A 144,179-nucleotide genomic window follows, 5' to 3' on the forward strand; every position below is an offset into this window, starting at 1 on the left:
TGCTCTTTGGCTTTGGAGTTAGAGGCAGTACATTGTTTTGAAATACTGGTGAACTGCTGTCAGCCTGCATGTTCGCTGCATATCACAGCTGTGTGACTCAATTCAATGCAGTTTCAAGTAGAATCTGTGTGTTCACTTTATTTACTAAAACTGTGTTTCAGAAATATCTACCTCGGTGAAACATTCTCAAGCTACATATGTGTGCACAATTATAGCAGTCAAGTTGCAAAGCATGTATCTGTTAAGGTAAGTGAAACATTTCTTTCAAGTAAGAAACACTTTCACACACCTGGATATATATTGTATTGTCAGATCTGAAACTGTTGTGATGGGTAAAGATGATAAAATAATTTCAGGCTGTCAGCCATGTCAGTTGCTTAAAAAATTACCGACACCATCTCTGTATCATGTTTATTGTATTCTTTTCAAAAAGCAGCAGTTGAACTCTACATGAGATATTCTAGAAGTGCTTGGTTTGAATCCTGAGTGACACCTGCTATCTTGACCTAGATTTTGTGTCGTTTTCTGCCGTAGTGTTTATATTCTGTTGCACATTATTCATTGTAATAGAACATTAAAACATACTTCTTTAAGAAGAAAGCTGTCTTCTTGGATGTGGCACCATGTAGAAATTGTGTTAAACTGACGTTTCAGAGGAACGTATCGCCTCCATCTTCAGGGTAGAAGACAAGAAGAAATCCGTGAGTGAACCAGCTAGAGCAGGTGCAACAGACTGAGCCCAGTCGAGTAAACACAGCTGTATAAGAGAAGGAGAGAAGGAGTGTGGCCGCATAAGGAAATAGTAGAGAGGGGGAGGGGAAGGGCCTAGTGGAATGGCCAGCAGGTAGTGGGCCAGAGCTGGTATAGAGTGTGTTAGGGAGATAGAAGGGAAAGTTAAATGGAGGGCATTAACTCTGTAGCTCGGGAGCTGCGATGGACCTTAGTGGCCTATAGGGTCTGCCGTATTCTACCGTGAAGATGGAGGTGATACATTCCTCCGAAACGTCGGTTAACACAATTTCTACATGGCACCACATCCCCCAAGATGGCTTTCTTCCTAGTCACCACCGTGAAAACCTCAAATCTTACATACTTTAAGTTTGCCGATCAGTATGAGTGAAGTGATTGTTCACAAAAAAACCCTTTACAAATCCTAGTACCACTGTAGTGTAAACGTGATAATGGTAGATGTTTTAAATAATAATAATATGCACACATTATATTAAAAAATTTAAAATACTGCAGTTTGAAAAATACATTGTCGAAGGTTGAATTTGATGACCTTGGAAACATAACTACATGTATGATGAATATTTTGTAACAGACCACTGGAAGAGACATTGTATTAGCTTTAATATGAACATAAAATGAGCTCTGTGTCTCAATTAGGGCAGAAGTTATGCCATTTTTTCTAACAACTTGTGTCCAAAAAAGACTAGTTTTTTTTTGGCACCTTTTGGTGTCTTTTTTTCAGAATTCTAGTGGCCATAAAGCAGTAAAGTTTAGCAGGAATACTAATCACCACTGGGACTACAGCCTCACAGAAAATTGTCAAGTCCTGAAGGGGTTGGGTTGGAAATGTCTTTTTTCTATTGAGTTCATGTTAAATGAGGCATCCATTTTCTGTAGAAACCACATGGAGACTGAGGTACTAGTCATATTACATGATGTATTTTTTCTGTCCTCTGTTACAGAAGTCAATGTCCTGTACTTTCAGTCATCAGTTGCTCTCTTCCACGTTGTTTGTTTTAAATCTGGGACTTCCAGATAGTGCCCCATCTTTTTCCAGCACCAAAACAATGTTTGTGAGGCTGAAACTGATTATATTATGGCAGGATGTGTAAGATCTAGAAACTCTGGAATGAGAACAGTCAAGGTTATGATACAGCCAATGGTCAGCCAGCCAATCTATCTTGGTGTCAAGCACCAATCTGGGGCCCAAGACCAGTTTTTTATTACTGCCAGATAGTTGCAGGTTTGTTGATGTGGGGCGCCCTCTCTGATGAGAGCACAGGTGTTTTCTTCTACAATTGCTGCTGGTCCTTGCCAGCGCAGTCACTCTTGGGTCCAGTCCTGTGGGGCTCATGACCATATTTTACTGTCTCAGATTTGAGACTCCCCCAACCTGGAGGGCCAGGTCCCTGTATTTATATCCCACAGGAACAAGGTGGCCCAATTGTAGCCCCAGTACTGGATTCCCTTTTATTTTTTGGCAGGCTGATCTGCAGACTAGTTCCCAGCGCATTCCATTATCAGGCCATCAGATGGAAAGTGTTGCTGCTGAGCTTCATCCTCAGGACATACTTGATGACATCATCCATCATGAAGTTAGGGAAGTTGGCACTCACATGTGAGTTTTTGTTACTTGGTTCCAAAAGTTGAGTTTGATGTCCTGGTGTTGTAATCAGTAAAACATTCCAGGAAACCAATTTGAAATATTCGCATTGATGCTTCTCTCAGGGTTACATCATGTCAAGGGGTCAAGTCTAGCTTTGTGTATATATGTAAGAATCAATTTTCTCAGTTATCAAATATACATAGGGTCAGTGATTTTTAGGCAGATAGAAATACATACAACTGAGCCATTGGTACCTGTGCCTAGTCCTTCCGAGGTTGAAATTGCTATAGCAAAGTTTATAAAGTATAAATTGACAGGTACTGATAAAATTTCATCAGAACTGATTCAAGTAGGAGGTGAAACATGTTCTGAGATCCTTAAACTCATTAATTCTGTTTGGAATAAGAAGTATAAATCATCAGGTATTCATCAGATTCCAGCAGAACTGATTCTAGCAGGAGGTGAAAGATTCCATTCTGAGATCCATAAATTAATCAGGTCTGTTTGGAATAAGGAAAAATTGCCTGAGGAGTGTAAGGAGTCTATAGTTGTACCAATTCACAAAAAGGGCAATAAAACTGACTGTAGTAATTATTGAGGCACATCGTTATTATAAACATCGTACAGAATTTCATCCAACACTTTTCTCTCAAGGTGAAGCCCATACATAGATGAAATAATTAGGGATCATCAGTGTGGGTTTTGACATAACAGATCAACTACTTTTCAAATTTTTTGCATTTGTCCAGATACTACAGAAAAAAAAATGGAAGTTCAGTGAGATGGTACATCAGCTATTCATAAACTTCAAGAAAGGCTATGATTCAGTTAGGAGGGAAATATTGTACAATAATTTCATTGAATTGGGGGTACTGATGGAACTAGTTAGGCTTATTAAAATTCGTTCAGATGAAACCTGTACTAAAGTCTGCATAGGTAAACATTTGTCTGATACCCAGGTTTCATTGTGCAGAATTTATTTATAATTTTGTGCAAATGGATAAAACTTCCATTATTGTCTTATAGGAGAAGCTTAACTACATTGCACTTGGTGTAGGAAGCAGAAACTAAAAATTCAAATTTGCATGAGTAGCAGCATTTAAAGCAAGAGCTCCTAAGATCTATAGTCTCTTCTAAACAATGGATATACCATATGAATAATTGTTATTTCTGCAGAATCTGTTATAGTGAATACTGTAATTATCTTCATTCTAAAAATTATTATATAATAATGTTAACATAAATTAATTTAATTGCAGTTAATCTGTCTTCTGTTTTCAGTCTTGTATGTGAAGTGAATTACATGTCACCAACACAGGGTCAACTGACATTTCGCAAATTCTTTAAGTTCCAAGTTCTCAAACCATTGGATGTAAAATGGAAGTTTTACAATGCTGAGGTAATATAAGAATTTCTTAATTTTAATGCATGACTAATATTAAAAGCACAAATTCTGTGTTTCTGTGCAGTAGGGAAGCTAAAATGTAACATTTACACTGTTACTTCTACAGAGGGTGCTGATGCCACAGCACGTGAACACAGGCACACTCCCTTGCGCTGCAGTCCTTTTGAAAATTTATAAAGTAATGGTTTTATATGTATATTATTCAGAGAAGGTTTTTACTGCCTATACTTCATGCAGAAATATGACAGCAGTTTGTGTTGTTTACTTTTACACGGGTTGTGCACAGAATTCCACAGATGTGCCTGCTTATTGAATGTGGAGTAGAACTGAGAATGGTGGTGAACATGTCAAGTCTCAGTGTAAATATAAATATATCAACAAGTATATTTTGGTAGTTGGCTAGTAAGGTTTGTTAAGTGGCCAGTGTGCTTAACCCTTTGATGATGGGGATTTATATGGCCAATGAATCTAGTGGTAGACTTCATTGCTAGGGTATTTAAATTTTGTGTAAACATTATTAAAAAGTAAACAAGATCTAAAAGTTTGTGATGATGGTACATTAGTACAAATGTTATGTTTTTGGACATTATCCATCGTCTTGTCTTTATCTAAAAACCGTCCTTTTATTTTTCAAAACACAGTGTTTTTGAGATGCTTTTATTGCATTAGTAAAATAATTAAGACATACCAGATTAAAGAACTGTCATGTCCTCTCAAGCACTGCTACCATTGGAATCATTTTTCATCAGTTTATAACATATTTCTGATTGCTTTGTTGCTAATATCAAGCCACTGTTTGAGGTCTGGCTATTATGTACAAATTCTTTGGCACCTGCCTGGCCATAACAATATGCATTGCTGTTGCTAGCCCCAGTGTGTAGTTGCTTAGTTATGACAGCTAATCTAAAGAGGGATAATTGCCGGTTCTTCAAGCACTGACACTAAGAAAATGTTGTGAATATTATTATGAGACATCTAATAGAGTGCCAGTAAAATACAGATCTGCATGTCATATTTAAATTTTATTGATGAATTATATTTATTTCTTTTGTTTCATCTTTTTAAACTGCATGTTTCTTGCTGATGTCAACATTGCATTCCAAGGACGTCATTGTAAGTTGTTTAGTAAGTTTTTTGCTAGCAGATTAGTAGCTAAAATCGCCTCTTGAAACTCTTGCATATTTCTTGCAGTATAGAAGTCATCAAATCTTTGCCAAAAATGTATTTAAATTGTTAAAACAACATGTTAGGTGTTACATGACAAGATGTTTAATCCCAGTCATGTTGAATTAAATTTAGAAATTAAATGTCTTCATTTGGTTCTGTGTTTCCATGGTGATTTATAATTTTCACTGATTAAGGACACAGAAATTATGATATGTAATAGATGGCAGGAGAATGCATTTTAACTAATATTCTAAAATCGTAAATAGCAGAATTCTAATTAAGAAACTTGTTCTTAACATGGAAAGGGATAAAGAAATAATTTGTTTCTTGCCGAATTGTAGTGCTTGCAGGAATTTAAATTCTAATTCTAGTTCATTGGTAAAGCTGTGGGTAGAGCACAGGTTTCTTAATGTTACAGATTTTGGAAAAGAGTTTCAAGGGTTCCTCATAAAGTTGACTTGGTTCTTCCTGGTCCATCACACTAGCAACAGTATAAAATGACTCACAACACCATCCAGTGTGATTGATTAATAAAAGTTGTATTTCAAATGTTTATTGCGTCCTTCTGAAGATGGTCAATCCGACCAAAACATGTTAAGGGAAATGAAAAATTGAAATACAACTTTTATTAATCAATCACATTGGATGGTGTTGTGAGCCATTTTATACTGTTCCTAATATAATTTGCAATTCTAATTAATGTTTTAAATAAAGCTTTCTCAATTATTATAGCATACAACTGCTTATATACAATTTGTAACAGACTGCTTTTTACTATAGTTTATGCATGTTATGAATACTAGTAATGCCATATTATTATATTCTTAATGTGGTCTGGATTCATTTTGGACTGTTATGTAATACATGTTTTGTCTTTGCTCATTGTATAGTCAGATGAAGTGTACTTGGAAGCCCAAGTTCAGAACATAACAACAAGCCCCATCTGTTTGGAGAAAGTTTCTTTGGAATCTTCTCATCTGTTTAATGGTAAGAATTATATGTCAGTGAAGTATTACAGTTGACTCCAGTTCTGTTATTTGCTTAATCATTTAAGCCTGAATTAAATGATGATATATGAATACAAAACTTTGGGAATGTTTCAGCCCTTTAATTTCTCAATTGCATGAATGTTTGGAATGGCCTATATCTTCCTGTTTTGCAGATGTGGGAACATGAGAGACAGACATCATAAGTTGTGGTAACTGAGGAGGGTAGGATAGAAGTCATGTACATTGGTTATATGGATGCAGTGGGGGATAAGAGGAACAAAAATGGGGGGGGGGGAAGCAGAGAACAGAATGAAGGTCTCATGGTAGTGTACATGGACCTCCATGGCCCAGTGGAGAATCCTCTGAGGGAAGGTTCCTATGATCTTTCAGGGAGCAGATTTATCGCTTGGTTTCTCTTTATCCCTGAAGACAGTGGTGATATGCTCCTCGTAAATTTTTGTTGACTTTCTCCAGAGATTACACTGCAGTAAAAGAACAAAGTTAAAGTGTGATCGAGAACTGCATCTTTTGAAGGTCACATGTACTGTAGCTGTGCACTTCATTCCAGTAACTGCATTGAACACAACAATGGATGAAGAATCTGTCTTTGGGCATGTCAATGTGCTACAGCCTCAGGCCAGTCGTCAGTTTCTCTACTGTCTTGCTCCTCAGGCTAGCCTTACCTCAGACCTACGGCTTCTCACTGGTGCTACTAATATCGGAAAACTGGACATTGTGTGGCGATCGAATCTTGGTGAGAGAGGACGCCTGCAGACAAGCCAGTTGCAGAGAATGGTATGTTGGTATAATGTCTGTCTGTTTTAAGAACCATCTGTGATTAAGAGAACTGGAAAATATATCCATTCTTTGTCCATATCATGGAAAATAATCTGTATATTTCTAGTACTGCATGAAATCCTTCCATTTATGAATTGAATCATTTTCTGCATGTCCAACTAACAACACATGCAGCCACAAAAGAAGGACACACCACAAGACACAGTATACACAAAATATAGGAAGAATGACTCCCATAGCGGAAGATTGATATAATACGCGAGTTTGAAATACGATGTATAAGATGATAAATCTTAACAAATCTTATTATAGTACATGACGAATATACATTTTAAATCATTTTATAAACGACACATGATCGCGAGCAGTGCAATAGTTTAACGTAAATAACACACCTGAGGATGGCACAGTGATGCCGAAATATGTAGTGAAGTGACAAGTGAGATTGTGTGCACTAGAAGATGGTCAATACATACACATTCATTCATTTCCTTTATTTTCCATATATCCATACAGGCAAAAATCCTAGGATGTGGAAATAGTCCCTTTGACGCGAATCAGTGCAACAGAATGCTAAAATACAACATTATGTCCAACTAAACTTTCTGCTTTCTGTGGATATTATAACTGTAAAAGAAGTCTCTAAAATTACATTGTTGTACTAATATAATTCTTTATCTGTTATGGTGCATGACATAGCAGCTTTCTGCAGAGCTATAACTTCTGACTTTTATAAAGTAATTAACTTATCACAAGTCTTCAAATTTGGCATGGTGTGAAAGTCCATTTCCTCTCGTTTTGGTAGCCAGTAGGAGGGGTACACAAGCAGAACACTGTCTTGCTGCCAAGAGAATAGGCAAGCATACTCATACATTCATAGTTTCTTCTGCAGTTGTTTACTGTCATGGTGCTGAACTGCAGAGGTAACTTTATGTGACTGCACAGATGCCATACCAGTCCAGATCCATTCAGACTTGTTCAGAAGATTGTAACTGCTGTTCTTAGGGTTCAGTCAAACAGAAATTTAGGACAAGTTAGAACTCTGATGGCTTCTAGTAATGAGCTTATTTGTTCATTTTGTAAAGGTGCATTTTATATTTTTTTCTTTTCACATAACTCACCTTTAACCTACGTGGAATGGATATTAGGTGTATTCATTGTGCTTCATTATTAACCCTTCCGCGACGGATAGTATTTAAATCATTTCCTACCGCCAAACCGACGGGGTATTTAATTATTAAACAGAAAAATGCACTTATCCATGAAAAATTTAGTAACTCTCGCAAAAATTGGTATATTGAGATAAAATTTTCACAGAAATATTCATAAAGAAACGAAGAACAAAACTATATATATATTTTTCAATATAATTATGATAAATAATATTTTTTTACTCACTCGAACTGCTAAAAGTTGAGTTTGGTGTGGTAATCCTGAAAACACTGGTCAATACATAGCCCAACATCACAATCACTGCACCAGTACACGGTTTNTGGATCATGGCAGAAAAAATAGCTGGTCTTTTCTTAATCACATATATAACATCCCTGTTGATTGTAATACTGGGAATCAGATTTTTGGTGAGATGAAACACTTCAGTCCATATCAAGCTTGCATATACTCGGTGGTTTTTTTCTCCACTACCACAAGGTCTTAACCATAGCATATTAAACCTGCAATCTGAACCTCTTCTTCCCTACTACACATAACTGGTCTATTGCAGATTTTAATGACAGACCTCTCTCCTGTGGTTCAAGCCTGCAGATAAAACCGCTGATGTGCCGCAAATGTAAGGGCATTCATAACTGAGGTTTGGGGGTTTGGTTATAATATTTGATTTGTTGTCCAGTTTGAAACAGACTATTCTGTAGGATAAGGTATATGACGAATATCCAGTATAGGTTGTAAATCTTTAAAAATGTTTGAGAAACTGTGGAATAATGTATGGTGTGACAACATATTTTTGTGTCTTGTTAGTATGTGTGATTTCTTCTTGTATCTGAAGAGCCTGGGCACAATGTTCTGAGAATTCTTTTCATTAAACTTGTTATGTGTGACATAGAAGTGAGTGAAAACGCTTGTTTCTCTAAAATACAAAGGGATTCTTCATATAAGTTGTTGCTCTTTTGTGTTTAATTTACCTGTGTTCATATCAGTACTGTAGTTTTGTGCCCAAATGCACATGTCACACACAGAATATTGTTGTTTCCAGTTCACACAATAACTTAGTATTCATATGAAGCATATGAAAGGCAGTTGTTGGAATTAATAATTGTTTGTTTTCTAGTTGAAGTGAAGTCATTGATCAATTTGATTATTTGTTTCAGGCCCCAGATTATGGAGATATTAGACTTTCTATTCAAGAACTTCCCAACATTATACATTTGGAAGAAGCCTTCACATTCACATGCAGGATAATAAATGCATGGTAAAGCTCTCGTACTTGCATGTTAGCACATATCTAGATCTTTGGAACACCATAACTGATTTAATAATACTTGTATGATCTCATCATGTGTGGAAGTGGACTGATCGTAAAATTAAGAACTTAGTGACTTGATTATTGCAGAGGAAACATTCTGCAAAGTCCTTCTCGAAGAATTAACTCACCTGACTGTTTTACTGTCAGCCCGTTAGCCAGAACTTCAGCCCTCAAGTGCTGAGACAGTAGAGTGCAGAGTCACAGCTAATATTCTGCACATTATAAACATCAATGTGCATTTCCTTAAGTGTGGGAATTGTACAGAAGTACTGATGATTACGGTCGATGATCAAACTATTTCTTTTCTGCTCTTAAACAAGCTTGAAGTCTGCTGAAAATGTGTGTTTGACACTAGTTTCAGTTTGCTGGCCACAATAGATACAGCTGTTTCACAGATGTTGTGCTTAAGCTCATCCAGTGTAGGAAGATTATTTGAATATGCTTCGTTTTTCTGGGTATCCCCACAAATAAAAATCATGGATTTGAGCCTGGTGACCTTGCAGGCCATTATCTGCAACTTATCAGTCTGTCTTCATACACCTTGTTTAAGACATTAATGGAATAAATAGCAGTGTGAGCTGTAGCAAAGTCTTGCAGAAAACAACCATGTGTGTTTTCTTGTTCTATAATGCCCTCCAACAAAGGATGAAGAATGTTACTGACATCCTGCTCTGAATTCATAGTGTGCTAAAAAATAAATACCTTGCTGTAAGGGCACATAACATGTGAATCATATGATCATTAAGCGGTACTTCAGAAGTCTGCCTTGGGTTAGTACTATTCCGTTACCTATTTTTCTGAGCATTGATATACCCACCCAGGTAGAACCAAGGTTTGTTAAAACAAAATTTAAGTTTTGGGTCAAGAACACCACCTTGTATTGCATGCAAAAACCAGTTACAAAAATGCATAAAAGGTAGAAGGTAAAGCTATCCCTGTAACAGACCATGAAAACCTATAGGGTTGTGAAACATCAAGGCTCCCACATTTTCTAGACAATCAGCTCACAGATGGCAGTGAGGTTGTCAGCCATAAGCGCCAGCCACCCATTACCCCCCCCCCTAGGAAGAACCCTGGTACTCATTCCTGTTAGAGGCTGAGTCAACCCCAGGACCATAGTGTGGCTTGAAGGATTAGGTAAATTGACTTCATTAGGAATTGGACCCACAACCTTCCAGCTTGTAGCATAGTGCCTCAACCAAATACACTAATGCTTTCTTTTCTTTTATCACCATCAGTTACTTGAACATGTCTGATTTTATACGGCAGTAGGTGTAACTTCTGGTTGCTCTCCATGCAGTACTATCATAATGTGCCTGTTATGTTACTCATGGCAGGGATTTCCAAGTTATATATGCTAGGTTTGTAAAGCTAACACACATAACATGATATTTTGTCTAAGAGAGATTGTGAGATCTTCTTTTATATAATATGTATGATTATTTCTCACATACGTATCATACAGAAAACCCAACTGTTCAAATGTGTATTTGTCAATCTCAATTCACTACTGTAAATGAAAACATGAAACAGATTTCTGAATGTGTTATGAGAACAGAAACATGAACAGAACTGGTATGAATTTCCATGAGCCATTTGCAGGTGCATGTAGCCATATAGCATAAAGAATTCTCATATATAGTGACTTTGTTGCATTCAGCTGTGAGTCTCCATGAAACAGAAGCATAACTCAGTCCTGTAGTTAAGCACTTGATGTTGAAATAGAAAGTTGTCCACAAAAGCAGTGGTATATTGCTTTAAGTTTACATAACGTGATTATTATCTATGAACAATGAAACAAAATTCAAATCTGTGCCTTTCAGAGCGCATCAACCATATCCTCAAAGTAGTCATATAAGATACACCGAGTGCTAGCAGCAGGTGCGTGCGTACATGTGGCAACAAGCGTGACATGCTATGTCAGACAGCACTAATGATTTAGAGCAGGTGGTACATAGTAGAGTTAAGGGGTTTGCTCAGAGTGTAATAAATTCAAACTGTCTAAGATGGAAATGAGCTAAGAGTAATATATTGACATGATATTATTCCAGGAAGTTATATCTATGAATAAGAGCAGCACGTTCATTTTTACAGTGAACGTTCAATGGATTTGTTGCTTTCTTTGGAGACGCCACCATCTTCAGGCTTGGTGTGGAGTGGTGTATCAGGTCGACAGATGGGGAAGCTTGAACCTGGAGCATCAATACATTTACCCTTATGTATGGTGCCTCTTGCCACAGGATTACAGGTTTGTATCACTGCTGACATTATTTCATGAACAGTACTGCCTCAGGTTGGTAGCTTGAGTTGCATATAGTGAGTTGGAACCCAGTCAAATGTAAGTACATGGATGAGGCTCTATTTATCTAAGCTGTTACATAAAGAAAACCAGAAACTCATTTTAACAAATTTATTACAGACAAAGTACACATTTTAAGAAATCTGAACAGTCTAATTATCCTGCAGAAGTTATAGTAATAACTGGAACATTAATTTTAAAATCATCATTTTGTAAGATGGCTCATGACTTTGATTAATAAGACAGTGCAGTGTGCTTCTGATGGGATATATACAGCACTTTGAAGACAAAACAGCCATGGAAGTTCCAAAATATGGCTTCCTTGAACAACTGAGTTTTACGACAAAATATTTCTTTTGTGAATCCACTGCAGCAGTTAAACACAAAACTGCATAAAAAGTTTGGGAGAAGTCCTTCATTGGTTGCAGTTGTTTGGATTACCATTGGAGCTCATAGTGAATGGGTATGAAATTACTAGTTGGGGGAGGGGGATGATGATTCTGTTGATATAGTATGACTTTCATAGTATTAGTAGTTTGTTCAAAATAAAATGTAAGTATATAGTTAATATGTAATAGGAGCCAGGATAGCTGTCAGTAAAGTGATGGACTGGGAAGCCAGGGTTCAATTTATGGCAAGGAGAATTTTTTTTTTTTTTTACTCCACAGCATTCACACTGGCTATGGGGTCCACCCAGCCTCCTGTCCAGTGTTTACCAAGGCATGAAGGTGACCACTCTCCTTCATCTAGTCCCAAGGTCAAGAATGCTAGACATGTACCTCCATTCCCCCTAACTTCTCTTCCTTCAAGGGGTTGTGTTTGATTATTTTATCATAGTTGAATGTATGAATGAATGTATAAGGGGTGGGCCTTCTTGGCCCTTGCACCGCGACCACATTGATCTATTGTGCCTTTTTATCATAGTTAATATGTAATGAACCTGTAAATTGTTATGGTTTGGTGATTAATTTTCATAGTCTTCGAAGTAATTACTGCATGGTGGTATGGTTAAAGAAAGAGTTTACATCGCCTTGAAATATCGCACTCAAAATGTTTCATTGTGATATACTTGAAGTGAAATTCTATGACGTCTTTTGTAATTTCGGTTTTATTTTATTTTCAGAATATATCAGGAATACGGCTGACAGATGTATTTTTGAAAAGGACATATGATTATGATGATCTCGCTCAAGTATTCGTTACACAAGCAACCGCATAAATATAATTCTGGCATGTCATATTCTAACTTAAGAGCCAATAAAAGGGAAAACTATTTAAACTGGAAATAAACTGAACAAATTCACCTACTAATGAAATATTCTATGAATATACTCATAAGTGAGCAGAGATGTAAGGTTTACAACTTCATCATTTACATAAACAGAGCACAGGCACTCAAGACTTGTATGTACATATTGGTCTTCAGCCCTTAATGTCATGGCTCAGATCTTAGTGGAAAATTTGATAATTATTCAGCTAGTCAAGAAATTCCTTTTATGGAATCTAAAGGCTCATAACACAAGTCTTCCACTGGACTGTCTCCTAGTCAAGATTAATCCAGTATATGAAGGCGGTCCATTATTAAATTTACAAGTGCTTGTATATAGCCTGCACGTGACATATCAATGTTGATTAACCGCTGGAATGAGGCTTCTGTGTGATGGATCACGACTTCACACTCCAGCCCAGACAGTGGCCTGGTTGCAAAAGTTGAAGTTCTGCAGCATCCACCACATAGTCCTGATCTAGTGACATAAGATTTATGTCTGTTCAGGCCTTTTAAGAACTTTTTATCAGGAAGAAGATTTGAGGACCAAAACACAATGCAGAAATCGGTTGTGCAGTACTTCACATCCCTTGGAAAGGAACACTACCAGGAAGGAATGTTTAAACTTGTAAAATGATGGGATAAATGTCTGAATGCTAACCCTAAATACGTGGAAAAATAAACATTAGTATATAGTGTTTCTTGACTTTATTAAATATTTTTTTTTTTGCAGTAAATAAGTTGCTGTGACTTTTAGTTAATGATCTCCAGCAATATTTGAAGTCACAACAGTTATCACGTGTCTCTGTAGTCTATAAGGAGAGTAGCATGAAGATGACCAGACCAACTAACAGCTAGTGAAATAAGTCTGTTCAGCTTCTTCAAAAATTCATATGTATATTGTGTCCTCATTCTTATGATATGCACACATAAAGATATTATGGGCAGTTAGATGACACCCAGACTATGGAGAATTTCATTAATACTGTTTCAAGACTACAGTCCAAACTTCATGCAACTTCAACAGAGTAGTCTTGCTAAGTGATATGTGATATGTACAGGGTTTGTCCAAAAAGTAATGTCAGTGATTTAATTGTGAAGTGACTATACGTCGCAGCGCACTCAGACCACTTGGGATCGGTGGAGGGGGAAGTCAGCTTATGAACGTGCGGTCACTTAGTCGTCTCTGAACTTCCTGACAGTGACGAAAGGCTTTTCCGTGAAACTCGTTTTTTTCTCCCGTGCAAGCCGCAATGCAGCGCTCCTTGGAACAAAGGATTGTCATCAAGTTTTGTGTGAAACTTGGCAAATCTGTAATGGAAACTTTTCCCATGATAAGATGGCCTTCGGTGATGATTGTTTGTCGGAATGTCAGGTCTACCGGTGGCACAAGGCCTTTTTAGAAAGCCGTGAAGAGGTCGGTGATGAAGCCTGCAGTGGACGGCCATCAACAAGCACCACCGACGAAAATGTGATGTGTGTGAGAGAACTTTTGAACTCAGAACATCGTTTGAGTGTTCGTTTAATGGCACAGACATTAAACATTCCAAAAAGTACCGTTCACAAGATTGTGACGAACAATTTGCAGATGCGAAAAGTGTGCGCAAAGCCGGTCCCCAAAGTGTTAACGGACGATGTTAATCATTTGCAGTAGTCAGGGAACGGAAAGAAGTTTCTGTAGAAATTCACAAATAAAAGAAAATGTTATTGTCCAGAAGTACTTGGGAGTGTGCAGTAATGTTTCCCTGTTCTGGTCCTTGTATACAGTTTACCCATTTAAAACGGTTTCCTGCCTGAAAAGTTGAAATCATTGGGTTCCAAAAGTAATACCGTAAGAATAATGCAAGGAGTATTTTTAGTATGTGGACCAGGTCTATTGCTCTGTGTTTCACAGTGGCCAATGTGCTGCTTGCTATGAGGCGCATATGAATTTTGCCAATGAATTGGCATGCCTGATGGTCAGTAACATTTCAAATGTAGTAGCTACAATTCACAGATCACAGGAGATGTTGAAAATGCTGTCCGATCTACATAGAGATATTTTTTGCAATTTTTTTTCTTAAAACAGGTACAACAATCCTTGCACTTACAGCACACCAGACACTAATTTTCACTGGATGACTTCAGCAGTTGTGTTCCCATTTTTGTACTAGACTTTGACACTCCAGTGTCTTGAGCTAGGCATTTCAGTGATTTTCTATGTGTATGTTCAAGTCTGGCCCTTATGGCATCTAACTTCTCAGTAGTCACTAGACACTTACGTTTTAATTTCTCATCTGTTAAGAGCCCTGTTCTAAGTTTATTCACCAAATGGTGAATTTGTCTGCTGCAAACTCTTTCATCATGAAATTTACTTTGAAATGTTTGTATCAGATCCGTATTTCACATGGGTGACAGAGAAATGCACATTGCTCTGAAGTATACCACACCATGACATACCACTGGACACTAACTGTAGCTGAGAACAAATGGCTAATGGAGCTGTTAACTAGAGCCTACTGCTGACAAATCATAAACTCCCACACTGCTTGCCTGTAACATGATAATGTGAGACTGCCAAGTGGTCCACAAGTTAATTACTTCCCTTCATTCCAAACGTTATGGGCCATCAGACATGCTGATTCATTGGCATCCAAACACTAAGAAGAGCATAAGATTTATATAGAGCATTTCATCCATTTAGTTTTTTGAGAATATATTGTATATATACAGAAACAAATGAGACACTCATGTAAATCAAGTAAGTTTTAGTCCTTTGCGGCATTCAGCACTTAGTGAGTGCTAGAAGCTGAGTGAAATTAGTGATGACTTTCTCACTCTGTCCATCTTGCTGGTAGTGCGGTCTTTGTGTGCAAGGTTACATATTTTGAATCTGCGTTGAATTTTGTGAAGTGTAAAAGTAAACTGACTTCTGTATTATATATAGGTGTATGCATGGCTACAGAAACAGACATAAAAGGTACATTGCTATCAGTTTCTGAGAAACCGCAGATCATTAGGAAGGAATAATTTACCTTACCAGTGTTGATCTTAAATCATATTGTGGCAAAGAAGAAAAACATACTTCAGCAATGTGTAACTACTCAGCCAGACAAAAAAAAAAGTTAAGAACTTTGAAATCTGAGATGATTGAATCAGTGCTCCTAGAGTGGTTTAGACAGAAACTGGCTTTATACAAACCAATTCAGAGTTTGATGTTGAGAAAGAAGGCTGAAAGCAAATGGTTTTTAATGTAAACACTCAGTTTGCATCTTCAAATGGGTGGCTTGATCAATTAAAAAAAAAATGTGCAGAACTTGGCTATAGAACCATGAATGGGGAATCCAAAAGTATGATTATGAGGAAGTGGTTTGTGGAAGACAAACATGTGCATCACTTCTGAGTGAATACCATCCAAAGGATATATTTCATGCAAATAAGTATGGAATGTTTTCCAGCCTATTCCTGGGGGCGAAAAAAAACAAACATATACTTTAAAAATTAAAGCTTTCATAGGAGCAAAGATAGAATTACTGGCTTCTATGTGCAAAAATGGATGGATCTGGAAAGTTGGAATTGCTGATAACACTAGTCACAGAAGCTAAAGTGATTCAAGTATGTGGAGTCCCTGCCACATAGACATAAGAGTACTGCATGGATAACCTATGCACTGTTCATGAAGTTCGAACTTGTGAAAAGGAGAATGACAGCCAAAAATTGGAAAGTGCCATTTATTTTTTGACCACTGTGCACCACCATTTTGTTAGTGGCATTCCTGATGTGCTAGTGTCAGTTGTCAGACCTCTAGAAATTGGAAATTTTACTTCAAATTTGTTTGAAAGACAAGCAAAACAAATGATGATGGGTATGTTCAGGAAGGAGTAACATTTCAGAACAGGCTATTCGACTTCAACCATAACAGCAGGAAAATGAAGTGTATTAACAATCAACTTAACAATCAAGTTCCTTCCGTCAAATGTGACACTTTTTTAAGTTTTCCACCNTAATACTCGTTCTGTTAATTTTCTGCAGGGGATATAATTATTTATGTAAACATTTTTAAGCCCACCCTTTTAAGATATTTTCCCACTTAAGAAATTTATATGTTTTTATCCTTATAAAAATTCGTAAAAGAGGTTCACTATACACATTGCACCGGGAAGGCTCTGGTAAGTAATTTGGCCATCATCTGAAAAACCAATATTATTAACATTTCAGTTTAGGAGATTCTGTTCAGAACACACACCTAAAGTATATAAACTTGCATGGGGGAAAAAAAGAATGTACTTTTTGTGAATTACAACAGATTTTAATATTATGGCTGCAGGTACATTGGTCCATGTCAGTACTTTAAAATATAACTTGCTGAGAACTGGAAAATGTGATTCCTGCCATTATGATCTGAATCTTTATCTAATAACAAGGAGTTAATGGATTATGTTTAGGTGATGTCATTGAGAAGTTCATGTGTAAATTTCAATATTTTGTTAGGAAATTGCGTATTGCTCATTGGGTATTACGGAAAATGTTTTGATGTAAGAACACATGATGCAAAGCTATATGTAATTCAGTTATTTTAATTCACTTTATTTTGTAGATTTATACAGTGGCCACTATAAATGTCAAGCTTATCCTAGTCACCCATCATCCAAGGAAAAAATAACTTCATTAGAGGGCAAGGGACCATCACAGTGCAAATAATAATAATCCATGACATACTAAACTATCAAGATACAATTATTAGATAATACAGTTTAACGTTTTATGGAAATATATTTCTTCAAGTCTGTAAAAATCTTAACTAAGCATATGATTATATGTGTGTACTGACTTCAGTCATGTTTGGTCTATGGCTAACCTTTGCTTTTACAGTAGCCCTTCTCATATAGGAGCACTAATTCGTGTATTCTGTGTATCTCATCGTTTAAATCTGTAACAAGACTCAGCTGATATGCTTTCACTTCTCTCAGTTCTTGATACTGGCATAACCGCCCAACAACATGAACTGTATCACCTATTTCTCTATACTGAACTAAGTTCTCAAAAGTTCGAATTACTGGTTTCATCATATAACGTAGTAGCCTACGTTCAGACTGAGTATATCCCGAAACACTGGCCAATGCACTGGAGATTCCCTTTATATGTTCGTAATTCTCTTCAATATCACGATTTGCATAGTCAAAAAAACAAGTTATTTCCCCAGTTCCATCGTCTACAGTGTAGGCTGCTGCCGAAGTACCTATAAACTTTCTCCTCGACACAACCCCAAACACATCTACATAGTGCACAATGAAGTCTTGAAATAAATATGCGTTTCCTTCTGTAGGGTGTGGAGGGATGCGAAGACAGTCGATGATCCATAACCTTTTTGCACGTCTGTAAATACGACCGGTGTTCACATTCTTGAATCCAACAGTATTTTCTGTTCCTTCACTCTCCATCGTGAATTAAGCATGCCTTATGTATGTAACTATAACATTAAGTACACTTATACAGAATGTGAATTTTCACAAAAGTATTAAATTCACATTTACAATATATTTCCGAGTTGAAAACTGCACTTAAAACCGAAGTCGATATAACTTCGCGCCAACGTTAATTTAAAGGACATCAGTGCTACCATTACAATAAACTGAATTTCTCTTTACGAATGCAGATATCAATATGGACTGGACTTTGTTTACTCTCTAGACGCTCTAGACCGCTCTAGACCAGGCCTGTTCAACGCGGCGCCTATGGTATATTTTTCTGGCGCCCTCCGTAACCACATACAATTGAGCCGATTTTTAATATTAATTCAAATTGTAAGACAAAAGACATTTTTGAACGTCTGACTACTGTTAAATATTTTCGAAAAATTTTATAATCATAATAATAATTAGTAGTAGTAGTAGTAGTAGTAGTATAAGTACTAGTAGTAGTAGTAGTAGTAGTAGTAGTAGTAGTAGTAGTAGTAGTAGTAGTAGTAGTAGTAGTAGTAGTAGTAGTAGTAGTAGTAGTAGTAGTGTGTGGTGGCGCCCGCACCTCCATAGGCATCAGTGAATTGTGCCCGAGTACATAAGAACGTCGGACAGCACTGTTCTAGGCCGAATGGAGATAGCTGTGGGAACCTCCCACAGTGAAACAAGTGCTAACGAATCAGCGCTATGGCGAATACCCGGAACTCACTCGCCCAGCCGCAATCCAACAAGACGTGCGCCACAACACTACCAATCATATTCGGACTATACCAGGCCCACCGGTCACCTGCCGGCGATGGCTACTGGCACCGGACCGGCTCACTATCATCAAAGCCGCGATCGAAGCCGTGTTACGGGACGGCACAGCTCGCCGCTCAGGGAGTTCCTGGTTTTCGCTGTACAAATGATGTTCAAGGACGATTGTTATCAATTCGGAAACAGTAGAACACAAAACGCCCAGACCATCACCGACCGCTACTTCGTCCGTCTCAGCCATGACTACTTCCACCAGCTTTTCGGTTCTTCAATCTCCTCCAAGATTGACCTGGTGACAGTTTACAATAAAATCCCCGTCCATCCGAATGAAATACAGAAGACCGCTATTACCACTCCATTCGGCTTATTCGAGCTCCCCTTCATATACTTCGGCTTGCGCGACGCCGTCCAGACAGTCCAACGCTTCACGGACGATATTCTGAGAGGACACTACTTCTGTTTCGTCTACTTGGACGACATCCTCGCCTTCCCCTGGCCACTTGAAGAGCACGAGCAACACCTATGGGCTCTCTTCGACTAACTTCAGAGGTACGGAATCATCAACCTGGCGAAGTGTGTCCGAGCACCCGGGGTCACCATCGGTTACAACATGCTCGCTGAGGGTTCAAAATCTCTAAAAGAACGAGTGACCAATCTCCGATACTACCACCCTCCCAAGTCCGCCAGTCATCTCCGTCGATTTCTAGGCATGCGGGACGACCGCTCACCACTCCGCAGCTAACTGATTCGTGGAACGCTTCCACCAGACACTGAAGGCAGCCATCGTGTTCCACTCGGACCAACAGTGGACAGAGGCGCTTCCCCTGGTTCTCCTCGGAATCCGCACGACATTCAAAGACGACCTACAGACATCAGTGTCTGAGCTCGTGTACGTTGAGCCCCTAAGAATTCCTGGTGAGTTACTGACTTCGACTGCCGACTCAGTGGATCCAGCGCATCTCATCACCGAGCTCCGCCAGCACATCGCCCGCCTCGGACCAGTTCCGGCAGCACGCCACGCCTTCCCTGCTACCTTCGTGCAAACGAAATCGAGAAGTGCACCCACGTCTTCCTCCGTCAGAACACAACGCGCTGGGCTTTGGAGCTCCCATGCAGTGGCCCCTACCAGGTCCTGTCATGGGGAGGGAAGACCATTACTGTGACAACCAATACGGTCAAGCCTACCTCCTTGATGGGAAGAATCGTGGGAACAGCATATTCAGCCAACGCAACCCCGGCTGTGGCACCACCTGCTACACCCCCACAATTCTCCACACAAACTACCCGCTCCAGTTGCCACATCTATTTCCCCGCATGCTTCTACATCTGTGCAACCGCAAATACGAGTCTACTAGTAGCAAGCACCGGCAGCTGACTCCACCAGTGGTCGCCAGCCATGGTACGAGCTTTGCCGGCCAGCCTTCCTTGCCGCTACTAGCTCACTCTAGCCTGCTACTGCAAGAGCTTTGCCTGGCATCTTGCCAGATCGCAATCACCCGGCTGCTGCAAGGAAGAACGCCATCACTAGCTCAGGCTAGCCATTTGTGAAGGGAGTTTTCGCCGGTATTCATCAGGCACACTCTGCTTCCCTGGTCATCTCTAATATTCATCCTATCAGTAATCAATATTTGTTATCGTTTTACATGGCTGCCTCTGCGAGCATCAACATTCCCACATAGTATTAAGAAGTAGAGTCAAAGTCTTCCTGAAATGAAATGGAAGTGCTGCACTGGATTTATGTTGCTTTGGCAGTCTGAAAGGTAAAAAGCAGTGTACTAACAAGAGTCTTTGACGTTTCATTTATATTTTACAGTATAAATGCAAACACACAATTTATATCTTTATTACATGGCACTATTCTGTACAAGTCAATCACTATTTAATTCTCCAGCAATCCGTATTCAATTCAGAACTTCAACTGGAAACAAGGCACTTCTAATCTCTTGTGGAAATGTTGTTGTTGCTTCTGCCTTGGGAGTTGCTTGTTCCTTCTGTTCAAACCCAGCAAAAGGGCAAGAAACCTGTCATGCTGTTCAGGCTTCAGGGACACATTCAGTTCTAATGATGACGTAAGTACAGCTGAGCATCCCCTAAGATCTCCACGGGCACCTGCACAAAAGCATCTTTACTGTTAGTATTGCTGACAGAAATTAAAATATACAGAGTATGAATGACCTATGGTGACATGGTAGCCATCTCTAGTTTAATGAAAATCCTTCAGTTAGTTCATAAGTCATTATGGGGAGAGTACAGACAAGATACCATAGGCCAATCTTTCTTCATAAAATAGCATTTTTGAAAACTGATTAATCTGCTGCCACACTAAATTCAGTATATCCTGAGTCTGCCAGGCTAATGAATTTAAACTGTCTTTCTTCCAATAAATTTCAGTATGTTAAACATGACAAGGTACAATTAATTTTAATAATTTCACCAATGTTAACAACAAAGATGAAATAATTAAAAAGACACTTTAATATTACTGAAGATTTAGGGAATGTGGTACTGAGAGATCACAAAGAAACAGACTACATGGAAAACTGCAATATTACAACATCATACATTTCCTTCATAATGACTGGTGGACTACTGAAACAGTATGAACATTCTGGGTCCTGTCCATTCGTATGTTGAGGAAAGGAACTGAAATGTCCAAGTTCACTATATGGGACTTCTTAATGCTCACCACATTAGTGTGTGCAAGATTTTTCCAGGTACTGAAAATCACTTAAGAATTCAAGATCTGGAGTAACTTTACCATGTGAAAACCAGTTACCTGAATCTCTTTACCACATACACAATGGTATAAAGTATACACAAATTAAATTAAACTATTTAAGTTAATCTTTTCTTGTATTCTGATAAATGCAAATACAATAAAAACCCTTGTTTTAATTTCACTACTGCAACTACAAATATCTGTTGACCTGGTATTATAAGCAAATCCCTTGTCACTATGGCCTGCACATATCCAGGATGTGGATGACAGTTAAAAATGTATTGCAGACAACCAACAAAGGTAATTCTTAAGCTTCAGGGTTTCACTTAAAGACCACCCTTCACTATATATTGATGTGTTACAAACCTGCTGGAGAGTGTTATTGAGATATTATGTAAGGAGAAAATTTATGATTTATACAGTATTATTAAGATGCTGAAACTGTGGGGCTACAGTGCAGTATTTATGTGATATGATGGCTGAAAGCTGCAATTGTGGGACACATAGATGTGGCCATTGCTAGACAACTGCACTAAACACATTTTAGCAGCAATGAATCAATTCATAAGACTTGTTGGAAGCAGTGTTTTATATGTGGTGTGCTGAGGCTACATAGTGAAGAAACAATGGAAGAAGTTAATCAGTCAGAGGTTGAAGTCAGCAGTTAGCAGTCAGTCTTGAGTTGCACTGTTAGCAGTGACTAGTCAACAAACAGAATACTTCATGTGTGCTGTAGTGTGATAAAACCAGCAAGACTTATAATCATTTGTAGTTAATGAGTTCAGTAAATCCAATTATCAATTCAAACCCCATGTCTAATCACTAATCCATAACAATATTATATAATGAGGAACTTTGTGATTTATACACATTACCTAAGACTGTTAAGATAGTGAAACTGTGGGGCTACTAAGTAGTGGGTATGTGGCTAGGATAGGGGCCGAGAGAAAGTATATAGAATTTTCGTAAAGAAGACATACACTCAGAAAACCACACCAGAGATGGATTAAGGTGTATCTTATGGAAACAGGTTGTGAAGGATCAGAAGCAGAGGAAATTGAGCAAGGCCCATACCTAATGGTGGAATTTGATATTAGTAGTGTTGTACCTTGAGGTTTGGCTGGCAGAGTATTATTTTACAACTATGAATGCCTACTAATAAACAATCACAAACCACTGTGTGCAGAAAATGGAATAAGTGGCTGTTCACTACATTGCAGACATTTTTCCAACACATATCACTTACAAGTAGCTGCATACTTTGACTAACGATAAAAAAAACTTACACTTGAAATCAAACAATTCACTCAATATGTGTGCATAATCCTGCTTCATTTCATAGCGCAATGTAACTTCTAGTAACCTTTGCACTACTTCAACTTCTTCTTGTTTCAGTGCAGTCACAGCAATTATTTTTATTCTATCCATAATTAGTGCTCTAAGCTCTTTATATTGCTCTAGCAGTTTATCAGCCATTTTCTGGTCACAAAACCATTCACTCAAGAAGCAAAACTGCCATAGAAATGACAAAAAATAATAATCTCCATATTCTTCAGCAAATTTCTTTGCAAAATTTGTAACCAAAACTACTGATGCTTCACTCCTCTTCGAGACACATTCCGCAAATAAGAATTTTGTCATATGCCTAACTTTCCTTCGCAAGGTAACATGATACTTATATACCTCTGCAAACATGTCCAAAGCCTCACGAATATCACCACGAATCCATGTGGCTTCAGCCATATAATGTTTATATTCTGCCTGATTGTAAAACTCATTCTTATTCAAAGATTCACATACTGACATGACAACTTCCACTCCTGTTCTGCTACCAATCCTTGATAATACACTTGCTGCTTCCAGTAACAATTCTGGAGATGGACAGAGTTGTTTTGCTCCTGAAAATTTTAATATTTTTATTATAAGGTTATATTCTTTAGAACGTATAACTTTTGTTAACAACTCATCTAGAGAATTAACATTAATGTCGTAGCACTCAAAGTCTTCCTGAAGACTGTTTTGATTACTATCATTTAAACTTCTTTCATTTGCACACTGAATAGCTTTCTGTCTATTTAGAAACTTCCATTTGTCAGATTTTTTGCGTGATAGTTCATCGGTGAAACTGTCAAGAACATCTGATGTTGCACTCATTAATGTTCTCTCAACGCACGTGTTTGTACCGCATTTATGTTTCAAAGTCGCTCGTACAAGCCATAGTAATGAGAATGACACTCTTCGACTGTAGTGCTGGCATATACTTATACTAGCCAAAGCCATTGTCAAACCCTGCATTTGTTGTTATCAATCGCAACAACATACTTAACCTACTTAACGATACTCATCCCACTTTCTTCGAAACAAAACTTCGTAATATGACACAATGGGACCCACGGATACACAGTCCATACAGGTCCTTGTGTGATCCGTGCCGATCCGTGCCGTGTCTTGCATTTTGCGTGTTTTCTTTGAGGGCGCGGAAGACGCGTAGATAATACCGATAGGCACGGATAGGACTGGATAGGACATAGGATGGTGAGGGTGGGTGTGAGTGGCAAATGGTATAGGCGCAAGTTGCATCGGTTAGCAGTGTTACGTGTGGTGTAAGCTCTTTTTCTAATGTATTAGTACATTCATATATACTGTGGAAAGTTGTATAGGTGACAAAGACAAAGAAGCAATAAAATCAAACAGTATTGTGTGATATATTGTATATAGAGGTAGGTAGTGATATGATCAGCGAGCGGGTTTCAAACTATTGCACCGGTTAGGCTGTATGTATAATATTTCGGCGGTGATGACAGTTTTAAGCATTTAACATGTAATTCCTATAATTCTGTTGATATCATTTACAGTTCCCCATAGTCTGACCAGTTTATAATATTAGCATTACCAGTTCGTTTTCTGAATTAAGGAATAGGGTATGTATTTCGTTAGGTTATTAGAAGAGTGTGGATGAGGTATGGTTATAGAATTACCTTGATTAAAGTGGATACCAGGTAGGGTGATCTTTTCAGGGTGGTTTCGGTTTGATTTTATTAAGCACCAGTAAACCAGCCATAGAGTAACATGCTTTGGAGATATCTGTATTGTATTCTGGGCTTTTACCATGTTGCTCTAAATTGGGTAGAATTTTGAGACACCAATAATCATTTCAGGGCAGAAGTATAGTCATGATTGTCAAGGGCAGTGACATTGAACCATTGACTTGCGTGGCATGAGTGGTATGCAGAAAGAATTTCTGGTCTTGCGAAATTTTGTTTCAAAGAAATATATTTAGAAAAAAGTGACAGTTGGTATGTTAATGTGAGCTAGGATATCCCAGTCATTGCTCAGCTATGGTCTGGATGGCCAGAGCTTGATTATTGGCATGGGCGAGAGGATTTTCTCTTTTCCACAGTGTACAGACCAGCTCTGGGGCCCACCGATCCACCTATGCATTTAGTGTCAGGGACTCTCTCCCTGGGGTAAAGTGACTGGGGCATGGAGCAGAGCACTCTCATCCATTCATTGCTGCGGTCAGGAATGAAGGAACTAACTATACCTCCACTCCCCATACATATTCATGGCATGATACTTAATTAAGCGCAGGAACAACTTTTCCTTTATGTTACCAGTAAAGATGTGAAGTTGTCCCTGTGCTTAACAAATCAAGCACTATGCCATGAAGACATATGTTGGAGTGGATGTATGGACCCATGTTCCCTTGACCTCAGCACTAGTCAGAGGTGAATGGTCAGCTTCATGCCTCGGCTGCTTTACCCTCAGGGAAATAGACCACAGTACCCATTGGATAGAAGGCTGGTTGGGCCCCAGAGCCAGTCCATATTCCATGAAGAAGTGAAAATTCTTCCCTCACCGGCACTTGAACTCCAACCCCTTGTTCGTATATTTACATTACCAGTATATCAGTTTGTATTTATTAATTAATATTTATGTCTACAGCACTTAAGTTTTGGTATGTGGCCTTAAAAAGGTACATGCTTCCTGGCCTACAGACTGTAATTTCTCATGTATGAATAATTCCAGTCAGCTCATCTCTTCTTTGATTTTTTGAAATGGGTTGATATGTTCTTGACTTGACCTCAGCACTAGCTGGAGGTGAGTGGTTAGCTTCACACCCCGGCAGCTTTACACCTGGGGAAAGAGCCCCTGTACCCATTGGTTAGGAGGTTGGGTGGGCTCTATAGCCGGTCTGGAAAATTTGGAGAAGAGAAAATTCTTGACCCTACCGGGACTCAAACTCCGACCCCTTGGTCATCCAGCCTGTAGCCGGTCGCCGTACTGACTATGCTACTCTGACTCAAAATGTATGGTAAAACCTGATTATAGAGGAATCCAAATGGATCTGAACATTTTGTACTTTGAGACAGGTTTCAATGTAACACAGGTACTGGCTTCTAGGTAAATAATTCTGTCTAGCAAATCAGCATTGTATATATCCAGATTGTATGCAAAAAATTCATGCTTCATACATGCAATACAGTCTTTCTGAGTAATACATATTTTCTTCCTTATACTTTAAAATTTTTCAGAGTAGAAGGACATTCGGTAAATAGGTCACAAATGGATATAAAACATAAAACATGTGATATTCGAACCTGAAAAAGAGTATTTTTTTTTATATATCCTCCACCAACATTTATACACTTGTCTCATCACTTTACCAGTACATTGAAACCCACAGTATAGAAATCTTCTGTCATCTCAGCCACTTCGCGACTCCATTTCAACCTCTTCATCATCACTGAAACATTTCATTTTTTCATTTTTCATTTCTTTAAATTCCATAAATCCTTTTTGCAAAGCATAGGATGTTGAACAAGTCACAATGAAATCAGAACATACACAAGAACAGTTCATAAATAGAACTCAGTCACATACAGAACAATCATAAAATAAAATTATACATAGTGCTAATCAAAACACAAAAAGTGGAAATTGTCCAAGTTAAAATCCATTAAATTACAACCCATGAAAGCTTATGCAACACCATAACATATGCATTTCACACGATTTCAATATACACAACATACACAAGAACAGTTATTAAAATAGAACTCAGTCACATACAGAGTAGCCATAAAACGAAATTATACAAAGTGGTAATCAAAGCACAAAAAAGTGGAAATTGTGTAAGTTAAAATCGATTAAATTACAACCCATAGAAGCTTACACAACACAATCATAACATATACATTTCACAAGATTTCAGTATTAAAATATACTAAAAGTTCAATTAATGAATACAAACATAAAATACGTTAATTTCATATGTCTTTTTCATTCATTCATTTGCATGTTGATAATATTCATTCATAGAATGAAAGGAATGATGACACAAAAACCTCTTTAGTGCGTACGGTCTTCTGTAACCAGCCTCTCAGTGTGCATACACATCTGCTACCTAGACTGCCAAGGAAGCTGTACTGTGGTGCTACCTAGTGATGCCCATAGAAAACCAATCACCTCCGTTACAGCTGTTTTACTCTCATTTGTGCGCTATTTACCGACTTTCCCTCATATTTACATTTTTGTGAACATGTGGTAAGTCCAGCTTTTGACAATATGTGTGCATGCAGCTGCCTCAATATTCAGATCCTGGAAGACAGTAGTTTTCATGTGAGATTTTAAATTGTCACAGCAGTGAGTATTAAGAGTTACATGTTTTGGCTTGTGATGCCTTGTAGCCTGGTAGAAGTTTATCAGTGTTTTAGAGGATCATAACATTTCTATCTTCAGGGCTCGCTTTGCTTACTTTTTGACCCTGAAGATTAGATCAATATGTTTCTATGAAATGTCTGAGAACTTCTGCCAGACTGCATGGTGTCACATCACAGAAGATTGTGAGTAATTTTCATAATCACTGCTGTGAGACCATAATGCCTTCTCAGGAAGCAAAGTGAGCAGTAGGGAATAATAAGTATGTAAGTAGGCTGTTTCATTAACTTCTTGTATCTTCTTTTGCTTTCATGTAAAACAGTTCCTCATATTTAGTGATAATTGTGTATTAGTTTTCACCCAGCATAAAGACAGTTTTTCTTTTATCCAGATTGCATTTTATGCAAGTTCCACTGTTTAAATATTTCACTTTAAAACTCAGTTTATATCAGATACTAATATTTTACATTATTTCTTGTAAAAAAAAATCTCTGTCAACCTAAACATTTCCATCCACAGCACTGGAGCTGTTTCATCCATAATGGTGCAAGAGTTAATGTTTACATACAGAGGTGAGCCAAGTTTGGCATGTTCATGTTAGAAATTATGAGGTGTTTGCTCACCAGTTACTGATTGCTTTTGCCATTCCAGATTATTTAAAATGAACGAAGAAGACAGGCAGAAGATCGTGCATAATTTGGTGGAGCTTGTTGCACAAACAAATTTGGACACACTGCTACCTGAATTGTTGCAAAAGGGAGTTTTCACTCTTGAAATGGGGCAGAAGTACATGGTGAGATACAGTCAGCAGTTTTGTGTGTGTGTGTGTTAAAACCTTTAGACGTTCATGGCAGTGTATTGGTGTTTATATTGACTGTTTTGCAAGAACACGCTCAAGCTTGCTGCCGTGTCAAGTACCTTGGGGGTCTCCATGGTGAAATGACCAGGACCAGGTATATGACAAGTGATGTTCTCACAGTGGGGAATAATAAGACTGGTCTGCTGACTCATACCACTTAGTAGTTTGGAAGATGGGTAGCAAAATGAGATTGAATTGAATTGAATTTATTTACCTTCCGTAAATCCAGTACAGGTGAGACACCATAGGATATGGAACAAGTCAAGTTAGAATACATAGTATCTATACAATAATACAGTAATATTGCAATTAAATGAGGTAAACTTATAATACACATTAAACAATGATCAAGAAATTTATCAAGATTTATCATGGACTAAAATAAAATAAAATTACCTTTAAGACGTTCATTCATTACTCATTCCATTAATCAAGTGCGTCAAATTAAAATGCATATAAAAGAGACACTTATCATACAAAATTCACTTATTAAAACAATCAAAAACAGTAGATTAATCATATAATATAAAATAAGCATAAAAATAGTTGACAACTTCAGGTGCAACTTAGTCAATAACAGAAATCAAAAGCATGCAAGCCAACATGCTACAATGCATAGTCATACACATACCGTGTATATTTCACCAAAATATAATTCATGATCACATATGCAAAACTTCACAGTAATAATAAAATGGTTAACAGACCCTTGTTCAAACATGTTCTTCAAACTATCATACAAGATGTAATACCCATCAAGACAAATAAAACAGGATAATTACGTAATTTGTAGTTTATGACATATTTCTATATCAGTTCATTTGTCGTCACGATCTGTGTGTTCTCTTACATTACACATTATACCCATTTCTGTTGGTAGTATTCTTTCATGGAATAAAAGGAGTGATGAAGTAAAAATCTCTTCAGTGCTCTCTTAAAATTTGGTACATCCAAAGTCAACTCTTTTAAAGTTTGAGGTAAATGGTTGAAGGCTTTAATACCCGCTACATATGCACTCTGACTATACTTTGTCAGGTTCACAGAAGGCAAATATAGATTATTATGGGTTCGGGTTTTATGTTCATGAATCATGGTAATAGCATTAAAAAGATGATCATTATTAATCGTGAATAAAATCAATGAGTATATGAATTGGGAATAGAATGACAGTATTTCGAATTTCTCAAATAGATGTCTACATGATTCTCTTGGACCAAAATTTGCAATAATTCTCATAGCCTTCTTTTGTAGTCTAAAGACATTGCTGGCATAGGAAGCGTTACCCCAGAAAATTATGCCATATCTTAAAATGGAGTGAATGTGTGCAAAATAAATTACCTTTAATGTATCTAATGGGATAAAATGCTTTATGTTTCTCAACGCATAACATGACCTTGCAATTTTATTGATAACATAGTTAATATGCTGTTTCCATGTGATGGTATCATCAATAATTAGTCCTAGAAATTTAGTTTCTTTCACCTTTGGTAATTTTATTTCATCATCTATGGTCATTGGGGTAATATTATAACAATTCTTGGAACGAAATTCAATATATTGAGATTTTTTAAAATTTAAAGCAAGTAAATTAGCATTAAACCATGTGTCAATATCTTTTAAAGTTTGTTTGAGATTAATTTCAAGTTCTAATTTATTTACGTCAGTTATTATAATACTTGTGTCATCTGCAAAAAGTACTGTTTTATTTTTCCTATTGCTTATTGAAGGTAAGTCATTAATGTAAAACAGAAAAAATAGTGGGCCAAGGATTGATCCCTGAGGTACACCACATTTGATTACCTCCCATTCGGAAAAGCTTCTACTGTCGAATTTGTTTCCTATTACAACTCTTTGGTATCTATCCATTAAATATGATTCTATAAGTGACTTAAATTTCCCTTCTATTCCATAAAATATTAACTTTTCTAGTAATATTTTGTGGTTGACACAGTCAAATGCTTTCTGTAGATCACAGAATAAGCCTCCTACCATTAACTTATTATTCATTGCAGATAGGATACTGTTCATTAACGAGAAAGCTGCCTGTTCAGTTAAGGAGTGAGACCTAAAAGTGTACTGTTCCTGTGCTAATATATTATTTGACTATATGATTAATGAGTCTTGCATACATTAATTTCTCAATTATCTTAGAAAAGGAAGTTAGCAGTGATATGGGCCTGTAATTGGCCATATTTTGAGTTTCACCTTTTTTAAAAAGTGGTTTAACTGTGGCATATTTCAGTCTGTCCGGGAAAACACCAGTACTGAGAATTTTATTACAGATGTAAGTCAGAGGGGAGACTATAAATGGCAGACTTACTTTTATGATTCTATTTGAGATCTTATTGTCTCTGAAAGTGAAGGCAGCAGGTTCCTCCATAATAGTTGTAGTCATGTAGTACCAATCTTTAAACTTTCATCCTTGACATGTTTCGGTCTGAGAGACCATCTTCAGAAGGATACATCAATACAACAAAAACTACTATTACAATGTGATTTGTGAGTGTTAGTACATATATACAATATCATCACAATGTCATGAATATAAAATCTGAGTCTTTAACAACTACAGCGATGTGCCTGAATATATTAAAATACATTTATAAATTGTTATAATTAATTTATTTGCAAGTGTAGTTTAAAGAGACTTTGTTAAAATTTTAGAACCAATTTGGTTTGTGTTCTTTATACTGCCTCTCCTGAAAGGAAGTTGAGTGTCGTCCACATTGTGGTTTCGTTGTTTGATGAATAGGACTCTTTAGTGTTGTCCTGTTGTTTGGGCCGCGCCGTGTTGTAGACACTCAACTTCCTGGTGTCTCAGGCCTTCTCATTAGCAAATAGAATATTTCAAATTTTATTTTATTGCCAACAAAATACAGTACAATACAGTACAGTAGTGTGACAGAAGATATGGTAATTATGGTATATTGACAGTAAAAGAGGCTCACCCCATAAGGGTGAGATCAGAGTACAAGAGTTCTTCAGGAGAGAAATTATGTAATACTAATTTGGTTGTCACAACAGAATAACAGCGTGGATCTTCTAGAAAGGAAGCGGCAGTTGTACTTGGATCTGCAGACACGGGGTCCAGAGGCCTTTCAGCATCTTATTGTTTCTCTGATGAAGACTGGACATCTTGATTTAGTTCAGCAATTGCAGCCCGGCATTGATCTAAGAAGTTTCTTCTTGGAACAAGTACCAAGGAATGTGGCTCATGTTCGTCAAGGGTATGTGTTTCTGTTATTGTCTGCTTCACCACTCTGTCCAACTGTTTAAAAATGCATTTGAATGAAATTTAGCATGGAAATGTATTTTTGTTATTTAAATTGTGGTTTGCTGGGCTGTGACATCTTGGTAGTCTGGTAGGTTGGTACTGGTGTTGCCAGTACATGGTGTCATAACCCAGAAGACAAAATCATGCGTCTTCACTCCTGTGAGCACTTAATGTCTTTTGCTTCAGTTTCATGAGTCTAATTTAGCATCAGAACTTCTTTCAGTTGCAGTATACATTTTGGTCCACATATTCATGTATATTTTATTTAATTGAGCAAACTAGTCCAAGTAGCAATGCTTCTGATTTGTATTAGGAAGGTGCTTCAATGAGAACATCTGTCTGTCTTAACTGTAGTGTTCTGTGGTTTCTCTCTGTCCTTCCAGGGAAATGATAGGCCACAACTGCTTCCTTGTACATCATTCCCAATTCATTATTCACTAACAATACTGTTTGTCCCTGTATTGTCTGAGCTATTGATATAGTTGTAAATAAACTGTGAATAAATAAACATCTTTCAAGCATTTGAAACACAAGGCTATTATGGAAGACCATCTCAACAATTAGAGATAGCTACTTTTGAGGAAACATTGCCTTAAAATAATGGCACAGTATGGTCTGCAGTAGTGAAATGTATTCTGAAGGAAGAACAGACTTTGAATACAAAGTTATAGACTTGAGTCACATTACTTAGAAAGGAAGAGAAGAGAAATGGTCATGGCCTAATTTCAGTTATCAAATTGGCAGTTGCCAGGAAGGACTGAAGAAAGCTGGGAGTAACAGCAATCAGGGTAGCAAGTCTCCGGGTTGGGACTTGAATCCCAGGCTTCCTGAATATGAATGTCAGTGCTGACTGGTTGACTGTGAGTACCTCCATGGTTCGTAATCTTCACCTAACATTGGTACAGTCAACTGCATGGTTCAAAACTGGTAGTTGCTGAGCTACTTAAAAATTATCTGAAATATTATGGCCATGTTCACAAGAGCGTTCTGCTGGTCCAGCGCATGGGCCACATGGATTCAGTCCACACCTCACCCAGTTCCTTTAAAATCTATTTTAATACTATCTTCCCATCTCACCTAGGTCTTCTCAGTGGTCCCTTCACTTCAGGTTTTGTGGCCAAAACTCTCTTTGGATTTGTCATCTTTCGCATGCTTTCTGATGTGGATGTTCTGCAGAAACCACATTATTGTTCAATTGAAGGACATTTCAGATATGTGTGACATATACATGTCCATATGCTGAGACATGCTTTGGAATAACTGAGAAGCTGTGTCTATCGGGGTTATTTTGGGTATATGGGAGCAGTTCTGGGTGAGATTGCAGGTTTGCATCAAGAGGCGGTATGGCCAGTGGGTGACACTGATGGGAGCTGCCTGAAGGGTTGTAGAACCTGCAGTCAATACAGATGAGCTTGCAGGAAGTTTTATGAACTTTTTTATTATGTCTGTTCCCCCCCCTCTTGTCTTTCCCCAGTTTGTAACATTGATGGTCATCATTTTTTTTCAGTAGATCCTACTTCGCTAATATTTCATGATAAACTGCAAGAGGACAACTTTTTTTTTTTTTTTTTTTGATAACAGCTTCTTACGTACTTCAGTATTCAGTGCTTGTCTTCATTTACAATTGTTGTTTCAGTAGACCCACTTAGTGTTTCAAGATATATGTTTCTTCTTTCCTTAGTGGAAATTGTATGTCCATCTTTCTTGAAAGATGTTGTACATTGTTCTGAATTCAGTGTTTGTTTTAGTTTAACATTTTATACTATTAAGAATGCCGTCTTCTGGGATGTGGTGCCATGTAGATATTGTGTAAACCGACATTTACACACACTGGTTTCTCGCTGGCTGTTTTTAAACCCTGAGATGGAGGCGATACGTTCCTCCGAAACGCCAGTTTACACAATATCTACATGGCGCCACATCCCAGAAGACGGGATTCTTCATAGTCACCACTGTGAAAGCCTCAAATCTTACATTTTATACAATTGATTTCGTTTTTGTAGCACAGCCATGTTCATTCCTCCAAATTATGCGCCAGAAGATGATACTGACCTTAGTCCAAGACTTAGAACCTTGCAGCTTCAAATTCCTCACTCCGTAGCAAATTTAAGCCAAGAACCATTGAAGGTTGTAGTGAAGAAGGCTACCATGAGAAAGGATATTTGTACCCCTAAAGGGCTGCAGGTAACAGGCTGTATTGTACTGCTTATGGTTAGATTTTAAGTTGTGAGTTATACGTCTTTGAACTGAGGTCTGTTCACCATGGGTTCACATGAAGTCTGTCATAGTACAGAATATTCTGTTGTGAAACTAAAAAGTAGGAAAACTGTGCTTCTGCACCCAATTATATAATTGTAATTTAATGTAATACACTGTTGTGGCATTCCTCAACTTTGTGTAGTTTGGCTTTACATTCAACAGTCTTCCTCACAGTCTTTATTAGTATCATGGTGATTTATTATAATTGCAACTTCAGAGTGGCAGTGATTGATTGGTTGGGATCGTGTGTCCATTAAACATGGGTATTCTGAGACAGTGAGGTGCCCCAGTGTTTGAGTGTTACAGGACAGATATCAAGGTAAGGAGAATTAAAGTCCTCTGGCCTGATCCTTCAATATTGTTAAGCTTATACCTGTAAGGTAGAAGTGGTAGGAGCCTGGCTGGTGTGATGAATAATATGTCTCGGTGCTTCATGAGGTCTTGCACTGTCTTAATATATGGTAGCCTTCATAAAGTAAAGGAATTGAGCATGTCATTTAATATTGCCATGTATATGAGTGGCTTTAGATGGAGTTTCGATTGGTAATCGGATTTATTGAACTCTTGCAGAACGCAGCTACACTTAACTATAGCACTACCACTAAGTCACACCCTCTACCATACATTATAGCATGCACAAAGTTTTTCAGTCTTCTTTGTCTTCACCGGTTGTTGTCTGTTGATGGCTTCCAATGCCGTAGCTTCTTGAGCTTCCGTGTTCACATTCTTAGTGGCCGGCGACTTTCTCACAAATGTTAACTCTCAACTTGACTGAACTCCACTCATGCTCACTCCTCTGTATTCAACCACACTACGTTCACTAATTGAACTGAACTTGGTTGGTCTGATTTGGAGCAGACCACAGAGAACACTGTGTGCAATGTCTCTTCTGTTGTTGCGGGACATCACCGCAGATGTGATGAGTTCCTCTGTTTTGTATATACTGGCCATTACCTCGCATCAGGTCTACATGATACAATATTGTCATTTGTTTTAGCAGAGGCTCGATATTAACGGTCACTTGCCACATAACCCGCTTATAGATGTAATCATAAGATAACTGCATGCCACTGCACTACATGTAGTGTACAGTCTAGGATGTATGTTCACTGTTTCCTCAGCTTCAGTCATCAGACATTGAATTATTGCAAACGTCTCTAATTTGGTATATGATTCCACATGAACCACCATTTTGGAACTGTGATGTTGTCTCTTTGTTGAGGCATGTATTAATTGTAGCATATATGAATGAATGGCAGAAAGCATGAAATAAAAGGAAACAGTTAATGGCTTATAACCTAGCATGTTATGGCAAAGCAGTTGTTTTCATTGGAATTAACCTTATGTAACATGTGTCTTATATTCACTACCTCCTGCTGCCTAACCTGGGGACTCGCATTTCTTTTGTGCTATTACAGTTTTATGAAACACCTGACTTCTTGTGCATACTGTAACACCAAACAGTTGTGGGGCACTAAGCTTGACTCATGGGCAGATTGAAAGACAGACACCTTACCCATGTCTCTGGGTCATCCTTTCCCATGTTACTTTTGTGTTCATTTAAATGTTTACCAGATGTATTATCTTGTTTTAATGTTTGCCAAGACATGCAGTGTGCCAGTAAATGTCTGCCAGGCCATGCAACACATGATTTAAATATTTTCCAGGCTGTATGTTGCATTGTTTAGATGTTTGCCAGACTGTATTGTGTGCCATTTAAATGTTTACCAGGCCATACACTGTACCAGTTATGTTTGCCAGACAGTGAAGAATGTCATTTAAATGTTTGCCAGGCTATGTAGTGTGCCACTTAAATTAAGCATCAGGGATAACTGTAACATTTTATGCTAATTATAGGGACTTTTTTCAGGTGTATCCCATGAGCTCCAAACCAAGGGGATATTTTTTTATGATCAATAATGTTGAATTTGTGAATAATATTTTTGATCCAAGGAAGGGCTCACTTGTTGATGAGGAAAACCTTCATGAGTTGTTTAGAGAATTTGGATACATTGTGGAGTCACACCGTAACCAAGGATTAGAGGTAAATCTTCCTGCTGACAATTCACGTTAATTTTTCTTAGATTGTGGCTTTTCTAATTTATTTTGGTACTCAGATCTTTATGATTTAGTGATGTAATTTGGAGAACTGCCAGACTTGTGTAATGACACTATCAAAACTGCAAATACGGTTCATGTGTACAATTCTGTGTTGCTGTCTGGACAGCAAATTCATTTATTTCAGATTGATGATTCCCCCTCCCCATCTTACATGATTTCAGTTCACATGAAATTCAATTTAATGAGATTTCATATGATTTTTTTTTTCATGCAGAAGAAGAAATTAGGCAAATTTTCAGGTAAGCTACTTCCCACAAGTATTAATAATATTATTGCTCCTGGGAAGACAATTTGAGTTACAGGATACAGTTCCCATTCGTCCTGTTTTCCCGGGACAGTCCCGTTTTTTCATTTAATGTCCTGCTGTCCTGGATTTATTTCAGATGTCCTACTTTTAGGTGCTCTGTTTAACATTAATTTCTATCGATAACCACTTGGTAATGGCTGCTATTCTCTGCAGTTGGCATTTCTGTAATGTTGTTGACACTCCTGGTGGCTAATCCACAACACACAGTGCCAGAAATCATTAGTTTTTATGTTGGCAATATGTCTTTTTTTTTTTTTTTCATTTATTTTGGTAGTATTTTGATTTGCTTCCATAACAGAAATTCCGTTTGTATCATTCTCTGCGTTCTTTGGTGACTTACATTGTGTTGTGAGAGCATGTGAGAATGCATTGGTTTTTATCCCTATAGTGATGGCAAAATGCAAGTGCAGTATTAATGAGTATTAAGATTGAATATCCATTTATTAAAGCGTAAATGAGAATGTTGAATGCACATAATGCAGTGCGAAATTTTACATTGCACATGGTGGTCAGTCGGACATTGTCAGTTGTATGAAAACAAGAAAGCATAAACCGGCTGTTCAGAACAAAGATTCCAATAACAGCATAAGTAACTACTTAAGTGTGAAGAATGTTAGTGAAAAAACAGGCTTAAAATAGAAAATGGCAAAAGCCTTGACCATTGTGAAGACCCACTTTAAAGATTTCTCTTGTTCAGAGTTCTTTTCCCAAATATCAAAAGAAAAGGTGTTTCTGGAACAGGTTCACAAATCAGACAAATATTCAGGTGAATCTGGTGTTGTTTCCTTTGTGAAATCACATTGGATCATCGAGGTAAAAACGGATAAGAAATGAAACGCCTTCGTCCAAATCTAACATTTACTGGAGACTGAATGAACATTACAAGATACCAAAGGTACACACAGAAAGAAAGTAGAAGTGGTTGTGGTACCAACTTATGAACAATATATATCACCAGATAAATATGGCCAACACTAGAACTATAGTATTACAACACCTCCCCTTGTTGGACATATTTTACAGTCAAAATCTATAATTACAATAACCAAAAGTAAAACAAGTTTACAATTCCACACCGAATTTCAAACCTATCTTTAAAGACAGCTCATTTATCTTTGGACCATTAGTAGCTTTAGTCAGCATATCAGCACAATTAGTGCTTGAATCTACATACTGGATACTAATATCTCCATCATTAACATATTCTCTAATCTTATGTTGCCGCATTCTAAAATGCTTGTTGCGTTCAGTAATCTTATTCTTTGTGCACATATCATTTGCCTGTAAATTGTCTCCAAAGATTATACTAGGAGTAGATACTGCTACATTAATTTCTGACAGAAACTCTCTCATCCAAATAACTTCCTTGCTACACTCATATAACGCTATATACTCAGCTTCGTTGGTAGATGTGGCTACAATGTCTTGTTTCTTGGACTTCCAAGACACAGCTCCCTTTGACATCATGATAACATAACCCGCCACGGATTTACTGTCATGTACATCGTTAGCAAAATCAGAATCAGAATAAATTACTGGGTCAATTTCAGATTTTTCATAGGTCAGCCGGTATTTAATTGTATGTTTCAAGTATCTCATAATTCTCATCACCTCCAGCCATCTCCCTTTGGTCGGACAATGGCAAAACTTGCTGACTTGATTTGTTGAAAAAACAATATCTGGTCTAGTACAAGTGGCAATGTACTGCAACCTACCTACTGCTGCCTTGTACTGAATCTCATCAAAGGGCTTGTCACCATCGAGAAAATTGTTATAGTTTGGGTCCCTTGGAGTTACACATCCTTTACAATCAAGCATACCAAAAGTTTTCAGTGTTTCATTCACATAATTTTCTTGATGTATTTTAATTACATATCCATTGGGCCTATGATATTATGAACACAGTAAATATCACGTCTCTGCTGTTTATAATTTCATAGCAAACAAAACACGCCTTCATAACAGTGGAACGTAGAAAACGCTCGCCAGAGCCACAGGAAATTTGCTGCAAGACAGGCATATGTAACGACGACTTAGCGCAGCTAAACTCGAGTCTCATTATAAACCGTTCTTGTGACAACAGGCCAGCGAAAAATCTAACAATCTACAGCAAAACCATCAATTATTATGGGCGTTATAACGTAGGTGTGCAGCTGGACGAAACATACNTGTTGTGGGGTTCTAGCTACACTTAACCTTCTGCCTATTCCTTTCTGATCCAAGTATTCATTAAATGCTGCACTGCAATATTCTCCCCCATTGTCTGATTGTAAAAATTTAATTCGTCTCTCTTGTAACACTTCAACTTTCTCTACATATCTTTGAAAGGCTGGTAATACATCACACTTGTTTGTTAAAACTTCAACAGTTGAGAATCTTGAGTTATCGTCTAAAAAGGTTACAAAATACTGTTTCCCACCCAAGCTTTGTGGTGTAATTTTTCCACATACATCTGAATGTATCACCTCCAAAACATTCTCTGCACTTTTGGAGTTCTTACAAAATTTCTTTCTGTGTAACTTTCCTGTGATGCATACATCACAATTTAACTGACACTCATCTACACCACAAAACTTTGGTAGGGTTTTCATATGTCCAAATCTCTGATGCCATATGGCTTCACACTTCAGGGCCTTGGCCTTCATAAGATTCATTTTCTTTTCTATTTCCACCTTACTACTTATACTACACATCAAAGGCTTCTTGTTTGATGATGGAGACAGAGTCCAGTCTAATATGGTTCTTGGCAGTGTCCAGAAAATGAATTGTTGTATTAGTATACTGTTCCCATGAAGTCCTAGATCTTAATATTCAAATTGAATTCAAGATTTTTTCTTGGATGAATCTAAAGAATCTGAGACACACATTCATGGTATTTTATTCCAGAAAAATAAGAACTGCGTACCAGATTTTGGTGGAGAATCCCTACTTGAAAATGTTAAAAGGAAATGAGAGGGCAGTTTTAAAATTGGATTATGGGGAAGTAGGTTATTAGAATGCTTGATCTTCAGCTTCTGTTTCTGCAGAGTCAGTCAACTCATTTGACCTGGATCTGTGTACAAGATAACCATGAATTAATATAATGTTACACTTCATAGCTTCCCCAGAAACAGAGCTCAGTTAAATATGTTACACAATATGAGCTTTTGTATTTTTGTGCAGGATATGAAGCGTAAGATTCGTGAATTTGCTCAGCGTAGAGAGCATTCACTTTATGATTCCTGTGTGGTGGCAATTATGAGTCATGGGAACATGGGAAGCAGTAAGCAGGATTCCGTCATTATAGCCGCCAATGGCCAATACCTAGAGATAGAATGGGTTTTGGAACAGTTCACCAATGAGAATGCTCCAAGTCTCCAAGCAAGACCCAAGATCTTCTTTTTTCAGACATGCAGGTGAGACGTTCATTGTGTTATAGATGCTGTTTTCACTTTAAATTGTTGATCTGGATAGATTAATTAGTTAGCAATGGCCTGGATGGCCAGGGTTCAATTCCTGGCAGGGGGAAGAGAGCCTTCTCTACTCCACAGAGTCCAGACTGGTTCTCCCCCCCAGCCTCCTATACAGTGGGTTACCAGGGTCTCTCCAGGGGTAAAGCAGCAGGGGCATGAAGCTGACCATTCACCTCCACCTACTGCTGAAGTCAAGAATGGTGGAGCTATACCACATGTCTTCATGGTGTGGTGCTTAATTTCCTAAGCAAAGGGACAACTTTTTATATATATACATATATAAGAATTGAAAATTGTTTTATTGAGGAAATGGCAACCACAGAATGAAGCTAATTACCTGCATCCCCCTGAGAATATTAAGGAAGTTTTTGGTGATAAGTTGGTTGTAATTTTTCACTTAAGTAAAATTATGCCATTGGTTTTCAGGGGTGATGGACAGGATTTTGGGGTGAAATTGACATCTGGTCGCATCAAGAAAGATGGGTCTAGTTCCTCTGTTCTTCGCTCAATGTCTGATATGCTTATTGGATATTCAACCCTGCCTGGATTCTCATCAAATAGGGACATACATCTTGGAACTTGGTATATTCAAGCAATCTGCGAAGTGTTTATGGAACATGCCTGTGATACAGATGTTGAAGACATGCTCAAATTGGTGGGTTTGTCACTGTTGTCAATATTACCTGCAGTATTTTATTGGTTTGTTGAACAGACAATTTGCTTAGAGAAATTTTGTTGTAATACATTTATGACTGGAGAAGCATAAATGATTTCTCCCTGGTCTTCCTCCCAAGATCACAGAAAATTTTCTTCTTCCTCATATGAGGTTTGCTATAATTTTAGTACATTCTCAACAAAATCTGAAAAAATTGAGTCCAGTAGCTTTATTGTGCTTCTCTGTCTGCATGTAACAACTTTAGAACTGCTGAATGATATTTCATTTCATTTATTCACTTTCATAAATCCTGTCGAGAATACATTCTCATGCGGATGTGGAGATCATCCTAGTTACAGTCACAACTAAGAATTACAGTTGTCATCCAATAGCATACACATTTGTAATAAAATACTGATAAACATATACAAAATAATAAATAAGTTAATTTTAGTAGTAAAAGCAATGGCAAACCTTATACAATTTGTACAGTTTTGTACAAGTCTGTTAATTAAAAATTCAATAGTTACAACACAATGTCATTAATGAGTTTTGTATAACATACGTATTGTTGTGAAATGTCTTCATGGGGAGTTTTTGTAGCATTTGTTGCCCAATAGCAGTTTCGGCTAAAGTTAGGCACAGATAATGGCCTCTTTGCATGATAATCTACGTGCATTTCAAACATAATTGTTAAATATTTATTGGACAAAAAGAAAAATGCTTTGAACAAAAGTTGTAGTGAAAACTAAAGTATGGTACACATTTTATATCCAGTGCAAGTGAATTGTTATGCTACAAGGTGCTGTCAGAAAGTTCCTGGACTGTTATTTTTGTAACTGCCTTAGTGAAAGAAGGTGAGAGGGGAGGTGAAAATTACACTTCGCAAGCCTATTGCATGAGTCTGCCACATGACGCCTCGCTGTGAACACGTATTGTTTTTATATGAGTGCTTCAACTTCGTGATTCATTTTGTCTGTGATGGATTGCAAAATTGAGCAACATGCCTGCATCAAGTTTTGTGCGAAGCTCAGAAAATCCACTGCCGAAACCCTTTAAATCCTTCATGAGGCTTTTGGAGAACATTCTTTAAGCCAAACAATGGTTTTTGAATGGCATTCATGTTTGAAGGCCAGTTGAGTGTCAGTTGAAGATGACGAACATTCAGGGCGATCAAGCACCAGCAAAATGACAGAAAATGTTGAAAAATTTGAGAACTCATTCACAAGACCATCGCCGAACAATCCATGAGCTCACAGACACCATCGGGATCAGTTATAGAGTGTGCCAGGAGATCTTAACAGAAAATTTAATCATGCGCCACATTGCTGCAAAGTTTGTTCCCCGACTCTTGACAAATGATCAAAAGCAGCAGCTTGTAAACATGTCATGAGCTACAAGAGAAGGCTAGCGAGGATCCAACTTTTATCTCTAGGATCATAATGGGTGACAAAAATTAAATTTACAGTTATGATCCAGAAACAAAGCAATGGTCATCACAATGGAAGAGCCCACAATCACCAAGAGCAAAAAGGGTGTGGCAGGTCTGGAGTTCAATAAAGAGCATGCTTGCTTCCCCATCCCCCCACCCCCTCCCCACAAAGGGGATTGTTCACCATGAATTTGTTCCTGCTAACACTATGGTCAATTCTGACTTTCACTGTGACATTTTGATATGCTTGAGGGAAAATGTGCAACAAAAAAAACTGAACTCTGGCGCAACCAAAACTCACTCCATCAAAACAGTGTGCCTGTCCACACATCCCTGATAACCACAGAGTTTGTGACTAACAACAACATGGTTAATGTTCCCCATCCTCTCTACTCTCAAGACTTAGCTCCCTGTGATTTTGATTTTGCTTCCGAAAATGAAACTGAAGGAAGCAGTTGAGTTTGTGCCATACAATATGGCGCGATTCTACAGTGAACCACTGCACAGTGTAGTACACACTAAACGTATATACACCCAGACAACACATAATTCCATATTGTACGATTATATAAAGATACATATTGTGGGAATAGCATACCAATATCCACACACTAACAACTAGTACATCATGGAAACTTGTCTTTGGTCTTCACACCCGGGCTCACTATGTAGGAAGCTTCTACAACAAAGACCTGCAAACATACATGCCCAGTTTTTCTACATTGTAGCAGTGAAACCTTAAATATTTAAGTTGGCATACACATTCTTAACCTACCATCGAAAATCCTGTAATATATATTTTTTAAACATTTTTAATAGACTTTTAATATTTGTTAATGATATATTCAACACATAAATTTTGATATATGGTATAGCTTTATTTTATCTTTTATTTTATTTATGTATTTGTTACTTTATATATAACACTAACTTGGGGCAAAATTTTTATGTTAGTATATGACACATTTCACCAATAGCGATCCATATTGGTATTTCAATGACTATACGTATTCCTGTGTATAGCTGATGATGGTCTTGTACAACTGAAACCTGTAGCAGCAATAAAGATCAAAATTAAAACTGAGTATTTGTTGTGTTGACGGTAGATATAATTCCTATATATATATCTGAAGCACACAACAGGATGTAACCAATGAAGGTAATCAATACATTTTGATCATTTTTTGTAAACCTTTGAGTTTGGAGGACATTGTGTATCCCTGCCATGGTGTTGTCAGTTTTCATTACCCTAATTTCTCAGAACCACATTCCTCCCCCCNTTACAATTATTTTATTAAATTATGTTAAAACTGCTACACTGTTTTAGTCCGTGTTAAAATAACACGCTGCAGTCCTCTTTTCAAGGTAAAACCAGATAAAATCCCTTAAAGTTTCTATTATACCCACGTTATTTTGGTGCATATTGTTTCACCTCATATGGCGTGTCGTCCCTGTTCATAAATGTATGTCTGTCCAGGGTGTTTTGTCTCGGCAGCTTGCCCCTCACGTTCATAGCCTAGTTTTCAGTTATGACTGCCGTATGCCCCTGATTTGCTTGTTTCCTCCACAGTGTGTGGTGTTGTCTGTACTAGTCTTTACTAGTCATAACTGAAAAGTAGGCTACGAACGTGAGGGGCAAGCTGCCGAGACAAAACACCCTGGACAGACATACATTTATGAAAATGGATGACATCCTGTATGAGGTGAAATAATGTGCACCAAAATAACGTGGGTATAATAGAAATTTTAAAGGATTTTATCTGGCTTTACGTTGAAAAGAGGACTACAGCGTGTTGATTTTAACACAAACTAAGACAGTGTAGCAGTTTTAACACAATTTAATAAAATAACTGTAACATATCGAGACACCTGAAGATGGCCATTTGGGGCCGAAACATGTAGTGTCAAGGTGTATAATGTTAAACTAAAAAAATAAATAAAAATTGAGTTGTGAATGGAAGTGTTGCAATATTGACAGATGATGAATAATGGATGTTAAGAAGATAAGTGTCAATGAAAGATATGTTGTTTATTTGTGTATTTCTGTTTGCTTTCTGTTATAGGTTGATCAGAAGTTGGCCACACTTACGGCCGAAGATGGTTCGTTGCAGACATCTTCTTATGAGAACAGAGGTTTTCGTAAATTGTATTTCAATCCTGGACTATTTGATCCTCCATCTGGATATGCTTAGCCTGTCAATAGTTAGGAAATCTGGCTAAATGATACATTTAGCAGAGAATATAATTAAAAGTTTGTGGTATCTTGTGTATTCTGTTGGCGCTTCTGACTTTGTGGTCCTCTGTCAGCAGACTTCTGACATAATTTTTTCTGCACAGGTACACTATCAGAAATCTTTTGTGCCACATTATGATGTGTGTTAATTTGCATTTTGTTATTTACATTCCATGACACTTTTTATGGCAGTACCTATGTAAGAACCAACATATTTCAGGATTTTTATGTTTTGTAACTAAACATGCCCATGATTTTATGGGCACTGTAACTGATAGGACTGAGGTCAAAAATAAGAAAAAAATATGAAAGGAAAGGGGTAATTTTTGGGGGTTGAAAGAATTTTAGAAATTTTTTTGGTTACATTTCTGTTTCTTGTCACACATGGCTGGAGCTGCCTGCTTCAATTCTGAAAGTTTTACACCATTGAAAAATGATTTGCTGGGAAGTCTGATCTGGAGGTGATGGCTCAGTTGATTTTGTAACAGTGGTCAGTGCCTGAATGTTAAATTCCAGTTCATACAATCTCCAGACTTTTATTCATTTGATTGTGAAATGAGTTTGTTATGTAAAAGGTTTACTGAAATGACTTATAAATAACATTCAGGTATGTGATGTTTTATGTGAAAGAATATGAAAATGCATTCTGTGTTCATATAAGTTCATGATAGCATAAAGTATGCATAAATTAAATGTTTGCATTGTTTTTACATGGCCGATCATGGTAGCTGAACTGTCTTAACCCTTCAGCATGGGCATTTAAATATCGCTGTTGTGGGGCCTCCTGCGGTAGTATTTTTTAGTTGCCCATTTAAATTTTGCTCTAAATTATATTATGTATCATAACTTTTGAACTATATGAGATATACTTATGAATTTTTCACTGAAATCATCTTAAAAGATGGTTTTATAATCTTAACTTATAATATGAGCACCCTGTATCTGAGTGGTGGAATCAAGTGAATTAGAAGTTGAGTTTCATATGGTATTTCTTGAAACATCCATCTAAACACAACCCTGCCTCACATTCACTACACCAGTAAATAGATTCTTTCTTTTTACCATGTTTTGCGCACACCACACATCTTTTTTTAGGCTTTGCCTTTTTCCTTTGGCTGGAATACGATCCAGGAAATGTCGTTCTGTGAGTCTTTTAGGCGGCGGCTCAACTGACAGACGGCTGTATACAGGACGAAGAACACCAGAACCATGTTTTTCCATGAGGCCTTGTACTAGTGAAAGTCTGAACTTTAGTGTGTCCATGTTTTTGTTATTTGGGAGACACCGATATATGTCCATTGCATTATGTATTGCTACATTGAGTAGCCACTTGAATAACTTCTGATACCACTTAGTACTCTTCTTTCGTTCAAGCAAGTACGGCTGTAGCATTTGATCCTTCATATCCACTCCTAGCATGTTTTTGTTGTAATCACAAACAACCACAGGATTTGTTTCTTGTTTGTTTGCTTTATTCACAACCACACGCATATCACCTTTGTGGTATGCTGATATCATAGTCACTCAGCCATCGTAACTGTGAGGTCACGCGTTCTATTTAGACTGACTGGCAGTGCTGCAGGATCTTGAATGTTATGGTTACACAAACAGAGAGCGTATTCTTTTCACAACAGCCCAGTGCAATTGTCGTCATGCTGGCATGGTTCGTTCCATATTTATGGGCCTTCGAAATTAGGCTTACAGCTTGGCTTACGGTGTACAGCAAACCGCAGGTAGGACCATTTAAATACCAGCGTACTGTGTACGGCAGACCATGCTGAAGGGTTAAGGAAGATGCTGTCTTCTGTTGATTTAGTAATGAAATCATGAGTTTGAATCCAACTTGTGGCATGGATGTATGTATTTTTTTTATGCTTGTGTTGTCATGTGGAGGCCTTGTGATGGGCAAGTCCCCCATTGAAGGAGTCCTACCAGTCATCTGTAAATAAAATTCTGAAACCCAGTATACAGCAGTCACTGGACTGCATAGGTCTGTCATGCCACACAAGAAGATTATTTTATATGAAATATGTCAAGTGTCCTGATGTATGTATACATAATCAGTTGCAGATATATGATTATGTGTGATTACATGACATTGTGTAATGTACAGTATTATGCCTGAACAGTGCCATTAATGTCATATTTTTATATTTATATCAGTGAATGCACAAATGATGAAAATTTGCAGTAGGTTTAAGGTCTTCATAATCTTTCTTTTTATTAATGCCTTTTGTGTTGAAATACTTATCTAATATCTCTTGATTTTAGGTTTTTCTCATCCTAGTCTACAAATTCATTGTACCACAGAAATGTTATGCATGGGTCTTGCTGTATGTCTCCATACTGCAATAAATTATATGTAGCAGTGGCCATTTTGTGTTTAAGCAATGTGCTAGGTGGTTCCTGAAGTTCAGTATGCCATGAACAGTTTTCAGGACATGTGGAACCTAATATCTCTCCTCAAAATGTCTTCTGCTACTTTCAGTTACCAGGTTCACCTGGCTCATTGTCATACATTCAGGCATTACACCATAAAAATAATTTTCTCTCTAAGGCAGCTTGTGGTCCTATACTTTTGATCTGTGGGCAGTATAACAGGCTGTTTCTATCAAATAAAGAAGCAGAGCACTGTCAGCTATATACTGAAGTTGCTTTGGGATAATTTTTGAACAAGAATTTGCCATTACACATTTTTCAGGTGAAAAACTCAGAACCGTTTTGTATTTCTGAGAACTTTCTGAACGAAATTTCAGAAATCACTGTTTTGGGGCTTGTCAGGAGATTACAACCTGCTTCAAGTTAGTTTATAGGGTCCCAGTACTTAGATGTTACACTGATGGCTAGTCAGACATGATAGCAAAAGTATCATGGTTCATACAGGGTCAGTCAGAAAAGATGCTTCAGTTTAAAATGCATGTATTTTTTGTGTACTTGATATATACAGATGATTTTTGCATGAACAGAAGAGTAGACTTGGCAGAATAATTTTGTATGTGAACCTTGGCATATTTGTAGATACTGAAAATTCACTACTTTTCCCAGTTCTCTATCAACTCTGTGGGGGTTTTTTCTGTACACACTGCCTTCCAGAGAGTCATAAGAAGTATTTGCAGGGGCTGGAATTAGGAGAACATGGTGGGCAAAAGTTTTCATAAACATCATCCAGGCAAGTCATTCAAAGTATCACCAGAATTGAATGCATCCATAATGCCATTTGCCTGTATTTGGCAGAGCCTGTGAAAATTGTGATGCTCTTGAGTCACACAACCAGTTGAATAAAATACCTTCCCTGCAAACACATATTCCTATGCATATGGCATCTTATTGAACTGATTCAGGAAGTCCTCACTTGTATTGACAGTATCTCCCAAGCCTGAGCTACAAGTTAATGGTTCTTTATCTTTGTCAGAATTTAATTTAACCATCAGCCAGATATAAGTCTTCCTCTACTGAATGCTGGCAACTGGATTTAAACTTGTTAGTAACAGGATTTATATTTGAAAAAATACAACACTTGACCCATTGGTCTCTACATATGCTAACACAGTTGTACATCACATATATGTTGAAGGTTAACATATGCTGTTTTAAATGAAATGTCTTTTCATGTATACATATTCCTACAACCAATTATCACAGAGGAAGTTCAGTCTTTGCCTTTCATCTGTATCAGTTACATTTAATGTGTTGGAAAACTTTACCGTTCCAAGTCATTTTTAAGTCAATAGAAGCACAATGTGAAGAATAAACCAATACACATTCATTTGTGACTTCTTATCCATTTCTTGGCTTGTAAGAATTTCATTGCACACTCAGCTGTGTCACCCATGTTCTATGCTTTATAGATCAGGAATACAGTTCTATCTTACTGAGGCAAACTCTCTGGTGCAAACCCAGTGATGTTGCAAGAATAAAATGCTTAGCGGCATGTGTGTTTGTTATCAAAAATATAATAAATTGGACAGTGTTTAGAAACTTGAAAAGTAACAGTTTCAGAAATTTGGACTTTTTTAGAAGGTAAATTTCAATTTCTGAAATATTAAATAATTTGTTTTAGCATTCAGAATGTTATTATACAAAGGTGCAAATGGAATGAAGCTATTAGTAACACTCAGTGTAACACTTGTTCAACCTCTTATATAACCACTGATAACTGAAAACCTATGGCATATCTTACATTAAAAGTTATATATAAATGAATAAAGACTGATCTATCCAAAAATGATGTTTATTTTATTCCCCAAATAACTGTAGATTTTTTAAACAGTTACCCAAAACATGTAATAATTTTCCTAATTTTACAGACATTCGGCCGCCTGCCATGGCTAAACCATAAGAGATGGATCAGGACATATTACAAGTGAAATATGTTAATAAATGCAAGCTTATCAAAATTTCAGTCTGGTTTGCTCAATCACTTACAGTCTAGGAGTTATGTCCATTTGTTTGTAACAAATTCAGTTCCTCTGTTAGTCACGTATCCTGGTAATGCAACAAATATTTAGTTGGTTCCAGATTAGATTAATTGATTTATTGAATATTCACCAGATGGAACTGCAATTAGTTGTAACACAGTCTTACTGTAAGTACACATACAGTAAAGACTTCACTTCTGTCTTTTTCTGATTTCTGTTTGTCTGTCGTATTATGTACTCAACTAATCTGTTGATTAGTCCTTTCCTTGAGGTACTTTCTGGTCAGACTGTATGCAGATCACCTTCAACAGCAGAGTTAGCACATTCTTCACTGTTACTTTGCTTTGGAGGTTTATTGTCTTGGATATCAGCTTTTAATCAGTTAAGTTATATTTTGCATATCAAAACTCTAGTAACCGAAGTTCTATAGTTGTCTGTATTACCTAGGAAATGTGTTTACTGAGCTGTTACATAGCTATACATGTTACACATGTAATAATTTTCATAATTTTACAGACATTCATCCTCCTGACAAGGCATTTTCGATGTTAATCCTGGGAACCAGTGTTCCCCAATCCTTTATTTGAGAAATATCGAAAGTGGTTTATTTCTAATAACAAAATTGTTTAAAATTTAAATTTTGGAAAATCTAAAAATTAAACAATTTGAGACCTTTTTTTATTTTTCTTAGATTTGAAACATGTGAAGATATATTTCAGAGCCTTCAATCATTTATAGACTTTTCAATATAACAAAGCTGCATTTAATGTTCAAATGGACAGCAAGTGGTGGGATGAGCCAACATAATATAACAAAACCCAATCAGACTATATAACCCAACTCCACAGTCATGAAGGAGGATGAGCAGTGATCTGCACAAATCTAATGTAACCTAACCTACATTACTCAGCCTCATCAAATGCTACCTGAATACACAGAGGGATGGGCAGTGGTGTGATGCTCAAAGCCAACGTAATACTGTGACATGTAGACTCGTTGCTAGCTAGCCACCACGAGATAGACAACTGTAGAACAGCCATTGCTAAGTAAGGAGCTTGTTTTCATGGCAAAAATTGCACTGCAACAGAGGAATGGTGTTTCCTACTCAATCTGTTCCAAGATGTTAAAAGCATGGCCAGTTAGCTGTTGCAGTCAGTGAATTAGAGAACAGCTGGGGCTCAGACATTCTGAGCTGTTGCTGTTAGAAGCTGATAGCTGAGGCTGGGTACAGGTCGGGAACCCAAAGGAAAGGGAACATCCACCATTGATTGATTGATTGATTTATTTCGTCACTGTAGATCATTGTACATGATATATGACAAGTCAAGTTAATTCTGAATATTAACAATTTGATATATAAGTAGNTAGAAGCTGATAGCTGAGGCTGGGTACAGGTCGGGAACCCAAAGGAAAGGGAACGTCCACCGTTGAAGCCATTACCAAGCAATGCCAGTGAAGACTTGACTGTGAACACTAGTATGCATTAACTATGAAACTGTTATCTATTCGCGGCACCTCTGATTGCTTTAAAGAGGCAGGAAGTTACATTTATTCCCTTCTTCCTTATTATACGTGATTTATAATATTTTAATGTAACTGAAATACTGTGTTATGTGTGGCTTTCAGGTGTAAGTTACGAGCAAAGGTATGAGGTTGAGTAGAAGTATCTGATGGAAACAAAATTTTCTTTCAAGTTTCCCCATTATCAGCTTTCCTAGATGCAAGTATTCCATGTAAGTTGCAGTTCACAATGTCAATTGCATTTGGGTAAAGACGTGTTAGATTCATGTAAAAGAAATGTTATGACTTTCCAGGCAATGGCGAGAAAATGCCTCCAGGTAAATAATTTTGCAACCTGATCTCTTGTACTGCAGAGGCTATTACTCCGTCGTGTGTGGCGTTTTTGAACAAAAAATTTAATATCACCACTCAAAATCCCTCTCGCAGGATATGAGTGAAGTGATATTGAACACAGTTCAAAAAATAAAGGGGGGTAAGAACCTCTGCAGTACAAGAGATCTGGCTGCAAAATTATTTGTTGCTATTCTTGCGAACAACGCCTTCTGGGTAGGGGAGTGAAGGAGCATCAAAAGCAGGCGCTATGTGGGCATAGCTTTTTACCGATTGTGCTCTCGGTGCTGGCGGCCATCATTCGAGAATGATGCGTAGAGATGACAGCTGTAATGAATTCGTGACGTAATGGTGAACATGTTGCCCACCAATGAGGTGAAATTTCGCGGGGCCCTTCGGAGCGTTCAGAACGGTTCAGAATCCACCGTTGCAGTGGTTGCAGTTACATAATTTGTGAACGCGGTTCAGTACCCCTACTCCCAACTAATTATATCGGACATGGCGGATAGCGAGGTGAGATTTTGTCACGTGGAATATCTTGTTTGCAAACTGTCTGTTATAATATGTGTCTAACTGTGTACTGTGCATCTTCCAGCTCACTAAAGCACTGCGAGATCTGCCTCTGCGAATTCAAACAGCTAGCAAGAAAGAAAGGAATGTCTTACTTCAAAATGTTGTTGCGGTGTTGTCAAACCCAGGTAATACTTAACACATGTAGGGCTGCATTCCGGTTGTAGTACCATTCGAAACAGTGTACTAGTTGGTTGTAAATAAATTGTTATTGACTGAATTCTGATTCTTTTAGCCGTTCACTATAAATGAAGGATGATATGGCTTTGTGTATTGGAAGGTGAGAGACTTCGAGCCGTGTGGTTTTTTGATAGTTTAGAGTATTGGCTTGGTGTGTGTGTTCTTTTAGTTTACTTACTTACATAGCCGAGCCGTTCTTGAGAAGCCAAATCTGGAGCTACTCGAGAATTTCCCAGCATTTTATGTAACACGAAGGTTCATTACTGTGTTCAGAAGAGCCCTCCACTGGTCCCTATCCTGAGCCAGATCACTCCAATCTGTACCATCCCATCCTATCTCTCTTAAGATGCATTTTAATATTGTCCACCCACCTATGCCTTGGTCTTCCCACTGGTGTCTTTCCTTTTGGCTTTCCCACCAATATCCTATATGCATTCCTTGTCTCCCTCATTTATGCTACATGCCCTACCCACCTCATGCTCCTTGACTTGATCATTCTGATTATACTTGGAGAAGAGTACAAGTTATGAAGCTTATAGTTTTGCAGTTTTCTCCACCCTCCTGTCACTTCATACCGCTTTGGTCCAAATATTCTCAACATCCTGAGTCTATGTTCCTCCCTTAATGTTAGAGACCAAGTTTCACACCCACACAGAACCACTGCCAAAAGTATAGTTTTCCATATTCTGATTTTTATGTTTTTAGTCAGCTGAGCTGACAAGAAGACAAAAGGTTCTGGACTGAATGGTAGTAAGCATTACCCAAGTTCAGTCTCCTCTTAATTTCCTCCTCAATCAGGTTTTGGTCTGTTATTGTTGTTCCCAAATATATTAACTGTGCCACATTTTCAAAACATCTGTTTCCTATCATTATGTCATGATTTTGCCCTGCATTTTGGTGACGAGACAGCAACATAGACTTAGTTTTCTCTGTGTTTACTTCTAGATCCACCACCTTACTTGCATCAATTACAGTTTGTATGTTTCTCTATATGGTATATATATTATCTCCCAGTAGATTCACATCATTGGCATAGACCAACAGCTGATGCGTCCCGTTTAATGTCAGTCCCACCTGGTTTCCCTGGACCTTCCTAATGGCATATTCTAAAGCAAAGTTGAAAAGGAGTGGTGATAAAGCAATATCTTAAACCATTCTGGATAGGAAATTTACCAGACAGCTGTTTAACTATACGGACTTTACTATATGTTTCGATTAAACACATTTTAATCAGCCTAACTAGTTTCATGGGTACCCCAAACTCTATCAGAATATTGTACAATACTTCCCTCATAACTGAATCATAGGTTTTATTGAAGTCTACAAATAGCTCATGTACTGTCTCATTGTACTCACATTTTTTCTCCATTATCTGACAAATGCAGAAGATCTTATCTGTAGTTGATCTGTTACGTCAAAACCCAAACTGATGATCCCCAATAATATCATCTATGTATGGACTTAACCTCGAGACAAGAATATTGGATAAAATTCTGTATGAAGTTCATAGCAGTGATATTCCCTGATAATAACTATGGTCAGTTTTATCACCCTTCTTGTGAACTGGTACAATAATAGACTCCTTCCACTGGTCAGGCAAATTTTCCTTATGCCAAATAGAAGTAATTATCTTATGGATTTTAGAACGTAATATTTCGCCTCGTGCTCAAGTAAGTTCTGCCAGAATTTGATCTCTCCCTGGCGATTTATACCGTTTCAATTTTGCAATAGCACTTTCAACTTCAGAAGGGCTAGGATCAGGTATTGACAGCTCTGCTGTATGGAATTCTGTCTGGCTAACATCACTGACCCTATGTACAATCAATAACTGAGAGAAGTAGTTCTTCCACCTATTCAAAATGTTGTGGGAATCTGCAAGCAGATCACAATTGTACCGTTCAGTAAGTTACCTCTGGGTTGGTAACCACTCTTAACGTATGTAAGATTTGAGGCTTTCACGGCGGTGACTATGAAGAAAGCAGTCTTCTGGGATTTGGCACCGTGTATATGNTCAGCTATTCCCCATTTATTTCGGTTGGGTCATATAACCGTTGCAGTTTGGCTTGTTTTCTTTGATCTAGTAGTTTTGAACATCCTTCATTGAGCCATGGCTTATGCCATTCTTGAGTAGCTGCAGATCTGGCTTCTCCTCAAGAAGGGCTCAGCTCCATAAGTAATCGTAATATTGTTCTGGCTTGCTGAAGATGACAGATGAGGACATTTGTTGTTGCTCATCCCACACCGTAATGGCTATAAGGAGGGTTTGCAAGTGGACTGAACCATTCTTTATGAGGGGCATCCTGAACTGTCGCACTTTTTAAGAGATGAATGAGTAGCAAAGCCTATCGCTTGCAACAGTTCAGTATAAAAGATTGCTTTTACATGTTTCAGCCACTACTAGCCATCATCAGAAGGCAAGGCCAACACTACGAAGAAATACATTACATGTATGATAAACATATGTTGTCATGAAGGGCTTTCTACCAGTAAAAATGTAAACTAAAATATTAATGTAATTAAAATAAGTTGTGTTGTTAAAATGAATAGACAGAATCAGTTAAAATGCATTAAATGTCTTGTATAAGTACATGATCATGACAACAGCCATATTTTCCTACTGCCAGTGCATAAATGTCTTGCGTGGTGGGTCATATGTCTGCCTTCATATTGTGCGTGTGCTGCAGTGAGGGCGATGGTGTAGACCTTGCTACTGATTCATCTGTATGGAACTGATATTAATGATGGACAACCATATGAAAGGATCAAGTTTAATCTAATTCAAATAGTGCTCTTAGAACTGCAGAGAGTGTTCACTAATCTAGTTATTTTATAAAGAATATGATGTTAATATATGGTGTATGACTTTTTAACACAAAATAAATCGTAACATTACATAATCACTTGCATAATAAAGATTGCAGTGAAACATGTCAGGTAAGAATGTCTTCTGACTATCATCACACCCATGTCATATTTCTATCAGAATTAATATAAGTGCACTGTATACAGTGGTCATTAAATCAACTGAACTATTTTCAGTTTGCATTTGTTTGCTGCAACATCAAAAACTAATGAGGGTATACATATTCTTAATGTTATTGTTGTATTGGGTTCAGTTAAGGATTAGGTATTTTACTTTTTCATTGACTGGATATGCATTGCTGCTCCTAGAAATGCAGTGCTGACATAAATATTAGAACCCTGTAAATCAGTGTACAAGATAATCCCAATTTATTGCTTTTTCCATTATAAAGGTTTTTTTTATTGCTAGTGGGGTGGGACTAAGTCCCTTGTACTGCGGCCACTTCTGGCCCCTTGTACCAGCCCCAGATGATAGGTGAGGGTGATTGTGATTGGTGGAATGAAGATTGGCAATGGAAACCGAAGTATTCGGAGAAAACCTGCCCCAGCGCCACTGTCCACCACAAATCCCACTTGACCAGACCCGGGATCGAACCCAGGCAGCTGCGGTGGGAAGCCAGCGACTATCCACTTGAGCTATGGCACGGCTCTTATAAAGATTTACTTCGTTTAGTGTCAGTTTTATGGTTTTGGCTTAGTTGTTTACATTTTGAATCCCTGTTGTTCTTCACAGAAATGCTGCATTTGGATCTTACTCTGTTGATAATTATATATCAGCTGATCTTTTTCCATTGCAGGAATCACAGAAGCCATCATTCGGGGCATTTGTAAAGTTTTACAGATTGCATTGCCACGATATCGAGATAGCACATCTCAGTTCTTTATTCAGAATGTGATCATCACTCTTGTTAAGCAGCATGGGGATTGGACCATGAAGCATCTTACTTCCACATTAAGTGATATTGCAGCTGCACACAAGAATTTGGTTTCGACGTTAGTCATTTATTTCTATTATATCACATATACTCGTATTAGTTCCTTAGAATGCATTAGACATTCATTTCAGAGCTTGAAAATCTTAATTATATGAAAGAATGAAAAATGGTAGATATAATGATAGTGTGTCAATATATTTTGATCACAGATCTGATATTCACATATGCCATGATTGCTGAATTCATAAAAAAAATCTGATGCCATGGAGTGCTTAGGCATTGCATATTAAACTTTGTCATTCAAGAAATTTCCGTATTTTTATAGGCTCGGTAATATGTTCTGTTGTTCTTATTTATTCTATCTTCTTCATGTTAAGCAAGGTCATAAATGAAGTCAGGAGAGGGATTTTGTATTCGGAATGCAACACATCCTATCTCCACTTATGTAGGTACCTGTTGCTACATGATTTATCCTATTACAGTCAGGCTTGACATTTTTCTGTTTATCATAATTTAAGAGTTTGACTTCGCTAAATTGTTTTTAATTATATTTTGTGAATTATAATTTATTAATTCATTAACAGTATCAGCAAGTGGCCTCCGTAGTCTAGGGGTAACGTTCCCACCTCATGACTCAAGGTACGCAGGTTCAAAAACCTGGTGGAGGTCGTGGAATTTTTAAGGGCGGAAAAATTCAGGGAACAAGTCCTCTGGGAGGGACTTTAAGCCGTGGGTCCCGTGTCGTAGGTTTATGGCACGTAAAAGAACCTCATGTCACTAGGAGACCTCTGAGCAAAATTAGGCCAAGTTTCCCGCCCAAGTAGTTTCCAATTCCTCCGGTAGATGGGGGAAGTATCAGGTACCACTGCCAGAGGAGGGGGGACCTCTCTGACAGAAAGGAACTAAAGTATTAGATACCACTGCCAAGTAGAGGGTAGAAACCTTGCTGGCAGAAAGGGACTAGGAACCCCTGCCAGAGGAGGGACGACCTCGCTGACAGAAAGGGACTAACTATTAGATACCACTGCCAGTAAGAGGTTGGAACCTCGCTGGCAGAAAGGGGCTGATAGTAAGCACCAGTACCGGTAGGGTATGGAGACAGTAGAAATTAAAGGAGGATGCACAATGGACCAGTAACTGGTCTAAGTGCATGGGGAAACCCACCCCCTCAATACGGAATACGGAACAGTATCAGCATTTGAAACTTATTCTACCTCCATTAATTAACTCTGAGCTGAGACAAATTGTAAGATTTTCCCAGTGATGAAGGTTCATAATGTGGTCTTCTGTGATGTGACATCTTGTTGTTGTACAGTAGGTGGGTACCATGTTTCGGAGGAAAGTACTGCACCTTCACTGTTAAAGGGTGTCCAACCCTAAAAATCAGGGAACTGTGTTTCCAAAATAAAAATGGTCTTTGACAACTTTGGATGCCTGCTTTCCAAACTCTAGTGGCCCAACATCAGTAAAATTTGCGGGAATGCTTATTTCCATGGGAACTATGATCTCCGGAAAAAAGCATTCACTTTTGAGGGAGCTGGGTCGTGATCTATGTTGATTTGACATGGACTGACCCCATGTCAGAACAGTAAGAGCAATTTATACCCTATCTGTGGCATTGCTGATTTGTAATAGAGCTTCAGTCTGTTAAATCACTTTTCAAATGCTGCCCTGTCTGGCCTTGCAACTACATGTGCATTTTAGGAAGTCCCTGCTTTTGTAGTTGTGTCTTTTTTTTTTTTTTCCCCCCTGGTCACAGATCATTGAGCAGCATAAGGCTGCCACCTGTTATTGATAATATGAAATACTAGTACAGTTTATACATAGACTTTGAAATATCGTGGAGTAGCCATGGTATGGAAATTGGGGCAGACCATTCAGCAACACCTTAGAGACAGTGTTCTCAGTGAATTAGTCACAAAACATGAAAAGGTGTTACATTCAAATTTTACTTAACAATTAACATTTTTGTTTGTGAAATAAATCATGATTTGTATATATTGTTGCCAAAGAATCTGTTTTATATTTTTTTCTGTTTTGAATAAATCTTCATGTTTTCAGGAACCACACATCACAGAGTGGTCTGTATGCTTTAAAGTGGTCGTGCTTGCTGGTTGAACATGGTCTCAATAATTGTTCAGACAATGCTAAAGCAGAATTTCAGCATCTTGTGGATACGCAGGCAACACTTTTGTCAGTTGTACTTGCTGTAGGGAATAAAAAGAAGTCTGCTAAAGCATATCGGACACTGTCCGCTATGTGGAGATGTGTGAAAGGTAGTGAAGAGTTGTATGGAAATGCAATAACAGGCTCGGTACCTAGCACACATATTGTAGTATTTGGATCTTATCTCATCCAACACCTGACAGAAACAAGAAGAGTAGATCTCATTAAGAAATATAAGGTATGCTTTAAACGTTCACTTAATTAATATAAAAAGTTCTTTGTATTAGTGAAAGCAGTTTTGTGAAGGGAAAACAGCTGATGGTTTCATGTAAATCAAAATAATGTAATTTTATTTAAATTTTATACTGTAGACATAAATGCAGGACTACATTATATTCCCATGTGCTTCTCTGTAGGTAGTAATTTTATGACAGAATTGCATGTGCAGTCATACATTTAAGTGGCAACAACAAGACATTCCCAGAGAGTGACATTTTCTTGCCGTTTTGGTTTTGACAGCAGTACATAGGATATTGTTCATGAAGGTGCTGTGTCATGTCCTGAAGTGCCAGATGGAAGGATATTATGTTAGGTTCATTAAACAGATCCATCACTAACACAGATGTATAGCCCATTTATGTATTTGAATACCAGAACATAATGTAATGAACAGACATGTACAAGTTTTCTCATTTTAACTAGCAATTAGTATTGTCTGTCTTTCAATAGAAATACATCATTTAATAAATCAGCTTGCATTTACATTTTCAACAGATGAATGAACAATGAACAACAATATTCTGTATTTAAAAAACAAAGAAGACACTACTGAATCAACATTTGTTTATATTTGTTTTTACAAACACAACATGTTTCGACCCTCATACCGGGCCGTCATCAGGTGTACAATGCTCGAGCTTCAGAATCACGAAACATGCTGCGAGGCATGTGTGAAGGCAGAGGAGACCAAATTCTAATAGTTTGTATAGAATATGATAAGTTTGTATTGCCCCTTTATGGTAAACAGCTCCCTCTGCTCTTCTTTCTTGCCTCATGCTGTGAACTACTTCAGCACTGTCAGAAGCAGCATGTTTCCATCTCAGTTGAACATACTGTTTAAATGGAGAAGGGTATCATAATTCCAGAAAACTGAATTCAGATACTAGAATGTTGGTAGTATTTTTTTATATTGCTAGTGGAGTGGGACTAAGTTCCTTGTACTGTGGCCACTTCTGGCCCATTGTACCAGCCCCAGATGACAGGTGAGGGTGATTCTGGAGCAATTGGTGGAATGAAGATTGGCAGGGGGAACCGAAGTACTCAGAGAAAAACTTCCCCAGCACCACTTTGTCCACCACAAATCTCACTTGACCAGAACCAGGATCGAGACCTGGCCACCGTGGTGGGAAGCCAGTGACTATCCCCCTTCAGCTATGGCACAGCCGATGTTGGTAGTAAATATCACGTGTTTTTATTTTAGATTACTTAGGACAGATGCAAACTTTTGCAGTTTTAAAATTTGAAAGAAATGTAAGTAATTTAATGGTTTCTTTCTTAGGTTGCACTTTTGGAAATGTTCATCAAAGTAGCAATCAGTTGCAAGACAAAACCTGCCGTTTACATTATCAAAGAGTCTGAATCGCTACTGAAACATGTGTCACATGAAGAGTTCAAGCAGCAACTTTTACCTGCCATGCAGAAAGCAATGCTACGGAATCCAGAAATTATTCTGGAGAGTGTTGGACAGGTGCTGGTCGGCCTGTCACTAGATTTGAGCCAGTATGCTCAGGATATAGGCAGGAGTCTTGCAGGTATGTTCATGATTTTGTAATCATATTGAGAGACAAATGGTAATTTTATCTGTGGTTGTTGGTTTCTGTAATTTTTACAAATTTCCATAAACATTGTTTGAAATATTATGGGTTATCTAGTGATGAGAAAGGGGCATGGTTGTGTCTCAGGTTATAATATTATATTGTAGCATCCTGTTGCACTCTTCACTTAGTGTTGATTAGTTTTTTGCAATCATGTGCAACACTATGTTCTGTAAGATTTGTTAAAAGTTATTCATTTTAAAAGTCCATCATTACATGTTTCTACCAGTGTGGCCATCATCAGGTGTTAAAATTATTGGGTGAGGAAACTGCCATCTTCTGTTTTTGCTTATGTTTTTAATGTATCAGTTCTCTAGATATGCATGTGTGTTCGAATTGTTGGGTTGTGTTCTCGCTTGTTGTGCATTGTGCTGTGTGTCTTGTTCTCAAATGAATCATATTTTATTGTTTGTTGAATGCCCCATTACAATCAATGGGTGTATGTTGCTGGATGATTGTGATATATTGTTTGTTGTATTTTAATATAGGTTGCTGACAACAACAAAACACAACAGTAGTCTGCAGTACTACACGGCATATAAAACATCATTTTATATTCATCAGCTACAATTAAGGCATCTTAAGTAATAAGAAATATAACCATACTTTTTTTTTCATGCAATTGTTCGCTTGTGGATGTTCTTCCTTTTTCTTCTACCCTGAAGATGGAGGCGATACGTTCCTACGAAACGTCAGCACGATATCTACATGGCACCATATCCCAGAAGACTGCTCTCTTCACTGCTCAGTTTGTTTTTCCATGAAGAACACAAATTTTATAATGTCACATGTAAAGGTGTTGTGCATGGCTTATATTATGAGTTTTGGATTGAATGATTGGGTTTATTGACACCTTATTCATATATGTAACTTGAGCCTACAGGTACTGCCCAATTTACAGTACACCTTTGTACATGCACTAGGGTTCTCAGTCTTCAATAGTCGTATTAGAGTTAATTTTACCAACCACACAACACGTTTTTATTATTGTCACACTACATGTTTCGACCTCAAGAGGTCATCCTCAGGTGTACGAACACAGTTGCACAATCACATGCAATCACATTCGTTTTTCCACTTATTTTGATCCTGTATCCTGTTCAGGTCCACGCTCAATAATATATGTCAAGTTCTTCTTATAAAATACAAGTTAAAAATACTATTCCAAATGTTAAAAGTTAAAATTTAATTTTTTTTTAAATTATAAGTTTTAAATTTTAAATTTTAACTTTTAACATTTGGAATAGTATTTTTAACTTGTATTTTATAAGAAGAACTTGACATATATTATTGAGCGTGGACCTGAACAGGATACAGGATCGAAATAAGTGGAAAAACGAATGTGATTGCATGTGATTGTGCAACTGTGTTCGTACACCTGAGGATGACCTCTTGAGGTCGAAACATGTAGTGTGACAATAATAAAAACGTGTTGTGTGGTCAGTAAAATTAACTCTAATATTGATTAAATACACAACAGGATGCAAGAAACAATTAAAGTTCAATAGTCGTATCCTGCAACAGATTTATAACGGTCTTACTGTTACTTGAAATCACACACGGAGTCATCTTTTTGCAGCCTAATTCCTTTCTTGCTATTCTGCAGCTACCATTTCCATAGACTCATCTCACTTCAAACCCAAACTCATATCTCAGCAGGCTGGGCATCCCGAAACTTGTCTTTTCACTTCTCAACTACCTGACTACTCCAACTTAACTGTTCTGTTCTGCCAAACACTTCCTCGTAACCACATTGCACTAACCTCGTGGAAAACATGGCCTCTATTGTTAATGAGGCTTGTTTATTGGTCCATTACCTAGCAGTGGACATCCTGTTGCATGAGTGTGTTTCGCGGGAACGTGTTTACCAAGTCATTGCTTAGCAATGACATTATGTATGAGTACCACAACAAGATGTTCCAAAATATACTTATAAGATGATCTTTCAGCAAACCTGCATTCCAAGGAAGATCTCGCTCGTGGAGAGTCAGTTTCTGCCTGCCGCAGCCTGGCTCTGCAGTGCAGTGATGCTAGTGCTTTGGAAGCTCTGTTACAGCATCTGTTTGATGTATTCCATGGCTCTGAAGGAAAACTGACTGTAGCAACTCATAAGATGAGTGTTCTTCAGGTAAGCTGTCCAGCTTGTTTCTCATTATTCACAGAGGGCAGTGGTTTGTTAGATTGACATTACTGTTGTATGTTCATTATTCTCATGACAGACACATTTTATAGGTAATTTGTTGTCATTTTTTGACATTTTTAGGTTTAAGGTCATTTTTTCATTTTGGGGGTAATTTTTTGGTAAATTTTTGGACTTTTAAGGGCATTTCTTGTCATTTTTGGCCATTTTAGGGAATTTTTCTTCGTATATTTTCTGAAATGTGAATAATATGGAAGCGAAGTGTTCTTTCTCATTCTCTTTTAGGTCATTTTTTAAATATTTTCAGGTCATCAAAATCCGGGCCCTGCATTTTACATTTTTGGGTCATGTTTTAGGTAATTTTTCTGGATTTTTTCAGCCATTTTGTAGGTCATTTTTTAAATATTTTCAGGTCATCAAAATCCAGGCCCTGGTAATCATATTCCATTGAATTTGTGCTAATAGTAAAACTCACATATAAGTTTTTTTGGGGGGAGGCAACAGTGGATCTGAACACTAAACTGAGGGAAGTGCTAAATGGAGGAAATTTTAACACCGAGAATATTGACTTGGGATCAAAGAAATTGAAACATTGAATGAGGGAAAACTTCAAATTTTAGGTATGTTAATTGGAGGTTCCATTGTAATATTTTTGAGTGAACCATTCTTCTTCAGGTAAAGGAAGTAACATCATAAACCCATTCACATTTACAATAAGTAATCATAGGCACGCGCCTGTTAAACCTGTCATATTTGTAGTTTGTCACAGTGCTTAATTGTTTAAGTGATTTGTATTTTGTCAGGGTGCAGGCAGTGTGAGTTACAATGCAGTGACCGGCAGCAGTGTCCACACACTGGCTACTGTTGCAGCACACCACTTTATTAAAGTGCTGGATGTTGAAGGTGAGAAGAATGTAAGCATTTTTCTGTGGGCACACTAAGAAGACTGTATGCAGTAATTATACATAGCTTGTGTACATGTGTGTATGCTTCAATGAGGTCTGATGTTTTATTCATAAAATTAACCGTTTTGGAACCAGATTACAAAAAAAAATTATTTAAGATGTCACTACGTGAGACACTTTCCTGCTTTGAATGTTAAAAAGAATGGTTCCAAAATGTTTCCATTTCATTTATGTCTAATACCCTTTTAACTTGTTTCTTGTCTGAAAGGATTTCCTGCCTAAAGAGTATGTAACAAATGGAACAAGACTAGTATTTTGCACACTTAATACAATTATTAAAATTTGTGTATTTAACTTCCCAGGTTTGGCTAACCTGTTTCCTACATTTCATTTCCTTCAAACGTGCAGTGATCAGATGATGCTCTGGTTTCACCTCCAGGGTTAACAATTGACATAAAAATTCCCATGATTGCCCTTACCCTTTTTCTTTTCTTCCATTTAAATTCCAGTTTTGTAAAAATTTTTCTGAGAGACATGTTTTCTCAAAAAGTTGTCAACTCATCCACTCATAAGCTTGACACAGATGGCACTCTCTTCTCCATGTATAAACACTGTGATGTTTATGTTTTCCTAATCACTGCTGCATTAAAATCATTGATTTCACATGCCATCTTCATGCAGTATTGGCATTATTTATTTAGATCTTGAAATGAGGAGCTGTCTTCTCCCATGTCAGTGTTCTTTAACTCTTGTGAAATTTTCTCAATAGACGTAGATGAACTTGTGTTGCCCTGCTGCTCTTTTATGCGCCATGCAGTTGTGCCTCTCTCAAGAAGCCACTAGCTTTGCAGATACTCAAGAATTTCCTAGGATTTTGTGGAACCCAAAGGTTTATTACTGTCTTCAGAAAAACCCCCCACTGGTGGCTGTCCTGAGCCACATCAGTTCAGTCCATACTACCCCATCTTATATCTCTGAGATCCATCTTAGTATTGTAACATGTATACCCATTGCTAGGCAATTGGTCGGTAAACACATGCACGCAACAGTAGGATGACTATTGCTAGGCAACGGGTCACTAACACATTTCCTGCAACGATGAAGACTTCTGTTGATAGTCTTCGGCACAGTAAACGTGCCTTTGCAACAATAGAGGAAGCTGTATTTTCTGTGTGGTATGTGCCATGTGTTCTGACAAGTGGCATGTCAGTTTGGTTTATTGATAGGCATGTGTAAAAAAATCATAATTATTTGTGTTGTATCTTCTTTCAGTTCATGAAAAGACCCTGATTCAAGCTTTAGAAATGCTGTCATTATGGTGTAATAAATTCAGCAACGAAGTGCCAAATAAAATAATGGATTGGTTCAAGGTACAGTATTCTTTACTTATTTACGAGAGTTTGTTGTGTTTATGCTGTCTTGTTTGAGCAGTGCAGAACAATATATGCAGCCATTTTTACAGAAATGTGGGTATTTTTGGGGAGTGAGTGACCAAAGGAAAGTTCCTTTTGCATTAAAGAGGTATAAATTTATATACAGAAAAGTGTTTATATTGTGTAATAAGATCCCACATCACAGGAAGAACAAAGAATGTCACGCATCTGGCTTTGTATGGNGCATTTTGTGGTTATATGGGGAATGGGGTCTACTGGGTACATGACTCTGCCTGTTGCATGGGAAAAACTTTTACAGAAGCCCAGTACAAATTCAAAACAACACATTTTCACTTTATTTTGTTTGTGGAAGTCTTCCAATGTGACACCAGAGTGATGGATGGAAGATTTCAAATGCATTTATTGTAATGTGATCAGAAATTCAATTGGCCTCTTCTGTTTATTGGCACCTACATGAGGAAGGATAATGTGTAGCACTGCCAGTGGTGACTGGGATAACTATCACATGGTGGGTGAACATGTGTGTATCACAGATTTGTTTTTAAATAACTAAATATATATGACCAATTTTCTTTAAATATTTTGCTGGTTGGATAGGAATTCTGGATGCTTGGATATGAGATAATCAGGAGTGTGTCGTACACTAAAGTGAGTATATATTAAAGGATTTTGTATCCCTGGAAGCTTGTCAGCTCTGAATGTGTAGGCAGCGTAGTCCTCTGAAATGTTGGTGTCTTTCACCCTCTATCAGAACTCAGATGGCCATACTCTGAACAATCACCACTTTGAACCCCTCCAAACATATGCAAAGCATCAGAAATGTAATGAAACTTTTTTTTTTTTAAGGATCCTTCTCCAGTTACTTTTCAGATGCACTGTGTATATTTCAAACTTGGACCTACATTTTATCTGATGCATGAATGTGCATTGAACTGCTGATATCCAACCTTATGGTCTGATTTATATGACTTTTCTCATGTTTATAAACCACTGTTGGCCTTATGACAGTAAGCATTGCTGGGTATAGCAGGTTGGTGCAGCCCACTTCAAATTAAGTAATGACCTGTATGCAGCCATGATTTGAAACAGGTTCCTCTTAACTTATCTAGGTTACTTGATAGTAGATTTAATTTTATAAGAGGAGATAGCCTGATACTGCCTGCTTATGCTGGTTCTTGTTTCTTTCACACCTGAGTCATGTGTGCATGTAAATGAGTAAGATTTTTACAGTTTTGGTGGTTATGGGGGAGGGACAGCCAGGAAGTGAAATGTACAAAACTGTAATCTCACCTGTTTAAGGCGAGAATATAGATGCAGTGTGTCTGAGAGCATACTGCTGAGGAAGGTAATTGGATCCAGGAAAGAAGAAGTAACAAGGGACTGGAGAAAAGTACATAATATGCATTTTGATAATTTTTATTGTACTGTAGATGTAAGGAGCTGGTATAGTGTAGTCAGTATAGCGACTGGCTGTGGGCTGGATGACCGAGGGGTCAGAGTTCTGAGTCCTGGTAGGGTCAAGAATTTCCTCTTCTCCGTGTCATCCAGATTGGCTTTGGGGTCCACGCAACCTCCTGGGGTCGACTCAGCCTCTAGCTGAAATGAGTACCAGGAATATTCTTGGTGGTAAAGGGTGGCCGGCACATAAGGCTGACAACCTTAGCGCCATCTATGAGCTGATTGTCCAGAAAATGTTGGAACCTCAACATCTCACAATCCTATGGGCTTCCATGGCCTGTTACAGGGATACCTTAACTTTTTACTTTTACTGTATATGTTAAGGTGATTTAATTAAAATGAATAAGATGGGTAGGGCTTGCAGCATTTCCAAGGAAATGAGAACTACATAGAGTTTGGATGGAAAAGCTCTGGAGGAAGAGATGGCATGGGTACAAGATGTAGATGGGAGGATAGTGTTAAAATGGATCTTGTAGAATATAGTGATGACTGATTTGAATAGGCTGAGGATAGTTTGCAGTGGTGGAGATGGCATTCCTTGATCAACTGAGTAACTTACTGTTAATGGAAGTTCCTGTACTGTGGAGTTAAGTAGATCTGAAGGACTGTATTAATCCACCTTGGTTATACATTTATTTCTTGATAATTTGCAGAAAGGTCCTGGTTTGAAGACATCAACAGCAGCTGTGCGCACAGCATACATTGAATGTATGTCAGCTTGCTTTCATGGAAATACATTGGCCCAAGGGGTTGAGCTTATTCCATTTCTGCTGAAGACAGTTGAGAGAGCAGTTGGTCAACCAACACAGGTTTGTTTCTGTATTGCAGAACAGTACAGTGAAACATAGTGCAGCAGTGACTTTAGCATGATGCTTGTTGTAATAGTTTCATGAGTGGCATTTCATTTCTGGAGTTCAGAAAGGAGAAGAAAACTTTACAGCAGATGTCAGTTTTTTCAGCTATTCAGACATTTTTGGTCTGAGGTCAGTTGTAGTTGATGTGCCGAGAGTTTGTTATATGTAGTTCAGTCTGTAAGAACTTGAAAATGAATGTTGAGCTGTCTCAGCAGCACTGGAGACCAGTACGACCTATTACTCCTTTCTTATCCATTAGTATTTAACAGACCCACACATTTATTGATATATAAATTAGGTTTATGATGACAGTTTGAAGAACATACTCTTAGAAATGTTACAGTTCAGTTCAAAAACTGAAGTCATTATTTTTCTAAGAGGTTAAATATGTTCAGGATACAAAGACACAGTTTACCTTCATTAAAACAGTTCTCAAATTTGATTGTTTGGGTGTGAAATGTGATTCTTACTGTGAGGGAGGAACATAAACTACACATATATGAAAACAGGATGCTCGGGAAAGTATCCAGTTACAAGAAGTGAGAACTTATTTGTGTGTCACCTGATTGTTGAATCTTGGAGGCTGTGTTAGGTTGAGCATGTAGCTAGGAGAGGTGACAGATTCACCACAGAAGTTCCAGAAACCTCTTAGAAAGTGACAACTTTGAATAGAGAGGATGAGATAGGTAATGTGAGATTGGCTGAGGATTGTGTCCAACGACAAGCTTTGATGTTATGATAAACTTTCAGTTTATACTGTCAGGCATAGGCTGGTACACATGATGAAAATGACTGGATTTATTAGCTCTTCAGTTACACACACTCTCTTAATCATACTTAAATGCATGCAATACAGTGTTATTGCTGATTCACATGCACTAGGATTATCTGTTTCCACTAGTTGTCTCCTAACAATGGATCACAATACATCCATATGAAGTCTGCTTGTCTCCAGTCACTCTCTACTACTCAGATTTATGCACCAGGTGCCCTTTACCCCCAGGAAGATTCCTGATACTCATTTCTGTTAGAGGTTGAGTTTACCCCAGGGCCGTAGTGTGGCTGGAAAGATTAGGTCAACAGAAAAATCCAATGAAATTCTTGATGATGACCCATAGTTTTGCAACTATTTAAAGAAGAAAAAATCTTGTCCACCATTTGGGCAGCTAGATTACATATTCCATTTGACATGTTTCCACTGTCAGCAAAAGCAGTTATCATAAAGTTCTTGAAGTTTGAGAGTGAAAAATTAACATTCAGATCAAGATTTTTTTCTCTTGATTCCAGGCTGAAAATTTGAGACTCGCACATGCCCAGTAATTTTATCTGTTTTATGTAGATGAGAAACTTGATCTGTTATGCTGTGGGAAGACTCAGTTGGGGGTGTTTTGGAACAAACTGCTGAGGAGAACGTTTGGACCTAGGAGAAGGGAAGTAACAGTATGGTGGGGAAAATTCATTGTGAGGAGCCTCATAATTTGCTCTTATAACCTAATATTATTAAGATGAAATAGGGGAGTTCGAGGGGAGTGAGACATATAACATGCTTCGAGAAGATGTCGGAGTTATACAGAATATTGGGCAGAGAAGAGAATAGGCCACATGGGGAAAAGATAGGCTTAGATGGTAGGATAACATTAAAGCATATCTTAAAAATAATAGCATGGGAGCGTATGTGAATTGGTGTTTCTGTTTGCTCAGCCGATCTCCAATAGGAGATTTTTGTGAACGGTTTTGGTTCATTAAATGTCAGAGCATATCTTGACCAGCACCCTTCGAAGTTTATTGTATATTTTTAATTGGTGTTATTACATCAACAGGTTCCTCTTTTGACTGAGGCCTTGTGTGCTACCTGTTTGTTGCTAAAGATGGCATCAGCTGACATTGGTGCTGACAAAAAATTGGACAGCCTTTGGAGTGTAGTACTGGACATGGACAAACAGCTTTTTGTTTCTGAAAAATTTCTTACTCTTGCCTCTGATGATGGTATGTACAATAAAATGGGTTTCAGGTTCTAAGATCAGGTGGAACCTCATCTAATTTTTGTTGTGGGTTCAAACCAAGCACCTGCAAAATAAAAATCAAGAGTGATACTGCTATGTTATACTGCTATGTTTTATACTTCATTAATGCAGTATGATTTCAGTTTCTCAAGGAAACAACTTCCAGAGATTCACATTACTGCTGTATTGGTAGTTTCCAGCATGCAAAACAGCACCATATAAAATATCTGCACGTGTTTCTCTATTATTAGCCTTCTTTCCTTACTTAAGGAAGAGAGATCGCCATTCTTTTTGTCTGCCTGTCTGTGTGCTTTCCTTCTTCCAGCTTTAAATGACTTGACTTTTTGTAATGAAATTTGGAATCTAGATGTATTTATTTCCATCAGCACAACGATAAATAAATTGGAAATACAACAAAGCATGATGCTATGATACACTATTTGAAAATTGGTATGATTTTTCTGCTGTTGGAGACCACCAAGCCTCACACATATTAATTTTGTACAATCAGTTTTAACAGCAAAGTGGAAACGTGAACTTGTTAGGTGGGAATGACACAGTTGTGTCATAATATAGTATCCGAAACATGTGTGGTAATGGGTCTTCAAGAAATATGCAGTGTGACAGATGTAAATATAAAACAACATGGTAGCTCTGCAAAATATGAATTTATATTTTAGCTTGGAAGCAGTAATTAATGAACCATTGGAGCTAAGAGAATGAAATGTTGTATGAAAACTATTTTATAATCACTCCGGCAAATGAGGCTCGAAATGAAGTTTTAAATGAACAGTTACTGGTATGCTGGTAAATCGAATGTAAACAGAACCTGTGGACCTATTTAAATAACAAGTTCCTCCAAAAAATATATAAATAAATAGAGATAACAACAGTTTAAGAATCTGTAACATGTTTAGCCCATTCTCATCACAGACACTTTCCTATGCTTTGCCTATATTGCAAGTGGATTTTTACCAGAATGAAACAAAATGTTTAACATTAATACTTACAGGTGCTGGTTAGAAATTTGTCCATCAAGTATCAATAAAATACATACACAAGTTTCAGAAATGTCACTATTGTCAGATGTGCATTGTCCCAGAAATCAACAAAGCTCCTTTGGTTTATACATTTCATTAATTTTGCAAATGCAAGATATCCCATTATGTTTTAATGAAATTAAGAGTGGAATCTCATAAGTTAGTGAATGCAGTAATTAATCCACAAGATTTAATTAAGATCCATTTAGTAATTCATGGACTAAATATGATGATGGATAGACGTGGCCTCTCTATCATGTGTTCATTTTATTAAGTTAAACAGATGGACATTTAAGAAATGCAAATCTCTGTAATCACAGTTGCTGTAGTTTGAGAATCTTGGCAAGAGAGCAGTAAAACTACTAGAACCAAGCATGGTTTTTGTAACATGAAGTTGGTATTCTTGTTTCAGCTCTGTTTCATGTGATGCAGCTGTGTGAACGTCTTCTTCTGGATCATGCTCACAGGCTAAATGGGAAGGCTAATCCCCTACACAAAGGAATAATTTTTTGTTTGACTGCTCCCAGTTCTTCTCTAAGATTACGTTGTCGTTCAGTGGTGAAAAAATTGGTGTCTGTTTTGGGGGGAACCCAGCTTGCACGTTCTTTACTCAAGGAATTTACCAGATTTCTAGAAACAGCCAAAATCCAGTCTGGAGAAACTATTCAAGAGAGTAAAGATGGACCAGACACAGGTTCAGGTGGGGGTGGGGGTGGAGGGGAAATACCAGCGAAGGTGGCTGTTAGTTGCATTACCACGTTCTGCTCGGGGAGCAACATTGTTCAAGAAGATGCTCAGTTACTTGCTCTGGATAGTCTCCTGTGCTGCCATCATCCTGCTATAGGTTTGTACATATAATTTAATGATATTTATTTGGGGTCAGAGTCACTAACCTATGCAAAGGATGAATTATTAAAGAAAAAGAAAACATTTATCAGCCACACTGGACGGTGTTGACAATCTTTTATACTGTGACATGTTGCACTATGGATGACGCCCCTCCCTCCCCGCCAGCCGTGACGTGCTGAGCGGAGCGGAATTGAGCCGAGTGCCAGCATGCTGGTCGCTATGCAAAGCAAGTAAACACCAGTTGCTAAGCAAAGCGAGTAAACAGCGGTTGCTAGGCAAAGCGAGTAAACAGTGGTGACATAACACGGGACGCCGCAGTTGCTACGTAGCCATAAACAACTCCCAGCAGCGTTGCTAGACTATCGGCAAACACAGCGTCAGACAACAGTGGGGCCTATTACGTAACTGTTTTCTGTGTTGTACGTAACGGGGCTAAATAAGGGGCAGCGAAGACTATTCAAGTTAGTTACGAGTTGGCCAGGGAAGAGTATTCAGTCAAGTAATTGTAATACTGCAGATAGCAGTAGTTGTCAGATTGTAAACTGTGTGATTGTATGAGCAAGTGTGGAATAAAATTTGCTATATCCAATAAGGCGTGAAGTTATTTGTCGCGTTATACACCCAACACGTGACAGTACTATTGCTAGTGTGACTGACCAGGATGAATGAAGTCAAATAGAGCAGTTATTGTCAGATCCTCAGTAGTCACTTATGGGCATGTCGGATCTCTGTCCATTTGTCTATTTCACCATAACACCACTGCTCACTGCCTGCTCTGCCCTCTTTTGTCATCTTATCTCTGCCTGCAATGACTTGTCTTCTTTTCCTCACTCACCTGAATTACAAGTGACCTACTGCTGGCTCACCATTTGACTCATTACCAGACTCCACTGACTCGATCTAGATTCCCTGCGCTGTCAGGTTCCTATTTATGCCATGCTGCCTCTTCTTGCCATCTGCTTTCAGCTAAGACTGTCGTGTCCAGTCTTTCCAGCCACTTGTATGTATGTAACAAATTTATTAGTGTACTGGTATCTATGTGAAGGAGACTTGATGTTTCAACCGAAAGAGGGGCACCACCCCCATTCCGTGTTCATTCCTCAAATGACAGAAAAACTGATAATTCAGTGGCTTCCGTGTCTTTCTATGAAAGAGGCACATTCTTATTCTAGCTTAAATGTGAAAACTCTCAAAAGAATGTGGACCTAGTGGTCATACATGGAGACATGACCTTTGATGTGTTCATAATAAATGTAGCTGATTCTGCAAGGAATGTTTGCTGTAAATGTTTACTTTTATTAACCATTTGTGCCTCCAAATTACATGGCATTACAACCAAGACCATTGAATGCTTTATAGTCACTTCTGGGTGATCCTCAGATTTGGCAGAATGAATATATATAATTTTTCTAATATGGTGCAAATAGAATTTTGACTATCGCTTTCAGTTCTGTCCAGCTACAAAGTAGGGTATAAATACTTCGTGCATAGGAGCTTGATACCCATGTTTTGTAGTTGAAATTTGTGCTGAAAGTACCTGAGAGCTCTTTTTATCAGTTGCAGCATCACCAAACTTGTGGCTGAAATTGCTGAAATATTTGAAGCTAGATCCAAATGAATTCATCAGAATCTTTGAAGATAACATAAAGAAAATCTTGATTGAAGAATATGATGCATCTCCGGTAATTATTTTTTTTTACTGCTGTTTCAGATTTTGAGAAAATGTATCAGTCTGAGTCAGTTTCATGATTGAAATTATTGTGTTAACTGAACTGTGCTGAGATTAATGTGACCTCACTTTATATTGATTATTTCTGTTCCAGTGTTTAGAGAACTGTCTGCGGACAATAGCGTGCGTGAATCCAGACATCATTCTTCCACTTCTAGTTATGTTTGTGATCAGACATTTAAGTGATACCTCTATTCTGCTTGTTACTGAAGATGAATACTTCACATTCCTAACGCCGGAAGGTGAACTTTATGACAAGAGCGTAATATCTGGGTAAGATAAGTGAATGAGCATGTGTCAGACTTATCATCTGGGGGAACATACTGTCTCACATCTTTGTTAAAGTATGCCGTCTTATTTTATTACATAATTTCTATACTTTATTTTCCCAAGGAAATGTGAACCATGGCCCATTGAAAGCACAGGCTAATGAGATGTAGTATAATTAATGAAAATTGAGATTCAATTTTAGGCTTCTGAACCAATTGCTATGGTTCAATTTCTGGAACCCTACAATGAGCTGTAAGTCTTCCAGCCTATCTCGTATTTACAATTCAGGTATCATTACTGTAGTTGCTAACTGACTTTCATGAGATACTGTTTGAACAACACTGTAACAAAGCATGCAAAAAGAAACTGTAATCTATGACAAAACTTGTCATATTCCTATCAGTTAGAACTCCTGTGATAAAAATATGATTGCAGTGAATTCATTTTGTGATGATTTATATACCATATTGAAGTGTTCAAAACAGATGTCAATGTAATGTCGTGAAACTTCGTCTGTGACATTAAGAGAAGTACAGAGACAGGATATTTTATAGTAGAGGGCTGAGGAGAGTGTTTGGACCGAAGAGGGGTGAAATGATAGGAGGTTGGAGAAAACTGCATTATGAGGAGCTTCGTAACATGTACTTTTTGCCAATTGTAATTGGAATGATCAAGTCAGTGAGCATGAGGTATAGAGAAGAAGAATGAATCCAAGGTTTTAATGGGAAAGCCAGAAAGAAAGAGACACCTAAGAAGACCTTGACATAGGTTGGGGGATAATATTAAAATAGATCTTAGAGAAACTGACTAGGGTGACATGGACTGGATTAGTATGGCTCCGTATAGGGACCAGTGGTGCGCTCTTGTGAACATGGTAAAGAACCTTCAAGTTCCATAAAATGTTGCAAAATTCTTGAGTAGCTGAGCAGCTGGTGGCTTCTGAAGAAGGACTCAGCCCCATGGAGTTAGTTTGTTTAGTTAGTCACAGTGAATGTGATCTGTAGTTTGTCGGTTAACATTTTTAAGTGACCTGTTTTATATATAGTATATATATATGCACATGTCTAGAGAGAGAGATTACTTAAAAGTTTCTTGTTGCTTTCTAGCTTTCTGTACATAGGTAAGTCAATAAGTAAGTTACAAATGGATGTAGAACTTAAACAAATAAGAGTAATGATTTGAAAAAAGCTTTTATTTCTCAACATAATCTCCCTGTGCATTGAGGCGCATTCCCCATCATTTCATGCTGAAAACCAGCAGCATAAATTTCTTTGGGCTGCTGTCAGAACCAGGCGGTGACTGAGATCACAAAGGCATACTGCTCACCGCATTCCAGCCTCAAGGACAAACCGTAAATGCTGACTCCTACTGTAACATTCTCAGGAAACTTCGTTAGGCCATTCAATGGAAACGACTAGGACTCCTCACCAAAGGTGTGTTGCTCTTGCATGACAACGCACGTCCCCATACTGCCAACAAGACAAATGAGACGCTGCAAAATTTCAAGTAGGAAGTCCTCGAGCATCCTCCGTATATCCCCGACCTTGCTCCAAGCGACTTCCATTTGTTCAGCCCTCTTAACCATCGTCTTTCGGCTGAACATTTTCCTGATGAAGCTGTAGAAATGGAAGTTACTGCCTGGTTCCAACAGCAGCCCAAAGAATTTATGCTGCTGGTTTTCAGGGGCTTTTGAAACGATGGGACAAGTGCCTCAGTGTACAGGAAGATCAAGTTGAGAAATAAAAGCATTTTTCAAATCAGTACTCTTATTTGTTTAAGTTCTGTATCCATTTGTAACTTACTTATTGATGTACCCTCATATATTGATGATTGTACTGCTGTGGGGAATGAGATTTCATTGAAATTCATTCGTTAGTGTCAAGAGATGGAACAGATGGGCTGACATGTTCTCATTAAGCTTCCATTTCATTAATTCATACTAAGCAAGTGAAAGGGGCTGCACATATTGATTCTTTATTACATCATTTTGAAAGTGCCCATCCAGCAGCTACAGTAATTCAAGGATGTAGTTAAACAGTATGCATCAAAATATTTAAAATATGCACTCACAGATGCCTTTCCCCATTTAAGTTTAAGATTTTCTGAGAAAAGTGTGAGTTATGCCAGAGAAAGTGAGACATTTGCCAAACTGGCAGGTTGTTTTTGGGTTTCTACCATATCTTTAGTATGTGTTCCACCCATAACATAATTTTTTTATTGTGTAGGAAGGATAATGAGAACGAACTGAATGTGAAAAATATGAAACGAGAGAGTAAAGTGTATTCATACAAGGAGCAGTTGGAAGAGTTGCAGCTCCGAAGAGAACTGGAGGAGAAGCGTAGGAAACAAGGAAAATTGAAGGAACCTCAGCTGACGCCAAAACAGAAGGAGGCTTTAAGGCTGCAGTTGGAAAAGGAGAGTGCAATACGTGCAAGACTGACTGAGGTAACCATGGGACACATTTTTTCTGTCTTTCTGTATTCAAATCGTTATCCCACCACCACCATCACAGATTCAGCTGTTTACACTCTTCTGGCTCGACATAATAATTCTTAAGATATCGTTTCTTTAAGAATTTTTGAAATAGCAATTACGAAATTCGTTAAAGCTTCAAGTTTGAAAACGATTAGTCTGCTTTGGGTGCTTCTGTGTTATATGCATGAGGATAAGTTTTAAAGTAAGAGCCATTTTGTTATAAACAAAAGAAAGCTTTATTCATCCAAATAATTTTAATGTCACTACTAGATACAAAGTATGTTTATTTTTCTATGTAGTCCCCATTGAGATTCAAGCATTTGTCCAGATGTTGGACAAGCTTGATGATGCGCTCATCATAGAAGTCAGCCACCAGTCCATTTAACCAATCTGTACTACACAGTGTTATCTCCCAGAAGACAGAAATCTTCATTAACAACCACTGTGGGAACATCAGATCCTACATGTTAGAGAGAGATTTTTGTACAATGGAGCAATAAAACAAACTTTTGTTTCATAGCATGTTCGGTAATCTTTCCAGTTGAATAAAACACTCAAGAATGTGGTGTCGATGATAAAAGCAGCATTGGATGGCAACGGTCAAGAACTGTCGCTGTACTTCCGAGATCTCCTGCCGTGTATTTTGAGGGATCTGCAGTCTCCATTAGCTGCACCGTATCTTTCTCCATTGTACATAGAACTTAGGAAATGCGTCTTCTTCACCAGTGGGCATAAATATCTAGGTAAAGCCTGTCAGTTTCTTTGTTATTATTATTATTAAAGCTAGGAAGTAGAGTGTGAGGATCTGTCTCAGTGAAGGCCCTAGTAACCAAGGTAATGATCCTACAGGTCCCTCAAAAAGCACACTGTGTTATATACGTATGCTGAGTGACCTTTAGCTTTTGAAAGAGAACTGTGATGCATGGAAAATAATTGATTAATTGATAAATAAATATAGAACTCCTAATATAGTGTTTGTTCCTGATTGTTAACTTTCCACTCTTGTTTACAGGTGAGCTTATTGGACACGTGACTCTCCGGCTTCAGGCCCCGTGTTGTGATCTTGATCCGTGGTGGGAAGATGAAGATTTAAGTGTAGCAGTGTGTCGCACCATTACAACACTGCATAAGGCAACTGTGAGGCCACGACGAACAACAAGCCCCGATGCTTCACCAACTTACCTGACAGCTCCAGCATTCTGTTATGTTTTTCCTTTGATACGTTCTGCTCTGCTGTCCACTTTGGTAAAGACAGATGACTCATTGGTAACTCTTGGGCTCCAGATAATTTCTGAACATGCCCAGATGAGAGGAAATCCAGATAATGCTCAAGAAAGAGATCTCCATCATCCCAGCTTGCTTCCAAGAAGACATATGTTTGAGCTCCTTATAGAAATGATCAGTGAGTCCTATTTCAATTAACACAAATTGTTGCTGCATGCCTGTATGTATATCTCTTTGTAACAAAGTTTAAGTAGCTGCTACACTTTAAGTGATGCAGTAAAAATTCATTGTTTTGAACTGGCTGATAACCTGCGACATATTTTAATGTACTGTGTCATGTAGACCGTTGCTTGGCAACAACTGCAAAGCAATCAAGACAATGGCCATTTGCTAGGAACACCTTAAATATGCAACAGTACTGGAGCCACTGATAGGCAGTGGCCCATTCACAAAAGTAGAGGTACTGCTGAAGTGGTGTTTTCTGTGTGGTCCACTCCAAGGCTGTTTCACCCAACTGACCAAGTTCAATTCAGTGAGTGCAATGCAGCGGATTGGAACAAGTTGGTTGGTGGGTCAGGAAACAGGGAGGTGAAATATCCAAAACGGTTTTCTTAGTATAATTGAATCAAGCCAAACCAAACCAGACGTAATTTGACATATCCTAACCAAACCAAACTTAATTTGATATTCATATTATGTGCAAACTGAAGGATTCATATGGAGCTGAACTCCTTTATTTTTCAGATTGGCACTATTCTGAATCATTTCATTCATTTATCCTTGTACAATGTGTAGGTCGTACCGGAGGCCGCATTCAGCAGCAAGCAGGATCTGCTCTTCTTGATGTGGCAACATCAGGCTCTGGAGCAGCTGGCTGTGCAAAAGCTAGTGCTGATGAAATTGACAGTCTGCTTGCTGCATTGCAAAATCCATCCGCAGTTGTGCGAGATGCAGCTCTTAGGGTGAGCGTGATACAGATATGGTTCTTGGCAGTGGATACTCACGTTCCATAATCACTGTGTTGAGATGACATACGATATACCAAGAATCACTGCTTTTCTTTGAGTAGAAAGGAAGAAGACAAAGTGATGAAGGGGAGGAGGAGGTGATAATTTTTAGTTGTTTTCATGAAGATCAAACAATAAAATTAAATTGAATGAAACAGTTGAAGTTTATTCTACTTTGCATTATTTACTGGCAGGGGAGAAGCCCTGCTGAGAACACAGATACCATAAACAAGCAGTTTTGTCACTTCAGAATATTTCTACAGGACTCATGTAAATGTTTACCATTGGTGAGAATGTTTTAGTTACTTCTGGAAGACAGCCTGTTTACAAACCATGTGATTTAAAAAAAATGCACGTTGTCTTTTGTTAATACAAATGGCGATTTTGAAAATATTTTGAAGAAAAGTTGTCTCTGTGCTTAGCCAATTAAGCAGTACACCATGCAGATGTGTGTACGGGAGTGGATGTATAGATCCACGTTTTGTTGACCTTGGCACTAGTTGGAAGTGAGGGGTCTGCTTAGTGCTGCGGCTGCTGTACCTCTGAGAAAGAGCCTCCAGTACCCATTGGATAGGAGGCTGGGTGGGCCTCAGGGCCAGAATGGATGACATGGAGAATAGAAAGTTCTGACTCCACAGTCATCCAGCCCATAGCTAATCACTATCCAGGCTCATAATGTGAATATAGATAGTTGAAAGTATTATCTGCATATTCCTGTGCTCTCCATTCAACTGTGAGGTTTACTTGTGGTTTTTCTTGTAAAAGTATTATCTTATATAGATTTGTATAGAGGGTGCATGCTGACTTGTTATCCAGTCATCAGACTGTTGAGACCAAAGAAAAGGAGCGAGAAAATTTTTTGTAGAAGTCTTTAATGGCTGTGGGGATTCGTTGTGCTGACCATGTGACACCCTCTATCTGCAAAAGTTCGCACTAAACTTCGCCAACAAGCGGCGGTCGCTCGGTCGGTATGGTTCGCTTGCCAACTGAAATCACAGAGCGTTTATCATGATGTGTTGGATGAGTAGCATACTAAGGCAACATAGCAGTGGTATTGATACCAAGCCTTGTTCAGTGACTGTTTTGCTCCATGTTATGTTGTAGGGTCTGATTGCTATGGTTGGTGCCTTTCCAACTTTGAAAGCTGATTATGATCAAGCTTTGCGGCTTATAAGAAGAATTTGGGTGGCACAATTTGATGTTTCTGAAGAGAATAGGTGAGAAGTACAGAAATTTTATTACACCATTACTTTAATGTAATTTATTAATGATGTACTTAATTCCAGCCATTGAATGGGACAGTGCAGTATTGCTTTAAGTGATACTTTTTTGCTTTGATGTAAATGTGACTTGACTTTTGAAATGTGACCTACATATGACTGTGCAGTACAGGTGTCCCATGTTATCCGTGATGTCACCTTATCCCATTTTGCTATAACATGATTTCATTTTTTAATAAATTGGTGCTGTGATGCATGAAGTACTTGTGATGACATGACTCACAAGCAATTTGGGGTGGGTGAGTTCCTCGCTGTGCATTGTTAACATTGATGTGCTCAGTCATCTTATTCTCTGTGCAGTTGAAGTTTGTGCAGCAACTCAAATGATATTTTATTTTATCTCTGTAGTTTTGTGCAGTCTGTAACTTAAAACAAATAATCATGAGCAAACATGCAAGTATTAATAAAGGTGCTCCTGGTGGCAAGAGGCAAAGGAATTCTGTTACCCTTTTGAAATTATGTGTGATCAAGAGGTGTGAATATAAAAAATAATTTTGATTTGATTGATAACAACACAGCATGCCTCGAACATCAACAGGACGACACTAAAGAATCCTATTCTCCAAACAACAGAACCACAAGGCGGTAGACGCTTGGCTTCCTTCGAAGAGAAGAAATAAAAAGAACACAAACCAATTTGGTTTAAAAATTTTAACAAAATCTTCTTAAACATACTAATTGTAATTTATCAGTATTTTAATGTAGTAGAACAGGCTGCTGTAGTTGTTAAAAATATTAAATTTTGTACTCATTATATTGTGATAACATTGTATGTATATATTAATATTCAGAAAACGTAATAGTGGTTTCTAATTGTATTTATATCCTTCTGAAGATGGTCTGTAAGACTGAGACATGTTAAGAATAAAATATTAAAAAGGAGAAAAGATACTGAATGGAATTAATTAACCTTTTATAAAAAATAATGGTTGGCATAGCCATCATCACAGGAATTCATGTACTGACCAAGAACCATTAGCAAGCAAGATGATAAAATTAACAAAAGGTGTTAAAGTGCAACAAGGATGCTCCCTGAGTGGGTGGAGCATTAATTCCAATGTGCCATTACTCTTTCCATCATGGTCATTTGTGCTGAGGCAAAGAACTTCTTTGACAAGGTGAATGCTATTGACCCATATCTGAAAGTATCATTGCTGCCATTGCTTGGTGGTTTCAACATTTTAAAGGACACCACAGAGTCCCCAGCCTTAAGTTTACATGTAAAAGTTGCAAAGCCAGTTAGTTGCAGCCTTCAGCTACTATAGGTGAGCTTGCCCAGCCTGATTGTATGATCATGCTCTTGTCTCTTCATCTCCTCTGATTAGTATTTTACAAATTGTAAAATAAATAATACTAATATTAATAAGGCCGGTCGCAGTAGCCGAGTGGGCTAAGGTACGTACTGTCTTCGCTCACTTGGAAGCCGGGATCATGGGTTTGAAACAGGAAGGAAAGGCTGATGGGTGCCTGGGGAGGGCAGTTATATCCTGTAGATTTTAATTTGGGTGTAGTGGTGTTTACATGTGACATTAGGCCACTGGGACTGCTGCATCTGCCCAGTCACAGTTATGGTAATTCTAAAGGTTTTTAATGTGTTTTTTTTTTTATGTACACTACACTTTATGGTGCTTGTTTCAGGTTTATATATGGTCATACTTATTTTCTAGCTTAGTACCAGGCTGATGATTTCATATTGTATTACATTAACAGATACCCACTTTTCACTTATGCCGTGAATTACAGGGACCTGGCTGTCAAGTTGTGGGATGTAGCTGAGTTGCAGCTTCCATCAGCTTTGTGTGAGGAGTTGCTAAATGATGTGATCCACCCAGTGGATGAGATTCAGCAGGCTGGAGCCCAGGCCCTTGCTGCATTGCTGAAACAGGAAACAGGCTTCATTGATTTTGTGCTGGAACGGTTGCTTGCAATCTATCGTGAAAAACTTGCTGTAAGAAACATGGCTGTCTTTCATGTCTTAGTGTTTCTTTGAAATTGTAGAAAGCATTATACACATCTTCCATATTTAACTGCAGTAGTAGAATGTAAGATACAAAGTGGGCTTTTATGAACATGTATGTTCCATGAAAGGCAGAAAGTTTCTTGTGTAGCTGAGCCAGTATTAGCTTCTCAGGAAGGACTGTTCTTCATGGAGCTACTTGTAGTTGCAATACAGAGCATCAGTTCCGTACTGATATTACTGAATTAAGATCACAGAGATGGAAGATGCCGTACTGCAGGTAGTGATGGAGTGTATATGCAGTGAAAGAGCTACTGTCAGGCACACCAGCCATCTGAGCCGGTTGGTAGGAGATGGGACTTTCTGCAGGAGTAAAGTTTCCAGTATATAGAGTCTGATGACTTTCTTCCATACAATATCAGGGTTTACAATGGTTGGAGCTTTAACTCGATGCCCAGAAGTATCTTTATGACTTATACTTAGACAGAAGTTAACTTTACTTAATATTATCGTGTGTTTGGAATGTAAAAATAAGCGCCCAATAAAAGAATTCGTTCTGATCCGAAGACCCATGCAATCAATTCGTATGGTGTCACACAGCAGACACGTTACAATATTTTAACTTGTGTCTTGCAGTGAGATAGACATTTTGTAAAAGATGTACATTTCTTACCGTTTTAGATTTTGCCTCCGAAACTGGATAGTTTTGGACGCATAGTGGAACAGCCTGTGGACACATGGCAACCGCGCAGTGGCGTGGCTCTTGCACTTGCCCAAATTGCACCCCTCCTAACTCCAAAATCTGTCTCCCATCTTATCACATTCTTTGTGTCAGTGGGGCTTGGAGATAGAAGCCCTGAGGTCAGAAAAAATATGCTGGCAGCAGCACTAGCCGCAGTTGATCTACATGGCAAGGTGAGATACAGGATGTCCTGCTACCCTTACATTGCACTTGTCGGTTACTACTCCTAAGGTCATGGTGTAATTCATGGGTTTTGGTTTCATTTTTAACTATAACATTAGTAACTTGTTACAGTAAATGAATGAGTCATTTTGAATGTGACCAGAATATTAGAATGACTTTGCCTTGCATGGAGTTGTCATTATTTAGAATCTTATTGTGTATCAGCTTCAGAGATTATTTCTAAGATGGTGTCAGAACCCAAGTATAGCATCATCTTTCTTTAGCAATGATATTGTATTGTCGAGAATATATTAGGAAGAGAGAAGAAAAAATAAACATTTTTACCCTCTGTTTGAAGGTGAGAAAGTGCCTTTAAATAATATGAGAATCAGTAAGCCACTTAGGTAATTTGCAGAAGAAATGTAGTGAAGTCAAATTTTGACTGGATTAGTTGTTGATATTTTGCTTTTTGTTTTTCCTGTAATGAGTGCATGCACTGAATCACTGGTGAACATATGCACGGTATAGTAATCTTTAGAGAAAGCCACTGCAAGGTTTAATGTTCCCTTATTTAGTGCTGAATTTGTATTGTCTTGGTTCAGTAAATTCAATACTAAATATAATCTGTTTAAAAGATTTTCTTTATTTAATGCTCTTGCTAAGAGAAACCTTAAATATGTAATTTGTTGCAAGTTGAGCATCAGTAGCTAAACTTCACCTATTCATGACACAGTACACATCCCCATCTTAAGGGGATACTGGCTTGGTATTATGTACAAATTTTATTGCAGGAAACTGTAAACAGCCTCCTTCCTGTTTTTGAGGACTTCTTGGATAAAGCACCAGATTCCGGAAGTTTTGATGCCATACGTCAATCTGTGGTCATTCTTATGGGTTCCCTGGCCAGGCATTTGGAACGAGATGATCGCAAAGTGAAACCAATTGTTGGGAAACTTATTGATGCTTTGTCAACACCGTCACAACAGGTATACAGTCACTTCCCTTGCTTTTGTATTATGACAGATGCTGCCACCCCTCATGCCATATGTGGGAATCAATTTTTCTCTCGGTATTAAATTTGCTTACTAGAAGAGCCATGAATTTATCGTCTGGGTACTTTCCGTGCCTATAGTAGTAGGACTGTGTGAAATTAAATATCTCTTATTGGATTTTGACATTTCTACAGCAGTTACTGTGAAGGCTACTATCTTGTGGGATGTGGTACCATATAGTCTGATGATAGCCTATCATATGAAAGATTTGGAAAGTTTGACTGCATATTGCTGCAGGAACCCATAGTTTGAATGCATTGTACCTTTTAAGGAACTTGTTTAGACTACATGCAGGTTTAAGTGATATCCAAGATATCCCATCAAGAACAGTTGGAGGGGGGGTTGATGGCTGGCAAAGTGAAAACCTAGTGTTGCTGATGATTTTGCTGTAGGATTAGATATAAATTGCATATACATGTCAAGTATGGTGTGGATATATGAAAATTGTACTTTAATTACTTTAAACAAAGAATGTGCATTTTCACTGTTACTCATAAAAATAAAGTAACTGACCTTTTGTGATGACTGCCTACAGGGGATCTAAATGTGGCATTAATTACAATGTACTGTAGAGAAACATGCTTTTTTGTAGGTCCAGGAGGCTGTGGCTAATTGTCTCCCTCCCCTGGTTCCTGCTGTCAAAGATGATGCTCCACATTTAGTCCAGAAATTGCTTCACCAATTACTGGAATCTGAGAATTATGGAGAGAGAAAGGGAGCAGCATACGGGTTGGCAGGACTGGTTAAGGGAATGGGCATTCTTGCCCTTAAACAACTTGATATCATGAATACTTTAACAACAGCCATTCAGAACAAGAAAAACTATCATCACAGAGAAGGTATCAGATTCTTATTGCCTCTGTAATATTTGTTATTAATAAGAATAAAATGTAGTTGAAAGGGTAAATATTATTTTCCCTTAAATTTGACTTGCATATTTTATAAAAATCAGTAGATATTGAAAGCCAAGAAAAGAATGGTTCAAAAACAACAAAACAACAAAGAAAGAAATTAATTTTGTCTTGATCCCCTGTAACAGGCCGTGAAGGCCCGTAGAGTTGTGAGACATTGAGGGTCCCAAATTTTCTAGACAATTTGCTCACAGATGGTGGGGAGATTGTCAGCCTCAAACACTGGTCACCGCATTTACCCCACCCCCAGATGATTCATGGCACTCAATTGTATCTTGATAGGTATTTAAAAAGAAAACAGGTAAGGAATGTAGTTCCATGAAAAGCAAGTAATATTCAAGAAATAATTATCAATAAAGGAACAGGGTATAGATTAAAGATATGTGCAAAGTAAGAGTCTGTGTAGACTGTCCCTGTTGATCAAAAGTCAGGAAATTTCACTGTTGGGAAATGAGAGCATTTTGAAGAGTGTTGTCTCCTGGGGTGTGACTATGTAGTCTTATAGAAGTTTACTGATATTTTGGAGGGATGGACTGCCTCCATCTTCATGGTTATGGAGTAAACCAAGCAAGCAGCAGGAAGCCTCTTGTGAGAGGTGGTCTGCATGTAAGGTATAGTGGCCACCCAGGGAAGTGACTTCTGTCTTTGGAGGCCCATTGTACTGTTAACCATTGCACCAGAATGAATCAGGGCAAACAGTAGCAGTAACACACATTCCTTCTCATGATCACTGCATATTGCACGTTACATTGCTTCGATTGCTACCACCATTTCTTTTCTGAGGGTTGTTTTGCAATATCTGTGCTTGGTTTCACTTTCCTTCCTGTGGCTCAATTTTTCATGGTGTTTACTCTCAAACCACTCCCACTGCTCCCTTCCTAAGGTCACTCATCTCGAGCAGTTCCCTCATAAGGTTTGACCCAGTCCAGGTTTATCACCATCTTCCTTCTTCTGGTTGACGCAGGCCAAAGTTCCAAGGGTGGTCACTGCGCCTACCTATATGGCTCTTACATTGTTAGTGCTCTCTTTTTTCATTTCAGAGGGAGCTGACTGCTCCACAATGTCCTGACACTCATTTCCATAGTCCCGGATATTCTCTGTAATCTCCAGTCCTAAGGTCTCTCTGAAGATCTTGTTAACATATCCCATGCTTTCCAGTCATAGCTGCTGGTTTCTGCTCCATCCTCTGATGCCGCTGATGGCTGTCCTCTCCTTCCTGAGACGCAGTTGCTCCTTAATGTCTTGGACCGTATTCCATTGCTGCCTTCCTGGCACATCTGTTGTCACCTCTTGAGCATTTGTCCTTTAGGGGCCCTTCTTGCAACAGTGTTCCTGCATGGTCTCTGACAATTGTGTCCCTTATGCCATGCAGGAATGGCACAGCGGCAGGTGGCAGCTATCTTCTTCCGGGACCCACCATTGCCCTGGGTCCTTTTCTGCAGCTTATGACACCCCCCTGTGGCTAGATTCTGATCTCCATGCCACTTCCTCAGTGCTCTGACAGTTTGCACTGTGGCCTCTTAGAGATCTCATGCACCACCTTTGACTCCATTTCTTCTGGATTTGCCTCCAAATCTGTGGGCTCCATCTTTCACAGGGAGGCCTCCATTATCTCTAGCTGGGAGTTCATCTTGGCCATCATTTCTTCTTTCATTGCCTTAGATTTCTGCAGTGGCTTGGTTGGTTTTTATTGCTTCTTTTATTTTTTTATGTTGCTGTCTGCCATGGCTTCCATTTTGGCCAGCATATCTTCTTTCAGTAGTTGTTAGTTGGCTCTCATTTCTTCTCGATTGGTTCTCATTTCAGCCAGGAGGCATGCCACCATTTGTTCCGCTGCCATAATGTGGCAATATAATGATCAAAATCCAATGCACTTTCCTTCTGATACAAGTTTGTCACGTATTTTATGAGTTATTATAGACGGGGTTTGGATTGGATTTATTTACCACTTACACTCACAACCTGGAAGTACAAGTAATTACAGTGCTGTCGCTGATTTCCACACTTTACAAATCACTAGCAAACACTAAGTCTTCTCAGCCTTCATTAGTTGTAACTACAGCATACATAAAGTCGTTTCACGGCCCCACTCTTGCAGCTGACGCTTTTCTTCACAGCTGGACTTTCAGTTCACAACTAAACTGGATCACCATCTCTTCTCATCCTGTGAAGAGCTCAGCTGAACTGACAACCCTGAACTTAACTGAACTGCGCTCAGCTGGCCTGGGGTCCTGGGTGTATAGCTTCTGGGCAGACCCAAGAGAAAACACCTCCTTTTCCATTGTAACTGTATTGTTGTGTGTCTTGTTTTTGTGGGAATTTGTTTATTGAACCATTACCAAGCAACACATGTTCCTTCTAGCAATCATTGCATAGCAGTAGTACTACATATTATGATACAAATTAACTGTGGTTATTGTGACATTTAAACCCCAATCACATCTGCAGGCTAGATATGTGTGAGGAAGTTAAATGACAGCCAGTAGAATTTAGAGTTGATGGTATGCATAAATATATGTAAAATAAAGGTAAAAGTTGTCTCTGTGCTTAACTAATTAAGCACTACACCATGAAGGCATATGGTGGAGTGGATGTATAGATCTACGTTTTCTTGACCTCGGCACTAGCTGGGGGTGAGTGGTCAGCTTCATGCCTCAGCTGCTTTACACCCGGGGATAGAGCCACCGGTACCCATTGAATAAGAGGTTGGGTGGACCGCAGAGCCAGTCTGGACAACAAGGAAAAGAGAAGAGAAAATTCTTGACCCTACCAGCACTCAAACTCTGACCCCTCAGTCATCCAGCCCGTAGGCAGTCGCTATGCTGACTGCACTATTCTGGCTCTCCAATATAGGTGCAATACGTTATATAGAATAGTTGCATAAATATCACTGGTTTCAGGCATTTAGTAGCATAAATAACAGTATCTGTTTTATACCACTGAAAGCATTGATGAAGCTCCTCTGAATGTCATACAATCTGTGTGATTTATGATTTGTTACATGTATGCATACACAGCAGACAGACATGATATGTACAGTAAGTGTAAATAATTTTTAAGGTCAATGTCTATTGTTGGGGGCACGTGGTAACATAGTTGGTTGAGGCACTGTGCTACAAACCGGAAGGTTGCAGGATCGAATCGCTATGAGGTCATTGGATTTTTTCAGTTTACCTAATCCTTCCATCCGCACTATGGCCCTGGGGTCGACTGAGCCTCTAACAGAAATGAGTACCAGGAATATTCTTTGAATGTTCTTGAGGATAAAAGGCAGCCAGCGCATAAGGCTGACACCCTTACTGCCACCTATGAGCTGATTGTCTAGAAAATGTGGGAGCCTCAACATCTCACAACCCTATGGGCCTCCACGACCTGTTACAGGGATAGGGATACCTTTACTTCTTACTGTCTATTCTTGTTACATAATGTGTCTACTGTTTCAGGTGCGCTGTTTGCATTTGAGATGCTTTGCAATATGCTGGGCAGATTGTTTGAGCCATACATAGTCCATGTTCTGCCACACTTGCTGTTATGTTTTGGAGATGGAAGTCAGTATGTCCGTGATGCTACAGATGACACAGCTCGAATTGTCATGAGCAAACTGTCTGCTCATGGAGTAAAATTGGTGTTGCCATCTCTTCTGGCAGCCCTGGAAGAAGATTCATGGAGGACAAAAACTGGTGAACATCCTTTTATTATTTGAATTCTTGAAATTCTTTTTATTGCTGTCCATAGTGCCTGCTTAAGCTACTGGCACCCCAATTTTGCTGTTCTTGCAGGTGACCTTTTATACCACATTTAGGAGAACTGGTCTCGATTATGTTCTTTTCCTGTTCCTGAACAGTTTTGAAACATCCCAACATGTATATTGTGGTTGAATGATTGTCTTATAATGTATATCTGTTAATATGGAGTCATTTTTTCCTTGATAAAGTTAGTGCCAGGATTCTGAGCCATTTCCAGCCTGTCATATGTGGACGAGCATGAAATTATAAGGACATTACATGATATTTATTTTTAATTTTGTAGTTTGCTTCATTCGATTTATTGTTCTCATCTGAAGGACATTACATTATATTTATTTTTAATTTTGTGGTTTGCTTCATTCGATCTCTTGTTCTCATCTGAAGGACATTACATGATATTTATTTTTAATTTTGTGGTTTGCTTCATTCAATTTATTGTTCTCATCTGAAGGGGAATGCCAGGATAATGAATGTAGGTATATAATATATATGTATATGTAGGTATATATAATTTTATACATAGATCTCATCTGTTCAAACTCACTAAAAAAATTTTTTTTTGGTCTGTAATATACATGAAAAATTTGTGACATTACATGATGTAGGTCCTTTCTTAAGAATGAAAACTAATTATAAGATGACACATACGTGTATTAAGGTATACCTATGATATGCGTAAGGTCATGGTCACATCTGTTTGTCCTTCCTGACTGATCCTTCATTCAGTGCATAATATGTAACTATAGCAGTTGGGGTCTGAGAGAAACAACTTGCAAATTTTAGGTTCTGTGGAGTTGCTAGGAGCAATGGCATACTGTGCTCCGAAACAGCTGTCCTCCTGTCTGCCAAGCATAGTGCCTAAGTTGATTGAAGTGCTGAGTGACTCTCATGTGAAGGTGCAGAAAGCTGGAGCACAGGCACTCAAACTCATTGGCTCTGTCATCCGGAACCCAGAAATTCAAGGTGAGCTGCTGATAAAGGTAATGTGCAGTGATCTGAAAAGTTAAATTTCCTGAGCCAGGTATACAATGTAATGCTCTCATTGTTAGTGTAAACAGGTGCTGTGTTCATCTGCATTTGATGTGCCTGTGAATATAATGCACAGTGACTTTAAATTGAAGGAAATATTCCTTTCTTGCACAATAGCTGTATAGTTTCTGAGTACAGCAAATAACTTTGTCTTTATGAACAGTTTTGGAAGTGTGTTTGTAATTTTCTGCTGTGTTGTTCATTGTTATTAAAACATAAAGGAATATGGATCTGATCCAGAAGAGGGAATCGGGGTCATGAGAAAGGAGCACTCATTCCAGAGGGAAGGTGGCTAATGGTTGAAGTATGGAAAGACAAAAGACCTATGACAACGATAAGCATGATTCTTGAAGCAAAAGTGAACACAGGAAGGAAAGACAGAACTCAAGCTGGAGATAACATAGACCGCACTTTGTTGTCCAGTGCAACAAATTCCAGAAAGGTGCAGATAGATCATATCAATGCATTAGTTATATTACTCCCTTAGAAGAAAGCTGTAAAATGGTGAGACAGGCTGGTGTTGAATAGTTCTGACTTCTGGGATATAACACCATGTAGCCTGCTGAAAGTCAGCCAGTGTTTCGGAGGAACTTACCACGTCCATCTTCAGGGTAGAAGACTAAATCAAGCAAGAAACAATTGTGAAAGCAGGTGGCAAATTTGTGTTGTTATCTTGTAAACTGTGCACTGTTCATTGCATTCCTTCTGCACAAGAGAATGAACAAAAATGGGAAACAAAGTATAATAAATTCTGCATGACTTAGCGAGGCCTTAGATATCAGAAAAGAAGAATAGAACTGGGCCCAGTTGTGATGAATCACAGTTACCAGAAATCTAACAACAAGGGTGGCTAAACACGGGCCCTTAATCGACTGATTTTAACAAACATGACCTGCAGAAGACTGTTGCTGTCAGGCAGGGAAGGAAGAAGTGCCCTGCAACACAGTGTCAAGTTTGTGTACCACACAAGAAGCACAGTGAAACAAGATACATTTGTAAATTGTATACTATCACTCTTCACAGATATTCCTGCTTAGAGAGGTTCAACCATATGAAACACTGTTAGACCCACTGCAAGAGGTTTTTTTCAATACTGACTTAAGAAGTCTCATCTAGAACTTCAAAAACTGAGTAGGAATATATTCTAGGGTAGAACACTGAAATACTTATAATATATTCAGGAACTAGTGCGAAATTTAATGAAAGGTGTACACTGGTCCTCAGTATGTGAAAGTAGGGCCATCCAACTTGTAGCACACGAAATGCATACAACCCACTTGTTGATTTTGTGTAGTCCACAAGAGTATTCTTCCAGTCCCCAAAATATGAGCTTTTGTAATGCTTTCCTTCTATTAAAAAATGTGGCAAGTCTTTTTAAAATAACTTCATAAAATGTGCCTCCTAAATATTGTGTGTAGCGTTTCAGCTGCCTTCACATTACACAATAATAAGTAACTTAGAAAAGTGTGGAGTCACATGAGTCCATATCATATGCATTTTTGGTTCAATGTAACCAACTTCTAGCAGTTAACTTTTAGGCACTCTCAACCTGATGGCAATGTTCGATGGCCTGATTATACATTCAGCATAGCCCTGTTGCTTGACCACTTGAATTAAACTGGTGTCTTATTTTATTGGGAAAAACAGTTCCTTTATGGCCCACATGTAGGTGTGTAATGTAAAATGCAGCCCCTCAGTGGTTTGAATTGTGTTATGTCCAAGCAACAAAATGCTTGTATAATTGTGTATTACAAATTTTGTCGAAATGCCTGATGGTAATTCTGTGTGTTTGCGTTTTATAGCAATCGTTCCTGTGCTGCTGGAGGCATTGCAAGACCCATCAAACAAAACTGCTACATGCTTGCAGACCCTACTGGACACACAGTTTGTACACTTCATTGATGCTCCATCATTGGCTCTAATCATGCCTGTTGTGCAGCGTGCATTTATGGATCGTTCCACGGAAACACGCAAAATGGCTGCCCAGATCATTGGCAATATGTACTCCTTAACTGACCAGAAGGATCTGACTCCATACTTGCCTACTATCATACCTGGTCTTAAGACATCTCTGCTTGACCCAGTGCCAGAGGTAAAACTTACTCTTACATGATTTGCATGTACAAGGACTATTCAGAAAGTAACCTCTGATGAACTGTTAACAAAATAAGCAAGGGAAAAAAATATTATTTTATACCATTTACAAAAGGTACTTGTATACTTAAGCTACTTATGAACTTATTCACCACTGGAATTGAGGCACTTGTATTGGGGAATAAGTATTTGTATGCCTGTGTCAAAGAAGCCTGCTGCCTGTGAGCTCAGCCATGTTTTGACACCTTCCATCAACTCCTCATTATTGTTGAAGTTGTTGAAGAGCTTATTCATCATGTACTTTGCTGTTTATATTCAGGTTCGCAGTGTATCAGCAAGAGCTCTTGGAGCTATGGTACGTGGAATGGGTGAATCTAGTTTTGAAGATTTGCTTCCATGGCTGATGCAGACACTTACATCAGAAACAAGTTCTGTAGATCGTTCTGGTGCTGCGCAGGGTCTCAGTGAAGTTGTGGGAGGACTTGGTGTTGAGAAACTCCACAAATTAATGCCAGGTACTGGACTCTTAGTATTTAGTATTATGGAACAGTATGAAGCAGCTGAAAGCACACTGTATTTCCGTGTGTGCACGTACACGGGTTAAATGATTTATAGATCGTCAGAGAGACCGCTTAGATTTCTTGAAGTCTCTTGCTGGATTAAGTTGTTACACACGTGCAATTGTATCTGAAGAGGTTTTTATTGTAGAACTTTTTGCATTCATATGAGAAAGATTGAAATGTTTCATTCTTTAGCACTGTTTTCAAGGTTTCATCATTTCCAAAGAAACCAAATTGTCCTCTCTTTCACACCTTCCTGACTTGGCATTGGTATATGTCTACCTGTGGGGATTTCTAAAAGGAAATATTTCAATGAGATTGCACAGCAAATATACAGAACATACTAGAAAATGTTACCACAACTTGCAGAGCATCTTTCTCTTTCAACATTTCCTATGGATCATGCCTCATGAAATTGTGTGAAGATTGAAAACCATTACCTGTAAAATTAACTGTGCCTTATTGTGATTGCTTTCATTTTTAACATGTCCCACATGTTGCCCACCCTCATGAGTGTGACTTACATCTTGTTTGTCGTATATTTCTGTGCATGTCCAAAATCACTTGCCAGTCAGATGGTTGCCAATTTGAAAACTGTCTTTCATATTCTTGGACGAATACTACTGCATTACCATTGCAGAGTCCATGAATGTAATGGATAACCACACATTCTGTATTGTTCTACATGTACATTGTTACAGTATAGTATTAACAGGACAGTGGCACCACATGACACATTAGTCTAGCTCTGGCTGTGTGTCAAGGGAACATGTTCCAGGGCAGCTGCTTACCAGTTCTGTCAAACTGTGCTCACTGTTGGCTTTTCATATTCACATTTAGATGTCTGTAACTCCAGTAGTATTGACAACAGGCAAAATAATTACTCTTTCTTTATGGCTTGTAATGAGCTGTAGGTGAGGTATTGACTGTCCATTATGGGATGCCTATGTGTGTGCAACAGATAATTAGCAACCATATTGAAAATTTAAGTTAATAGTCTTTTGTGTTCATTTCAGTGGAAATTCTGTGTGTATATATGTATATTTTATTTTCAGAAATCATTAGCACTGCTGAAAGGACTGATATTGCACCACATGTTAAGGATGGTTATATTATGATGTTCATTTACATGCCTGTGGTATTCACCAGTGAATTCACTCCGTATATAGGACAGATTATTAATCCAATTCTTAAGGTAAATTTTGTTATGAGTTGTTTATAACAATTAAAGTAGCAAATAATACTGCCATGCTGTATCATGGCCTGCTATGATACTCATATTGTATTAACATATGGTGTAGAAGTTTGTAACTAGTAACAGTGTATACTATAGTTAGAGAGTTTCACCACATTTTCGAAAGTATCTCCTAGCAGTACAGGTATTGCGTAGGAAAGTGTCTTATGTTGTGAATGTGTTAATTTGAAGTGCTCAGGGCTGAAAATATTATATTATATTGTAGGATTCTGTTGCACTTTTCACTTAGTGTTGATTACTTACAGTCTCACATGCAACACTGCGTTCTATAACTCTAAAAGTTTATAAGTCCATCATTACATGTTTTGACCAGTGACCATCAGGTTTCAGAATCAAGAACAAGATACACAGTACTGAACACAACCCACCAACTGAAACATGTGCATGTTGAGAAGATCTATATTTATTTAACAACAGAAGACAGCAGTTTCCTTGCCAAAGATTTTAACATCTGATGATGACCACATTTGTCAAAGCATATAGTGATGGATTGTTAAAACTTTTAAACTTCTGAACTTCTAAAGTTAATTTTGTGGCGCATAGTGTTGCACGTGAAACTGCAACTAATTGACACAAACTGAAAATGTAAGCGTTAAATTGTTCAGTACATGGAGTACATGCATTCTTTGCTGTTTGCACACTTCATTGATATACAGTTTAATTTGTTTTATATGAAAAATCTCTTCATGTTATGATCACTGTGGCCACATGTGACCCTTGGTTGTTCCTTTGCATTTTCTTCTCTGTCTCATTTACTCATCAGATTGTTACCACTTGGTACTTGTAGGCTTTGGCAGATGAGAATGAGTATGTGCGAGACACAGCGTTGAAAGCAGGCCAGAGAATTGTGAATCTTTATGCAGATACAGCAATCATGCTGTTGCTGCCAGAACTTGAAAAAGGACTGTTCGATGATAACTGGAGAATTCGTTACAGGTATATGTCCATATAAAGAAGTCACCACGACTTTCAGTTATGTATTACGACAACAGTATCTTCGTACATATGCCTCTGTGCTTTTACTTGAAGGGAAGGAATATATGCATCACACATACCGAAAGGTTGTATTAAAAACTGAAAGAAATTGGTTGTTTCCCATAGCAGCTTCATGTTAGCTTGTTTTCATGTTTTCTGACTTGTAATGTTTAGATTACATTGTTCTGTGTTACATTCTAAAACATGATGTTGATAGCTAATTACCGTAACTAGTATGTTGTACGTGTGTATCTTGTAGAGTCATCACATACCACAGTTACTGTTCCTGATTCAGTACTGGTCCTAGTAACGTGACCTCAATGTAAACCCCCAAATAATTTTATTTGCGGATGAAACTAGCGTAATCATCAGTAATCAAAACAATACTGTACTAGGAAATAACTTGAAGTCAGTCTTCACTAGTGTGGCAAAATGGTTTAAGGCAAATTTACTCTTATTAAATCTGGACAAAACCTACTGTACGGGATTCCACTCTAAAGATATTAATTCTGAAATACAAATTAAATATAATAACAAAATTATTGCTAATACTCCTGAATTAAAGTTTCTTGGGCTAGTACTTCACAATACTCTCTCTTGGAAGAGTCACACCGATATATCGGCTTCCAAATTAAACAAAGCATGTTATATTGCAAGAGCAATCAGAACTTTCTTATCTTTAAATTACCTAAAGATAATCTATCATGCTTATTTTTATTCAGTTATAACATATGGATTAATTTTCTGGGGAACTTCTTCCCACAGTACGAATATTTTCAAACTCCAAAAGCGATTGGTTAGAATACTAATGAAAGCAAGACCCAGGGAATATACTGCCTCTAGCATCGCAGTACCTACTCTCCTTGACTATGTTCATGGTTACCAATAAATCACTGTTTAGACAAAATTCTGAAATTCATAATTTTAATACCAGGAATAATTCTAATTTTTTTTTAAGTAACGACTCACTTGATGATGTTTCATAAAAGTCCCCCCCTACGCAGGCATTAAGATATACAACCGTCTTCCAGCTGACATTAAGGACTTGGCATGTGATATTAAAAGCTTTAAAAAAGTATTTGCATGAGCATTCTTTTTATACTGTGGGTGAATTTTTTATGCATAAAACTAGATAAGTATTTCTCATTGTAATAGTAACATCATTGTGTAACCATTCACAGTCAGATTTCCTGACAAGTGAATGGGAAGACAGGTTTCAGCCCGAGAGAGAAGGAGGACTGATCTGGTATACAGATGGTTCCAAGATAAATAAGGGCACTGGAGCTGGTGTGTTCTGCTGTGGCATGAGGCGGAAACTTAGTTTCAGCCTTGGGCAGTACACGACAGTATTCCAGGCAGAAGTATATGCCATTAAGGCATGTATTATAAAGAATATAGATAGGAACTACAGAAATAGGAACATCTACATTCTATCTGACAGCCAAGCTGCACTTCAAGCGCTTGACAAACACCAGATCAACTCAAAATTGGTCTGGCATTGCCACCAAACCCTCATGGAACTGGCCAAACATAACAGGGTACAACTGATATGGGTGCCAGTGCATGAGGGTATTGCTGGAAACGAAATAGCAGACCAATTGGCCAAGATTGGAGCTGAACATCCGTTCATAGGACCTGAACCAGCCTGTGGCATCTCTATAGGAGTTGCCAGAAAGGCAATCAGGGACTGGACAAATATGAATCACAAGAAATACTGGGCATCCTTAACTGGACTCGGGCAAGCAAAGGGACTCATATGAAGACCCTCTACTAAAAAAGCGAAGGAGCTGTTGAAGTTAAACAGGAAGAGCTACGATGGGTGGTAGAACTACTTACAGGACGCTGTCACCTCAAAGGACATCTCTTCAAATTGGGACTAAGTAACAGTCCAACTTGTGAGAGGTGTCAAGAAAAAAATGAAACAGCCACAAATATCCTGTGCGAATATGAGGCCTTAGCTTATTTAAGATTGTGCCACTTGAGTCAGTATTTTATGAAACCAAGTGACTATTTCGATGTCCCCACATACAAAATCCTATGCTTCATTCGAAGCGCAGGATTGTTGAGGGTATAATCAGAAGGGGAGGCACAATAGATCACTGTGGTCGCCGTGCAAGGGCCAAGAAGGCCCACCCCTTGTACATTAATTCAACATCATTGTATCAGTATTTACAGCATTGTATCATTTTTATTTTTTTGACAAAATCTTTTAATGATTGCATGTCTTATTTATTTATTTATTAATATTGTACTGTCTTGTATTTTTTACTTTTCTATATCCAATTGTTCTACCAATATGGATCAACATAATAAATTAAAATTGTATTGAACTCATTGCTCTGTGGATTAATTCCCCAGTTACAGTCTTTATTAGTAATTATAATGGAAGTATGCATTCCTAATACTGTTATTCATAGGAAGGAAAGAGAACTAATTAGAAGTGCAATGCATTTATGTGCTGAAGAAGCATGTTAAATAGTGTCCAAGATGAAATATATGTGTGATCAGGTTTATTCTCTCCAGTATGCATTTGTTTTATGCACTCTGTGAAATTAATCTGAAAAAGATGGAAAAATAGAGGAAGGTCAATTTTATTTTAAGGTAATCAGTTTGACTTCATATCTGCTTTGCTTTATGCAGTTCAGTGCAGTTGTTGGGAGATTTGCTGTACAGAATATCGGGAGTGTCTGGAAAGATGAGCACTGAAACAGCAGATGAGGATGATAATTTTGGAACTGAACAGTCACATCATGTAAGTCTTAATTCTTCTATAAACTTTATACGAGTAAGAGACATTGATTGTGTGATGTGGTAGAACTAGCAGAGTATACATATACTTTTCTGTGTCTAAAATTGTAAATAAGGTGATGACGGAGAAATTGTAAGTTGTGTATAGCAACTTTTGAGCCCTGCAAGTCTAGTGACACATTTTGCAAAAGGATTATTTAAGTGACATTATTGTTCATTATTTGGAAATTTTGTGACCTCTGTTATCTTGTATAAACATTTAGGAGAACATCAAGATCAAGCGTTCTTGTTCACTTTCTCATTTATATCCATCTTAAATCAGTAAGTGACAAATTATGTGACTATAAAATGACCCCTTCTTCATGTATCTGCATAAAGTCCCATTTTAGACCAGAAGAATTTTTTTTCCTGTGAAAGTTGCACCACTTTTGATTTTTGTTTTCTTTTTTCCTTTACCATTCATTTGTCCCAGAAGTGAATGTTTCATCAGTGTTGGACAGTAATTAATTGCCACAATTCACAAGAATTATGTAATATGTGTATCCATGTTGTCATCTGTGATCTTGGTGTATTATGTTCTCATGTTCTGTTTAATAGGTAACAGTTACAGTAAACATTTAAAAAATGCACATTTTAAAACAAATAGCATTAATTACATATATATATGTTTAATGTATGCACTAATACCATGTGCTGTAGCTTAAATCCATGAAGCCTGTTCACGACAATTGACACGAAGCACTGATTTGCCTCCACAAACTGAGCTATGTTGGGCAGCGGTGACATAATTTGAAATCACCAAATATGTATGAGCATATTTCTGTTTTCATCTTTATCTCTGCCTGAGTAGCAGCATGTTCATGTTTGATGAATATTTTGCAACTGTGGAATATACATCAAAATAGAGCCACTAGGTATAACGTGCTACAGAAATAGAATATAGTAAATTGTTCACAGTTGTGATTATTAGTAGTTAGTAGTAGTTAATCCCTGTTTCATGGAGTGTAGGGCATCATTAAAATGCCTCCACCAGATCCTGTTGATACCACTTCTTTTAACTTTACTCCATGTCTTCCCCACATCCATGGCTTCTTCCTCAACCATCGTTTTCCAGGTCTTTTTGGGGATAGCCATGCTTTCGAGCCCCCCATGGGGATTCTAGTCTAGTGCCATTTCTCATTGGATCCAGTGGGTTTCCTTAGGGCATGACCAATATAGCACCACTTTCTCCTCTTTACCTGGACTACAATTGGTTGTTTCGTAATTTTCTGTAAATCTCCATTTAATATAGTCTCTGGCCATTTTATATTAATAATGTGCCATAAACAGCTAAGACCTGCAGTCTGTTTGTGATTTGCTGGGTAACTTTCCATGCTTCACAAGCATAAAGGAGGACTGACTCCACATTGTTATTGAAGATGTGGAGTTTAGTCCTTTTCAATAGCTTCCAATTTCTCCATACAGTCTGAGGATTGTTGCTTTGAAGATATTGTCATAATTATACAGTGCTTTATGCATAGATGAGTTTCAATATATGCTGCACTTGCCACACTCAGGCTTTCCCAGAAACTGTTGAGTTATTTGTTTTACACATCTTTATTCATGAATGTGATGAGCCCTATTTTTGAATGAAAATAAAATTTAGAAATACTTCATCATATATTTGGATAAATATGATGTGTTGCTGAATGTTGTAAACAAGTGGTTCGAGGTTTAGTTTATGGGTAAGAGGCTTGCTATTCTGACGGGATTTTGTCGATTTTCATGATTACTTCGAAGCAGATACTGGAATAGTAGTTAAAAATAAATTTCCATATTCTTTACAATTCATGATTCACATAACTGGCATGCGCAATTGAGAAGGTGTAGTGAAATAAATTAGGAAGCAAGTTATACTGTCAATTTTTTCAGGCCATCATTGATGCTCTTGGTGGAGGACGCAGAAACCGGGTTCTGGCTGGTCTCTACATGGGTAGGTCAGACGTGGCCCTTATGGTGAGACAGGCAGCACTGCATGTGTGGAAGGTTGTTGTGACCAACACACCTCGCACTCTGCGAGAAATTCTGCCAACACTCTTCAGCCTGCTTCTTGGCTGTCTGGCCAGTACAAGCTATGATAAGAGACAGGTAGTGATCATTGTATGATGTAATAAAAATATATAAAAAGGGTGTATTGGAATTGAAGGCAATTTTATGAACACGTGGCAGGGAGTGAAACTTCTTATTGCACTGGATAATATGAAAGCTGTTTTCTTATTTTTTTCATCTTGAGAGGTTCAGATATGACAGATAAAAGTTAAAAATAAAATTCTGTCTTACTGGTTATAATGCTATGCATTGTGGTGAAATTTACCCCTGTTTCGCAAGTGATACGTTCCTCCAGAACATCAGTTGACTTCACTGGATTACATGGTGTCATATCTCAGAAGATATGGCTCCTCTGTGTGAGAATCTCAGATCCAGCATCTGTTTTTGTCTGTCTTCTCACAGTTTGAAGCTATCTTTGGTAATGTAAGTGATGAGAACTTATCCCAGACACCATTACTGGTGCTCAAGGCCTGGTGCTTTAGTCTCTGTACAGATCCAGAAAACAGTCCTGTTAGATTAATAACATGCATATGTTTCCTTACTAATTTTTCCGAATATTATTATATAAAGAAGCTTAAGCAATAAAAAAATGTTGAGTGCTGTAATGTATGATGATATTTCAAGAGTAATTCTGTGAAGTCCTCCTCTTCTTGTTGCTATCTGAAATGTCAGTATAAATATATCCCTGTTTACTCATGAGTTGAAACACACACTCCTCCGAGGTGTGAAGAAGATTACACGCTACTTTGTTTAAAAACCTACTATAACATTGAAGGAAGTTTATTTCTGGAATATTTTTTCATCTTTTGTTATCAGTAAAGTGTTGATTAGTATTAATAGAATAAGGAGATCTGTTTTTCAGTGGCAGCAGTCCTGCTCATTCTCATGCTAGAGATTTGATGTTCTCAGTCTCTTCAGGTAGATTCTGGGATGGTATCATAAAATAGGCTACAGCCATTTCTACATCAATATTCATCATTCAGATTCATCCTCCCAAATGATATTATAGAGAGTGTTCTAATATGAAGTAAGCAATTATTTTTCAATGTCCAAGAACCTTCACTATGTACATTACTTACATTTACATAATTAAGTGCTGCTTGAAGATAATTGCTGCTGCTAGGCAGCATGTTTAATCTGTTAATGAGCTTAGAAGTACCCATGTTAGAACTTTCCACCAATTAAATTTTTTCTTGTGACAGGTTGCAGCTCGTACCTTAGGAGATCTAGTGAGGAAATTAGGTGAACGAGTGCTGCCAGAGATCATCCCTATTCTGGAGAAGGGTCTGGAGTCAGATCAACCAGATCAGCGGCAGGGAGTGTGTATTGGTCTGTCAGAGATAATGGCTTCTACCAGCAAAGACATGGTGCTCACATTTGTAAACAGTTTGGTACCTACTGTAAGGAAAGCACTGTGTGATCCCCTGCCAGAAGTGAGACAGGCTGCTGCAAAGACCTTTGACAGTCTGCACTCTACTGTAGGGGTTCGAGCACTTGATGACATCCTTCCGGCAATGCTGAACCAGTTGGTATGTCATTTTCCACCGTTTCTTTGAGTGGGAAGTGTTCTTTGTGTTACTTGAAGCTCTTGCTGCAACTGAATGCAACAAAATCCTCTCTGGCATTCATGTCATTGTGAAATAAAACTCTGAAGTTGTAGAGCATGTCTCTGGTTCCATCATCAGGGATAGATGTCTAGTGACTGCCAAACACCGATGGCCCATTCATCCAGGGAAGTGCTCACCTTGACCAAGTGCTGGCCAATTAGAGAAGAGAAAGTGCCATAAAATAGGCATCAGTAATAAAATCGTGTTATGATACTTCTTTAGGGAATCACTGTTAATGACTTAGAGGAGAAAATTCCAATGGGAAAACCAAATTTGAATTTCTTCAGTAATCGCACCTTTACTTTAAAGTTTAAGAATATATTGTCATGTAAGGGGGTTACGCATGACAGAAATAATTGGTTCTAGATCAGATAATTGTATTTGTTGGCATTTCAGTTTATACACTTTCCTGGCATCACATTTAAATTGTATTTAATTAGAATCTTTATGGATCTCGGTAATGGTAATAATGCAGAAAGTGGTTCTTTTATGCTGTTTGGTTAGTGGGCACTTTCTCAGTGAGGTTTGGAATGTGAACTTCTGCTTAACATATAACTTTTATTTTTTATTTGGAGCGTTTGCTCTTTTGTGCTTTTAATGAATTATTGAAACCTTCCTCTTTTCCTTTGATTTTATCAGAATGACCCTGACCCAAAGGTTGCTGAATCCACATTAGATGGGTTACGACAGGTGATGGCCATCAAGTCTCGTGTGGTTCTGCCATACCTCGTTCCACAGCTTATTGCTCCTCCGCAAGTAAACACCAAGGCTTTATCGATTCTTGCCTCTGTAGCAGGTGAAGCGCTTACAAAGTACCTGCACAAGATACTGCCTGCACTGCTGGCTGCACTCTCCGCAGCTCAGGGAACCCCACAAGAGACCCAGGTAAACCACTGTCACATGTGTTCTTTACTCAGGCTTCTTTCAATTAATAGCGCGTAAAGCATATCATATATACTTCCGCAATTTACATGATCTTTTTAATGACATTTTGTGTCTAAAAGATGGGAATGCTACTTTTCAGGATATAATTTTATATGTAAGACTGTGGCTAGGAAAATTACACTTGCATACTACTAAGAAAGAGGTGAATTGTGTGAGGGAAATGTGATTTTTGTATGCCTTTCCGCGTAATTCATAATCTGTACATATACTCCAACTTTGTAATTCCAGTTCTCAAGAGATTGTCAGCGGTATTTGCGAAACAAAGTTGTATAATTCTGATGTGTGAGAAAAGGAACTCTGTTTTATTAATATATGAATTGCAATTAAATAACTGAGTTCACACAGCTTTTTCTCTTAGCCAAATTAGTTCATTTACAAAATCATAATTCCATAAAAGTAAAGTAAGTAAAGGTATCCTTGTAACAGGCTGTGGAGACCCATAGGGTTGTGAGATGTTGAGGTTTCCACATTTTCTAGACAATCGGCTCATTTATGGCGGTAAGGTTGTCAGCCCTACGTGCCAGATCATAATTTCATATGTTTTTATAAATAGGTACATTGACTTAGTTTGAAATGAAGTGTTGATGCAGCTTGTATTTTGTCATTTGATTACATACCGTAATAGAAACAGAACAGAATGCTAATCCATCACATTCAGGAAACTTGTGTGATTCTCTCCATGTTGGTTTAGAATAAATCATAGGGATCAGTATCCTGTGTTTTGTGCAACAAGTATGGATCTGAAAGCTAACTGAGGATGCCAACAGCATAATGTGCGTGAATGCCTGTGATTGGTGGTTCATCCACCTCACTACCTGCCCGTGAACATCAGTGGGTCCCTGTGCCCGTATTTTGTGAGTTGGTCACTAACAAACACTAGTCTGTATAACACCAAAAATTTTGACATGAGTATATTTGAAACTGGTGACATATAGATAAGGGCAGGAAGTACATGAAGTCAGAAATGAAATGGTTAATCACTTACTTGTATCATATGTATTTATCAAAATGTTCGTATCTAAGTAAGGGGGCAAAAGTACAGTTTTTATATTTTCCCAGTATTTCTTTTCTAAAACAAGGGGGTGTGTAGATCATGTGAGGCTCTTATTTTTAAAAAGAAACATGAAACACGAGTGTTTATATATGTGTTTTAACCCAGAAAGTAAGAAATGTTGAGAATCGTTTCTCAAATTGTGATCCTGACACCACTGGTGGTCCATGGCTGTCCACAAGATGGCACATGACTGTATATGCTTGATCAGCTCAAAACACTCCTTGCTTTGGGACCCACTGACATCCATAGACAGGCATATGTGTGCAGAAGGAAGAGAGGGAAAGACTGAGAGAGACTTAGCACAGAAGAACTAGCAATCATTGGCTTCTATATGCATTTTGCTGCTGACACATGTGAAGTTAAATGAAAATTATATAAACTAAATTAAGGAAATGCAGTTGAGGACCATGTGCTGCAACACGTGCTATTGGGTAGGCATGGGCCCATGTAAATTAGAACATAACCAAACTAAATTAATAAATGACTGTGTGAGTTTATGAACCTGGTGTCAGATTTTCCATTTCTGTTTTCTCACATTGGGGTACAGAATTGAAGGCTGTGAAAGCAGTTTTTAGTTTCGCATTCACTCTGAAGTTGAAAATTTCTTTCGCTAGGCTCCTCTGTTTTTTCTTGTTTATTTTTTTTTTTTTTTGTTTTTTTTTTTTTTTTTTTTTTGTTTTTTGGAACCAGGTGGTTTAAGGCGGTAATGACAGTGCTGCCTGTTCAGTTTTGTTTTCTCCTAATATGTGTAATCAGTCAAGTGGACTCCAGCAATGTTAGTGATTCTGTGGTGATATGGGGAAGCAGCAGAGTGTTTTAGAGGGAATGAAACTGAAATGGGGAGAGCCCTGTAATGAAGAAACTTAACATTTCCAAACACAGGCTGTGGGCTGTTATATAGATTGTACTTTCTGAATCTTAAATCATATCAGACCGTGATGACAGAAGCAGAGATGGTCCCAGAAACATCGTTAATTTTTAACCAACAGGCCCGGCTGACAGCCCAAGAATATTTTATCAAATTTAGACACCATGGAACCTTCACGTCTCAGGATGTTCAGATAGCTTTGACTGAGGCTGTGGAAATAGAAACTACATGAAACTGTGACGCAGTCAGCTGAGCATGAGTTAGCAGCTTCATTACAAGCAAACAATGAAAATTCCATGTACAACATAGTTTAGAAGGTTAGCATGTGGTTTATCACTTTCAGGTAAACACATGGACATAGTGAATCAGTGCGTCAAACTTTGTTGTGTGCATAGACAACAGTGCGCCTACAACTGGTTGAACACTGAGTAGTTTATCTGAATGAGACTCTGGACCTCTTAGAAAGTAACCATAGTTGCTGGTCTTGTTTACAGGAGTTAGAGTACTGCCAGGCTGTTGTGTTGTCAGTGACAGATGAAGTCGGTATTCGGACAATCATGGATCAACTGATGGAGTCCACACGGTCAGACAAGGTGGAGCTGCGACGTTCATCTGTTATGTTACTGTGTGCCTTTTGCCGGCATACTCATGCTGACTATTCTCAGTATGTACCACAGCTTCTGCGAGGCCTCATACATTTGTTCACAGACTCAAATCGTGATGTGCTCCAGATGGCATGGGAAGCACTCAGTGCTGTTACCAAGGTAACTGATTCATAGATACAGGAACTTTCATGAAAATTTGGTAGTGGCTTAGTTGGTCAAGGAATTCTTTACTTTTCTGTGACCCAGTACTGTAGTAACCAAAGTCCATTATTCTGACTTGATTGAATCCAGTCAGTTCTATTCCTAGTCTCTATCCTTGATGACATGATTTTAAAGTTGTAGTACCATCACGCAACTGTTGATTATTGTATAAGAAAATGATTGAGATCAAGTAAAACCCATGAGTCAGTCAGTTTATTATATAAATCACATTACATGTTTCAGTCTCGTTTGATTGTCATCAGGTTTATAGGAATAGAAACAACAAATATACCAAGATTATGCAGAATTATATGACAAAAACGGATCCATTTTCCAATGTCATAAATTAATAGTTGTGTACATGTTAGGGGCTGAATATATGAAAATATAACGGGTTTGCTCAAAGCGATTCTACCTATAATGTAAAAGCATAGTTATGAGTTCTTTTAAATTTGTTACACATACTGGGAAAGGTTTCGTGTAATGGAATGTGCATGGATGATTTTTGGTATGTATTTGATGTGTTGATAATTAGGTGCGCGTGTATGCATCCATGCAATTTTGTCTACAACTTGTACCCCTGATGACGGCCAGTTGGACTGAAGCATATAGGGTTTGAATAATAGGAAGAGATGAATGCTTTTGGAGTGTGAATTTCAGTACAGTGATGAAGAATGCACAAGGACAATGAGAGGTGCGAATGCCAATTGTCCTCATATGTTTATTACCAGAATTTTCATGCACATGTTGATGGCTGTGAAGGAAACCCTGATGATTTTAATGAAGAAATAGAAAGAGAGGAAGATGGAGGATATGAGGAAGAAATGGTAGTACAGCAGTAATGATTTCCGTGTTCTTACGGGGTTACTGTTTTACTTCAACTTCCCTCTGTTTATGCTGAAATGTTTACTTTTTGTGTTACAGACTCTGGACTCATCGCAACAAACTGCTCATGTTGGAGACATACGGCAGGCTGTGCGTTTTGCTGTCAGTGATTTAAAAGGACAAGAGTTGCTTCCAGGCTTTTGTTTACCAAAGGTAAATGCTTTGTCTTGCTGAAGAACTGGAGGAAGGGGCTGCTGTTTCTCTTTCCATTTAATTGTAATGCTGTGGCTCCCCCATTTTTTCTTGAAGTCACTTTAGAAAATATAAGAGGGGCTGATAAGTCTTTGGCTTTATAATGAAAACAACAAGCTATGGGATTGAAAATATTTATTTACTCTATATATTCCCCCCCTGAGTTCCACACACACTTGTGACTTCTTTGTTCTAACTTATTTAACCCATCCAAGAAAAATTCTTTTGGTTGTGCTGCAAACCACCCATCCACAGCTAATGTGGCCTCCTCAATGCTCGAAAACTTTCTTCCCATGAGGTGTTTCTTGAGGTTAGGAAAGAGGTGGTGGTCCAAAGGGGCCAAATCAGGTGAGTAGGCTAGGTGTTTCTGAACTTCAAAGTGAAGATCTACCAATTTCTGGTGTGTAATGGCCGCCTTGTGAGGAGCAGCATTGTCTTGAAGAAACCAGATTTATTTTGAAAGTTTGCGTCGATGTTTGGAGTGTTGTATCCCGGGGATGGGATAGATTGCAGGTTGGCAGGGCGAGCGGTTCCCTTGGGAGTCAGTGCGGGGTGTGAGAGTACTGCAACTTGATATTAAATACATTTATTGATACTGTACAAAATCAGAGAGAGGAACCTGTTGGTAAGAAATCAGTGGTCTGCCTGAGCAATGGGCAGTGGCCGACTCCTGGTATCTGACAGCACCTGCTCCACTTAATGGATAGCTCAGGCAGTGTCGATATCAAAAAGCCCCTTTACTTACGCCCCGTGTGGTATATATCTGGTCCAGTTAGGGCGTTACCCTTCTGAAGTAATCTGACTAACTCATTCATTGCATCATCACCCTCTTGAGTTTTCGGAGGGTCCACAGCTGTTCTGTTCTTAGTAAGAAACAAGCATCGTTCTCGTGACAGCATCGGTGAAGGACAAAGTTCTAATCTTTTGATCCTTCCCGAAGTTAATCCCTTAATATTTCCTGTTGGTACACTCGATTCCTCATACTGTGTATACATGAGGTACAGTCTATTTCTAATATTACAATATAACATATTATATCAATAAAACAATTCATTTCATACTATATATCCCCATATACCACATGGGTATTAACATATACCATAGTTTAGAGTAAGCATCACCATGCCTTATACAATAATCTATATCAGGTGTCACCATATACAACAGGAGACCAGTTGCTGCTTCAGTTTGTCGAGAAGTACATCGTAGTACAATTATTAGAGATGCTTTTTACTTCTTGAATACCAAAGACCCTTCTTATCATCCAGTCTAGCACAGGTCGTAGGTTTTTCTTGGAACTTGCTCTGTGACTGGAATTATGTTAAACCAAATGACCTACTAGTGTGTTAAACTGTATGTTTTGGTAACTGTGATGTTGTCCTAATATTGCATATAACAGTGTCGACTGGTGAAAAAGGAAAGTTTGTAAAATGGCTTCAGAATGCATGACAGAAGTAGTTGAAGTTGCCATAATGCCCTTACAACAAGGAAAATCTTGATATAGAATTTAATCCAAGTTCAACTTTCAACTTTATTTTCATCCATAACTGAAATAAATACAATTGGACATGTCAAAAAATAACAGGGAATATATCACATGTCAGAGTCACATAAAAATTACACAATGATCTCTGTTATGATAATATAACAACTGTTATAAAGTACATAACAATAAAAGATGCATAAGGCCAAAAGAATAATATAAGTAATGTAAAACACAATATTAAGAACTGCAAAGACAAAAGACAATCAACAAACTAGTCATCAATCCAACGTTAGTTGAAGAACTCTTGAAGAGAATAGAAAGTGCTGCACAACAAATAATTTTTTAGTTTCCTCTTAAAAACATTAAAATTTACAACACTTTTCAATTCAAGGGGAAGGCCATTAAATATTTTAGTTCCCATATTGGTTACAATTTTTTTTTTTTTTTTTGCAATGATCAGTATTACAAAATGAGAAAACTGAACTACCCGACATATTTCAGTTCTGACCACAGTACGATGACTCTTGGTCTCTCTCATTTCAGAACATTTATGATAACCTTAACAGCACAGCTGATCACAGTGGTTGCACAGTCTAAGATGTAAACTTTCTTCGCCTGCTCAGACACTTGGGTTGTGGGTTCAAATCCCACATGAGGAATTGATGTTTGTCTGTGTTTATTCCCTGTTTGTGTTGTCCTGTTAGGTAGCAGCCTTGTGACAGGCTGATCACTCATCAAGGAGTCCTGTCGACTGTATAAGATTAAGAAATGAAGTGAAATGAAGCATTTCACATATGCCCTATACTCCAGAGGGAGCAACAGGAATATGAATGAATGAATGAATGTGTGGTAGAAATTCACAGTAAACATTCCTTAGAGAATTGTCTGCATATATTATTAGAAAATCAAGGATAAATATGACTGTACATGAAATGTACTGCTACTATTTCTGTTTATAGGGGATCACACCAATTCTTCCTATCTTCCGAGAAGCCATTCTTAACGGGCTTCCTGAAGAGAAAGAGCAGGCTGCACAGGGCTTGGGTGAAGTGATAAGACTGACCAGTGCTGAAGCACTCCAACCATCAGTGGTCCACATCACAGGCCCTCTCATCCGTATTCTTGGAGATCGCTTCAATTGGAATGTGAAAGCTGCAGTGCTAGAAACCCTTGCTCTGCTCCTTGCCAAGGTACACACATGTTATCTGAAAACACTGAGATCTCTAGGGAAATTGTTTTTCTTCACTAAATAGCAGGCTTCCGTAAATAGAGGTTTTGCAATAATTGCACCTAACTACTAATTGTAACCAATTCTGACCTTTTTACTAAGTGTAAGCTTCTTCCTCTTCATAGATGCCATAACAAAGATTAAAGAAAGGAAATGCTAAACATGTTGTCACTTCTCAAAGATTATATTTGTGAGGGACAGTTGGCAGCAAAGAGAAAATGTGAATATCAGTTGTCATTTTGACCACAATCACGCTAAATAGAAATATGGAGAAAGAATGTTTTGTACACTAAATGCAGTATTTACTAAATCAAAATTCACTAAGCACAGGGAAGAAAGATTTTGTTTCTATGGAACTTCGGTTGTCAGTGGATGTGAAACTTGGCTTATGACATGAAGGGTATTTGAGAACAGGGTGCTGAGGAGGTATTTGGACTGAAGAGTAATGAAGTGACAAGCAGTTGGAGAAAACTGCATAATGAGGAGCTTCATAACTTGTACTCTTCTCCAAGTATAATTAGAATGATCAAGTCAATGAGGATGAGGTGGGCAGAGCATGTAGCACGAATGTGGGAGAAGAGGAATGCATATAGGATATTGGTGGGAAAGCCAGATGGAAAGAGACCACTTGGAAGACCAAGGCATAGGTGGGTGGGCAATATTAAAATGGATCTTAGAGAGAGAGAGGATGGAATAGTATGAATTGGATTGATCTGGCTCAGTTTAGGGACCAGTGGAGGGCTCTTGCGAACAGAGTAATGAACCTTTGGGTTCTGTAAAATGCTGCAAAGTTCTTGAGTAGCTGCAGATTTGGCTTCTCTTCAAGAAGGGCTCAACTCCATAAGAAAGTGCATAAGTATTGGGAATGTATCCTTTATGAATATTGAGGAATTCATATACCGGTGATGCTCATACTTTTTCTGTTGTTATGCTTAATTGTTTCACATTTGTGACAACGGGTTTTAATCTCAGATATATTCTAGAAAGCAGAGGATGGAAGAAAATCACTTGAACAGAAAACAGTAAATACCTGAAAACACTATTTTCTGTTAATTGTTATTTTTCATTCTTTTTCTACATTAAGCAGACATTTAATAGTGGTTTTGACACTATATTCTTAGAGCAAGAAAAGCTTTCTGATATGGATGGGTTTACATTTGGTTGACATTCCATTATGCTTAATGTAAGTCAGATATATGTAACTGAGCAGGCTTGAAAGTGCCCAGTGCATTATATAAAATGTATTATGTAGGTTGGTGTGATGCTGAAACAGTTTCTACCCCAGCTTCAGACCACATTCCTTAAGGCTCTGAATGACTCGAATCGACAAGTACGCATCAAGGCTGCAAGTGCTCTGAGCCATCTGATTGTGATCCACACCCGAGCAGATCCTCTGTTCACAGAGCTGCATGCGGGAGTACGCACTGCGGATGATCCTGCGATTAGGTAACGTTGCTGTTGCGACACAGTTGCATGTTTTAAGTAAGGTTTGTGGTAAAGTAAGAAGTATAGATGATAAGTGTAAGATGAGTGTACCAGTAGATAAAATTCCATAAAAGAAAATTGTTCAAGTTTACATGAGAGTCATATCCCACACTTATAATACACTGTATCATATCTGTGTTCTTTCTAATCTTAGCACAGTGTGAAAGCCGTTGGTGAAATTTGTAATTCTGTCCATATTTGTTGCTTGTTTTATGGTCAGAATGTGTAATCTTTTGCCTCTTAAATGAAATGTGTTTCATCTGTGTCCCATACAGTTTTATGAAATAACTGTGGTCTTATGCCTTTTCACTTCTGCTCATGTGAAGTGACATTATCTGTGTTTGTTTTGATGCACTGGTCTGTAATCTCAGTTTAATCCTTCCACAACATTACAATGAAAGCAGTTCATAATTGGGATTACTGAGCATGTTCACTTTTCCCATTGTTTGATATTCTGAAGAACACAGTGTTTCTGAAATGTTGTGTTCTTCAGAATACTGGGCAATGGATCAGGTCCAACACCATTGTCTGAAGCCTTCAGAAAGCAATTCATATTTCACCTGTTTGGAGAAGTTTTATAGTTTACTTTCCTAATAATGTATTCTTTGTCTTCGAGTATTATTGCCCTAGTATATGAATGGAGAAGGATCCTTTGCTGAAATAGACTGTCAATCAGTTGGTGTAGTATGCTTCAAAATACTGAAAACAGTTTTAATGTGTTTAGTGTGTTACTGATATGAAGTAGGTGTTGCTATAGAATGGCTAATGTTGGTTTTGTAAGATGTTCGAGAGCTTAGAAAACCTCTTCTGATTATGTTTGATGATTTTAAAAGTAAACGTGCCCCCTAAAGCATAAGTTAAATAGCAAATTAAAGTGCTGTGATTGTAGAAAGGTAATTTTATGCGGTACATTGCGCAGGTATGTAACATATTCCCTCTTGTAAGTCTACCACCTTAGATTGTTGAAAAGATTATAGACATTTGTAAGAAAATGTGGTTGTATATTGTCCTTGTCTTGAACTTGTGGTCTGTGATGTACCGGGATGCCGTACATTGTTCTCTTACAAACTAATGATATCATAAATTAGGGCCACCTATCACTACTTGCCTACAACCCACTTGTGCTACTTTTCTCATGCCTTCTTACATTTCTCTTCTTGAAAAACGACCGTCTTTGGGGCCAACATAGGTTCCCCCTTCCCTTTGCATCCATTGTTTCTGAGTTCTTTTACTTAACTGTGCTTGAGTAACTTTTGCTTCTGTTGGTCTGTTTCAAGCTCCTTTGCATGCCTGCTTGTGAACTGGGTCTTTGACACATGATTTGCTCTGCTTGCCACCTGCTTCTTGTTGTATACTTGTGTTAGTCTTTGACCCTGAAGATAGTAGAATTATATTCCTCTGAAACATAGTGAACTTCTACTGGTGTGTGTTGCATCACATCCCAAAAGACAAACNGTGCCTACTTGTGAACTGGGTCTTTGACACATGATTTGCTTTGCTTGCCACCTGCTTCTTATTGTATACTTGTGTTAGTCTTTGACCCTGAAGATAGTAGAATTATATTCCTCTGAAACATAGTGAACTTCTACTGGTGTGTGTTGCATCACATCCCAAAAGACAAAACTCTTCATAGTCTCTAACATTAGAACCTAGAAACCAACTTAGAAGAATTGTGTAAAAGTACCATCTGACATGTAAGTCTGATTGCAAATTAAATTGCTATTAATATGGAAGGGAAAATATATGTGCAGTAAATTGTGCAGGTAAGATATATATCTCCTCGTGTAAGTGTACCTATGTGACTGCATGTTGCTCATATGCTGAGCTTCCAGTCTTTACCTATACAGACTTTCTGTAGGTTTCATTTAAACATTTTAACTAGCCTAACTAGTTTCAAAATTTATACCAAACTCAGCGAGAATATTCTACAGTCCTTCTGATTGAATCATGGGCTTTATTATAGACTTTGTACGAAGACACTCTGGTTTTAATGAATATAATTACCCTGCTGCATAGCAAACAACGTAAGCAAAAATACAGAAAACAGCAGTTTCCTGATCCATAATTTTTGTCACTTGATGGTGACCACAGTGGTCAAAAATGCAGTGTAAAACTTTAAAGTAAATGCTTTAAGATTTTTAGAACTTTAATGTTGCGCATGAGACTGTGGAACTAATTGATACTAAGTGAAAAGTGCAGGAGGATGCTACAATACAATATTATTGTACTGCATCTGCTAAGGATATTCCCTCTCTTTTGGCATTGTGCTGTTTCTTTTGTGGGCAAAGTTAATGTAGCCATGTAACTAGAGTTTTTATTTGCTCTCTTACAAAGTACAAGACACAATTTGTGTTGGATAAGTGAATAAATTAGGCAGAACTCATAGATGGTGCTTTTCGTTCTGTTTAGGGAGACGATGCTGCAAGCACTGAGAGGCGTCATCACTCCAGCTGGAGACAAAATGACAGAACCTCTTCGCAAAGCTGTATATGTCACTCTGACAGGAATGCTGGGTCACCCAGAAGATATCACGCGGGCTGCAGTAGCCGGCTGTTTGGGTGCACTTTGTCGCTGGCTGTCACCAGAACAACTTCATGCTACCCTTACTGATCATCTCCTTTGTGAGTTTTATTCATCATTTCAAGGAGTGTGAGAGAACACACCGAACCAGAGTACAGAATTTAGTACTAGATTAATCCCTTGTGTGATGTACTTGTATGTGAATGTTTCACACATATACTCAGAAATTTTTGGTATATTTATTTTACTGAAAATTTAAATTCAGAATCATCTTTATGAAAATGTTACTTGCTCAGATCAGTATTTGCTCCCAGCCAGACACCACTTTAAGCTTTGCCTTGTGCTTCAGCTCACTATCAGTTACCCAGCATTCTTGTTGTACCAGCCACATCACTATTGCCCATGCAGTCATTGTGTGGTTTCAAAATGTTATAGATCATTGTCTGATAATAGCTTGTGGTAAGCTGAGTGAGGCAATAGAAAGTATTGTGGACTTGGGTGAATGTTTTGTTGCTGTAGTCAGTTCATAGTATATACAGAGTGCATGGAAACAGTAACAGAGACAGATGTTGGTACATTCATTTCTTTCTGGCTTACATGCTGGGGACAGCCTTGCATGGCATGCATGATGTTTCTTGTAACTTCATCTTCGGGGTCAGTTCTTCTGACCTGAAGATGGAAGCAGCACATTCCTTGAAAACGGTGGTAATGATGTAGCAAACAGATGGCAGGGCTGTGGCGATGCTGCTTCTGAAGTAGTGTTATGAAATATATGTTTGAAAGTGATTTCAGGAGAAAAGCAAATGAATAGTAAATCCCCCCCCCACACACACACACACAAACATTAGAATGCTATTTTCTGTAAGTCTAATTTCTAAGTATTCATGCCTCTGGTATGTTCAGTCTGACATCATCTGGTTTCTTGCATGCTGACTGCAGAATGTCATGGCCCATCTCAGTTGTTCATTGCAAGTAGGGATGTCATTGTTATTCTGCATTTTTATAATCCACAGATGATGACCTGCCTTTGGACTGGACATTACGCCATGGCCGCAGTGCCGCTCTTTCGGTTGCTCTCAAAGAAGCAGCTCCACATGTGTACACAGATGATTACAAGGACAAGATATGTAGAGTTCTGCTGGCTCATCTTATGGCAGACAGGGTATGTTTGTCTGTAGCAGATCATTGAGGTGTTTAATAATTTCAAGCTAAAGTCTGTGTAACTTCATAATATTATATTTCAGCAACCTGTTGCAGTGAGGTATCATTCTTATTGTTCAAGTACACCGTCAATAATGCAACAATGATACAAAAGACACCTAAAATATTTATTTCTTCACTAAAAGTGTAACTTTAATACTTTAAAATGTTATTAAATATCAAAAAATGTCATTAAGAAACTGCAAGTATATCTTCTGCACTAAAAGTAACTATCAAAATACTTCAAAATGTCTTTTTGTTTTACATAATGTTTTTTTCAAATTTTGCAAAATGTTTGGGCTGCATATGGGCCATCATCAGGCAACTTTTAACTGGAGGGGAGACGACTGCCCTGTCCACTTGTCTTTCGTGCTCACATGCATGTTGTCGTTTTGTTGCTGTATATCATATCTAGAATACTGTCATTGTATTCTTTTTTTCAGCCATCATAGTTTTTGTATGTCATTTTTCCCTGTATATGTGTTTTTGATGTGGTCTCGCATAAGAGGTGGTTTACTGTGGTAAGGAGTCAGTTTATGTCTCAAGGGAGAGGGAAGGACAGTTTTATGTTTGGTAAGAATTTTCCATATCTTCCTCTCAATTTGAGATGTGGGATCCTTGTGTAGCATTATATCCCGTCATTATATCTCCTCTGTCCACCATTTCTAAACTTTGGTACGCACTCATGATCAAGACTCCTATATCTTGGATCATCCTGAAGATCTTCCTGCCCATCTTTAAATAATTTAAACCATTACCATTCAGAAACCTGTGTACAACAGAGAACGTTGTTGCCATGAGCCTGTTTTATCAGCTGGAAAGTTTCTGTAGCTGTTTTTGAAATAAAACTTAATGTTCACTCTTTGCTTCATCAATATGAACAGTCGGCGATCTGCACGGTACAGCATCTTAAACACATGGGCATGAATAGCAAGAGATTATTAGTGACTGACCTTGTACAGGGAACAGGATGAAAGAGTCAGCTTACATGGACCAATTGTAGCATGTTCCCACATGCTTTTAAATGAGCATAATGGACTCAGTCCTTGAGTTTATTTGTCAGACCTTGTATATGGGAGTGAAACATGGTCAGTTACTTGAATGGGAAAACAGGCTGAGTGTGTTTCACAGCAGCTCATAGGATAATACTTGTATCTAAGAGACAGGAAACAAGAGGAAGAAGATGAAAATCATGTGCTTCTGAGGTTTGAGGATGTGAAGTAAATCCATCTGGCTCAGAATAATGCTGAGTGGTGAGCTTTTCTTAACAGTAATACAATTTTATGTTCAATGAAGGATGGCTTTCTTGACCAGCTGAGCAGTTATATAAGTGTTTCAGTTTGTAATTACATGCACTGCCCCCATTGAAAGATGAAATCAGTAATTTGTTCTTCAGTTTTACTGTGATCTTATTGTCCTGTGAGTTTCAAGGTATACTTTGGTTTGTATCTTAATGTACTGCATGACAGAAACTTCTTGTCTTTCATTCTCAGTTGTTTTTGTGTAGGTACCGATTGCAATGAATGGAGTCCGAGGGTGTGGGTACCTTTTCCAACATTTAATGCTAGCAAGCCAATCCCTGCCACAGCAGCTCCTGACTCCTTTCATCAGGGTAAGTAAATGTAGTTTGAATTATGCAATTAATTTCCTCAGTTCAAGGTTTCTGTATGTTTGCATTCATACTAAACTCAAATGTCGATTTAATGGCCTATTTCTTATTAAAGTAAAGCTGGAAGCATGTGTTTGCCATTGTATGTTTTGAAGGGGGAGGGAGGAAATTTTTCATATGATTATTATTAAATTGTGGTTTTGGTTTTGTTTTCTATGCAGTATCTTAAAATGGCCACAGATAGTTTACATATGTAAACTATATAGTGATAGTTCTTGTTATCAAATTTGTATCCCTTCAGAACTGTTCCAAAACCTTCATTTCCTGCATATAAGACAGACTTTATGATCTGAAAAGACACAGTTGTGAAAGAGTTCTTGTTTCCTCAAAAGAGGTTCTAGACTCCGTAAGGATTATGATTTTGATGATTGATTGCTCAGATTTCATATTTCAGAGGTCCTATATTTAAATTTTTCTTGAAGACTGTCTGTGTGGATTGGATTTTACTGGTTTTCTCAGCCAAGAACATTGATACCTTCAAACAGACCATGACTGCTTTGTTCGACATCCTACTGTCTGACACCATGCAACCAATGTAGTTGAAAATATGTTGTTAATCTAAACTTACCAGCAAAGAATAGCGTTACTGGTTGCTGTATGATCGAACACCTGTGTTGTTGTTCACAGTAAAAATGTAATTTGAACACACATTGTTACAAAATACTCAAAACTATCTGTACAAAAAATCTAGGTAACAGTGATTCAGTGGTTGCTCCCTTTATTTAGTCAGCAGTGTAAAATGTGGCCAAGTTCAAATATTTGGGAAAAATAGTAACAAGTAAAAATTTGATTCAGGAGGAAACTAAAGAGGAGATTGAATTCAGGTGATGCTTGCTACTGGAATATACAAAACTATAATATTTTCTGTGGTTTAGTATGAGTGAGAACTTTGTCTCTGACATTAAGGGAGAAACATGGACTAAGGGTGTTTGAGAACAGGGTGCTGAGGAGAATATTTGGACCAAAGAGAGCTGAAGTGACAGGAGGTTGGAGAAAACTGCATAATGAGGAGCTTCATAACTTGTACTCTTCTCCAGTTTAATTAGAATGATCAAGTCAAGGAGGATGATATGGGCAGAGCATGTAGCATGCATGGGGAGAAGAGGAATGCATATAGGTTTTTGGTGGGAAATCCAGAAGGAAGAAGACCACTAGAAATACCTCCACATTGGTGGGAGGATAATATAAAAATGAATCTTAGAAAAATAGTATGGCTTGGCATGGACTGGATTCATCTGGCTTAGGATTGTGACCAGTGCAGGGCTCTTGTGAACATGGTAATGAACTGTCAGGTTGCATAAAATGTTGGGAATTTCTTGAGTAGCTGAGTGACTGATGGCTTCTCGACAAGGACTCAGCTGCATGAGTTAGTGTCATTCTTGTTGCTTTCTGGAGTATAGGTGCTCTGAGATGTCATGTGGCTGTGCTTGTGATTTGAATTGCAGTCCATGAACCACAGCAGCAATGAGGTAAAACAGCTTTTGGCAAGAGTGTGTTCCATGTTGGCCAAGACAGTGCCACCACAGCTTATGGCGCCTGAACTTCTTCGTCTGCTCATTCCTATGTTGGTAAATGGTACCAAGGAGAAAAATTCATATGTGAAGGCCAACAGTGAGTTTGCCCTGGTGTCAGTTCTAAGGCTTCGGCAAGGAGATGATACTCAGCAGGTCAGTTGACCCCTGTTGTTGTTATTGTTTGTGTGTATGTATGGCTGAGGGTAGTCCCATGGTACTGCAGCCATAAATGGATGATGATAGACACGAAGAATGCTGACTGGCAAAAGAGAATCAGGGGACTTGCAAAAGAACCTGTTCCAGGATTGAAGAGTTCTATCTTCTGGGATATAACACCATGTAGTCTGTTGAAAGCAACTGACATTTCAAAGGAGCATGTCACATTCTAGGAGATATTGGGTTTTCGGGCTTTATCCATCATCCTGGTTTTAAGATAACTAAGAAAAACACGACGTTTCAGAAACTGGATCTGTTTCCATCCTCAGGTGAGGAAAAACACCTATTCTGTTGGGTCAGTCAGAAAGAGCTAGCCTCAATCACTGGTCTTAGTTATCTTAAAACCAGGACGATGGATAAAGTCCAAAAACCCAATATCTCTGTGTGTTATACACCATCGTCAGAATCCTATAGTAAGTACATGTCACATTCTTCTTTAGGGCCAAAGAGTATACCAAGCAAGAAACCAGCAGGAAGCAAATAGAAGGCCCTGCAAGTAGAGCCAACTGCTTCATACTGGTTTCTTGCTTGTCTTATTCTCTGGCCCTGAAAATGGAGGCATGTTCCTCTGAAATGTTGGTTGACTTTCGATAGACTACAAGGTGTTACATCCCGTAAGATATAACTTAATAACAAACACAGAGGAAACCTGAAATCTTACTGTTCCATTATTACTTTGTCCATCAAAAGACCGACATGGACTGCCCTCAGATTAACTGCACCCCAGCCTTTGCACTGGAGTGCTGTTGTTTAACTGCCTGACCTGGTCGGCCATTAACTCTCACAGTCACAAAACACATGTAACATGGTGAAAATTACTGTGGTTGAGATTAAACTAAACTTCTGTTTCAGCGCTGTATGAACCTGTTGGATATTGGTGCCCGTGAGTCCCTCAGTGATGTGATCAGCAAAGTTTTGCGTAAAGTGGCGAACCAGCCAGAGGGCAAGGATGAGGATCTTGACGACACGCTACTGACATGATCAGTTGTAGTCCAGGAGTGGGAACTGTGCCAGATGCTGGTGCTTTGTCAGGATGATTATACTGTGCTGCAGGGTTCATCACAGACATGCTGTGACATTGACTGTAGTCTGACAGAGAACAGAGATCAGTGTCATTGTTTATCTATAGAGCTAGCAAGTCAGTCCCACAATACATGCGAGGCATTGAATTCTGTAGTTAAATTATTATTGTGTATGTGTAAACATAATGTTTCATGAGCTGGGGCACTTCTGAGTAATTCATCTTTGTGTTGCTTCGTTTGATGTACATTCTGTGGGATGATGGTATACCTGATCTCTATGCCATGCCTGTGTCTCATTCTTTCTCCATGCATATTGCAACCTTCCTGTAGTTCCTAAGAGGGAGTTCAACATGTATTGTGTGTTACACTTTTGCAGGTGAAACATACATAGGAACCAGTCACCTTTTGATAGAACTATTCATGTAGTGTTCTTATACGTTAACCCAGTAGGACTCCATTTTATGAGGCAAAATCGGGCATTTGACTTGTCGAGGTTGAATTCCTCAGAAGTGCCCCAAGAAATACTATCTTTTGTGTTATGTGAAAGTTTTGCGTGTGTTCTTTTCTGTACCAGGCATCTCTTGTAACAGTTCACTTCTCTCAAGGAATACATGAAAGCTGTTGATGTACATTATATTACTGGATGTCACTTCACAAGTGTGTGAGATCTTTTTATGTATATGTGTTGTACAGGCCAGGAACATAGAAATATGTTGTTGCTTATAGTTTAATTTTTATTGTCAGAACTTTACATACTGAAACAGTTCCTTCCTTACCTTGTGCCGAGAGTCATGACACATAAGTTCTGTGGCTGGACATGGTAAACACATTGATTTGATTTATTTTTGTCTCAGAAAATGTGGGCACTGAATTCATTATGAGAAGTTGTAACAGATGACTAGTATTTATATGAGTATAATTGAATTCACTGGCTCTGAATTTGACCTTCAGTTTTTTAATGGGAAGTCACTGTCATGATTTGACCGCATTGTATATGCATGGCCATTGTACTGGTTGCTACTGTGCAGTCAGCTCATGGTCAGCACTGTCATGTCATGGTATTACAGTTTGATCTTAGTTTAATGCTGGCAAGTCAGTTTAGTTAAGTTTGTTTTATTCAGTTTTAATAACCAACAGTAACGATATCAGATTCCAGCTGACATGGTGTCCTAGTTTGTTCCCTTGTGGTGACAGTAGGTTGGATGTGTTCAACATTATTTTGTTAAATGGCCTGAAATGTATGCAAATAAATAAACATATTTCATTGCTTTGAAGTTGTAAGTGGCCAGGCCTCTGGTTTTATTCTGATGATTGATGATTTTCTAGTTGAGACAGAAGAGGAGAGCAACCGGTGACCAGGCTGGTGATAATGTTTAATGTCTGCTATCAAGTATGCAGGTCTCAGCCACTGTACTGGGGAATTAGAAGTCACATGTTGGAAGTTTGGGATTCTAGGGGCTAGTTGACAAGTCTGTAAATTCAGGAGCTGTAAAACAATTTAGAACTTGTTTCTTGAGGACTTTCTTCCTTTGAGAAGTTAGCTGTAGGACAGTCAGTGGAGTTCATGGATGCCATACATGTCAAATGCATGTCCCTCCAGCTGTTACACAAATTTAACATCTAGGCAATATGTAATTTATAAATTAACAAGTGAAGGTACCTATTCATTGCCCAGGATATGGTTATTTTGCTTGGGGATATCACATTGTACAGTAAACAAAAGTAAAAAAGAAACAGTAACACCCACATTAAGAAACTGAATTGTATGTAATTAAGAAGAGAGATCAGATATGAGAATTTACCACATATCCAGAAACTTTGCAGCAATATTTCCATACTGCTTTAACCTTTTGAAGCCTGAAATTCATCTAAATGAAATTTCAAGATTCAGTTTGTACATCACAGAAAACATACCATATCCCTATTACAAATACTTATCTTTTAACGCTGTTCGGGAAAGTAATCACTTTCTATACTAAAGATCGTCTGAAACCCTTAAATACACACAGGAACCCAAAAAGAAAACAAATTTACTGACAACAGATTAAGCAGCATGGTGACAGGTTAGATTTGGGTGGTGACCACACACCTTGACTCCCCTGCTGCTGCATAACACACCGATAGGATGAGGCATTGATCTGACAAACTGGTATAAATATCAGTGACATGGTTATTCTCCACATAGACCCTGATGATGGAGACCGAGGAGATCTCTGAAATGGTTTTTAAATGAACATTGACATGGCTGATCATCTGAGAAGATTTTAACCATTTATTTGCTTGTGAAAGCTTCAAATCTTACGTGATTGGTGTAGAATTATTGTTCACATGAGGTGCCTCTTGTAACTTCAGCCCATCAGTCAGCTTTTGGCCACATTACTGTGATCAGGGTCTCTTATTGAGCATTCTTTAGTCCTCAGAATTTGTACTGTTGTGACAAGAAGAAATTATATTCTGGTCACAGTAAAACTTTGTACTGCTTTTGTCTCATAGCATAACAAGGTTAGGCAGTTAGTTTCTCTGAAGGTGGTCTCCTGCCCCTTCAACAGCGAACATGAGAATAGTTTTATCTCTGTCACATTGCCACTGCTGGCATAATGGCTCTAGCAGGACAGTGTCTTCTGATGTTCGTCTGTGTCTCCTCGCTCCACTTCAACAACAGACAAATGAGAATAATTTTATTTCCTGCTCCTCACAGTGGTGCCCCCAGCCCTCACTGATCAACCTGTGAGAACATTTAATTTATTTGTATCTTCATTTTGACGTACACAGAGCTGACAAGAACACAAAGAAGTGTGAATGGCATATTGACAAAATGATCACATGAACAAGAGTGATGGAATAAGATCCTTTCCTAGGACAGTCATCTTGGTAGGATCAGTGTTCATAAATAGCCCAAAACATAAGAGGTCTGTAGTGAGCAGTGGAGAGAGTTACAGTGTCAACTGCTATAGGCTGGCTCTAAATAAAAAGGTATTGTGGCAACAATGAGTTAATGGATGTCCAACTGGACTTTGGCCATCCGGTGCAATAATATGACATACAGCTAATAAAGTTTAAAACAGATTGTACATTATAATACCTGTGGGTGTTCTATTTTAGGTCCACAGCAGAAAGCTAGGAGATTACTTCCCATTATAACAACCACCATCATCTCACTGGACAGGAGCTTTACTAGTTGGATGAGCAACTCATGATTGCTGTAATTGGTAACCTGTATCTGCAGTTTGATATATGTTGGTAGCATTAATATACATGGCTGAAATAGGGGTATCACGGATAGAATTGGAGCAGTGGCAGCACAACAGGTATTCTTGACAAGTGAAACAGTTTGGCCTTTCAGGTAGCAAATGAAAGCATAATGGAACTTCTCCCAAAACTACAGTACATTTCATTTATACTGTCATGCAGTAGTGAACTGTATTTATTGGACACTTATAACTTGTAATTACGAATGCTTCATTAATTTACCCACTCTGTAAATCATTCCAACTACCACAAGCAGATCACCATTCTCATCCTTCACTAAGTTACTTTTAGGTTGGTAACCCCTCTTAAAGTAATTTATTCCTCTATACAGGTCTCTAATGTTCTTGTTGCAAGCTCATCAATTTTATCTTTAAGATATCCCCTCTTTTTATTCCTGAAGTGCCTGCTGGTTTCATGTCCTTTATTGTTCAGATTAACCCCATATATTTTGCTTGTATCCTGTAACCATTGTAATGTGGCTTGTTATCTTTGGTCTAATAATTTCAAGCATCCTTTGTTGAACCATGGCTTATGCTTATTCAGTTCAAAATAACCTAGGCTCTCCTTGGCAGATTATTTGATATTCTCTGTAATAGTTTTCCAAGCTTTATTAACATCCGTCTCAGTGCCCGAGTTTTCCAAAGCCGCAAACCTATATGAGATTTCAACACAATACTGCTTTTTACCCTCTACCTTGTTTAATTTCTTGAGATTGAACCTCTCCATATGAACTCTGTGTGTTGTTTACTCACTGCCAGTCTTTCCCTAATCTTTGCCACCACCAGGTAGTGGTCAGTATCACAATTTGCTGCCCTGAATGATCGGACATAAAGTATACTTGAATGCCATCTCCCGTCTATCAAAATATGGTCGATTTGATTGTGTATCTTCCCATCAGGAGATGTCAAGTAAATTTATGAATGTAGTGGGATGTGGGAACATTGTACTTTTGACAGTAAGATTTTTTGGTGTGGCAAAGTTTACTACTCTAACTCCATTATCTTTACTAATTGAATGCAAACTCTCATTCCCAATTGGTGGTTTGAAAATGTCTTCCCTCCCTACTTTGGCATTTAACTCTCCTAACAAAATTTTCATGTGGTACTTCGGGAATTTATCAGATGCATGTTCTAGTTCTTCGTAGAACCTGTCCTTTACATCATCAATTTTTTCATACCAGCGATCTCTAGTATTATATATGACATCCTATCACAAACGAACTTTACCCTCTTAACTGCTGATATGATTCTCTTATGTATGAAGAAACCTGTACCTAATTCATGATTTTTATTCCCCTTTCCATAGAAAAATGTATATTTGCCTGCTACTTCAGTGCCACCTCTGTCCCATCTGACCTCCTTTACTCCCACTAAATCTAACTTATATTTTGAGATTTCTTCCACCACTGCCCTGAGGGAACCTGCCCTATATATACTTCTAACATTCCAAGTACCAAATCTCAAATCCATTTTCTTTCACCTAGATCGTTTATCCACAGAATCCGTCCAGTTCTGAGGCTTCTTGAACATTTTTTGTAACAAGCTTATTTTTTAAGGTAGGAGTTGTTAGTCCCACACCCAACCCCCAAGCTGGAGGACCACCCCTTGTCAGCTGTCTGCAACTACTTATTCAATATATTTGCAGCTTCCTTCCATACCTGGAGAGTGTCCCCTCCATCTTCAACCTGAGGATGTGCCATGCCATGGTGATAAGGGACCCATGTAAAATGGACTGAAATACAGTATGTGAACTAAACATAACTCTCTTTTCACAGCTCCTGAGGTGACCAAGCAAGAAGTTGCTCTGTTCCTGAGACATATCACCAACTGAATATCTTCTTACATTCCCTGATTTAATTAAAATTGTCTCCAATTTGAATAACATCTGACTGTGTTAGTCACAGTGCTTACCAGGTAAGAGAATAAAGAATAGCTTGATTGACCATCTTGCAGCTTTATATGTGACTTGACATCTGTCTGGTATGACAGTTAAGACAAATGTGGAAAATCTGATACATATAACAAATTGTATCCTGTCCAGGTCACTCATACAATTATTATTGCATAAAGAAATATGAGGTTGTTGAGATCCAATTCTAACATCTGCTTCAAACATTGACTTCATTAATGGCCAGTCACCACTTGGCCATAAGAATTTGTTTAGCAGCGTGAAAAATGTGTGGAATCTATCAGCCGTTAAAAAATGGTGTGACTGACTTTGGGTTAATGGCAGAATGGAATTCATTGATGTTATGCAATGCTTTGCTTCAACAGGAGAAGTGAGTGTTTACAATGTGGATGTACAGTGAAATCGCAATTCAGTGAGTAAAGCTTGTAACATTAACTTCATTATAACGAGAAATAGTATACCATCAGTTTGTTAATGTCACATATATGGAAAAAATTCCTGTATAAAACAAGGGCGTTTCTTCAGCACTTTCTTCATCAGATGCAGCTTCTAGCCACCCACATCTTCCTTTCTGCAACTTTTTGCCCAAACTTTAATTTCAGGTTTGCTCCCCAAGCTATTTGTAGCTGATGGTCCTTTGCAACTGAGGAATAATCAGATAATTCTAAAGACATTGATAATGTTGAATTATTCTTCAGTACTTTCCTGACCATGTGATACCACTTCAAAAGGAAATGCATCGCATAATGCATGTAACATGCTTCAAAGAGAAGAGAAATGCATACAGGGCTTTGATGATTAAGCCAGAAGGAAGGAGACTCCTAGATGTAATTGGTATGATAATATACAGGGTGTCCCAGGTGTTTGGTGCCACACTTCAGGAGCGTACTGAGGGTTCCCTATAGAACAACTTTGAAATAGGAATCCATTTCCGCAGATGTAAAATAGCAGTGCTATGGTGGCATTTAATATAATTTTGTTTAAACTTGGTGCCCCAATGTCGAAGAGCATGCACAGGCATATTACCCCCTCCAAACTCTTTAAGACTCACCTGCTAGAGTAGATGTTGAATTGGCGCCCTCCATTTTCAATGCATGCGTTACATCGACGAAAGAAACTTTGGCGCACCCTTTCAAATATTCCAGGTGTCTCACGGATCACGTCACATGCAACAAGTATTCTGGCCAACAGCTCAAATTCATTATCCACAGACGTGTCGTAGATCAGGCTTTTCACATGGTCCCAGACGAAATAGTCCAGAGGTGTCAAGTCTGGGGATCAGGGTGGCCAAGGCACTGGGCCGCCTCTTCCTATCCAGTGACCATGAAAAGCAGCATCCAGGTAGCCTCGTGATACAATGCTGAAGTGTGCTGGCGCTCCGTGATGCTGTATCCACATTTGCCTCCACACAATCAGTGGCACGTCTTCTAGCGAAGTCTGAAGGATTTTTTTATTGCTAGTGGGGTGGGACTAAGTCCCTTGTACTGCGGCCACTTCTGGCCTATTGTACCAGTCCCAGATGATATGTGAGGGTGATTGTGGAGCAATTGACGGAATGAAGATTGGCAGGAGAAACCGAAGTACTCAAAGAAAACCTGCCCCAGTGTCACTTTGTCCACCACAAATCCTGCTTGATCGAACCCGGGCCACTGTGGTGGGAAGCCAGCATCTAACCACTTGAGCTATGGCGTGGCCCTTTGTTTGAAGGCCCAGTCAAGTGATCACCAATGATGCCCACCCAGACATTGACAGAAAATTGCGCCTGGTGGTAACCAACTACAGTAAGGTTGGGGTTTTCGTCAACCCAAACGTGGCTGTTTTGACAGTTGAACCAGCCATCCCTTGTAAACTGCTCTTCGTCTGTGAATAACACATGATTCAGGAAGTTGGGCTGATGTAAACATTGGTTCAGTATCCACTGACAAAATTGAATTCGTGGTGCGAAGTCAGCTGGACCTATGTTGTGTACTCACGTTGGATGATATGGATAAAGTTGTTGGTTGTACAGGATCCTCCAAACACTTGATTTTGATGTCCCCACAATCTTGGTAATGGCACGGGTACTGGTGGATGGCTGTTCCTCTATGCAATGCAGTACTGCCTCTTCTACATCAACGGTTTGAGCATATCTTGAGCATCCCGCATGATTTTGTGGATTTTGTCCCTGATAGGGACCAGTGGCAGGCTCTTGTGAACATGGTAATGACCCTTCATGTTCCATAAAATGATTCTAAATCTTAAGTTGCTGAGCAACTGGCGGCTTCTCAAGAAGGCCTGAGCCCCATGGAGTTTAGTCAGTCAGTGTAATTCTGGCATGTTAGTGCTGTTATTGCCTGCAGACTATGAGCAAGCTATATATATGGCCTTCACTGGATTTTTGGCAGAAAAGAATTAAAAAGGAAGGAAGTGTACCACATATTAATAGCAAAAATAAAAGTTATTTATTAGCAAATTAGCAGAAACAGTCGTAAATAACTTATATGTATGTATGTAAACAAATTTTCTGGCTGCTTCTCCGTGAAAAACATCTTGGTAGTGTCTGTGTTGCAGACGCCACAAAATCTATTTTGTTTGATCATCTCAAAGACTGTAAGAATTGTAGGAAGATTTGGTTTCATTTATCTACAGTTCTGCAACAATTTTAATTCTGATGAATATAACATGTGTTAGTTTTGTGTGAAAAGTGTGCAGGAATCCATCTTGGTCTTCAGTAAACGTTCTTTACTGTTGTCCAAGTTCAACTAAAATTGACATATGTATACAAATTTTAGTAAAATCACCAATACTGACTGCACAGAAATCCATTCAGCATTTCTTGATTTGTTACATGCAGACAAATGTACGTTGTAAAGCTGATATGTGAATTTTCATAACTTCTCACTGCCAATGTGCCAGTAACAAATATTGGCATGCTTGCATTATTTTTTAAACTTTAGCATGATATAGTGTACATAATCAGAGGTTGGGCTTCAAGATTATGTATATCAACCATTTTGGATATTATGAGTATTTATTATAATAAACGTTTGTATACATTTTGTAAGTTCTCATTATATCAAGCATTGTATCTTTCATTTTAGTATCACATATTAGGGGTTTTCATGATTTATAAAATGGGGTTTGGATTAGATGATCAAATTTATTGGACCTTCATACAACTTCCTGCAACATTTCACAAATTACTATCTTCGACAGGACACTTTCGACTTCTGACCTCACTACATTAAGCCACTACTCTCGCCATGCCTAGCAAAGTCAAAGTCAAATTGCGACTAACGGTCAGTCAGTCAGTAGATATTTATTACTCTTTGTTAGTTATGGTCTTGTTTTTGTGGAGCGCCCTCTCTCACGAGAGGACAGGTTTGTCTTTTGTATATGCTTCTGGCCCTTACCAGCGCAGTCTTTCTTGGGTCTGAGTCCCTTGGAACTTGTGACCATATATTATGGTCTCAGATCCAAGACTTCCCTTTTTGTCGCCTCCTGTGGTTATATAGCCTCGGGTCAGAGTTCACAGAAAACATGCCCATTGCCTAGCAATGGATGTCCTCTACTGTCACATATCATTGTATGCCTTGCCTATCAGCGGGGTATTTACCAAGAATCTGTATCCTGGGGAAGGTATTTATCGGGCTGTTGCCTAGCAATAGGTCTATATGTCACAGTATGTAGGCCTATAAAAATATATGTACAGTTTATTCACATTCTGAACACTTTCAGGCAAAGATAAGTTGGGATGGGTCAGTTGGTATACCAGTGCACTATAGGCTGAATGGCCTGGGTTTGATTCCCGGCTGTTTCCCTGGAGGTAAAGCAGCAGGGGCATGAAGCTGATCACACCTTCAACCACTGTCAAGCTCAAGAAAGGTGGAGCTATACCTCCACTCCCCCATATGTCTTCATGGCACAGTGCTCAACCAGTTAACCACAGGGACAACTTAACCTTTCATGCAAAGTAAGATCAGAATTTCAGCTGTAAAGAAAATGTGAAATCAGAAATGTCATTAATTATATTGCAGTGGTAGATCAGGGTCTTGTAAAAAGATGCTGACAAGCACAGTGGCTGCATTGTGTTGACTGGATGTTAGGCCTTGCAGTTGAAGTAGGGATGTGGCATGACTGGAAGCAGCAGATAGCACCCCAGCCTTCTCAGGAACAACTCGCTCATGAAACTTGAGAAGATGGTGTTTTAGAGTATCGAGATGAAATATGAGTATATCATGAAGAAAGGTTAGGTCATCTCTTGTGGCCAAACTTGCCAAGTGGCCCATCGTCAGACAGATCTGGAAGATAAGAAAATAAGAAAGTCGGAAGATTCACATGTTCAGTGTCAGTGTAATTCTGCACTCAGTCAGTTCTTACAAAATGTATTAAAAAAATGATCATGGTATGAAGAATGCTTCTCACTACAACTTCATCTAAAACGTTTTGCAGCATCCTTCATATTTTATGACATGAATGCTATTTGCACTTTCTCCTTGCTTCCTATCACAAGGCCTTCCCATTTCATCTTCTTTGACTTGGTCATTCAGGTAATATTTCATGAGGACCACAAGTTACAAAGCTCCTTGTTATGCAATTTTCTTCACCTTTCTATTATTTCATCCTTTTTGGGTCCTGTCCTCTAGCACCCTCAGTCTGTGCTCTTCCCTTAATATCAGAGACCTAGTTTCACACCCACACAAAACTACAGGCAAAACTATAGTTTTATTTTAATATTTACATTTTTAGACAGCTGACTAGAAGACACAAGGTTCTGAACTGAATGGCAGCAAGCATTACCCAAATTTGATTTGCTCTTCATTTCCTCATGAATCGAGTTTTGATGTTACTGTTACTGTTCTTCCCAAATATTTTAACTTTGGCACATTTTCAAAGGATCTGTCAAGAGCCTACCACAAAGCATCTCCAGGCCAACTACCAACTTCTGGCTGATTGGCAGAGCAAAGCAAGTGCTAGCCAATGAGCGTGGCCCACATTTCACTAGTCAGTGAATCGGAGTTACTCTTACTTCGCAACAGCATCTAGAGTGCACACAGCAATAGTGACCCTCCTAGCAGCAACGCTGTGAATCAACTCCGAAAGCAATCACCTCAACCCTTGGGAAGCCATCTGCCAGCTCGCAGTCACCCAACTTCAGAGGACCACTGCCACTTACGCAAGCCACCCCAATGTGTCCAGAGCTTCGCCGGCATTCATCAAGAATGTATGTGGTTGTCTCTCCAAATACCAGAAATGACATCCCACAGATCTATTACCTATTTTTATGTTATGATTTTTTCCTGCATTTTGATAATGAGATTTCAACATACACTTAGTTTTCTCTGCATTTACTTCTATGTAGATCAACCTCTTTAATAGTGTCTCTTAGAGATTCTGTGTTTTTCTTTATGTACTTGTATTTATATGAGGGCTATTCAGAAAATAACCTCCCATGAGCTTTTAGCAAAACAAGTAATACAAAAAAAATATTATATACAAAAATATGTACATATGCTACTTCTCAACATAGGCACCACCATAATTGAGGCTCTTGTCATATTGGGGAATAAGTTTCAGTATGCCTTTGTGAAGGAAGTCTGCCACCCATGAACTTAGCCACATTTTGTATTGTGAAACACTGTCCTATCTAATACTAGGTACTATGTACTAGATCTTTCTTCTTAGATGAGAAAAATATAATAAAAACTTTGTTACTCAGATTGAGGGAATGACTGAAGGCAGAATAAGGCCAAAGTTTACACAAGTTCATTGTATGTTACTCTCTGAGCTACAGGTGGGCCTGTAGTTAGTACAGTGCTCATCATTTTCTCTGGTGTTCAGTGTGTAAATCAGTAAACTGAAATAAGGGAAAGTTGGGTTATCTCGCACTGTATTCCTAAATGCTAAAATAATAGTTAAAATACAGTTACTGATTGTACCTGATCTAGAAGATTATCACAATGCTTGTATTCACTAAAATCTTCCATATTCTGTGAATTATCAAGTCCATTGAGTAAAGCAGTCCATGCAGTGATGTAGTAAGAGCCATACTGCTGTCTGCTTTGTGGAATCGACAGTGCTAAAGCAGCGCTGATCCGCACTTTAAAATTTCGAACATCCTGGACCAGGTTCATTATTGTAGTGAATACTGTGTTCTGAAATTAAAATGAAATAGCAAATAGAGTAAAATAAGGCATAACAGATAATACATGATCCCTTGCTGTGCTATGATGACTATGATGATGATGGAAGATAGGTTTATGGCATCATGAAATTCGGTACAAACAGCAAACAACTAGAGAGTCCTCCCATCTCTGCACTTCTGATTCTCTACCATCACTGATGTGAAGTTCTGAGGTATTCAGCTTTTGTCATGAAATTTTCTTCTGTGGAATGTAAAATATGGCAGATGCACATCTATATATGTTTTGTTCCATTGGATGGTGATACATAATGAACCACTGCAGCTAATGTCAAAACTAACTAGACAGAAAGTAAACATGAAATATTGCAGTCCTGGTGATTGCATGCACTCAGAAACAACATTCCATTGTTTGGACAGTCATGAAGATGGAGAAATCCACTGGTTGAACAGTGTGTGTAGAGGTGAAGCATGTCACTCTGCTTCTGGCTCTGTGCAGACCAAGTTGCTTGGTAACAGCTGCAGAGGACTATGGAGACTGATAAATGGTGTATACGAGGGGGTACCCAAAAGAAACCGAACTTATTTTTTTTTTAACTTATTTATTCAAATTTTAAGCACAAACCTTCAATCCCCTTCAAAGTACTCTCCACTTACACTAATACACTTGTCTAGTCTTTTATTCCATTTTTCAAAACATTGTCTAAATTCATCTTTTGAGATGCTTGACAGTGCCTCCGTCGTTTTTTTCCTTCACCTCAGCAACATCAGCAAAATGCTGAAAAAAAGTTTTGATCATTTCGGGACTCTTCTTTCAAAGCACAGCATGCTTCCAAACGACCTTGTTTTTGTTCAGCAGTCAGCAGTCGTGGCACAAATTTCGCAGCCACCCTTTTCATTCCCAAATCTTGTCAAAATTTGATGAACTGAGCTCCAAGTCACTCCCGACAGCTCCACAATTTCTTCAATGGTCTGTCGTCGATCTTCCTCGATGATTTCACGAATTTTTTCAACATTTTCATGTGTTTTCACACAAAACAGTTGTCACTATAAACTCTGCTGAAACTAGTCTTTACCTTCTGAAGCAACGGTAGTCAGCTTATCGACTCAGGAATGTTAGCTCTATGCGCTCATAGTGGCAAAACGCGGTACTACAAAAGCTCTGCACACAAAAAAAATTAGTTCGGTTTCTTTTGGGTACCCCATCGTAATTGTATAAAATGTGTGGAGGTAGGCACTGGCATTCCTTTATCTAAAATTCGTAGAAGGATACCCAAAGTGACTGATGTTTTGGAGAGAACACCATATTGCATAATGAATGAAGGAAAAGCAGCAGCTTCTGCTCCTAGCAAGACTAGAAAAGATACAAGAGGGTCAGGTGCAGTTACACAACAGCTGATCAGGAAATGCTTACAGTGCACAAATTAGTCTGTGTGAATGTACAAGCTTTATAGGGGGGCACACCTCATTACAGAGGCTGCTTTGAATGACTGGGTTCAGGTAGGTCTATAGATTACCAGACACAGTATTCTCTTGATTATCCATGTGCAGATTATGTGGGTCATGGTTTATCCATGCACCTGTTAGGAGTGTTAACACCCTGCAGAACACTTACTAAGCTAACTCAGTCCATCTATCTGTGCGTACAACTGACCAACTCAAGAACCACTAGTTATATTTTCATGAAATCTGAAATGTAATGTAGAAAGTAACAATTTCATGTACAAGACAAATGCACTTCTTATCAGCACTGATATTACATAGAACATCCATTTTCTTGAATCATAATCTTTTACATTGGTCAATGGCTGATTGGATGTTACCATGTGATACAAATATTCACATATTTTTAATTACCTGTTGCAGTAATTCCATGGACTAAAATGTGTTTAACTAGTTATTTTATACTAATTGCTTAACCTCATTCCAGACATGGCAAACTGGAGGATTTGGCGGCCATCTGCGGATCTGATAAAAACAACTGCAGCATCATCCAACACTTTGAAAGAGCAGGTAATATGAATTTAAAAATTCCTGTTTTTAACACTGAAAATGGTGACAAATCACTCTAACTGAATAAATCATTTTATGCATTTTCCTAGATACATTCTACACAACTTGAATGAGTTTCGTTAAAATCGACAGAGCCATTAAGCTTTACATCTTCACACCCGGTATTCCTTTAATATGAGTTGTCATATGTTTAAGGAACAATAAATTCCTTACAGAATTACACATACACCTCACCTGCCATGCAGAATTCTCCAAATATAAGGCACTGTTTCTCATTGTGTTTCCAATGGCATAGCATGCGTTCCATCTTACCTGAAATAAGAAATATCTCAGTAACAGCTCTATTCAATTATGGACATCTACATATTATGCTGCAGTGGACAATGAGAGCCCAAATCCAAACAGTATGGGCATGCTTACATGTCTAGAAGCACGAACGAAGAACCCGCCCTACAGATGGGAGCTGATGAAGTGACAGAAAGACATACATCTGCTATGTTGTATTTTAGCGTCCTGTTGCACTGATTCAAATTCATAATGTGTATATATTAACAGTCTTCAAGTGCTCACAATCCCATCTACCACTTTTACACTACATGTTTCGGCAGTATGCTGCCATCTTCAGGTGTATTGATCCGTCAACTATTTCACTGCTTGCCTTTATATGTCCATTTACAAATAATATTAAATTTGTATGCGTCCTTATATAATAATGAACTTTGTGTGTTTAAAACTTGTTAAAACCTATTATCTCGTACGTCATATTTTTAAATTTCATGTGTATTATTTATCATCCACATGGGGATCGTTCTCCTTATGTTTCTAATGTTGTGTCTATATTGTGTCTTATGATGTGTTCTACTCTTGTGGCTGCATGCGTTGTAACGTTGGATTCAAACATATTATTGTTTCTCTTGCTTTCTTGCTTGCTACTCTTACACAGTATGACAGTGGGAACTAATGATCCATGGTGTGATTTGTACTGTGAACATGCTAACAGCTTAAAATGGATAAAAACACCATATATATCATTCAAATTCATGATAAAGACCCATAGATTTGTAACCTTTAAAACGGTGGGGAAAAACTCATTTCCCAGTTTGGAAAATATGATACAGACCTCTTTTGACGTGATCCTGATGTGCGAAGCAAAAGCAAATATCAGACAGCTCTTGAAATTCGAGAATGAAAAATTATATCCAAATCAAGATTGAGATTTTTTCCTCAATACTTCAACACTCACAAATCTCTATCATTTGTCCTTTAAATTGATAGATCTTTTAAAATCAATAAGATTCACTCTATATAAATGTTAAGCTTCACTATAAATACTATGTACTATACCTTAAGTCAGTTCAAACACAAAGGATCATTGCACAGTCACAGACTAGGTTGCATTTGACACCTAGAGTTAACCTTAACACAATTATATACAATTTCTTTATTAAAACTGTCACAACATAACTATATTAAGATAAGTGCCAAGTTTGGCTCTGCTACATGTATATGTTGACTGCCTACTCTGTGAACATTTTATGATTTCCTACACATTGAGATGTTCAGTCAGAAGAGCTGGGACCTCCCCTGTCAAGTTGTACCACAGGGATCTGACCTGCTAGCAATACTGCACACCTGTTGCCTACAGATAATATGGTCTCTCTTCAGTTCATCTCAGTATGTGGTTGAAGAGGCACTGCGAAATGAGCTTACGTACTATATGCTGGTTGACCGTGATTCTGAGTCCCTGCTACTGTATTTGACCTGTGTGATATGCATTTTCCCAGTTATGCCATTTCCTATGTTGATATGCCATGCATGATTACATATTGGAACAAAGTATGTTCATGTATGTTACCGAAAAGTGACTCTGTAACAAAAGTAAAGAGAAAATTCTGGTCCAAATTTTGGGATGTCACAGCTTCACACAGAAGAACTACCACAGAATCATAAATAAATAATAACAGGAATCTGCTGCGGTACCTTCATGTTATTTCCTGTTGTAGCATTTCGCACCAGTGCAGTTATAGCTTTATCATTAAATTCTCTAAAATTACTTTTGTTCATCATCTCTTCTGTGATTAGTCTTACAAAGTTTCCCACTGCCCTCACTGCAGAGGATCGTACCTGAAAAGAAGGAAAGGAATTTTATATGCCATGTCAGCAGTAAGATCGGAAGTCATTATTACATGTAGGATTTGAGGTTCTCACAGCAGTGGTTATGAAGATTTCTGTCTCCTGGAATATAACTGTGTGCAGTCTGGTCAAAATCAACCAGTGCTTAAGAGGAAAATTTAATTTCCATCTTCACGGCTGAACAATAAGCCAAGGAAAAACCAGCATGAAGAAATGAAATATTGGTTGCTCTTCACTGGGCTATACAGAGTTATATCCCTGAAAATATAACCCTTCATTAATACATGATCAATACATTGACACCATCTTATTTTATAGGCTGACACAGATTATTTTGTGAATCAACAGAATAAATGTAAAGTCTGTACAGTATTAAACTCAATATCTAGGGCTGCCAGATCTTTCAACTTCAAAATTTCAGGCCACTGTGGGTTTGAAGTGAGAAAGTTAAACAAGAAGTAACACCGATCCATCTCTGCCCTGTGACCAGTCAGATAAGTGACCATTCATATTCAAGACAGAACCATCTCAAATGAGGTTCCACTAAGAATCTGCTGTCAAGAAGGCATACAAATTTAACAATTTGAGTGCACAGTAGGATGAGTTATCAAGGAATACTCTCGGAGGATGATGTACATTGTGAGAAATATGCAAACTGGGACTTTGCTGCAGAGGAGGAGAGTCCATTCTCCAGAGCTGGGTGTGACAGATGATTTACAGAATCTTCCAGTCAGCATTAATTTTACCAGTGTTTCGAGAACTGCAGAAAATGATGATACTCTAAATGTATAACGATATAATGCATGGTCTAAGCCGCATACGATCTCAGACTGCTTGAACACTGAGATCACAGGTCAAAATTTCACTTGAGGCACAGGTATAAATGTGGGTTTTTGGGTGTTGTGTAGTACAGCTATTGCAATGGGCTGTTTCTCCAATAAAGGTGCCTTAACAAATATACAAAAGACTGATATATTAAGAACTAATTCTGAATCACAGCATGACAGAGCCTGATTCATGCAAGTTGGAAGAACATTTACATTATTTTACCTTATCATTATCACGAGTGACTTTAATACTTGTTTCCATCAGTTTCAGAAGAAGTTCCGTGGGAATATCTTCAATGTCATCAGCCATCCTGGAAACATTTACCATCTTGTAGATGCATATTCTATAATCCAGATTATACAAACAACTTTTTTTTTTAATTCATAATGTGTGGAAATTATAAATGTAGGTTTTACAATATGGTTTGTGGAGCTTTACAGTTATGTAAGAATGTACAGCACAGTTAGGTCACACAACTCATTTGATACTACATAATATCTTATTCTGACAAATTGTTCAATAATCTATTACTGATTTGACCTTACTGTTGTAATGCAGTTTCAGAGTTTAGACATTAGAAATACTGTATATGGTATCAAATGTCAATGAAGGAATACAGAATGTCTGTTTGGAAGGAACTGAGACAGTACAACACAGCCTGTGTCTCAAGGGTTCCACTTCATGTATTCACAATCCAATCATAACATCTGGTACTGAAAAATACAGGTGTATGTATAATTTAAGTAGGGGCTTGGAAAGAGTATTAAAATCCCAGTGTTCCAAATTTGATATATTACCCAAGAAAGAAAGATTACTTACACATTTATCATTTGTAAATGGAGTCTTACAACTTTGTTACAAGCCTCAACATAAACCTATGCATATAACTCTTAATTGACTTAAAATGTTAATACTGCATAAGGAAAACTGAACAGTGTACATACGAATTGAGAACCAGGGCTTCACTCAGATTGCCAAGAGACCATGAAGCTTTCATTCGCACCAATAATGACTCATCATGAAGTGTCCTGATCACACAATCAGATGTATCAATAATGAAGTGAATATCCTGAAAGAAATATTGGAGTCACCCAGGCTTCTTACCATATTAGATAATGTGAAGGATTTATGTACAGTAATTTGGTATAGGAGGAACAGGAAACAAAATGACAATAAGGGTGTACACAGAGCTTCTCTGCACACTGTATCTACCTTGTGAAAGAGAGATCCACTGATGTGATTACAGTGCCAGCCACTTTCTGTAAAGGTTAGTGCTCTTCTGCAAGTCTTAACATTACTCTCAGATATGACAAACTACATGAACATTATAAAGGTGCAATTGTTTGGAAACTCTGAGTGGAACAATTTTGTTCTTACTGGCAGAATACATTAACTAAATTAATTTCATTAAGACATATTTCAACCATGAAGGAAGATCTTATGTATGAATTGTTAGTTAATGTAGAAATAAGTAAAATTAGTTTAATTTTATTAAAATTCATAATCATAGTAACTGTCCATATTATCATACATTCAGGCACAGCTATTTCAACACACTTTAATGAAGGGCCGATAATTTACAAATGTGTACCATACAGCTGGTATTCTGCCTTTCTCTTGGTCTTTATGTTCAGTTATTGCATTTACATATCTCTTTTTGCAAACCTAACAAAGCCAAAAATTATTTACTTTTATTTTTAACTAAATATTCATTTTTGAACTCTTTAAGTTTTGATCATAGTTAATGTCACACTAATCTTTTGTATGGTAAGCTGCCTTAGGGATATCTGATAATATTCAGTTTTTGCTCCATGTAAAGTAATAATTATAACTGGCTGATACACACCAAACTAATTTCCTGCACTGTGGACTGCCAATACCAAGTATCATTGAAATCAACTTGTTCTGTCTGTTTCACTATTAAAACATATGGGGGGCTTATGTATTATGCATTGATATTATGAGGTTTAAGCATGGAATAACATTAGTGGAATTCTGAAATCAATGTGACATACTTCTCTAAGTGTTGGAAACAGCACACATACACCAAGGGCACGAAGTGCAGACGACCGCACACTGATTTCTTCATCATGACTACATCCAAACAGTAGTGTGACTATTAGAATCTGTTTATCTCGCTGCAATTCAAAGAACATTGACTGTAATAGGAAAATATGAGTGATATTGATCTGCCTTTCATGCAAAGCAATTTCTTATAAAGTGTCCAGATTGTTTTGCATCATACAGTAAGATGTCATTACACTGGAATAGTATTTCCTTATTTTCCCCTTTCCACGTTTATCTTTTCTTCTGCAGTTGAAGTTTGTAGACTGAAATGCCCTTGGATTAAACAGGGCCACAAGTTATAATATCATGGCTAACAGACATGAAATACTCATGGAAACTTTCATGCTACTGAACATGACATCATAAAATTACTGACCTAATTCCAACTATGTGAACACCTCCCCTTCATGTATGAAACTACTTATCTTTTAAATATTTTCAGATATTAGATATATTTGTTACACAAAGACTATAAAATCCTTGAAAATAAGTACTAATTTCATGCAGTGGGATTATATGTGTTTCTGTGATTAATAATACTGCAATGTGTGTCTTGACATTCAGGTGCTGTCCGTGTTCTTAAACCTGGTCATTTTCAACTGAATGTCAACAGTGGTTGTGGCGAACCTCACTAACTGAGGTAAGGAGTGTATGGTGTGTATGGCTTATAACGGGGCTTCAGTTACAGTATATCACCTTCCTTCCCTCCCTTCCACAATGGAGCTTCAACCATTGCTTCACTACTACTCCTCATGTGGAACCAAAAGGCCAGGTCTAAAACACAGCCTTTACTGCTGTACAGAAGCGCTTAAAACTGAGCAGATTGAGTCTTGTTCCTGAGCTTATATAGTGATTTCTCTATTGTACGAGGTGGTACTGGAAAGTTCCCAGACTGTTATTATTGTAACTGCCTTGGTGAAAGAAGATGAGAGGGGAGGCCAAGGTCACACTTCCGAAAGCCTATTGCATCAGTCTGCCATGTGGCACCACACTGTGAACATGCATTCTCTTTATAAGGGTGCTTTTCAACTTTGTGTTTTGTTTTGTCATGGTTGGCAAACCCGAGCAACGTGTCTGCATCAAGTTTTGCGTGAAACTCAGTAAATTACTACTGAAACCCTTGAAATGCTTCATGAGGATTTTGGAGAACATTCTTTAAGCCAGTAAGTGGTTTTTCATAAGGCTGGCCGAATGTCAGTTGAACATGATGAACGTTCAGTGTGACCAAGCACCAGCGAAACGACAGAAAATTTTGAAAAAATTAGACAACTCATCCATGACGACCTTCGACAAGCAATCCATGAGCTAGCAGACACCATTGGGATCAGTTATGGAGTTTGCCAGGAGATCTTAACAGAGGATTTGAACACCCACCGCATTGCTCCTTCATCACAATGCGCCCACCCACACAACCCTGAAAACCACTGAATTTGTGACTAACAACAACATGGTTATCGTTCCCCATCCTCTGTACTCGCCAGACTTAGACCCCTGTGATTTCACTTTGTTTCCCAAATTGAAAATGAAACTGAAGGGACGACATTTTGAAACAGTGTCTGACATCCAAAGCGAATCATACGCAGTACTCAACAGCATTAGGGAAAATGACTTCTGCGGTGCTTTTAAAGCATGGAAAAAAAACGATATCACTGTATACGTTCCCAAGGAGACTATTTTGAAGGAGATGGCAGCCAAAATTGAGTAAGTTAAGCCAGACTTTCTTTTTTGGCCTAGTCTGGGAACTATCTGATAGCACCTCATAAAGGCTGTCTAGCACCAAAGGAGAATGCTCTGAATGCTGACCTGGGAAAAAATGTGGAAGCAAATAGCCACAGAATTCTGTAAGTTCTGCATCCTGCTTGTGTTTAGTAATTACAGAATTGATAAATAATAAATTTATTTTCATTGCCAAACACATGAACAGGCACTTACTTAGGACCACAGTTCAGTTCAGAACTAATGGACGGACTGTTCATAAAATAACAGCCAAATAAGTTAAATGGCCTTTTTATGTGGTATTCGTGTTATGACAGTTCCTCCTTCCACAAACTTGAAAGTGCCATCGGTAAGTATTACCGGACAGTTTAAGATTAAGAATGGGACTGAGCCAGGCATGGGCAGTTTGAGTAATGTGTGTCTTGAGCAGTTACATGATGGTGTTGTGACCCAATGTGCACAAATTTATATGGAGTGGATATGAGATGTAAGGACCTTGCTGGCTTATTTTTAAATAAAAACAGGATGATGGTTACTGTCCAATAAGTCAATAACTGTATTAATATACCACCATCACAAACTTGTTGATCTCAGTTACTTATGGTATTCTTTCATGCCATGCACACATGATAACATTTAAATGCAAATTACTGGTAGCTGTTCAAAAACTCCTGTTCCGATGGTGGCCAAGCAGTCGCAGCCAGCGGCTCTCAGAGCTGCTTGTTCTGCATTCTGGACCAGTGAGATGAGAGGTCCTGAGAGAATTGTTTGCCAGAACTGCAGGTTTTTGTCTAATGAAACTCCTGTTGTTCCACCTGGAAAGTTAAGGGCATAGTAATAATTCTGAAAAGTTTTAGGAAGAAAGAGGCACTTAATGATATTTGATTATGATACTGGACTGTCCTTCAGAGGGTTCTGAGTTTGATAGCCAGTCAGATATATGCAGATGTCTCTCCACTCAGACTGAAACCCTTACCTCTCCTAACACAAGACCTCAGGGTGCTCAGTGTAGTGGGTCCAGTACTGATTGCTGAAGCTTCATACTCTTAATTTCAATGCTCTGCGCAAGGTTTCTCTTGAATCAAAACTGTCACTTCCGAAGTAACTTCAAATGTTATCCTAATGTCATAGCACTTAACTTGCAGCATAATTATGTTGGCTTTATCTTTGCCTCCAGGTATGCCTGATTATTTTTATACTGAAAGGATTGGTTTCATTTTCAGCAGTAGTGTCATTAGCCACAATCAAACCCAAAAACCCTTCAATCCTAATCACTACAGACAACAAAAGTGGCTGTCAGTACAATGACAACCAGTCACCTAAAGATGGGAGCAGGTTTAATTCCCAAGATGTCATGTCTCCCTATGCAATAAAACAGTAATGGTGTTAAATGGGATTATGGTAATATTGGTGGGCAATATAATGCTTTCTACATAGAGTATTAATCTGATGGCAAGCTGATCTGTCCACAACTGTCTCTTTGCTGTGAACTGTTATCATCACATGTTATGACTGGACTGAGTGTGCAAAGCCAAGTCCCTAGGATCAAATATATTTCCCACAAACCAAGTGTTTGGGTGGGGGGGGGACACACACCTCCCTGTGAAAGCTTTACGACTTCACCACCTGAGATACTGACTTCTAGACCATTCTCAAATGCAGAGCCCATGCTGCTGGCCAAAATGTTCCGGTATGACTACGCCAGAATAGAAGTGTGCGGAATTAGCAACTTGGGCAGTCTGTGGGACGAGTCTGAGCTATAAGCTGTGTGCAGCATTTGTGTGTGGTGAGACAGTGGAGCAAAAAGCAAATAAGCAAGCAGTCAGTCCTATGCTGCCAGCTAAAAGATAGTCCAGTGGTGCAGAGTGAACTAGAACAAACTGACATCAGTATTGTAAGTGTTTACAGAAAGTAACTGCTCCAAAACACGATAAATATTGCAATGTCTTAATGGACAGTGTCCAGCATAAATATGGTGAAACGAATCAACCACTGCCACGAACTTTAAAGAATCAGCATTTACCTTGTTCCTGAAGGCACTGCTGCATTGAATTGCCCAGTGCTTCAATGACACGTCCTGAGTGAAGACAAATGGTCACATTTCCATCACTCAATGTCTGCCCTAGCAGTTGCATCAGTTGTCCAATATGGCTGCTTATCACCTGAGTATAGTAGTTTCTTGCTAGAACTGTAAGTACTTGCAGACATTCAACCCTCACAGGAGCTGAACAAGGCAAAAACACAGCACCCCCACCAGCATTCACTGTTCTTATACCTTCCTTCAGGGAAGATGGTTGCAGGTTTCTTAAACACACTTCCAATAACCATGACATTTGGTTATTAACATCTGTGCTGATACAGTCTACAAAGGCATCAGTACCATCTTCCAGTTCATCTTCATAATCAGCGTCCTGGTTAGAACCAGGCTGCTGGCATTTTTCTCCATCATGGTCTCTGCACATCTTGTACTCTGATTCTGGTATCAGTCCAGTGTCACAGTGTTTCTGTCTGGAACTTATTGAACTCTTGCAAAGGATATCTGTAATTTCAGGCGTGCTTGGTTCTACTGCTACTATTGATCCAAGGACTGTCAGAGATGCCACCTGAACATCTGAATCTATCAGAGAGAAAAACTGATTGAAACATGTTTCAATATAATTCAATTTGCAGTGTACATGCTAATCATTCAAAAGATACAGAGAACTAAAGTAAATTCAAAACCTGATCAAGTATGAATTATATTTGAAGAGTTCATTCATTGGAATGAATACTGTGACTGATACTGCCACTAAAAGGTTACATGTAGCGTTTGACAGTCGAAGGTAAGACTGTTCCTGTGCTTCAACCAGCAGAGCTTGTTGGGAAGATAATGTTACCTTTTCTTAATTGTTGGATATCGATTGGTATTTTTTTTTACCCCTTACTGATTATAAAACTTCGATTTTCTTTCATTTGATTGCTTGTATCACTGGGTCTGTGAGACCATGCTACTTTAACTTTTATGTTTTCTATTATAGGGCACCAGCTGCTGCATTGTCATGCCCCATACCCCCGTGTTACATCCACTACTGTGGCTCTGTCAGCTTTATTCCAGCAACATCTGAAAGTATATGGGCATTCAGGAAACAATTCTGAGGTTTCAGGTAAGAATGATTTCTCATAATTTATCTAATTATATTTCCTGTATGTAAAACTTTTGCATACAGAACTGTATGAGATTATGTTCATGGCCATTGTTGAAACATTTAATAATTATGCTTTATATGAGGTTCACACAGCAGTGACCATGAAGATTTCTATCTTCTGGGATGTAACTCTGTGTAGTCTGGTAGCTGTTTGCTGACATTTTGGAGGAACTTGATGCCTCCATCTTCATGACTGAAGAGCAAGCAAGTAGTAGGTGACAAGCAAAACTTTTGCAATCTACTTTTTGTTGGCTACTTGTGTGGCTCACTCTCACGCCCTAATGATGCAGCCATCATGATTCTCCAAGACATCGGTGAACTTCTACTTGACTACACAGTGTTACACCCCAGAACATGGAACTTTTCAACAGTTATCTTTAACAGTTACGATCATAAGGGTACCACTTGGATGTTCCTCATTTAAGATCCAGCTTCAGTGAACGCAAGTCAATAATGTCAGTGTTATATTTTCTCCAGCTAGATTTTCCCCAGTTCGGTGACCAAATTCACCGCTACCCAGAGAAACCTAAAGTGGGGTTTTCGCTGTATTTACATTATTAATTTTGTAGCATGCAGACCTGTTCCTCAATACAATACCCTCATGACCTGGCACCCATATCAATTGAACACTGGCCAGTTGTATGTATCTGATGTGAAAACAAATCTATAAAGATATCAAGAATGCATTATAAAAACTGAAGACATGACAGTTCTTCTCCAACTGCTATTAATTCTTCGACTTTCGAAAGTGTCACCAAATTGTTTTAGGAATGTCCAAAATAGAGAACTGAAATGGGAATAGACCTCATGACGCTTGGAATATTTTTGTTAAATGTTTTATTTTTCTTTGTGTGTGTGTGTGTGTGTGTGTGTGTGTGTGTGTGTGTGTGGACCAGAAATCTTTCAGTGGGTCTCTCTGATTGGTCCCCACTTGAACACTATCAGGAAAAAAGTGTGTTTCCTGTATAGTCTTGTCCTTCACCAAGCACATCCAAGTATTGGTGGTAATATCTGTTAGTCTCTTCCACCAACAGTTGCATAATTTCAAACAAGAAGAGCATGAAAATGCTCAGTGATGTACAGTCGTTCATAATATGAGGTACCCTGCTTTGTCTCAATCCACTGAGCCCCCCTGTAAAACTGTGGATTACACACCCAGAAGTTTGAATCTGGGTACAGTCCACTGTGTGGAGTCTGTCTAGTGTCTCTTTTACTCTCAATGTCAGTGCATGTCACTTACAGAAGGAAATGTGTCTTCATCCTCTGATAATTGTTCATGTGAATCACTGTTAAAATTGTTTCTTTTACTATGTCTTGTTCCTGAAGTGTCTTGCACTCAGAAAGAAGAAAAACTGTATCCTACAGTCACTGTGAATGTAACTGCGGTCTGAAGATAGCCTCGGCAAAGGCCATCACCTGTCCTTGCAAGGGACAAATAAATATTGCTTCCTGTATGTTGAACGTGTGACTCACGTAAATGAAAATCACTAAGTGGAAGGTGGAGAGAAATATATGAAATTTCAATATGTTAAACTTACATAAAAATCCATAAAATGAAAACAATCCAATGAAAATATTTATGCAATCATTTTTACCAATTTGCAATCCTGATTATTGATCACAAAACAATGGCAGCATACAGTATTTTTTTCTGGTTAACCCTCAATGAGGATATTCAGAAGTTGTTCCTTTTTGCACTGAACTGTTACAGAAATGCAACTAGCAAGGGGCTAAGGTTATTTTACAGTCCTGCTTCTAAGAATAGCAAACAGAGGCACATCTCATAAGAAGAAATGTTTATGTAGTCTGAACCACAGCACCCATAAATCTCTGACCTCTCTGCACAACTCTTCTCAGCAAGACATTAGGGTACTGTTCTCATATACAGTTTATTACAAAGCTTGTGGCACGCGTTTCCTATAAAGTGTGAATAGGTTCATGTAACTGCACAGGAACATAAACAGAACCATGTATATAAAGGCAACTGTTTCAAAATTTTGGACACAGTTAAATGGATTCATTGTTAACAATCCAGTTTTTATTTCACGTTAACAGCTTAAAAAAGGTATTAATTATGAATGTTATTATGACATGCTGCAGAATTGATCATTTAAATCTAAAAATAATCAGGCTGCAAGTACACACAAGTGAATTTAAATGCCATATACTAGGCACTAAAATGCTCCAAAAAATCTTATTCAGTAAAAGTAATTTTAGATGTACAGGATTTAAGATTTTCACTGTGCTAACAAAATATAGTCTGAGACTGGTAGGTGCCGTGAAGATGGTGGCAGTATGTTCTCTGAAACGTTCCTACTCACTTACCAGAGTACATGACATCATAACCCAGAACACCAAAAATGTAAATTTAAGATGCCTTAATAATATGAAGTAAAATGCTCAGGGCCTCTCAAATCTGGTGCAACCACTGAAAATTGGGCATGAGCTCTGCTGGGTTAAGAATAATGCCATGAACATGTATGTGGGAGTGGAGACAAAGCTCAACACATTCTTAAGCTCTGCACTTGATGGAGTTGACTGGTGAGTTCTATGCTCCATCTCTAACAAAATAGATCCTGGTATGCCTCACTTGGATCGAAGGCTGGGTAGACACCACACCCGATCTAGATGTGATGATACAGAGAAAGGTCCTTGCTCCTTCCAGAAATCACAGGTCAAGTCATGACCTATCTTGGCTGATATTAATGAAATTTATAGTCAGTTTAACTGAATTAGTTTAATATCAAAACCAACAGATAAAACCTTTTTTTTAACTTCATTTCTTAAATTATTTAACAATGCCTTCTTCATGGTATTGATTATGGAGTGTCAGATGGTAGGATGATGAATTTGGAAGGAAGCAGCTGTTGTCTCTTTCATAGTACTATCCCAGAATTCATCCAGAGGGACTGAGGGACACCGAAAAATACCTTAGGCAGGTAAAGGTAAAGCTATCCCTGTAACAGGCCATGAAGGCCCACAAGGTTGTGAGACGTTGAGGCTCCCACAATTAGCTCACAGATGGCAGTAAGGATATCAGCCTTAAGCATCTGCCACCCTTTACCCCCAAGAAGATTCCTGGTACTCAATTCTGTTAGAGGCTGAGTAGACCCCAGGGCCATAGTGCAGCTGGAAGGATTAGGTAAATTGAAAAAAATCCACCTCATCAGGACTTGAACCCATGACCTTCTGGCTTGTAGCATGGTGCCAACAACAGAAAATTAAGCAGGGGTTCTAATGACTTGACTGCAATGTCCATTACCACATTTGTTAATTTGCATTTATTCTGATATCACTTTAACAGAAACAACAGAGTGAATAATCTGCAAGAACTGTGCTGCTATAATCTTTTTGCTAATTCCTGTTGTGGCTTTTATGCAACCCAAAAGTTCTTCATTCTTTTCACCAAAGCATTTCATCAGACTCTATTCTGAGCTAGTTGAATCTTGTCTGTATCTTCACGATTAGATCTTCAGAGTATCTCTTCAGGTTTCCTGGCCAAAATTGTGTATCAATTTCTTGTTTCTCCCATGTATTCACATATTCCACCAGCCTAACCTTGAATTTATCATGCTAACAATATCAAATGATGATGAAGTATGAACCTACCCATTATGTAATAATATGGGGCTAACAGCATCTCATCATAAACAATCTGTATGCTACAAAATGTAGTAACTTCACGCCTACAAACCCATTACATCTCCTGTTATGATATCTTCATTTAGCTATGTAGATGTGTATTTCATATTTATATCTACAGTTGTGTTCAGTTTCTTGTGAACTATTTGTGAGCACTAGGCAGCTTTCAGAATATTTCATTTGGAAACTGATGTCTATGAAGTGTTAACAGATGATGGAAAGTGTACGTGTGAAATTAAATCTAGGATTGCCATGGCAAAAGCTGCATTTAGCAAAAAGAAGAATCTTTTCACCGGCAAATTGGACTTAAATTTGAGAAAGAAACTAGTGAAATGCTACATTTGGAGCATTGCTTTGTATGGGGCTGAAACTTGGACACTTAGGGCAGTAGATCAGAAACCTGGAAAGCTTCGAAATGTGGTGTTCGAGAAGGCTGGAGAAGATCAATTGGTCCGATCATGTGAGAAATGAAGAAGTGTTATTTAGAGTCAGTGAGCAGAGGAATATCCTACATGAAATAAGGAAACGGAAGGCTAATTGGATTGGTCATATCTTACGCAGTAACTGGCTTCTAAAAGAAGGAAAGATAGAGGGGCGGATAGAAGTGACCAGAAGACGAGGAAGACGTAAGAAGATGCTGAATGGCCTTGGGGACAGAAGAGGATATTTTCATATGAAGGAGAAAGCTCTAGATTGCATCAAGTGGAGGAACTGTTTTGGAAGAGACTGTGGACCCGTCATCTTGACAGATTACTGATGAATGAATGAATGAATGTCTATGAAGCATACTCCCCATTCAAAGGGAAACTGTTCTCTTGCAGCTTAGATTTATATTACATAATATACATGATCACTGAATTGGGATAAAACAAGTGAAATATAAATTTTTATAAATTTAGTATCAGTTGGTACAGAGACTAAGCTGGGATTGACTCATGGGATATCTTCCAGATCACCTCTGGGACTTACCCAGCATCCTATCCAATGGCTTGGCTACTGGGAGCTTGTTCCCTTGGGGTAAAGCAGCCAGGACATGAAGCTGGGCACTCACCTTAATCTAGTGCCAAGGTTAAGAATGTGTGGAGCTATACCTCCATTTCTCCATGTCTTCATGGCGTGGTGTTTGGTTAAACAGAGGGATACTCTATCTCAACAACTGTAAAACATGTAATTGGATTACCCTTGTGCCTAAGGTGTGGTTTGACATTTCTGACTACCCTGGTGATCAGTCCAGGCTCCAGGCGATGATATGGAGTATTCTGAACCAGGGCAGCCAGGCACTTCAGCAGCTGTGTGATGACAGGAATGGAATTCTCCATTGGAAGTGCCAAGCAGAGTGATTGGTGTAACTCCCGTACCATATTACCAATCGTTACTGAGAATGGTGTAAATGGTATAGAGCTCTTTGAACTGTATATGAAAGAAAACTGATATTAATAAAATCAGCATTTGTTACATTTTTGTGATTTGCAGAGAACCACAATAGAACGCCTCATCTGTTAAAAAATTACAAATGAGACCCTTTTTCTAACATAGTTAATCCCTCAAAGTTGTTAAATCACCCCTTTGCAAGTGACACATACTGCTACAAAGGTAAGGTAAAGCTATCCCTGTAAGGATTAGGTAAATTAAAAGAAAATCCACCTCATCGATCCTCAAACCCGCGACTTACCAGTTTACAGCAAAGAGCCTCAACCAACGACAAATGTAAGTTGTAATTTGTAGAGGAGTAAAGGATGGATTTACAAATTAATATTAACACTGTATATGCAATGCCATAACCTCTTCTCAGCCTGTGAGAGATAGAGCCTAGAGCCTGTGAGCATCAGAATGAGACTCTGTGGTACCAGCATCCTGCTGTGTGGTGACGGATCTTTCAGAAGACTTGTGCATAGCGTAGGTGCTT

General features: G+C 38.2%; 5 protein-coding genes across 11 annotated transcripts in view; 3 read left to right on the plus strand and 2 right to left on the minus strand.

The window, feature by feature from the left end:
- The window catches only part of LOC111871792 (trafficking protein particle complex subunit 13), a 74,023-nt gene extending 59,558 nt beyond the window's left edge, over positions 1 to 14,465 (plus strand). For 3 of the 5 annotated variants that reach the window (XM_023865134.2, XM_023865132.2, XM_023865135.2), the window contains exons 3-11: positions 162 to 246; positions 2,217 to 2,350; positions 3,620 to 3,737; positions 4,848 to 4,856; positions 5,801 to 5,897; positions 6,468 to 6,694; positions 9,025 to 9,125; positions 11,274 to 11,427; positions 12,602 to 14,465. In XM_023865134.2, coding sequence (XP_023720902.1) covers positions 162 to 246; positions 2,217 to 2,350; positions 3,620 to 3,737; positions 4,848 to 4,856; positions 5,801 to 5,897; positions 6,468 to 6,694; positions 9,025 to 9,125; positions 11,274 to 11,427; positions 12,602 to 12,697 — 1,021 coding nt within the window. In that variant the 3' untranslated portion in view covers positions 12,698 to 14,465. Of the gene's footprint in view, positions 1 to 161; positions 247 to 2,216; positions 2,351 to 3,619; positions 3,738 to 4,847; positions 4,857 to 5,800; positions 5,898 to 6,467; positions 6,695 to 9,024; positions 9,126 to 11,230; positions 11,428 to 12,601 lie in introns of those variants that run through there. The other 2 variants (XM_023865133.2, XM_023865136.2) reach the window with 2 other exon arrangements.
- A 6,247-nt stretch (positions 14,466 to 20,712) lies between these two features.
- Positions 20,713 to 24,094, minus strand: LOC111871819. 2 transcript variants are annotated; one of them, XM_023865185.2, is made up of 3 exons: positions 23,990 to 24,078; positions 22,945 to 23,556; positions 20,713 to 21,048 (listed from the first exon to the last, which is right to left on the minus strand). In XM_023865185.2, exons 2-3 carry the CDS (start codon positions 23,462 to 23,464, stop codon positions 20,846 to 20,848), a joined length of 723 nt encoding a protein of 240 aa, XP_023720953.1. In that variant the 5' UTR covers positions 23,465 to 23,556; positions 23,990 to 24,078; the 3' UTR covers positions 20,713 to 20,845. The 2 variants fall into 2 exon arrangements, with proteins under 2 accessions (XP_023720953.1, XP_023720952.1); XM_023865184.2 differs by having other exon boundaries at positions 22,945 to 24,094.
- A 73-nt stretch (positions 24,095 to 24,167) lies between these two features.
- Positions 24,168 to 46,282, plus strand: LOC111871800 (caspase-2). 2 transcript variants are annotated; one of them, XM_023865155.2, is made up of 8 exons: positions 24,168 to 24,378; positions 27,971 to 28,112; positions 31,203 to 31,405; positions 33,456 to 33,636; positions 35,582 to 35,755; positions 39,302 to 39,534; positions 40,018 to 40,246; positions 43,742 to 46,282. In XM_023865155.2, the coding sequence occupies exons 2-8, from the start codon at positions 27,981 to 27,983 to the stop codon at positions 43,868 to 43,870; spliced, it is 1,281 nt and encodes a 426-aa protein (XP_023720923.1). In that variant the 5' UTR covers positions 24,168 to 24,378; positions 27,971 to 27,980; the 3' UTR covers positions 43,871 to 46,282. The 2 variants fall into 2 exon arrangements, with proteins under 2 accessions (XP_023720923.1, XP_023720924.2); XM_023865156.2 differs by having other exon boundaries at positions 24,168 to 24,261.
- A 4,308-nt stretch (positions 46,283 to 50,590) lies between these two features.
- On the plus strand, positions 50,591 to 116,685 carry LOC111871801 (eIF-2-alpha kinase activator GCN1). Its single transcript, XM_023865157.2, has 41 exons — positions 50,591 to 50,693; positions 50,776 to 50,878; positions 54,590 to 54,785; positions 56,789 to 57,131; positions 58,452 to 58,704; positions 60,717 to 60,895; positions 61,711 to 61,810; positions 63,085 to 63,182; positions 65,318 to 65,473; positions 67,339 to 67,504; positions 68,974 to 69,405; positions 70,968 to 71,092; positions 71,234 to 71,412; positions 73,635 to 73,854; positions 74,426 to 74,627; positions 74,897 to 75,286; positions 75,904 to 76,070; positions 77,220 to 77,332; positions 79,139 to 79,343; positions 80,034 to 80,267; positions 81,048 to 81,242; positions 81,901 to 82,147; positions 85,663 to 85,899; positions 86,749 to 86,928; positions 88,797 to 89,086; positions 89,408 to 89,603; positions 90,704 to 90,843; positions 91,691 to 91,839; positions 94,519 to 94,630; positions 96,538 to 96,753; positions 97,917 to 98,243; positions 98,961 to 99,206; positions 101,683 to 101,952; positions 102,919 to 103,032; positions 105,517 to 105,747; positions 107,038 to 107,231; positions 109,680 to 109,891; positions 110,804 to 110,952; positions 112,498 to 112,602; positions 114,105 to 114,326; positions 115,242 to 116,685. The coding sequence occupies exons 1-41, from the start codon at positions 50,679 to 50,681 to the stop codon at positions 115,368 to 115,370; spliced, it is 8,037 nt and encodes a 2,678-aa protein (XP_023720925.1). The 5' UTR covers positions 50,591 to 50,678; the 3' UTR covers positions 115,371 to 116,685.
- A 7,879-nt stretch (positions 116,686 to 124,564) lies between these two features.
- LOC111871811 (HEAT repeat-containing protein 6) overlaps positions 124,565 to 144,179 on the minus strand; it is a 28,984-nt gene continuing 9,369 nt past the window's right edge. The window contains exons 6-16 of the mRNA XM_023865171.2: positions 144,056 to 144,179; positions 143,454 to 143,683; positions 137,470 to 138,063; positions 136,098 to 136,261; positions 133,679 to 133,801; positions 132,608 to 132,732; positions 131,886 to 131,973; positions 130,683 to 130,826; positions 128,937 to 129,014; positions 126,487 to 126,702; positions 124,565 to 124,848 (exon numbers count right to left, since the gene is read on the minus strand). The exon at positions 144,056 to 144,179 is cut by the window's right edge and continues 67 nt beyond it. Coding sequence (XP_023720939.1) covers positions 124,570 to 124,848; positions 126,487 to 126,702; positions 128,937 to 129,014; positions 130,683 to 130,826; positions 131,886 to 131,973; positions 132,608 to 132,732; positions 133,679 to 133,801; positions 136,098 to 136,261; positions 137,470 to 138,063; positions 143,454 to 143,683; positions 144,056 to 144,179 — 2,165 coding nt within the window. The 3' untranslated portion in view covers positions 124,565 to 124,569. The remainder of the gene's footprint in view (positions 124,849 to 126,486; positions 126,703 to 128,936; positions 129,015 to 130,682; positions 130,827 to 131,885; positions 131,974 to 132,607; positions 132,733 to 133,678; positions 133,802 to 136,097; positions 136,262 to 137,469; positions 138,064 to 143,453; positions 143,684 to 144,055) is intronic.

The sequence above is a fragment of the Cryptotermes secundus genome, unplaced genomic scaffold (assembly GCF_002891405.2).
Source record: "Cryptotermes secundus unplaced genomic scaffold, Csec_1.0 scaffold873, whole genome shotgun sequence".
Taxonomy (NCBI): Eukaryota; Metazoa; Arthropoda; class Insecta; order Blattodea; family Kalotermitidae; genus Cryptotermes; species Cryptotermes secundus.

Coding starts and splice junctions, on each gene's coding strand:
- LOC111871800 (XM_023865156.2), top strand. CDS start 24,191: ATGGTGAGGGTGGGTGTGAGTGGCAAATGGTATAGGCGCAAGTTGCAT. Junction 24,262..27,970: donor TTAGCAGTGTTACGTGTGGT/GTAAGCTCTTTT, acceptor TTGCCATTCCAG/ATTATTTAAAATGAACGAAG. Junction 31,406..33,455: donor GTGGCTCATGTTCGTCAAGG/GTATGTGTTTCT, acceptor TCGTTTTTGTAG/CACAGCCATGTTCATTCCTC.
- LOC111871819 (XM_023865184.2), bottom strand. CDS start 23,953: ATGCAGGGTTTGACAATGGCTTTGGCTAGTATAAGTATATGCCAGCAC. Junction 21,049..22,944: donor TGAATTGTTTGATTTCAAGT/GTAAGTTTTTTT, acceptor GCTTTTGTGCAG/GTGCCCGTGGAGATCTTAGG.
- LOC111871801 (XM_023865157.2), top strand. Junction 90,844..91,690: donor TTATTAATCCAATTCTTAAG/GTAAATTTTGTT, acceptor TGGTACTTGTAG/GCTTTGGCAGATGAGAATGA. Junction 114,327..115,241: donor AAGGAGATGATACTCAGCAG/GTCAGTTGACCC, acceptor CTTCTGTTTCAG/CGCTGTATGAACCTGTTGGA.